Source organism: Ambystoma mexicanum, unplaced genomic scaffold (genome assembly GCF_040938575.1).
Source record: "Ambystoma mexicanum isolate Mex_15411 unplaced genomic scaffold, UKY_AmexF1_1 Mex_scaf3, whole genome shotgun sequence".
NCBI lineage: Eukaryota > Metazoa > Chordata > Amphibia > Caudata > Ambystomatidae > Ambystoma > Ambystoma mexicanum.
In genome coordinates this window covers 6,751,716-6,895,894 of record NW_027182444.1, presented here as the reverse complement: position 1 = coordinate 6,895,894, position 144,179 = coordinate 6,751,716, and positions in this window count along the sequence as shown.

Sequence of the window (144,179 nt, the reverse complement as noted above, 5' to 3'; positions counted from 1 at the left end):
AGCCTTCCTATAGCATGAGATGTGATATCCAAGTCCTTCCCATTCCAATCCTGAGACCCTTCCTATAGCTTGAGATGTGATATCCAACTCCTTCCCATTCCAATTCTGAGACCCTTCCTATACTCTGAGACTTGATATCTCAATGCTTCTAATACCAAACCTGAGACCCGTAATATAACATGAGATGTGATATCCAAATCCTTCCCCTTCCAAACCTTAGACCCTTCCTTTATCATGAGATGTGATATCCAACTCCTTCCCATTCCAATCCTGAGACCCTTCCGATATCATGAGATGTGATATCTCAAAGCTTCTAATATCAAACTTGAGACCCTCCCTATAGCATGAGATGTGATATCCAAGTCCTTCCCATTCCAATCCTGAGACCCTTCCTATAGCATGAGATGTGATATCTCAATGCTTCTAATACCAAACCTGAGACCCTTCCTATAACATGAGATGGGAATATCCAACTCCTTCCCATTCCAATCCTGAGACCCTTCCGATAGCAGAGATGTGATATCTCAATGCTTATACCAAACCTGAGACCCTTCCTATGGCATGAGATGTGATATCCAACTCCTTGCCATTCAAATCCTGAGACCCTTCCTATAGCATGAGAAGGGATATCCAACTCCTTCCCAATCCAATCCTGAGACCCCTCCGATAGCAGAGACGTGATATCTCAATGCTTCTACCAATCCTGAGACCCTTCCTTTAGCATGAGATGTGATATCCAAATCCTTCACATTCCAATCCTGAGACCCTTCCTATAGCATGAGATGTGATATCTCAATGCTTCTAATACCAAACCTGAGATCCTTCCTATAACATGAGATGTGATATCCAATTCCTTCCCATTCCAAACCTGAGACCCTTCCTATTGGATGAGATGTGATATCCAACTCCTTCCCATTCCAACCCTGAGACCCTTCCTATAGCATGAGATGTGATGTCTCAATGCTTCTAATACCAAACCTGAGATCCTTCCTATAACATGAGATGTGATATCCAACTCCTTCCATTCCAATCCTGAGACCCGTCCTATAGCATGAGATGTGATATCTCAATGCTTATACCAAACCTGAGACCCTTCCTATAGCATGAGATGTGATATCCAACTACTTCCCATTCCAATCCTGAGACCCTTCCTATAGCATGAGATGTGATATCTCAATGCTTCTAATACCAAACCTGAGATCCTTCCTCTAACATGAAATGTGATATCCAACTCCTTCCCTTTCCAAACCTAAGAGCCTATCTATAGCATGAGATGTGATATCCAAGTCCTTCCCGTTCCAATCCTTAGACCCTTCCTACAGCATGCAATATGATATCTCAATGATTCTAATAACAAACCTGAGACCTGTCCTATAGCATGAGATATGATATCCAAGTCCTTCCCATTCCAATCCTGAGACCCTTCCTATAACATGAAATGTGATATCCAACTCCTTCCCATTCCAACCTGAGACCATTCCTATAGCATGAGATGGGATACCCAACTTCTTCCAAATCCAATACTGATACCCTTCCGATAGCATGAGATGTGATATCCCAATGCTTCTACCAAACCTGAGACCCATACTATGGCATGAGATGTGATATCAAACTCCTTCCCATTCCAATCCTGAGACCCTTCCTATAGCTTGAGGTGTGATATCCAACTCCTTCCCATTCCAATTCTGAGACCCTTCTTATACCATGAGACTTGATATCTCAATGCTTCTAATACCAAACCTGAGACCCGTCCTATAACATGAGATGTGATATCCAAATCCTTCCCCTTCCAAACCTTAGACCCTTCCTTTATCATGAGATGTGGTATCCAACTCCTTCCCATTCCAATCCTGAGACCCTTCCGATATCATGAGATTTGTTATCTCAATGCTTCTAATATCAAACTTGAGACCCTCCCTATAGCATGAGATGTGACATCCAAGTCCTTCCCATTCCAATCCTGAGACCCTTCCTATAGCATGAGATGTGATATCTCTATGCTTCTAATACCAAACCTGAGACCCTTCCTATAACATGAGATGGGATATCCAACTCCTTCCCATTCCAATCCTGAGACCCTTCCGATAGCAGAGATGTGATATCTCAATGCTTATACCAAACATGAGACCTTTCCTATGGCCTGAGATGTCATATACAACTCCTTCCCATTCCAATCCTGAGACCCTTCCTTTAGCATGAGATGTGATATCTCAATGCTTATACCAAATCTGAGACCCTTCCTATAGCATGAGATGTGATATCCATATCCTTCCCATTCCAATCCTGAGACCCTTCCTATAGCATGAGATGTGATATCTCAATGCTTATATCAAACCTGAGAGCCTACCTATAGCATGAGATGTGATATCCAAGTCCATCCCATTCCAATCCTTAGACCCTTCCTACAGCATGCGATGTGATATCTCAATGATTCTAATACCAAACCAGAGACTCTTACTATAACATGAGATGGGATATCCAACTCCTTCCCATTCCAATCCTGAGCCGCTTCCGATAGCAGAGATGTGATATCTCAATGCTTATACCAAACATGAGACCCTTCCTATAACATGAGATATGATATCCAACTCCTTCCCGTTCCAAACCTGAGACACTAACTATAGCATATGTGATATCCAACTCCTTCCCATTCCAAACATGAGACCCTTCCTATAGCAAGAAAGTAATATCCAAATCCTTCCCATTCCAATCCTGAGACCCTTCCTATAACATGAGATGTGATATCCAACTCCTTCCCATTCAAATCCTGAGACCCTTCCTATAGCATGAGAAGGGATATCCAACTCCTTCCCAATCCAATCCTGAGACCCTTCCGATAGCAGAGATCTGATATCTCAATGCTTCTACCAAACCTGAGACCCTTCCTTTAGCATGAGATGTGATATCCAAATCCTTCACATTCCAATCCTGAGACCCTTCCTATAGCATGAGATGTGATATCTCAATGCTTCTAATACCAAACCTGAGATCCTTCCTATAACATGAGATTTGATATCCAATTCCTTCCCATTCCAAACCTGAGACCCTTCCTATTGGATGAGATGCGATATCCAACTCCTTCCCATTCCAACCCTGAGACCCTTCCTATAGCATGAGATGTGATGTCTCAATGCTTCTAATACCAAACCTGAGATCCTTCCTATAACATGAGATGTGATATCCAACTCCTTCCATTCCAATCCTGAGACCCGTCCTATAGCATGAGATGTGATATCTCAATGCTTATACCAAACCTGAGACCCTTCCTATAGCATGAGATGTGATATCCAACTACTTCCCATTCCAATCCTGAGACCCTTCCTATAGCATGATATGTGATATCTCAATGCTTCTAATACCAAACCTGAGATCCTTCCTCTAACATGAAATGTGATATCCAACTCCTTCCCTTTCCAAACCTTAGACCCTTCCTACAGCATGCAATATGATATCTCAATGATTCTAATAACAAACCTGAGACCCGTCCTATAGCATGAGATATGATATCCAAGTCCTTCCCATTCCAATCCTGAGACCCTTCCTATAACATGAAATGTGATATCCAACTCCTTCCCATTCCAACCTGAGACCCTTCCTATAGCATGAGATGGGATATCCAACTTCTTCCAAATCCAATACTGATACCCTTCCGATAGCATGAGATGTGATGTCCCAATGCTTCTACCAAACCTGAGACCCATACTATGGCATGAGATGTGATATCAAACTCCTTCCCATTCCAATCCTGAGATTCTTCCTATAGCTTGAGGTGTGATATCCAACTCCTTCCCATTCCAATTCTGAGACCCTTCTTATACCATGAGACTTGATATCTCAATGCTTCTAATACCAAACCTGAGACCCGTCCTATAACATGAGATGTGATATCCAAATCCTTCCCCTTCCAAACCTTAGACCCTTCCTTTATCATGAGATGTGGTATCCAACTCCTTCCCATTCCAATCCTGAGACCCTTCCGATATCATGAGATTTGTTATCTCAATGCTTCTAATATCAAACTTGAGACCCTCCCTATAGCATGAGATGTGACATCCAAGTCCTTCGCATTCCAATCCTGAGACCCTTCCTATAGCATGAGATGTGATATCTCTATGCTTCTAATACCAAACCTGAGACCCTTCCTATAACATGAGATGGGATATCCAACTCCTTCCCATTCCAATCCTGAGACCCTTCCGATAGCAGAGATGTGATATCTCAATGCTTATACCAAACCTGAGACCCTTCCTATGGCCTGAGATGTCATATACAACTCCTTCCCATTCCAATCCTGAGACCCTTCCTTTAGCATGAGATGTGATATCTCAATGCTTATACCAAATCTGAGACCCTTCCTATAGCATGAGATGTGATATCTCAATGCTTATACCAAACCTGAGAGCCTACCTATAGCATGAGATGTGATATCCAAGTCCATCCCATTCCAATCCTTAGACCCTTCCTACAGCATGCGATGTGATATCTCAATGATTCTAATACCAAACCAGAGACTCTTACTATAACATGAGATGGGATATCCAACTCCTTCCCATTCCAATCCTGAGCCGCTTCCGATAGCAGAGATGTGATATCTCAATGCTTATAACAAACCTGAGACCCTTCCTATAACATGAGATGTGATATCCAACTCCTTCCCGTTCCAAACCTGAGACACTAACTATAGCATATGTGATATCCAACTCATTCCCATTCCAAACATGAGACCCTTCCTATAGCAAGAAAGTAATATCCAACTCCTACCCATTCCAATCCTGAGACCCTTCCTATAGCAAGAGATGTGATATCCAAATCCTTCCCATTCCAATCCTGAGACCCTTCCTATAACATGAGATGTGATATCCAACTCCTTCCCATTCCAACCTGAGACACTTCCTATAGCATGAGAAGGGATATCCAACTCCTTCCCAATCCAATCCTGAGACCCTTCCGATAGCAGAGATGTGATATCTCAATGCTTATACCAAACCTGAGACCCTTCCTATGGCATGAGATGTGATATCCAACTCCTTGCCATTCAAATCCTGAGACCCTTCCTATAGCATGAGAAGGGATATCCAACTCCTTCCCAATCCAATCCTGAGACCCTTCCGATAGCAGAGACGTGATATCTCAATGCTTCTACCAAACCTGAGACCCTTCCTTTAGCATGAGATGTGATATCCAAATCCTTCACATTCCAATCCTGAGACCCTTCCTATAGCATGAGATGTGATATCTCAATGCTTCTAATACCAAACCTGAGATCCTTCCTATAACATGAGATGTGATATCCAATTCCTTCCCATTCCAAACCTGAGACCCTTCCTATTGGATGAGATGTGATATCCAACTCCTTCCCATTCCAACCCTGAGACCCTTCCTATAGCATGAGATGTGATGTCTCAATGCTTCTAATAGCAAACCTGAGATCCTTCCTATAACATGAGATGTGATATCCAACTCCTTCCATTCCAATCCTGAGACCCGTCCTATAGCATGAGATGTGATATCTCAATGCTTATACCAAACCTGAGACACTTCCTATAGCATGAGATGTGATATCCAACTACTTCCCATTCCAATCCTGAGACCCTTCCTATAGCATGAGATGTGATATCTCAATGCTTCTAATACCAAACCTGAGATCCTTCCTCTAACATGAAATGTGATATCCAACTCCTTCCCTTTCCAAACCTAAGAGCCTATCTATAGCATGAGATGTGATATCCAAGTCCTTCCCATTCCAACCCTTAGACCCTTCCTACAGCATGCAATATGATATCTCAATGATTCTATTAACAAACCTGAGACCCGTCCTATAACATGAGATGGGATATCCAACTCCTTCCCATTCCAATCCTGAGACGTTTCCGATAGCAGAGATGTGATATCTCAATGCTTATACCAAACCTGAGACCCTTCCTATAACATGAGATGTGATATCCAAATCCTTCCCGTTCCAAACCTGAGACCCTTCCTTTAGCATGAGATGTGATATCCAGCTCCTTCCCATTCCAATCCTGAGACACTTCCGATAGCATGAGATGTGATATCTCAATGCTTCTAATATCAAAACTGAGACCCTCCCTATAGCATGATATGTGATATCTAAGTCCTTCCCATTCCAATCCTGAGACCCTTCCTATAGCATGAGATATGATATCTCAATACTTCTAATACCAAACGTGAGATCCTTCCGATAACATGAGATGTGATATCCAAATCCTTCCCCTTCCAAACCTGAGACCCTCCCTTTAGCATGAGATGTGATATCCAACTCCTTCCCATTCCAATCCTGAGACCCTTCTGATAGCATGAGATGTGATATCTCAATGCTTCTAATACCAAACCTGAGATCCTTCCGATAGCATGAGATGTGATATCTCAATGGTTCTAATACCAAACTTGAGATCCTTCCTATAACATGAGATGTGATATCCAAATCCTTCCCCTTCCAAACCTGAGACCCTCCCTTTAGCATGAGATGTGATATCCAACTCCTTCCCATTCCAATCCTGAGACCCTTCCTATAGCATGAGATGTGATATCTCAATGCTTCTAATACCAAACCTGAGATCCTTCCTCTAACATGAAATGTGATATCCAACTCCTTCCCTTTCCAAACCTAAGAGCCTATCTATAGCATGAGATGTGATATCCAAGTCCTTCCCATTCCAATCCTGAGACCCTTCCTATAGCTTGAGATGTGATATCCAACTCCTTCCCATTCCAATTCTGAGACCCTTCCTATACTCTGAGACTTGATATCTCAATGCTTCTAATACCAAACCTGAGACCCGTAATATAACATGAGATGTGATATCCAAATCCTTCCCCTTCCAAACCTTAGACCCTTCCTTTATCATGAGATGTGATATCCAACTCCTTCCCATTCCAATCCTGAGACCCTTCCGATATCATGAGATGTGATATCTCAAAGCTTCTAATATCAAACTTGAGACCCTCCCTATAGCATGAGATGTGATATCCAAGTCCTTCCCATTCCAATCCTGAGACCCTTCCTATAGCATGAGATGTGATATCTCAATGCTTCTAATACCAAACCTGAGACCCTTCCTATAACATGAGATGGGAATATCCAACTCCTTCCCATTCCAATCCTGAGACCCTTCCGATAGCAGAGATGTGATATCTCAATGCTTATACCAAACCTGAGACCCTTCCTATGGCATGAGATGTGATATCCAACTCCTTGCCATTCAAATCCTGAGACCCTTCCTATAGCATGAGAAGGGATATCCAACTCCTTCCCAATCCAATCCTGAGACCCCTCCGATAGCAGAGACGTGATATGTCAATGCTACTACCAATCCTGAGACCCTTCCTTTAGCATGAGATGTGATATCCAAATCCTTCACATTCCAATCCTGAGACCCTTCCTATAGCATGAGATGTGATATCTCAATGCTTCTAATACCAAACCTGAGATCCTTCCTATAACATGAGATGTGATATCCAATTCCTTCCCATTCCAAACCTGAGACCCTTCCTATTGGATGAGATGTGATATCCAACTCCTTCCCATTCCAACCCTGAGACCCTTCCTATAGCATGAGATGTGATGTCTCAATGCTTCTAATACCAAACCTGAGATCCTTCCTATAACATGAGATGTGATATCCAACTCCTTCCATTCCAATCCTGAGACCCGTCCTATAGCATGAGATGTGATATCTCAATGCTTATACCAAACCTGAGACCCTTCCTATAGCATGAGATGTGATATCCAACTACTTCCCATTCCAATCCTGAGACCCTTCCTATAGCATGAGATGTGATATCTCAATGCTTCTAATACCAAACCTGAGATCCTTCCTCTAACATGAAATGTGATATCCAACTCCTTCCCTTTCCAAACCTAAGAGCCTATCTATAGCATGAGATGTGATATCCAAATCCTTCCCCTTCCAAACCTGAGACCCTCCCTTTAGCATGAGATGTGATATCCAACTCCTTCCCATTCCAATCCTGAGACCCTTCTGATAGCATGAGATGTGATATCTCAATGCTTCTAATACCAAACCTGAGATCCTTCCGATAGCATGAGATGTGATATCTCAATGGTTCTAATACCAAACTTGAGATCCTTCCTATAACATGAGATGTGATATCCAAATCCTTCCCCTTCCAAACCTGAGACCCTCCCTTTAGCATGAGATGTGATATCCAACTCCTTCCCATTCCAATCCTGAGACCCTTCCTATAGCATGAGATGTGATATCTCAATGCTTCTAATACCAAACCTGAGATCCTTCCTCTAACATGAAATGTGATATCCAACTCCTTCCCTTTCCAAACCTAAGAGCCTATCTATAGCATGAGATGTGATATCCAAGTCCTTCCCATTCCAATCCTGAGACCCTTCCTATAGCTTGAGATGTGATATCCAACTCCTTCCCATTCCAATTCTGAGACCCTTCCTATACTCTGAGACTTGATATCTCAATGCTTCTAATACCAAACCTGAGACCCGTAATATAACATGAGATGTGATATCCAAATCCTTCCCCTTCCAAACCTTAGACCCTTCCTTTATCATGAGATGTGATATCCAACTCCTTCCCATTCCAATCCTGAGACCCTTCCGATATCATGAGATGTGATATCTCAAAGCTTCTAATATCAAACTTGAGACCCTCCCTATAGCATGAGATGTGATATCCAAGTCCTTCCCATTCCAATCCTGAGACCCTTCCTATAGCATGAGATGTGATATCTCAATGCTTCTAATACCAAACCTGAGACCCTTCCTATAACATGAGATGGGAATATCCAACTCCTTCCCATTCCAATCCTGAGACCCTTCCGATAGCAGAGATGTGATATCTCAATGCTTATACCAAACCTGAGACCCTTCCTATGGCATGAGATGTGATATCCAACTCCTTGCCATTCAAATCCTGAGACCCTTCCTATAGCATGAGAAGGGATATCCAACTCCTTCCCAATCCAATCCTGAGACCCCTCCGATAGCAGAGACGTGATATCTCAATGCTTCTACCAATCCTGAGACCCTTCCTTTAGCATGAGATGTGATATCCAAATCCTTCACATTCCAATCCTGAGACCCTTCCTATAGCATGAGATGTGATATCTCAATGCTTCTAATACCAAACCTGAGATCCTTCCTATAACATGAGATGTGATATCCAATTCCTTCCCATTCCAAACCTGAGACCCTTCCTATTGGATGAGATGTGATATCCAACTCCTTCCCATTCCAACCCTGAGACCCTTCCTATAGCATGAGATGTGATGTCTCAATGCTTCTAATACCAAACCTGAGATCCTTCCTATAACATGAGATGTGATATCCAACTCCTTCCATTCCAATCCTGAGACCCGTCCTATAGCATGAGATGTGATATCTCAATGCTTATACCAAACCTGAGACCCTTCCTATAGCATGAGATGTGATATCCAACTACTTCCCATTCCAATCCTGAGACCCTTCCTATAGCATGAGATGTGATATCTCAATGCTTCTAATACCAAACCTGAGATCCTTCCTCTAACATGAAATGTGATATCCAACTCCTTCCCTTTCCAAACCTAAGAGCCTATCTATAGCATGAGATGTGATATCCAAGTCCTTCCCGTTCCAATCCTTAGACCCTTCCTACAGCATGCAATATGATATCTCAATGATTCTAATAACAAACCTGAGACCTGTCCTATAGCATGAGATATGATATCCAAGTCCTTCCCATTCCAATCCTGAGACCCTTCCTATAACATGAAATGTGATATCCAACTCCTTCCCATTCCAACCTGAGACCCTTCCTATAGCATGAGATGGGATATCCAACTTCTTCCAAATCCAATACTGATACCCTTCCGATAGCATGAGATGTGATATCCCAATGCTTCTACCAAACCTGAGACCCATACTATGGCATGAGATGTGATATCAAACTCCTTCCCATTCCAATCCTGAGACCCTTCCTATAGCTTGAGGTGTGATATCCAACTCCTTCCCATTCCAATTCTGAGACCCTTCTTATACCATGAGACTTGATATCTCAATGCTTCTAATACCAAACCTGAGACCCGTCCTATAACATGAGATGTGATATCCAAATCCTTCCCCTTCCAAACCTTAGACCCTTCCTTTATCATGAGATGTGGTATCCAACTCCTTCCCATTCCAATCCTGAGACCCTTCCGATATCATGAGATTTGTTATCTCAATGCTTCTAATATCAAACTTGAGACCCTCCCTATAGCATGAGATGTGACATCCAAGTCCTTCCCATTCCAATCCTGAGACCCTTCCTATAGCATGAGATGTGATATCTCTATGCTTCTAATACCAAACCTGAGACCCTTCCTATAACATGAGATGGGATATCCAACTCCTTCCCATTCCAATCCTGAGACCCTTCCGATAGCAGAGATGTGATAACTCAATGCTTATACCAAACATGAGACCCTTTCTATGGCCTGAGATGTCATATACAACTCCTTCCCATTCCAATCCTGAGACCCTTACTTTAGCATGAGATGTGATATCTCAATGCTTATACCAAATCTGAGACCCTCCCTATAGCATGAGATGTGATATCCAAATCCTTCCCATTCCAATCCTGAGACCCTTCCTATAGCATGAGATGTGATATCTCAATGCTTATATCAAACCTGAGAGCCTACCTATAGCATGAGATGTGATATCCAAGTCCATCCCATTCCAATCCTTAGACCCTTCCTACAGCATGCGATGTGATATCTCAATGATTCTAATACCAAACCAGAGACTCTTACTATAACATGAGATGGGATATCCAACTCCTTCCCATTCCAATCCTGAGCCGCTTCCGATAGCAGAGATGTGATATCTCAATGCTTATAACAAACCTGAGACCCTTCCTATAACATGAGATGTGATATCCAACTCCTTCCCGTTCCAAACCTGAGACACTAACTATAGCATATGTGATATCCAACTCATTCCCATTCCAAACATGAGACCCTTCCTATAGCAAGAAAGTAATATCCAACTCCTACCCATTCCAATCCTGAGACCCTTCCTATAGCAAGAGATGTGATATCCAAATCCTTCCCATTCCAATCCTGAGACCCTTCCTATAACATGAGATGTGATATCCAACTCCTTCCCATTCAAACCTGAGACACTTCCTATAGCATGAGAAGGGATATCCAACTCCTTCCCAATCCAATCCTGAGACCCTTCCGATAGCAGAGATGCGATATCTCAATGCTTATACCAAACCTGAGACCCTTCCTATGGTATGAGATGTGATATCCAACTCCTTGCCATTCAAATCCTGAGACCCTTCCTATAGCATGAGAAGGGATATCCAACTCCTTCCCAATCCAATCCTGAGACCCTTCCGATAGCTTAGACGTGATATCTCAATGCTTCTACCAATCCTGAGACCCTTCCTTTAGCATGAGATGTGATATCCAAATCCTTCACATTCCAATCCTGAGACCCTTCCTATAGCATGAGATGTGCTATCTCAATGCTTCTAATACCAACCCTGAGATCCTTCCTATAACATGAGATGTGATATCCAATTCCTTCCCATTCCAAACCTGAGACCCTTCCTATTGGATGAGATGTGATATCCAACTCCTTCCCATTCCAACCCTGAGACCCTTCCTATAGCATGAGATGTGATGTCTCAATGCTTCTAATACCAAACCTGAGATCCTTCCTATAACATGAGATGTGATATCCAACTCCTTCCCATTCAAACCTGAGACACTTCCTATAGCATGAGAAGGGATATCCAACTCCTTCCCAATCCAATCCTGAGACCCTTCCGATAGCAGAGATGTGATATCTCAATGCTTATACCAAACCTGAGACCCTTCCTATGGCATGAGATGTGATATCCAACTCCTTGCCATTCAAATCCTGAGACCCTTCCTATAGCATGAGAAGGGATATCCAACTCCTTCCCAATCCAATCCTGAGACCCTTCCGATAGCAGAGACGTGATATCTCAATGCTTCTACCAAACCTGAGACCCTTCCTTTAGCATGAGATGTGATATCCAAATCCTTCACATTCCAATCCTGAGACCCTTCCTATAGCATGAGATGTGCTATCTCAATGCTTCTAATACCAAACCTGAGATCCTTCCTATAACATGAGATGTGATATCCAATTCCTTCCCATTCCAAACCTGAGACCCTTCCTATTGGATGAGATGTGATATCCAACTCCTTCCCATTCCAACCCTGAGACCCTTCCTATAGCATGAGATGTGATGTCTCAATGCTTCTAATACCAAACCTGAGATCCTTCCTATAACATGAGATGTGATATCCAACTCCTTCCATTCCAATCCTGAGACCCGTCCTATAGCATGAGATGTGATATCTCAATGCTTATACCAAACCTGAGACACTTCCTATTGGATGAGATGTGATATCCAACTCCTTCCCATTCCAACCCTGAGACCCTTCCTATAGCATGAGATGTGATGTCTCAATGCATCTAATACCAAACCTGAGATCCTTCCTCTAACATGAAATGTGATATCCAACTCCTTCCCTTTCCAAACCTAAGAGCCTATCTATAGCATGAGATGTGATATCCAAGTCCTTCCCATTCCAACCCTTAGACCCTTCCTACAGCATGCAATATGATATCTCAATGATTCTAATAACAAACCTGAGACCCGTCCTATAACATGAGATGGGATATCCAACTCCTTCCCATTCCAATCCTGAGACACTTCCGATAGCAGAGATGTGATATCTCAATGCTTATACCAAACCTGAGACCCTTCCTATAACATGAGATGTGATATCCAAATCCTTCCCGTTCCAAACCTGAGACCCTTCCTTTAGCATGAGATGTGATATCCAGCTCCTTCCCATTCCAATCCTGAGACACTTCCGATAGCATGAGATGTGATATCTCAATGCTTCTAATATCAAAACTGAGACCCTCCCTATAGCATGATATGTGATATCTAAGTCCTTCCCATTCCAATCCTGAGACCCTTCCTATAGCATGAGATATGATATCTCAATACTTCTAATACCAAACGTGAGATCCTTCCGATAACATGAGATGTGATATCCAAATCCTTCCCCTTCCAAACCTGAGACCCTCCCTTTAGCATGAGATGTGATATCCAACTCCTTCCCATTCCAATCCTGAGACCCTTCTGATAGCATGAGATGTGATATCTCAATGGTTCTAATACCAAACCTGAGATCCTTCCTATAACATGAGATGTGATATCCAAATCCTTCCCCTTCCAAACCTGAGACCCTCCCTTTAGCATGAGATGTGATATCCAACTCCTTCCCATTCCATTCCTGAGACCCTTCTGATAGCATGAGATGTGATATCTCAATGCCTCTAATACCAAACCTGAGATCCTACCTCTAACATGAAATGTGATATCCAACTCTTTCCCCTTCCAAACCTGAGACCCGTAATATAACATGAGATGTGATATCCAAATCCTTCCCCTTCCAAACCTTAGACCCTTCCTTTATCATGAGATGTGATATCCAACTCCTTCCCATTCCAATCCTGAGACCCTCCGATATCATGAGATGTGATATCTCAAAGCTTCTAATATCAAACTTGAGACCCTCCCTATAGCATGAGATGTGATATCCAAGTCCTTCCCATTCCAATCCTGAGACCCTTCCTATAGCATGAGATGTGATATCTCAATGCTTCTAATACCAAACCTGAGACCCTTCCTATAACATGAGATGGGAATATCCAACTCCTTCCCATTCCAATCCTGAGACCCTTCCGATAGCAGAGATGTGATATCTCAATGCTTATACCAAACCTGAGACCCTTCCTATGGCATGAGATGTGATATCCAACTCCTTGCCATTCAAATCCTGAGACCCTTCCTATAGCATGAGAAGGGATATCCAACTCCTTCCCAATCCAATCCTGAGACCCCTCCGATAGCAGAGACGTGATATCTCAATGCTTCTACCAATCCTGAGACCCTTCCTTTAGCATGAGATGTGATATCCAAATCCTTCACATTCCAATCCTGAGACCCTTCCTATAGCATGAGATGTGATATCTCAATGCTTCTAATACCAAACCTGAGATCCTTCCTATAACATGAGATGTGATATCCAATTCCTTCCCATTCCAAACCTGAGACCCTTCCTATTGGATGAGATGTGATATCCAACTCCTTCCCATTCCAACCCTGAGACCCTTCCTATAGCATGAGATGTGATGTCTCAATGCTTCTAATACCAAACCTGAGATCCTTCCTATAACATGAGATGTGATATCCAACTCCTTCCATTCCAATCCTGAGACCCGTCCTATAGCATGAGATGTGATATCTCAATGCTTATACTAAACCTGAGACCCTTCCTATAGCATGAGATGTGATATCCAACTACTTCCCATTCCAATCCTGAGACCCTTCCTATAGCATGAGATGTGATATCTCAATGCTTCTAATACCAAACCTGAGATCCTTCCTCTAACATGAAATGTGATATCCAACTCCTTCCCTTTCCAAACCTAAGAGCCTATCTATAGCATGAGATGTGATATCCAAGTCCTTCCCGTTCCAATCCTTAGACCCTTCCTACAGCATGCAATATGATATCTCAATGATTCTAATAACAAACCTGAGACCTGTCCTATAGCATGAGATATGATATCCAAGTCCTTCCCATTCCAATCCTGAGACCCTTCCTATAACATGAAATGTGATATCCAACTCCTTCCCATTCCAACCTGAGACCCTTCCTATAGCATGAGATGGGATATCCAACTTCTTCCAAATCCAATACTGATACCCTTCCGATAGCATGAGATGTGATATCCCAATGCTTCTACCAAACCTGAGACCCATACTATGGCATGAGATGTGATATCAAACTCCTTCCCATTCCAATCCTGAGACCCTTCCTATAGCTTGAGGTGTGATATCCAACTCCTTCCCATTCCAATTCTGAGACCCTTCTTATACCATGAGACTTGATATCTCAATGCTTCTAATACCAAACCTGAGACCCGTCCTATAACATGAGATGTGATATCCAAATCCTTCCCCTTCCAAACCTTAGACCCTTCCTTTATCATGAGATGTGGTATCCAACTCCTTCCCATTCCAATCCTGAGACCCTTCCGATATCATGAGATTTGTTATCTCAATGCTTCTAATATCAAACTTGAGACCCTCCCTATAGCATGAGATGTGACATCCAAGTCCTTCCCATTCCAATCCTGAGACCCTTCCTATAGCATGAGATGTGATATCTCTATGCTTCTAATACCAAACCTGAGACCCTTCCTATAACATGAGATGGGATATCCAACTCCTTCCCATTCCAATCCTGAGACCCTTCCGATAGCAGAGATGTGATATCTCAATGCTTATACCAAACATGAGACCCTTCCTATGGCCTGAGATGTCATATACAACTCCTTCCCATTCCAATCCTGAGACCCTTCCTTTAGCATGAGATGTGATATCTCAATGCTTATACCAAATCTGAGACCCTTCCTATAGCATGAGATGTGATATCCAAATCCTTCCCATTCCAATCCTGAGACCCTTCCTATAGCATGAGATGTGATATCTCAATGCTTATATCAAACCTGAGAGCCTACCTATAGCATGAGATGTGATATCCAAGTCCATCCCATTCCAATCCTTAGACCCTTCCTACAGCATGCGATGTGATATCTCAATGATTCTAATACCAAACCAGAGACTCTTACTATAACATGAGATGGGATATCCAACTCCTTCCCATTCCAATCCTGAGCCGCTTCCGATAGCAGAGATGTGATATCTCAATGCTTATACCAAACATGAGACCCTTCCTATAACATGAGATGTGATATCCAACTCCTTCCCGTTCCAAACCTGAGACACTAACTATAGCATATGTGATATCCAACTCCTTCCCATTCCAAACATGAGACCCTTCCTATAGCAAGAAAGTAATATCCAAATCCTTCCCATTCCAATCCTGAGACCCTTCCTATAACATGAGATGTGATATCCAACTCCTTCCCATTCAAATCCTGAGACCCTTCCTATAGCATGAGAAGGGATATCCAACTCCTTCCCAATCCAATCCTGAGACCCTTCCGATAGCAGAGATCTGATATCTCAATGCTTCTACCAAACCTGAGACCCTTCCTTTAGCATGAGATGTGATATCCAAATCCTTCACATTCCAATCCTGAGACCCTTCCTATAGCATGAGATGTGATATCTCAATGCTTCTAATACCAAACCTGAGATCCTTCCTATAACATGAGATTTGATATCCAATTCCTTCCCATTCCAAACCTGAGACCCTTCCTATTGGATGAGATGCGATATCCAACTCATTCCCATTCCAACCCTGAGACCCTTCCTATAGCATGAGATGTGATGTCTCAATGCTTCTAATACCAAACCTGAGATCCTTCCTATAACATGAGATGTGATATCCAACTCCTTCCATTCCAATCCTGAGACCCGTCCTATAGCATGAGATGTGATATCTCAATGCTTATACCAAACCTGAGACCCTTCCTATAGCATGAGATGTGATATCCAACTACTTCCCATTCCAATCCTGAGACCCTTCCTATAGCATGATATGTGATATCTCAATGCTTCTAATACCAAACCTGAGATCCTTCCTCTAACATGAAATGTGATATCCAACTCCTTCCCTTTCCAAACCTTAGACCCTTCCTACAGCATGCAATATGATATCTCAATGATTCTAATAACAAACCTGAGACCCGTCCTATAGCATGAGATATGATATCCAAGTCCTTCCCATTCCAATCCTGAGACCCTTCCTATAACATGAAATGTGATATCCAACTCCTTCCCATTCCAACCTGAGACCCTTCCTATAGCATGAGATGGGATATCCAACTTCTTCCAAATCCAATACTGATACCCTTCCGATAGCATGAGATGTGATGTCCCAATGCTTCTACCAAACCTGAGACCCATACTATGGCATGAGATGTGATATCAAACTCCTTCCCATTCCAATCCTGAGACCCTTCCTATAGCTTGAGGTGTGATATCCAACTCCTTCCCATTCCAATTCTGAGACCCTTCTTATACCATGAGACTTGATATCTCAATGCTTCTAATACCAAACCTGAGACCCGTCCTATAACATGAGATGTGATATACAAATCCTTCCCCTTCCAAACCTTAGACCCTTCCTTTATCATGAGATGTGGTATCCAACTCCTTCCCATTCCAATCCTGAGACCCTTCCGATATCATGAGATTTGTTATCTCAATGCTTCTAATATCAAACTTGAGACCCTCCCTATAGCATGAGATGTGACATCCAAGTCCTTCCCATTCCAATCCTGAGACCCTTCCTATAGCATGAGATGTGATATCTCTATACTTCTAATACCAAACCTGAGACCCTTCCTATAACATGAGATGGGATATCCAACTCCTTCCCATTCCAATCCTGAGACCCTTCCGATAGCAGAGATGTGATATCTCAATGCTTATACCAAACCTGAGACCCTTCCTATGGCCTGAGATGTCATATACAACTCCTTCCCATTCCAATCCTGAGACCCTTCCTTTAGCATGAGATGTGATATCTCAATGCTTATACCAAATCTGAGACCCTTCCTATAGCATGAGATGTGATATCCAAATCCTTCCCATTCCAATCCTGAGACCCTTCCTATAGCATGAGATGTGATATCTCAATGCTTATACCAAACCTGAGAGCCTACAATCCTGAGACCCTTCCTTTAGCATGAGATGTGATATCTCAATGCTTATACCAAATCTGAGACCCTTCCTATAGCATGAGATGTGATATCCAAGTCCATCCCATTCCAATCCTTAGACCCTTCCTACAGCATGCGATGTGATATCTCAATGATTCTAATACCAAACCAGAGACTCTTACTATAACATGAAATGGGATATCCAACTCCTTCCCATTCCAATCCTGAGCCGCTTCCGATAGCAGAGATGTGTTATCTCAATGCTTATACCAAACCTGAGACCCTTCCTATAACATGAGATGTGATATCCAACTCCTTCCCGTTCCAAACCTGAGACACTAACTATAGCATATGTGATATCCAAATCCTTCCCATTCCAAACATGAGACCCTTCCTATAGCAAGAAAGTAATATCCAACTCCTACCCATTCCAATCCTGAGACCCTTCCTATAGCAAGAGATGTGATATCCAAATCCTTCCCATTCCAATCCTGAGACCCTTCCTATAACATGAGATGTGATATCCAACTCCTTCCCATTCCAACCTGAGACACTTCCTATAGCATGAGAAGGGATATCCAACTCCTTCCCAATCCAATCCTGAGACCCTTCCGATAGCAGAGATGTGATATCTCAATGCTTATACCAAACCTGAGACCCTTCCTATGGCATGAGATGTGATATCCAACTCCTTGCCATTCAAATCCTGAGACCCTTCCTATAGCATGAGATGTGATATCTCTATGCTTCTAATACCAAACCTGAGACCCTTCCTATAACATGAGATGGGATATCCAACTCCTTCCCATTCCAATCCTGAGACCCTTCCGATAGCAGAGATGTGATATCTCAATGCTTATACCAAACCTGAGAACCTTCCTATGGCCTGAGATGTCATATACAACTCCTTCCCATTCCAATCCTGAGACCCTTCCTTTAGCATTAGATGTGATATCTCAATGCTTATACCAAATCTGAGACCCTTCCTATAGCATGAGATGTGATATCCAATTCCTTCCCATTCCAATCCTGAGACCCTTCCTATAGCATGAGATGTGATATCTCAATGCTTATACCAAACCTGAGAGCCTACCTATAGCATGAGATGTGATATCCAAGTCCATCCCATTCCAATCCTTAGACCCTTCCTACAGCATGCGATGTGATATCTCAATGATTCTAATACCAAACCAGAGACTCTTCCTATAACATGAGATGGGATATCCAACTCCTTCCCATTCCAATCCTGAGCCGCTTCTGATAGCAGAGATGTGATATCTCAATGCTTATACCAAACCTGAGACCCTTCCTATAACATGAGATGTGATATCCAACTCCTTCCCGTTCCAAACCTGAGACACTAACTATAGCATATGTGATATCCAACTCCTTCCCATTCCAAACATGAGACCCTTCCTATAGCAAGAAAGTAATATCCAACTCCTACCCATTCCAATCCTGAGACCCTTCCTATAGCAAGAGATGTGATATCCAAATCCTTCCCATTCCAATCCTGAGACCCTTCCTATAACATGAGATGTGATATCCAACTCCTTCCCATTCCAACCTGAGACACTTCCTATAGCATGAGAAGGGATATCCAACTCCTTCCCAATCCAATCCTGAGACCCTTCCGATAGCAGAGATGTGATATCTCAATGCTTATACCAAACCTGAGACCCTTCCTATGGCATGAGATGTGATATCCAACTCCTTGCCATTCAAATCCTGAGACCCTTCCTATAGCATGAGATGTGATATCTCTATGCTTCTAATACCAAACCTGAGACCCTTCCTATAACATGAGATGGGATATCCAACTCCTTCCCATTCCAATGCTGAGACCCTTCCGATAGCAGAGATGTGATATCTCAATGCTTATACCAAACCTGAGAACCTTCCTATGGCCTGAGATGTCATATACAACTCCTTCCCATTCCAATCCTGAGACCCTTCCTTTAGCATGAGATGTGATATCTCAATGCTTATACCAAATCTGAGACCCTTCCTATAGCATGAGATGTGATATCCAAATCCTTCCCATTCCAATCCTGAGACCCTTCCTATAGCATGAGATGTGATATCTCAATGCTTATACCAAACCTGAGAGCCTACAATCCTGAGACCCTTCCTTTAGCATGAGATGTGATATCTCAATGCTTATACCAAATCTGAGACCCTTCCTATAGCATGAGATGTGATATCCAAGTCCATCCCATTCCAATCCTTAGACCCTTCCTACAGCATGCGATGTGATATCTCAATGATTCTAATACCAAACCAGAGACTCTTACTATAACATGAAATGGGATATCCAACTCCTTCCCATTCCAATCCTGAGCCGCTTCCGATAGCAGAGATGTGTTATCTCAATGCTTATACCAAACCTGAGACCCTTCCTATAACATGAGATGTGATATCCAACTCCTTCCCGTTCCAAACCTGAGACACTAACTATAGCATATGTGATATCCAAATCCTTCCCATTCCAAACATGAGACCCTTCCTATAGCAAGAAAGTAATATCCAACTCCTACCCATTCCAATCCTGAGACCCTTCCTATAGCAAGAGATGTGATATCCAAATCCTTCCCATTCCAATCCTGAGACCCTTCCTATAACATGAGATGTGATATCCAACTCCTTCCCATTCCAACCTGAGACACTTCCTATAGCATGAGAAGGGATATCCAACTCCTTCCCAATCCAATCCTGAGACCCTTCCGATAGCAGAGATGTGATATCTCAATGCTTATACCAAACCTGAGACCCTTCCTATGGCATGAGATGTGATATCCAACTCCTTGCCATTCAAATCCTGAGACCCTTCCTATAGCATGAGATGTGATATCTCTATGCTTCTAATACCAAACCTGAGACCCTTCCTATAACATGAGATGGGATATCCAACTCCTTCCCATTCCAATCCTGAGACCCTTCCGATAGCAGAGATGTGATATCTCAATGCTTATACCAAACCTGAGAACCTTCCTATGGCCTGAGATGTCATATACAACTCCTTCCCATTCCAATCCTGAGACCCTTCCTTTAGCATGAGATGTGATATCTCAATGCTTATACCAAATCTGAGACCCTTCCTATAGCATGAGATGTGATATCCAATTCCTTCCCATTCCAATCCTGAGACCCTTCCTATAGCATGAGATGTGATATCTCAATGCTTATACCAAACCTGAGAGCCTACCTATAGCATGAGATGTGATATCCAAGTCCATCCCATTCCAATCCTTAGACCCTTCCTACAGCATGCGATGTGATATCTCAATGATTCTAATACCAAACCAGAGACTCTTCCTATAACATGAGATGGGATATCCAACTCCTTCCCATTCCAATCCTGAGCCGCTTCTGATAGCAGAGATGTGATATCTCAATGCTTATACCAAACCTGAGACCCTTCCTATAACATGAGATGTGATATCCAACTCCTTCCCGTTCCAAACCTGAGACACTAACTATAGCATATGTGATATCCAACTCCTTCCCATTCCAAACATGAGACCCTTCCTATAGCAAGAAAGTAATATCCAACTCCTACCCATTCCAATCCTGAGACCCTTCCTATAGCAAGAGATGTGATATCCAAATCCTTCCCATTCCAATCCTGAGACCCTTCCTATAACATGAGATGTGATATCCAACTCCTTCCCATTCCAACCTGAGACACTTCCTATAGCATGAGAAGGGATATCCAACTCCTTCCCAATCCAATCCTGAGACCCTTCCGATAGCAGAGATGTGATATCTCAATGCTTATACCAAACCTGAGACCCTTCCTATGGCATGAGATGTGATATCCAACTCCTTGCCATTCAAATCCTGAGACCCTTCCTATAGCATGAGATGTGATATCTCTATGCTTCTAATACCAAACCTGAGACCCTTCCTATAACATGAGATGGGATATCCAACTCCTTCCCATTCCAATGCTGAGACCCTTCCGATAGCAGAGATGTGATATCTCAATGCTTATACCAAACCTGAGAACCTTCCTATGGCCTGAGATGTCATATACAACTCCTTCCCATTCCAATCCTGAGACCCTTCCTTTAGCATGAGATGTGATATCTCAATGCTTATACCAAATCTGAGACCCTTCCTATAGCATGAGATGTGATATCCAATTCCTTCCCATTCCAATCCTGAGACCCTTCCTATAGCATGAGATGTGATATCTCAATGCTTATACCAAACCACCTGAGAGCCTACCTATAGCATGAGATGTGATATCCAAGTCCATCCCATTCCAATCCTTAGACCCTTCCTACAGCATGCGATGTGATATCTCAATGATTCTAATACCAAACCAGAGACTCTTCCTATAACATGAGATGGGATATCCAACTCCTTCCCATTCTAATCCTGAGCCGCTTCTGATAGCAGAGATGTGATATCTCAATGCTTATACCAAACCTGAGACCCTTCCTATAACATGAGATGTGATATCCAACTCCTTCCCGTTCCAAACCTGAGACACTAACTATAGCATATGTGATATCCAACTCCTTCCCATTCCAAACATGAGACCCTTCCTATAGCAAGAAAGTAATATCCAACTCCTACCCATTCCAATCCTGAGACCCTTCCTATAGCAAGAGATGTGATATCCAAATCCTTCCCATTCCAATCCTGAGACCCTTCCTATAACATGAGATGTGATATCCAACTCCTTCCCATTCCAACCTGAGACACTTCCTATAGCATGAGAAGGGATATCCAACTCCTTCCCAATCCAATCCTGAGACCCTTCCGATAGCAGAGATGTGATATCTCAATGCTTATACCAAACCTGAGACCCTTCCTATGGCATGAGATGTGATATCCAACTCCTTGCCATTCAAATCCTGAGACCCTTCCTATAGCATGAGATGTGATATCTCTATGCTTCTAATACCAAACCTGAGACCCTTCCTATAACATGAGATGGGATATCCAACTCCTTCCCATTCCAATCCTGAGACCCTTCCGATAGCAGAGATGTGATATCTCAATGCTTATACCAAACCTGAGAACCTTCCTATGGCCTGAGATGTCATATACAACTCCTTCCCATTCCAATCCTGAGACCCTTCCTTTAGCATGAGATGTGATATCTCAATGCTTATACCAAATCTGAGACCCTTCCTATAGCATGAGATGTGATATCCAATTCCTTCCCATTCCAATCCTGAGACCCTTCCTATAGCATGAGATGTGATATCTCAATGCTTATACCAAACCACCTGAGAGCCTACCTATAGCATGAGATGTGATATCCAAGTCCATCCCATTCCAATCCTTAGACCCTTCCTACTGCATGCGATGTGATATCTCAATGATTCTAATACCAAACCAGAGACTCTTCCTATAACATGAGATGGGATATCCAACTCCTTCCCATTCCAATCCTGAGCCGCTTCCGATAGCAGAGATGTGATATCTCAATGCTTATACCAAACCTGAGACCCTTCCTATAACATGAGATGTGATATCCAACTCCTTCCCGTTGCAAACCTGAGACACTAACTATAGCATATGTGATATCCAACTCCTTCCCATTCCAAACATGAGACCCCTCCTATAGCAAGAAAGTAATATCCAACTCCTACCCATTCCAATCCTGAGACCCTTCCTATAGCAAGAGATGTGATATCCAAATCCTTCCCATTCCAATCCTGAGACCCTTCCTATAACATGAATGAGATGTGATATCCAACTCCTTCCCATTCCAACCTGAGACACTTCCTATAGCATGAGAAGGGATATCCAACTCCTTCCCAATCCAAACCTGAGACCCTTCCGATAGCAGAGATGTGATATCTCAATGCTTATACCAAACCTGAGACCCTTCCTATGGCATGAGATGTGATATCCAACTCCTTCCCAATCCAATCCTGAGACCCTTCCGATAGCAGAGGCGTGATATCTCAATGCTTCTACCAAACCTGAGACCCTTCCTTTAGCATGAGATGTGATATCCAAATCCTTCACATTCCAATCCTGAGACCCTTCCTATAGCATGAGATGTGATATCTCAATGCTTCTAATACCAAACCTGAGATCCTTCCTATAACATGAGATGTGATATCCAATTCCTTCCCATTCCAAACCTGAGGCCCTTCCTATTGGATGAGATGTGATATCCAACTCCTTCCCATTCCAACCCTGAGACCCTTCCTATAGCATGAGATGTGATGTCTCAATGCTTCTAATACCAAACCTGAGATCCTTCCTATAACATGAGATGTGATATCCAACTCCTTCCATTCCAATCCTGAGACCCGTCCTATAGCATGAGATGTGATATCTCAATGCTTATACCAAACCTGAGACCCTTCCTATAGCATGAGATGTGATATCCAATTGCTTCCCATTCCAATCCTGAGACCCTTCCTATAGCATAAGATGTGATATCTCAATGCTTCTAATACCAAACCTGAGATCCTTCTTCTAACATGAAATGTGATATCCAACTCCTTCCCTTTCCAAACCTAAGAGCCTATCTATAGCATGAGATGTGATATCCAAGTCCTTCCCATTCCAACCCTTAGACCCTTCCAACAGCATGCAATATGATATCTCAATGATTCTAATAACAAACCTGAGACCCGTCCTATAACATGAGATGAGATATCCAACTCCTTCCCATTCCAATCCTGAGACACTTCTGATAGCAGAGATGTGATATCTCAATGCTTATACCAAACCTGAGAACCTTCCTATGGCCTGAGATGTCATATACAACTCCTTCCCATTCCAATCCTGAGACCCTTCCTTTAGCATGAGATGTGATATCTCAATGCTTATACCAAATCTGAGACCCTTCCTATAGCATGATGTGATATCCAATTCCTTCCCATTCCAATCCTGAGACCCTTCCTATAGCATGAGATGTGATATCTCAATGCTTATACCAAACCTGAGAGCCTACCTATAGCATGAGATGTGATATCCAAGTCCATCCCATTCCAATCCTTAGAGCCTTCCTTCAGCATGCGATGTGATATCTAAATGATTCTAATACCAAACCAGAGACTCTTCCTATAACATTAGATGGGATATCCAACTCCTTCCCATTCCAATCCTGAGCCGCTTCCGATAGCAGAGATGTGATATCTCAATGCTTATACCAAACCTGAGACCCTTCCTATAACATGAGATGTGATATCCAACTCCTTCCCGTTCCAAACCTGAGACACTAACTATAGCATATGTGATATCCAACTCCTTCCCATTCCAAACATGAGACCCTTCCTATAGCAAGGGATGTGATATCCAAATCCTTCCCATTCCAATCCTGAGACCCTTCCTATAACATGAGATGTGATATCCAACTCCTTCCCATTCCAACCTGAGACACTTCCTATAGCATGAGATGTGATATCTCAAAGCTTCTAATACCAAACCTGAGATCCTTCCTTATAACATGAGATGTGATATCCAACTCCTTCCATTCCAATCCTGAGACCCGTCCTATAGCATGAGATGTGATATCTCAATGCTTATACCAAACCTGAGACCCTTCCTATAGCATGAGATGTGATATCCAACTGCTTCCCATTCCAATCCTGAGACCCTTCCTATAGCATGAGATGTGATATCTCAATGCTTCTAATACCAAACCTGAGATCCTTCCTCTAACATGAAATGTGATATCCAATTCCTTCCCTTTCCAAACCTAAGAGCCTATCTATAGCATGAGATGTGATATCCAAGTCCTTCACATTCCAACCCTTAGACCCTTCCTACAGCATGCAATATGATATCTCAATGATTCTAATAACAAACCTGAGACCCGTCCTATAACATGAGATGGGATATCCAACTCCTTCCCATTCCAATCCTGAGACACTTCCGATAGCAGAGATGTGATATCTCAATGCTTATACCAAACCTGAGACCCTTCCTATAACATGAGATGTGATATCCAAATCCTTCCCGTTCCAAACCTGAGACCCTTCCTTTAGCATGAGATGTGATATCCAGCTCCTTCCCATTCCAATCCTGAGACACTTCCGATAGCATGAGATGTGATATCCAACTCCTTCCCATTCCAATCCTGAGACCCTTCCTATAGCATGAGATATGATATCTCAATACTTCTAATACCAAACGTGAGATCCTTCCGATAACATGAGATGTGATATCCAAATCCTTCCCCTTCCAAACCTGAGACCCTCCCTTTAGCATGAGATGTGATATCCAACTCCTTCCTATTCCAATCCTGAGACTCTTCTGATAGCATGAGATGTGATATCTCAATGCTTCTAATACCAAACCTGAGATCCTTCCGATAGCATGAGATGTGATATCTCAATGCTTCTAATACCAAACCTGAGATCCTTCCTATAACATGAGATGTGATATCCAAATCCTTCCCCTTCCAAACCTGAGACCCTCCCTTTAGCATGAGATGTGATATCCAACTCCTTCCCATTCCAATCCTGAGACCCTTCCGATATCATGAGATGTGATATCTCAAAGCTTCTAATATCAAACTTGAGACCCTCCCTTTTGCGTGAGATGTGATATCCCAGTCCTTCCCATTCCAATCCTGAGACCCTTCCTATAGCATGAGATGTGATATCTCAATGCTTCTAATACCAAACCTGAGACCCTTCCTATAACATGAGATGGGAATATCCAACTCCTTCCCATTCCAATCCTGAGACCCTTCCGATAGCAGATATGTGATATCTCAATGCTTATACCAAACCTGAGATCCTTCCTATAACATGAGATGTCCTGAGACACTTCCTATAGCATGAGATGTGATATCTCACTGCTTATACCAAACCTGAGACCCTTCCCATAGCATGAGATGTGATATCCAAGTCCTTCCCATTCCAATCCTGAGACCCTTTTGATAGCAGAGATGTGATATCTCAATGCTTCTAATACCAAACCTGAGACTCTTCCTATAACATGAGATGGGGAATCCAACTCCTTCCCATTCCAATCCTGAGACCCTTTTGATAGCAGAGATGTGATATCTCAATGTTTATACCAAACCTGAGACCCTTCCTACGGCATGAGTTGTCATATTCAACTCCTTCCCATTCCAATCCTGAGACCCTTCCTATAGCATGAGATGTGATATCCAACTCCTTCCCATTCCAATCCTGAGACCCTTCCTATAGCATGAGATGTGATGTCTCAATGCTTCTAATACCAAACCTGATATCCATCCTATAACATGAGATGTGATATCCAACTCCTTCCATTCCAATCCTGAGACCCTTCCTATAGCATGAGATGTGATATCTCAATGGTTCTACCAAACCTGAGACCCTTCCTATAGCATGAGATGTGATATCCAACTCCTTCCCATTCCAATCCTGAGACCCTTCCTATAGCCTGAGATGTGATATCTCAATGCCCCTAATACCAAACCTGAGATCCTTCCTCTAACATGAAATGTGATATCCAACTCCTCACTTTCCAAATCTGAGAGCCTATCTATAGCATGAGATGTGAGATCTAAGTCCTTCCCATTCCAATCCTTAGACCCTTCCTACATCATGCAATATGATATCTCAATGATTCTAATAAAAAACCTGAGACCCTTCCTATAACATGAGATGTGATATCCAACTCCTTCCCGTTCCAAACCTGAGACCCTTCCTTTAGCATGAGATGGATGGATGAGATATCCAGCTCCTTCCCATTCCAATCCTGAGACACTTCCGATAGCATGAGATGTGATATCTCAATGCTTCTAATATCAAAACCGAGACCCTCCCTATAGCATGATATGTGATATCTAAGTCCTTCCCATTCCAATCCTGAGAGCCTTCCTATAGCATGAGATGTGATACCTCAATGCTTCTACCAAACCTGAGACCCTTCCTTTAGCATGAGATGTGATATCCAACTCCTTCCCATTCCAATCCTGAGACCCTTCCTATAGCATGAGATGTGATATCTCAATACTTCTAATACCAAACCTGAGATCCTTCCGATAACATGAGATGTGATATCTCAATACTTCTAATACCAAACCTGAGATCCATCCTATAACATGAGATGTGATATCCAAATCCTTCCCCTTCCAAACCTGAGACCCTCCCTTTAGCATGAGATGTGATATCTAACTCCTTCCCATTCCAATCCTGAGACCCTTCTGATAGCATAAGATATATCTCAATGCTTCTATACCAAACCTGAGATCCTTCCGATAGCATGAGATGTGATATCTCAATACTTCTAATACCAAACCTGAGATCCTTCCTATAACATGAGATGTGATATCCAAATCCTTATCTTCCAAACCTGAGACCCTTCCTTTACCATGAGATGTGATATCCAACTCCTTCCCATTCCAATCCTGAGACTCTTCTGATAGCATAAGATATGATATCTCAATGCTTCTATACCAAACCTGAGATCCTTCTGATAGCATGAGATGTGATATCTCAATACTTCTAATACCAAACCTGAGATCCTACCTCTAACATGAAATGTGATATCCAACTCTTTCCCCTTGCAAACCTGAGAGCCTTCCTATAGCATGAGATGTGATATCCAAGTCCTTACCATTCCAATCCTGAGACCCGTCCTATAACATGAGATGTGATATCCAACTCCTTCCCATTCCAACCTGAGACCCTTCCTATAGCATGAGATGGGATATCCAACTCCTTCCAAATCCAATCCTGATAACCTTCCGATAGCATGAGATGTGATATCCCAATGCTTCTACCAAACCTGAGACCCATACTATGGCATGAGATGTGATATCAAACTCCTTCCCATTCTAATCCTGAGACCCTTCCTATAGCTTGAGATGTGATATCCAACTCCTTCCCATTCCAATTCTGAGACCCTTCCTATACCATGAGACTTGATATCTCAATGCTTCTAATACCAAACCTGAGACCCGTCCTATAACATGAGATGGAATATCCAAATCCTTCCCCTTCCAAACCTTAGACCCTTCCTTTATCATGAGATGTGATATCCAACTCCTTCCCATTCCAATCTTGAGACCCTTCCGATATCACGAAATGTGATATCTCAATGCTTATACCAAACCTGAGACCCTTCCTATAGCATGAGATGTGATGTCTCAATGCTTCTAATACCAAACCTGAGATCCTTCCTATAACATGAGATGTGATATCCAACTCCTTCCATTCCAATCCTGAGACCCGTCCTATAGCATGAGATGTGATATCTCAATGCTTATACCAAACCTGAGACCCTTCCTATAGCATGAGATGTGATATCCAACTACTTCCCATTCCAATCCTGAGACCCTTCCTATAGCATGATATGTGATATCTCAATGCTTCTAATACCAAACCTGAGATCCTTCCTCTAACATGAAATGTGATATCCAACTCCTTCCCTTTCCAAACCTTAGACCCTTCCTACAGCATGCAATATGATATCTCAATGATTCTAATAACAAACCTGAGACCCGTCCTATAGCATGAGATATGATATCCAAGTCCTTCCCATTCCAATCCTGAGACCCTTCCTATAACATGAAATGTGATATCCAACTCCTTCCCATTCCAACCTGAGACCCTTCCTATAGCATGAGATGGGATATCCAACTTCTTCCAAATCCAATACTGATACCCTTCCGATAGCATGAGATGTGATGTCCCAATGCTTCTACCAAACCTGAGACCCATACTATGGCATGAGATGTGATATCAAACTCCTTCCCATTCCAATCCTGAGACCCTTCCTATAGCTTGAGGTGTGATATCCAACTCCTTCCCATTCCAATTCTGAGACCCTTCTTATACCATGAGACTTGATATCTCAATGCTTCTAATACCAAACCTGAGACCCGTCCTATAACATGAGATGTGATATCCAAATCCTTCCCCTTCCAAACCTTAGACCCTTCCTTTATCATGAGATGTGGTATCCAACTCCTTCCCATTCCAATCCTGAGACCCTTCCGATATCATGAGATTTGTTATCTCAATGCTTCTAATATCAAACTTGAGACCCTCCCTATAGCATGAGATGTGACATCCAAGTCCTTCCCATTCCAATCCTGAGACCCTTCCTATAGCATGAGATGTGATATCTCTATACTTCTAATACCAAACCTGAGACCCTTCCTATAACATGAGATGGGATATCCAACTCCTTCCCATTCCAATCCTGAGACCCTTCCGATAGCAGAGATGTGATATCTCAATGCTTATACCAAACCTGAGACCCTTCCTATGGCCTGAGATGTCATATACAACTCCTTCCCATTCCAATCCTGAGACCCTTCCTTTAGCATGAGATGTGATATCTCAATGCTTATACCAAATCTGAGACCCTTCCTATAGCATGAGATGTGATATCCAAATCCTTCCCATTCCAATCCTGAGACCCTTCCTATAGCATGAGATGTGATATCTCAATGCTTATACCAAACCTGAGAGCCTACAATCCTGAGACCCTTCCTTTAGCATGAGATGTGATATCTCAATGCTTATACCAAATCTGAGACCCTTCCTATAGCATGAGATGTGATATCCAAGTCCATCCCATTCCAATCCTTAGACCCTTCCTACAGCATGCGATGTGATATCTCAATGATTCTAATACCAAACCAGAGACTCTTACTATAACATGAGATGGGATATCCAACTCCTTCCCATTCCAATCCTGAGCCGCTTCCGATAGCAGAGATGTGATATCTCAATGCTTATACCAAACCTGAGACCCTTCCTATAACATGAGATGTGATATCCAACTCCTTCCCGTTCCAAACCTGAGACACTAACTATAGCATATGTGATATCCAAATCCTTCCCATTCCAAACATGAGACCCTTCCTATAGCAAGAAAGTAATATCCAACTCCTACCCATTCCAATCCTGAGACCCTTCCTATAGCAAGAGATGTGATATCCAAATCCTTCCCATTCCAATCCTGAGACCCTTCCTATAACATGAGATGTGATATCCAACTCCTTCCCATTCCAACCTGAGACACTTCCTATAGCATGAGAAGGGATATCCAACTCCTTCCCAATCCAATCCTGAGACCCTTCCGATAGCAGAGATGTGATATCTCAATGCTTATACCAAACCTGAGACCCTTCCTATGGCATGAGATGTGATATCCAACTCCTTGCCATTCAAATCCTGAGACCCTTCCTATAGCATGAGAAGGGATATCCAACTCCTTCCCAATCCAATCCTGAGACCCTTCCGATAGCAGAGACGTGATATCTCAATGCTTCTACCAAACCTGAGACCCTTCCTTTAGCATGAGATGTAATATCCAAATCCTTCACATTCCAATCCTGAGACCATTCCTATAGCATGAGATGTGATATCTCAATGCTTCTAATACCAAACCTGAGACCCTTCCTATAACATGAGATGGGATATCCAACTCCTTCCCATTCCAATCCTGAGACCCTTCCGATAGCAGAGATGTGATATCTCAATGCTTATACCAAACCTGAGAAGCTTCCTATGGCCTGAGATGTCATATACAACTCCTTCCCATTCCAATCCTGAGACCCTTCCTTTAGCATGAGATGTGATATCTCAATGCTTATACCAAATCTGAGACCCTTCCTATAGCATGAGATGTGATATCCAATTCCTTCCCATTCCAAACCTGAGACACTAACTATAGCATATGTGATATCCAACTCCTTCCCATTCCAAACATGAGACCCTTCCTATAGCAAGAAAGTAATATCCAACTCCTACCCATTCCAATCCTGAGACCCTTCCTATAGCAAGAGATGTGATATCCAAATCCTTCCCATTCCAATCCTGAGACCCTTCCTATAACATGAGATGTGATATCCAACTCCTTCCCATTCCAACCTGAGACACTTCCTATAGCATGAGAAGGGATATCCAACTCCTTCCCAATCCAATCCTGAGACCCTTCCGATAGCAGAGATGTGATATCTCAATGCTTATACCAAACCTGAGACCCTTCCTATGGCATGAGATGTGATATCCAACTCCTTGCCATTCAAATCCTGAGACCCTTCCTATAGCATGAGATGTGATATCTCTATGCTTCTAATACCAAACCTGAGACCCTTCCTATAACATGAGATGGGATATCCAACTCCTTCCCATTCCAATCCTGAGACCCTTCCGATAGCAGAGATGTGATATCTCAATGCTTATACCAAACCTGAGAACCTTCCTATGGCCTGAGATGTCATATACAACTCCTTCCCATTCCAATCCTGAGACCCTTCCTTTAGCATGAGATGTGATATCTCAATGCTTATACCAAATCTGAGACCCTTCCTATAGCATGAGATGTGATATCCAATTCCTTCCCATTCCAATCCTGAGACCCTTCCTATAGCATGAGATGTGATATCTCAATGCTTATACCAAACCTGAGAGCCTACCTATAGCATGAGATGTGATATCCAAGTCCATCCCATTCCAATCCTTAGACCCTTCCTACAGCATGCGATGTGATATCTCAATGATTCTAATACCAAAACAGAGACTCTTCCTATAACATGAGATGGGATATCCAACTCCTTCCCATTCCAATCCTGAGCCGCTTCTGATAGCAGAGATGTGATATCTCAATGCTTATACCAAACCTGAGACCCTTCCTATAACATGAGATGTGATATCCAACTCCTTCCCGTTCCAAACCTGAGACACTAACTATAGCATATGTGATATCCAACTCCTTCCCATTCCAAACATGAGACCCTTCCTATAGCAAGAAAGTAATATCCAACTCCTACCCATTCCAATCCTGAGACCCTTCCTATAGCAAGAGATGTGATATCCAAATCCTTCCCATTCCAATCCTGAGACCCTTCCTATAACATGAGATGTGATATCCAACTCCTTCCCATTCCAACCTGAGACACTTCCTATAGCATGAGAAGGGATATCCAACTCCTTCCCAATCCAATCCTGAGACCCTTCCGATAGCAGAGATGTGATATCTCAATGCTTATACCAAACCTGAGACCCTTCCTATGGCATGAGATGTGATATCCAACTCCTTGCTATTCAAATCCTGAGACCCTTCCTATAGCATGAGATGTGATATCTCTATGCTTCTAATACCAAACCTGAGACCCTTCCTATAACATGAGATGGGATATCCAACTCCTTCCCATTCCAATCCTGAGACCCTTCCGATAGCAGAGATGTGATATCTCAATGCTTATACCAAACCTGAGAACCTTCCTATGGCCTGAGATGTCATATACAACTCCTTCCCATTCCAATCCTGAGACCCTTCCTTTAGCATGAGATGTGATATCTCAATGCTTATACCAAATCTGAGACCCTTCCTATAGCATGAGATGTGATATCCAATTCCTTCCCATTCCAATCCTGAGACCCTTCCTATAGCATGAGATGTGATATCTCAATGCTTATACCAAACCACCTGAGAGCCTACCTATAGCATGAGATGTGATATCCAAGTCCATCCCATTCCAATCCTTAGACCCTTCCTACAGCATGCGATGTGATATCTCAATGATTCTAATACCAAACCAGAGACTCTTCCTATAACATGAGATGGGATATCCAACTCCTTCCCATTCCAATCCTGAGCCGCTTCTGATAGCAGAGATGTGATATCTCAATGCTTATACCAAACCTGAGACCCTTCCTATAACATGAGATGTGATATCCAACTCCTTCCCGTTCCAAACCTGAGACACTAACTATAGCATATGTGATATCCAACTCCTTCCCATTCCAAACATGAGACCCTTCCTATAGCAAGAAAGTAATATCCAACTCCTACCCATTCCAATCCTGAGACCCTTCCTATAGCAAGAGATGTGATATCCAAATCCTTCCCATTCCAATCCTGAGACCCTTCCTATAACATGAGATGTGATATCCAACTCCTTCCCATTCCAACCTGAGACACTTCCTATAGCATGAGAAGGGATATCCAACTCCTTCCCAATCCAATCCTGAGACCCTTCCGATAGCAGAGATGTGATATCTCAATGCTTATACCAAACCTGAGACCCTTCCTATGGCATGAGATGTGATATCCAACTCCTTGCCATTCAAATCCTGAGACTCTTCCTATAGCATGAGAAGGGATATCCAACTCCTTCCCAATCCAATCCTGAGACCCTTCCGATAGCAGAGACGTGATATCTCAATGCTTCTACCAAACCTGAGACCCTTCCTTTAGCATGAGATGTGATATCCAAATCCATCACATTCCAATCCTGAGACCCTTCCTATAGCATGAGATGTGATATCTCAATGCTTCTAATACCAAACCTGAGATCCTTCCTTATAACATGAGATGTGATATCCAACTCCTTCCATTCCAATCCTGAGACCCGTCATATAGCATGAGATGTGATATCTCAATGCTTATACCAAACCTGAGACCCTTCCTATAGCATGAGATGTGATATCCAACTGCTTCCCATTCCAATCCTGAGACCCTTCCTATAGCATGAGATGTGATATCTCAATGCTTCTAATACCAAACCTGAGATCCTTCCTCTAACATGAAATGTGATATCCAATTCCTTCCCTTTCCAAACCTAAGAGCCTATCTATAGCATGAGATGTGATATCCAAGTCCTTCACATTCCAACCCTTAGACCCTTCCTACAGCATGCAATATGATATCTCAATGATTCTAATAACAAACCTGAGACCCGTCCTATAACATGAGATGGGATATCCAACTCCTTCCCATTCCAATCCTGAGACACTTCCGATAGCAGAGATGTGATATCTCAATGCTTATACCAAACCTGAGACCCTTCCTATAACATGAGATGTGATATCCAAATCCTTCCCGTTCCAAACCTGAGACCCTTCCTTTAGCATGAGATGTGATATCCAGCTCCTTCCCATTCCAATCCTGAGACACTTCCGATAGCATGAGATGTGATATCCAACTCCTTCCCATTCCAATCCTGAGACCCTTCCTATAGCATGAGATATGATATCTCAATACTTCTAATACCAAACGTGAGATCCTTCCGATAACATGAGATGTGATATCCAAATCCTTCCCCTTCCAAACCTGAGACCCTCACTTTAGCATGAGATGTGATATCCAACTCCTTCCTATTCCAATCCTGAGACTCTTCTGATAGCATGAGATGTGATATCTCAATGCTTCTAATACCAAACCTGAGATCCTTCCGATAGCATGAGATGTGATATCTCAATGCTTCTAATACCAAACCTGAGATCCTTCCTATAACATGAGATGTGATATCCAAATCCTTCCCCTTCCAAACCTGAGACCCTCCCTTTAGCATGAGATGTGATATCCAACTCCTTCCCATTCCAATCCTGAGACCCTTCCGATATCATGAGATGTGATATCTCAATGCTTCTAATACCAAACCTGAGACCCTTCCTATAACATGAGATGGGAATATCCAACTCCTTCCCATTCCAATCCTGAGACCCTTCCGATAGCAGATATGTGATATCTCAATGCTTATACCAAACCTGAGATCCTTCCTATAACATGAGATGTCCTGAGACACTTCCTATAGCATGAGATGTGATATCTCACTGCTTATACCAAACCTGAGACCCTTCCCATAGCATGAGATGTGATATCCAAGTCCTTCCCATTCCAATCCTGAGACACTTCCTATAGCATGAGATGTGATATCTCAATGCTTCTAATACCAAACCTGAGACTCTTCCTATAACATGAGATGGGGAATCCAACTCCTTCCCATTCCAATCCTGAGACCCTTTTGATAGCAGAGATGTGATATCTCAATGTTTATACCAAACCTGAGACCCTTCCTACGGCATGAGTTGTCATATTCAACTCCTTCCCATTCCAATCCTGAGACCCTTCCTATAGCATGAGATGTGATATCCAACTCCTTCCCATTCCAATCCTGAGACCCTTCCTATAGCATGAGATGTGATGTCTCAATGCTTCTAATACCAAACCTGATATCCTTCCTATAACATGAGATGTGATATCCAACTCCTTCCATTCCAATCCTGAGACCCTTCCTATAGCATGAGATGTGATATCTCAATGGTTCTACCAAACCTGAGACCCTTCCTATAGCATGAGATGTGATATCCAACTCCTTCCCATTCCAATCCTGAGACCCTTCCTATAGCCTGAGATGTGATATCTCAATGCCCCTAATACCAAACCTGAGATCCTTCCTCTAACATGAAATGTGATATCCAACTCCTCACTTTCCAAATCTGAGAGCCTATCTATAGCATGAGATGTGAGATCTAAGTCCTTCCCATTCCAATCCTTAGACCCTTCCTACATCATGCAATATGATATCTCAATGATTCTAATAAAAAACCTGAGACCCTTCCTATAACATGAGATGTGATATCCAACTCCTTCCCGTTCCAAACCTGAGACCCTTCCTTTAGCATGAGATGGATGGATGAGATATCCAGCTCCTTCCCATTCCAATCCTGAGACACTTCCGATAGCATGAGATATATCTCAATGCTTCTAATATCAAAACCGAGACCCTCCCTATAGCATGATATGTGATATCTAAGTCCTTCCCATTCCAATCCTGAGAGCCTTCCTATAGCATGAGATGTGATACCTCAATGCTTCTACCAAACCTGAGACCCTTCCTTTAGCATGAGATGTGATATCCAACTCCTTCCCATTCCAATCCTGAGACCCTTCCTATAGCATGAGATGTGATATCTCAATACTTCTAATACCAAACCTGAGATCCTTCCGATAACATGAGATGTGATATCTCAATACTTCTAATACCAAACCTGAGATCCATCCTATAACATGAGATGTGATATCCAAATCCTTCCCCTTCCAAACCTGAGACCCTCCCTTTAGCATGAGATGTGATATCTAACTCCTTCCCATTCCAATCCTGAGACCCTTCTGATAGCATAAGATATATCTCAATGCTTCTATACCAAACCTGAGATCCTTCCGATAGCATGAGATGTGATATCTCAATACTTCTAATACCAAACCTGAGATCCTACCTCTAACATGAAATGTGATATCCAACTCTTTCCCCTTGCAAACCTGAGAGCCTTCCTATAGCATGAGATGTGATATCCAAGTCCTTACCATTCCAATCCTGAGACCCGTCCTATAACATGAGATGTGATATCCAACTCCTTCCCATTCCAACCTGAGACCCTTCCTATAGCATGAGATGGGATATCCAACTCCTTCCAAATCCAATCCTGATAACCTTCCGATAGCATGAGATGTGATATCCCAATGCTTCTACCAAACCTGAGACCCATACTATGGCATGAGATGTGATATCAAACTCCTTCCCATTCTAATCCTGAGACCCTTCCTATAGCTTGAGATGTGATATCCAACTCCTTCCCATTCCAATTCTGAGACCCTTCCTATACCATGAGACTTGATATCTCAATGCTTCTAATACCAAACCTGAGACCCGTCCTATAACATGAGATGGAATATCCAAATCCTTCCCCTTCCAAACCTTAGACCCTTCCTTTATCATGAGATGTGATATCCAACTCCTTCCCATTCCAATCTTGAGACCCTTCCGATATCATGAAATGTGATATCTCAATGCTTCTAATATCAAATTTGAGACCCTCCTTATAGCATGAGATGTGATATCCAAGTCCTTCCCATTCCAATCCTGAGACCCTTCCTATAGCATGAGATGTGATATCTCAATGCTTCTAATACCAAACCTGAGATCCTTCCTATAACATGAGATGGGAATATCCAATGTGATATCCAACTCCTTCCCATTCCAATCCTGAGACCCTTCCTATAGCATGAGATGTGATATCCAACTCCTTCCCATTCCAATCCTGAGACCCTTCCTATAGCATGAGATGTGATATCTCAATGTTTATACCAAACCTGAGACCCTATCTATAACATGAGATGTGATATCCAACTCCTTCCCGTTCCAAACCTGAGACCCTTCCTTTAGCATGAGATGTGATATCCAGCTCCTTCCCATTCCAATCCTGAGACACTTCCGATAGCATGAGATGTGATATCTCAATGCTTCTAATATCTAAACTGAGACCCTCCCTATAGCATATGTGATATCTAAGTCCTTCCCATTCCAATCCTGGACCCTTCCTATAGCATGAGAAGGGATATCCAACTCCTTCCCAATCCAATCCTGAGACCCTTCCGATAGCAGAGATGTGATATCTCAATGCTTATACCAAACCTGAGACCCTTCCTATGGCATGAGATGTGATATCCAACTCCTTGCCATTCAAATCCTGAGACCCTTCCTATAGCATGAGATGTGATATCTCTATGCTTCTAATACCAAACCTGAGACCCTTCCTATAACATGAGATGGGATATCCAACTCCTTCCCATTCCAATCCTGAGACCCTTCCGATAGCAGAGATGTGATATCTCAAGGCTTATACCAAACCTGAGAACCTTCCTATGGCCTGAGATGTCATATACAACTCCTTCCCATTCCAATCCTGAGACCCTTCCTTTAGCATGAGATGTGATATCTCAATGCTTATACCAAATCTGAGACCCTTCCTATAGCATGAGATGTGATATCCAATTCCTTCCCATTCCAATCCTGAGACCCTTCCTATAGCATGAGATGTGATATCTCAATGCTTATACCAAACCTGAGAGCCTACCTATAGCATGAGATGTGATATCCAAGTCCATCCCATTCCAATCCTTAGACCCTTCCTACAGCATGCGATGTGATATCTCAATGATTCTAATACCAAAACAGAGACTCTTCCTATAACATGAGATGGGATATCCAACTCCTTCCCATTCCAATCCTGAGCCGCTTCTGATAGCAGAGATGTGATATCTCAATGCTTATACCAAACCTGAGACCCTTCCTATAACATGAGATGTGATATCCAACTCCTTCCCGTTCCAAACCTGAGGCACTAACTATAGCATATGTGATATCCAACTCCTTCCCATTCCAAACATGAGACCCTTCCTATAGCAAGAAAGTAATATCCAACTCCTACCCATTCCAATCCTGAGACCCTTCCTATAGCAAGAGATGTGATATCCAAATCCTTCCCATTCCAATCCTGAGACCCTTCCTATAACATGAGATGTGATATCCAACTCCTTCCCATTCCAACCTGAGACACTTCCTATAGCATGAGAAGGGATATCCAACTCCTTCCCAATCCAATCCTGAGACCCTTCCGATAGCAGAGATGTGATATCTCAATGCTTATACCAAACCTGAGACCCTTCCTATGGCATGAGATGTGATATCCAACTCCTTGCTATTCAAATCCTGAGACCCTTCCTATAGCATGAGATGTGATATCTCTATGCTTCTAATACCAAACCTGAGACCCTTCCTATAACATGAGATGGGATATCCAACTCCTTCCCATTCCAATCCTGAGACCCTTCCGATAGCAGAGATGTGATATCTCAATGCTTATACCAAACCTGAGAACCTTCCTATGGCCTGAGATGTCATATACAACTCCTTCCCATTCCAATCCTGAGACCCTTCCTTTAGCATGAGATGTGATATCTCAATGCTTATACCAAATCTGAGACCCTTCCTATAGCATGAGATGTGATATCCAATTCCTTCCCATTCCAATCCTGAGACCCTTCCTATAGCATGAGATGTGATATCTCAATGCTTATACCAAACCACCTGAGAGCCTACCTATAGCATGAGATGTGATATCCAAGTCCATCCCATTCCAATCCTTAGACCCTTCCTACAGCATGCGATGTGATATCTCAATGATTCTAATACCAAACCAGAGACTCTTCCTATAACATGAGATGGGATATCCAACTCCTTCCCATTCCAATCCTGAGCCGCTTCTGATAGCAGAGATGTGATATCTCAATGCTTATACCAAACCTGAGACCCTTCCTATAACATGAGATGTGATATCCAACTCCTTCCCGTTCCAAACCTGAGACACTAACTATAGCATATGTGATATCCAACTCCTTCCCATTCCAAACATGAGACCCTTCCTATAGCAAGAAAGTAATATCCAACTCCTACCCATTCCAGTCCTGAGACCCTTCCTATAGCAAGAGATGTGATATCCAAATCCTTCCCATTCCAATCCTGAGACCCTTCCTATAACATGAGATGTGATATCCAACTCCTTCCCATTCCAACCTGAGACACTTCCTATAGCATGAGAAGGGATATCCAACTCCTTCCCAATCCAATCCTGAGACCCTTCCGATAGCAGAGATGTGATATCTCAATGCTTATACCAAACCTGAGACCCTTCCTATGGCATGAGATGTGATATCCAACTCCTTGCCATTCAAATCCTGAGACTCTTCCTATAGCATGAGAAGGGATATCCAACTCCTTCCCAATCCAATCCTGAGACCCTTCCGATAGCAGAGACGTGATATCTCAATGCTTCTAATACCAAACCTGAGATCCTTCCTTATAACATGAGATGTGATATCCAACTCCTTCCATTCCAATCCTGAGACCCGTCCTATAGCATGAGATGTGATATCTCAATGCTTATACCAAACCTGAGACCCTTCCTATAGCATGAGATGTGATATCCAACTGCTTCCCATTCCAATCCTGAGACCCTTCCTATAGCATGAGATGTGATATCTCAATGCTTCTAATACCAAACCTGAGATCCTTCCTCTAACATGAAATGTGATATCCAATTCCTTCCCTTTCCAAACCTAAGAGCCTATCTATAGCATGAGATGTGATATCCAAGTCCTTCACATTCCAACCCTTAGACCCTTCCTACAGCATGCAATATGATATCTCAATGATTCTAATAACAAACCTGAGACCCGTCCTATAACATGAGATGGGATATCCAACTCCTTCCCATTCCAATCCTGAGACACTTCCGATAGCAGAGATGTGATATCTCAATGCTTATACCAAACCTGAGACCCTTCCTATAACATGAGATGTGATATCCAAATCCTTCCCGTTCCAAACCTGAGACCCTTCCTTTAGCATGAGATGTGATATCCAGCTCCTTCCCATTCCAATCCTGAGACACTTCCGATAGCATGAGATGTGATATCCAACTCCTTCCCATTCCAATCCTGAGACCCTTCCTATAGCATGAGATATGATATCTCAATACTTCTAATACCAAACGTGAGATCCTTCCGATAACATGAGATGTGATATCCAAATCCTTCCCCTTCCAAACCTGAGACCCTCACTTTAGCATGAGATGTGATATCCAACTCCTTCCTATTCCAATCCTGAGACTCTTCTGATAGCATGAGATGTGATATCTCAATGCTTCTAATACCAAACCTGAGATCCTTCCGATAGCATGAGATGTGATATCTCAATGCTTCTAATACCAAACCTGAGATCCTTCCTATAACATGAGATGTGATATCCAAATCCTTCCCCTTCCAAACCTGAGACCCTCCCTTTAGCATGAGATGTGATATCCAACTCCTTCCCATTCCAATCCTGAGACCCTTCCGATATCATGAGATGTGATATCTCAATGCTTCTAATACCAAACCTGAGACCCTTCCTATAACATGAGATGGGAATATCCAACTCCTTCCCATTCCAATCCTGAGACCCTTCCGATAGCAGATATGTGATATCTCAATGCTTATACCAAACCTGAGATCCTTCCTATAACATGAGATGTCCTGAGACACTTCCTATAGCATGAGATGTGATATCTCACTGCTTATACCAAACCTGAGACCCTTCCCATAGCATGAGATGTGATATCCAAGTCCTTCCCATTCCAATCCTGAGACACTTCCTATAGCATGAGATGTGATATCTCAATGCTTCTAATACCAAACCTGAGACTCTTCCTATAACATGAGATGGGGAATCCAACTCCTTCCCATTCCAATCCTGAGACCCTTTTGATAGCAGAGATGTGATATCTCAATGTTTATACCAAACCTGAGACCCTTCCTACGGCATGAGTTGTCATATTCAACTCCTTCCCATTCCAATCCTGAGACCCTTCCTATAGCATGAGATGTGATATCCAACTCCTTCCCATTCCAATCCTGAGACCCTTCCTATAGCATGAGATGTGATGTCTCAATGCTTCTAATACCAAACCTGATATCCTTCCTATAACATGAGATGTGATATCCAACTCCTTCCATTCCAATCCTGAGACCCTTCCTATAGCATGAGATGTGATATCTCAATGGTTCTACCAAACCTGAGACCCTTCCTATAGCATGAGATGTGATATCCAACTCCTTCCCATTCCAATCCTGAGACCCTTCCTATAGCCTGAGATGTGATATCTCAATGCCCCTAATACCAAACCTGAGATCCTTCCTCTAACATGAAATGTGATATCCAACTCCTCACTTTCCAAATCTGAGAGCCTATCTATAGCATGAGATGTGAGATCTAAGTCCTTCCCATTCCAATCCTTAGACCCTTCCTACATCATGCAATATGATATCTCAATGATTCTAATAAAAAACCTGAGACCCTTCCTATAACATGAGATGTGATATCCAACTCCTTCCCGTTCCAAACCTGAGACCCTTCCTTTAGCATGAGATGGATGGATGAGATATCCAGCTCCTTCCCATTCCAATCCTGAGACACTTCCGATAGCATGAGATATATCTCAATGCTTCTAATATCAAAACCGAGACCCTCCCTATAGCATGATATGTGATATCTAAGTCCTTCCCATTCCAATCCTGAGAGCCTTCCTATAGCATGAGATGTGATACCTCAATGCTTCTACCAAACCTGAGACCCTTCCTTTAGCATGAGATGTGATATCCAACTCCTTCCCATTCCAATCCTGAGACCCTTCCTATAGCATGAGATGTGATATCTCAATACTTCTAATACCAAACCTGAGATCCTTCCGATAACATGAGATGTGATATCTCAATACTTCTAATACCAAACCTGAGATCCATCCTATAACATGAGATGTGATATCCAAATCCTTCCCCTTCCAAACCTGAGACCCTCCCTTTAGCATGAGATGTGATATCTAACTCCTTCCCATTCCAATCCTGAGACCCTTCTGATAGCATAAGATATATCTCAATGCTTCTATACCAAACCTGAGATCCTTCCGATAGCATGAGATGTGATATCTCAATACTTCTAATACCAAACCTGAGATCCTACCTCTAACATGAAATGTGATATCCAACTCTTTCCCCTTGCAAACCTGAGAGCCTTCCTATAGCATGAGATGTGATATCCAAGTCCTTACCATTCCAATCCTGAGACCCGTCCTATAACATGAGATGTGATATCCAACTCCTTCCCATTCCAACCTGAGACCCTTCCTATAGCATGAGATGGGATATCCAACTCCTTCCAAATCCAATCCTGATAACCTTCCGATAGCATGAGATGTGATATCCCAATGCTTCTACCAAACCTGAGACCCATACTATGGCATGAGATGTGATATCAAACTCCTTCCCATTCTAATCCTGAGACCCTTCCTATAGCTTGAGATGTGATATCCAACTCCTTCCCATTCCAATTCTGAGACCCTTCCTATACCATGAGACTTGATATCTCAATGCTTCTAATACCAAACCTGAGACCCGTCCTATAACATGAGATGGAATATCCAAATCCTTCCCCTTCCAAACCTTAGACCCTTCCTTTATCATGAGATGTGATATCCAACTCCTTCCCATTCCAATCTTGAGACCCTTCCGATATCATGAAATGTGATATCTCAATGCTTCTAATATCAAATTTGAGACCCTCCTTATAGCATGAGATGTGATATCCAAGTCCTTCCCATTCCAATCCTGAGACCCTTCCTATAGCATGAGATGTGATATCTCAATGCTTCTAATACCAAACCTGAGATCCTTCCTATAACATGAGATGGGAATATCCAATGTGATATCCAACTCCTTCCCATTCCAATCCTGAGACCCTTCCTATAGCATGAGATGTGATATCCAACTCCTTCCCATTCCAATCCTGAGACCCTTCCTATAGCATGAGATGTGATATCTCAATGTTTATACCAAACCTGAGACCCTATCTATAACATGAGATGTGATATCCAACTCCTTCCCGTTCCAAACCTGAGACCCTTCCTTTAGCATGAGATGTGATATCCAGCTCCTTCCCATTCCAATCCTGAGACACTTCCGATAGCATGAGATGTGATATCTCAATGCTTCTAATATCTAAACTGAGACCCTCCCTATAGCATATGTGATATCTAAGTCCTTCCCATTCCAATCCTGGACCCTTCCTATAGCATGAGAAGGGATATCCAACTCCTTCCCAATCCAATCCTGAGACCCTTCCGATAGCAGAGATGTGATATCTCAATGCTTATACCAAACCTGAGACCCTTCCTATGGCATGAGATGTGATATCCAACTCCTTGCCATTCAAATCCTGAGACCCTTCCTATAGCATGAGATGTGATATCTCTATGCTTCTAATACCAAACCTGAGACCCTTCCTATAACATGAGATGGGATATCCAACTCCTTCCCATTCCAATCCTGAGACCCTTCCGATAGCAGAGATGTGATATCTCAAGGCTTATACCAAACCTGAGAACCTTCCTATGGCCTGAGATGTCATATACAACTCCTTCCCATTCCAATCCTGAGACCCTTCCTTTAGCATGAGATGTGATATCTCAATGCTTATACCAAATCTGAGACCCTTCCTATAGCATGAGATGTGATATCCAATTCCTTCCCATTCCAATCCTGAGACCCTTCCTATAGCATGAGATGTGATATCTCAATGCTTATACCAAACCTGAGAGCCTACCTATAGCATGAGATGTGATATCCAAGTCCATCCCATTCCAATCCTTAGACCCTTCCTACAGCATGCGATGTGATATCTCAATGATTCTAATACCAAAACAGAGACTCTTCCTATAACATGAGATGGGATATCCAACTCCTTCCCATTCCAATCCTGAGCCGCTTCTGATAGCAGAGATGTGATATCTCAATGCTTATACCAAACCTGAGACCCTTCCTATAACATGAGATGTGATATCCAACTCCTTCCCGTTCCAAACCTGAGGCACTAACTATAGCATATGTGATATCCAACTCCTTCCCATTCCAAACATGAGACCCTTCCTATAGCAAGAAAGTAATATCCAACTCCTACCCATTCCAATCCTGAGACCCTTCCTATAGCAAGAGATGTGATATCCAAATCCTTCCCATTCCAATCCTGAGACCCTTCCTATAACATGAGATGTGATATCCAACTCCTTCCCATTCCAACCTGAGACACTTCCTATAGCATGAGAAGGGATATCCAACTCCTTCCCAATCCAATCCTGAGACCCTTCCGATAGCAGAGATGTGATATCTCAATGCTTATACCAAACCTGAGACCCTTCCTATGGCATGAGATGTGATATCCAACTCCTTGCTATTCAAATCCTGAGACCCTTCCTATAGCATGAGATGTGATATCTCTATGCTTCTAATACCAAACCTGAGACCCTTCCTATAACATGAGATGGGATATCCAACTCCTTCCCATTCCAATCCTGAGACCCTTCCGATAGCAGAGATGTGATATCTCAATGCTTATACCAAACCTGAGAACCTTCCTATGGCCTGAGATGTCATATACAACTCCTTCCCATTCCAATCCTGAGACCCTTCCTTTAGCATGAGATGTGATATCTCAATGCTTATACCAAATCTGAGACCCTTCCTATAGCATGAGATGTGATATCCAATTCCTTCCCATTCCAATCCTGAGACCCTTCCTATAGCATGAGATGTGATATCTCAATGCTTATACCAAACCACCTGAGAGCCTACCTATAGCATGAGATGTGATATCCAAGTCCATCCCATTCCAATCCTTAGACCCTTCCTACAGCATGCGATGTGATATCTCAATGATTCTAATACCAAACCAGAGACTCTTCCTATAACATGAGATGGGATATCCAACTCCTTCCCATTCCAATCCTGAGCCGCTTCTGATAGCAGAGATGTGATATCTCAATGCTTATACCAAACCTGAGACCCTTCCTATAACATGAGATGTGATATCCAACTCCTTCCCGTTCCAAACCTGAGACACTAACTATAGCATATGTGATATCCAACTCCTTCCCATTCCAAACATGAGACCCTTCCTATAGCAAGAAAGTAATATCCAACTCCTACCCATTCCAGTCCTGAGACCCTTCCTATAGCAAGAGATGTGATATCCAAATCCTTCCCATTCCAATCCTGAGACCCTTCCTATAACATGAGATGTGATATCCAACTCCTTCCCATTCCAACCTGAGACACTTCCTATAGCATGAGAAGGGATATCCAACTCCTTCCCAATCCAATCCTGAGACCCTTCCGATAGCAGAGATGTGATATCTCAATGCTTATACCAAACCTGAGACCCTTCCTATGGCATGAGATGTGATATCCAACTCCTTGCCATTCAAATCCTGAGACTCTTCCTATAGCATGAGAAGGGATATCCAACTCCTTCCCAATCCAATCCTGAGACCCTTCCGATAGCAGAGACGTGATATCTCAATGCTTCTAATACCAAACCTGAGATCCTTCCTTATAACATGAGATGTGATATCCAACTCCTTCCATTCCAATCCTGAGACCCGTCCTATAGCATGAGATGTGATATCTCAATGCTTATACCAAACCTGAGACCCTTCCTATAGCATGAGATGTGATATCCAACTGCTTCCCATTCCAATCCTGAGACCCTTCCTATAGCATGAGATGTGATATCTCAATGCTTCTAATACCAAACCTGAGATCCTTCCTCTAACATGAAATGTGATATCCAATTCCTTCCCTTTCCAAACCTAAGAGCCTATCTATAGCATGAGATGTGATATCCAAGTCCTTCACATTCCAACCCTTAGACCCTTCCTACAGCATGCAATATGATATCTCAATGATTCTAATAACAAACCTGAGACCCGTCCTATAACATGAGATGGGATATCCAACTCCTTCCCATTCCAATCCTGAGACACTTCCGATAGCAGAGATGTGATATCTCAATGCTTATACCAAACCTGAGACCCTTCCTATAACATGAGATGTGATATCCAAATCCTTCCCGTTCCAAACCTGAGACCCTTCCTTTAGCATGAGATGTGATATCCAGCTCCTTCCCATTCCAATCCTGAGACACTTCCGATAGCATGAGATGTGATATCCAACTCCTTCCCATTCCAATCCTGAGACCCTCACTTTAGCATGAGATGTGATATCCAACTCCTTCCTATTCCAATCCTGAGACTCTTCTGATAGCATGAGATGTGATATCTCAATACTTCTAATACCAAACGTGAGATCCTTCCGATAACATGAGATGTGATATCCAAATCCTTCCCCTTCCAAACCTGAGACCCTCACTTTAGCATGAGATGTGATATCCAACTCCTTCCTATTCCAATCCTGAGACTCTTCTGATAGCATGAGATGTGATATCTCAATGCTTCTAATACCAAACCTGAGATCCTTCCGATAGCATGAGATGTGATATCTCAATGCTTCTAATACCAAACCTGAGATCCTTCCTATAACATGAGATGTGATATCCAAATCCTTCCCCTTCCAAACCTGAGACCCTCCCTTTAGCATGAGATGTGATATCCAACTCCTTCCCATTCCAATCCTGAGACCCTTCCGATATCATGAGATGTGATATCTCAATGCTTCTAATACCAAACCTGAGACCCTTCCTATAACATGAGATGGGAATATCCAACTCCTTCCCATTCCAATCCTGAGACCCTTCCGATAGCAGATATGTGATATCTCAATGCTTATACCAAACCTGAGATCCTTCCTATAACATGAGATGTCCTGAGACACTTCCTATAGCATGAGATGTGATATCTCACTGCTTATACCAAACCTGAGACCCTTCCCATAGCATGAGATGTGATATCCAAGTCCTTCCCATTCCAATCCTGAGACACTTCCTATAGCATGAGATGTGATATCTCAATGCTTCTAATACCAAACCTGAGACTCTTCCTATAACATGAGATGGGGAATCCAACTCCTTCCCATTCCAATCCTGAGACCCTTTTGATAGCAGAGATGTGATATCTCAATGTTTATACCAAACCTGAGACCCTTCCTACGGCATGAGTTGTCATATTCAACTCCTTCCCATTCCAATCCTGAGACCCTTCCTATAGCATGAGATGTGATATCCAACTCCTTCCCATTCCAATCCTGAGACCCTTCCTATAGCATGAGATGTGATGTCTCAATGCTTCTAATACCAAACCTGATATCCTTCCTATAACATGAGATGTGATATCCAACTCCTTCCATTCCAATCCTGAGACCCTTCCTATAGCATGAGATGTGATATCTCAATGGTTCTACCAAACCTGAGACCCTTCCTATAGCATGAGATGTGATATCCAACTCCTTCCCATTCCAATCCTGAGACCCTTCCTATAGCCTGAGATGTGATATCTCAATGCCCCTAATACCAAACCTGAGATCCTTCCTCTAACATGAAATGTGATATCCAACTCCTCACTTTCCAAATCTGAGAGCCTATCTATAGCATGAGATGTGAGATCTAAGTCCTTCCCATTCCAATCCTTAGACCCTTCCTACATCATGCAATATGATATCTCAATGATTCTAATAAAAAACCTGAGACCCTTCCTATAACATGAGATGTGATATCCAACTCCTTCCCGTTCCAAACCTGAGACCCTTCCTTTAGCATGAGATGGATGGATGAGATATCCAGCTCCTTCCCATTCCAATCCTGAGACACTTCCGATAGCATGAGATGTGATATCTCAATGCTTCTAATATCAAAACCGAGACCCTCCCTATAGCATGATATGTGATATCTAAGTCCTTCCCATTCCAATCCTGAGAGCCTTCCTATAGCATGAGATGTGATACCTCAATGCTTCTACCAAACCTGAGACCCTTCCTTTAGCATGAGATGTGATATCCAACTCCTTCCCATTCCAATCCTGAGACCCTTCCTATAGCATGAGATGTGATATCTCAATACTTCTAATACCAAACCTGAGATCCTTCCGATAACATGAGATGTGATATCTCAATACTTCTAATACCAAACCTGAGATCCATCCTATAACATGAGATGTGATATCCAAATCCTTCCCCTTCCAAACCTGAGACCCTCCCTTTAGCATGAGATGTGATATCTAACTCCTTCCCATTCCAATCCTGAGACCCTTCTGATAGCATAAGATATATCTCAATGCTTCTATACCAAACCTGAGATCCTTCCGATAGCATGAGATGTGATATCTCAATACTTCTAATACCAAACCTGAGATCCTACCTCTAACATGAAATGTGATATCCAACTCTTTCCCCTTGCAAACCTGAGAGCCTTCCTATAGCATGAGATGTGATATCCAAGTCCTTACCATTCCAATCCTGAGACCCGTCCTATAACATGAGATGTGATATCCAACTCCTTCCCATTCCAACCTGAGACCCTTCCTATAGCATGAGATGGGATATCCAACTCCTTCCAAATCCAATCCTGATAACCTTCCGATAGCATGAGATGTGATATCCCAATGCTTCTACCAAACGTGAGACCCATACTATGGCATGAGATGTGATATCAAACTCCTTCCCATTCTAATCCTGAGACCCTTCCTATAGCTTGAGATGTGATATCCAACTCCTTCCCATTCCAATTCTGAGACCCTTCCTATACCATGAGACTTGATATCTCAATGCTTCTAATACCAAACCTGAGACCCGTCCTATAACATGAGATGGAATATCCAAATCCTTCCCCTTCCAAACCTTAGACCCTTCCTTTATCATGAGATGTGATATCCAACTCCTTCCCATTCCAATCTTGAGACCCTTCCGATATCATGAAATGTGATATCTCAATGCTTCTAATATCAAATTTGAGACCCTCCTTATAGCATGAGATGTGATATCCAAGTCCTTCCCATTCCAATCCTGAGACCCTTCCTATAGCATGAGATGTGATATCTCAATGCTTCTAATACCAAACCTGAGATCCTTCCTATAACATGAGATGGGAATATCCAATGTGATATCCAACTCCTTCCCATTCCAATCCTGAGACCCTTCCTATAGCATGAGATGTGATATCCAACTCCTTCCCATTCCAATCCTGAGACCCTTCCTATAGCATGAGATGTGATATCTCAATGTTTATACCAAACCTGAGACCCTATCTATAACATGAGATGTGATATCCAACTCCTTCCCGTTCCAAACCTGAGACCCTTCCTTTAGCATGAGATGTGATATCCAGCTCCTTCCCATTCCAATCCTGAGACACTTCCGATAGCATGAGATGTGATATCTCAATGCTTCTAATATCTAAACTGAGACCCTCCCTATAGCATATGTGATATCTAAGTCCTTCCCATTCCAATCCTGGACCCTTCCTATAGCATGAGATGGGATATCCAACTCCTTCCAAATCCAATCCTGATAACCTTCCGATAGCATGAGATGTGATATCCCAATGCTTCTACCAAACCTGAGACCCATACTATGGCATGAGATGTGATATCAAACTCCTTCCCATTCTAATCCTGAGACCCTTCCTATAGCTTGAGATGTGATATCCAACTCCTTCCCATTCCAATTCTGAGACCCTTCCTATACCATGAGACTTGATATCTCAATGCTTCTAATACCAAACCTGAGACCCGTCCTATAACATGAGATGGAATATCCAAATCCTTCCCCTTCCAAACCTTAGACCCTTCCTTTATCATGAGATGTGATATCCAACTCCTTCCCATTCCAATCTTGAGACCCTTCCGATATCATGAAATGTGATATCTCAATGCTTCTAATATCAAATTTGAGACCCTCCTTATAGCATGAGATGTGATATCCAAGTCCTTCCCATTCCAATCCTGAGACCCTTCCTATAGCATGAGATGTGATATCTCAATGCTTCTAATACCAAACCTGAGATCCTTCCTATAACATGAGATGGGAATATCCAATGTGATATCCAACTCCTTCCCATTCCAATCCTGAGACCCTTCCTATAGCATGAGATGTGATATCCAACTCCTTCCCATTCCAATCCTGAGACCCTTCCTATAGCATGAGATGTGATATCTCAATGTTTATACCAAACCTGAGACCCTTCCTATAACATGAGATGTGATATCCAACTCCTTCCCGTTCCAAACCTGAGACCCTTCCTTTAGCATGAGATGTGATATCCAGCTCCTTCCCATTCCAATCCTGAGACACTTCCGATAGCATGAGATGTGATATCTCAATGCTTCTAATATCTAAACTGAGACCCTCCCTATAGCATATGTGATATCTAAGTCCTTCCCATTCCAATCCTGGACCCTTCCTATAGCATGAGATGTGATATCTCAATGCTTATCCTTGATTCCTGTAGTAAATTGATTTCCTTTGCAGGCCGACTCCTGTCACGAATGCCTTGTCTGCATGCATTCTCTCCTGGCCATTCTCTCACCGTGGCTATTTGCCTACCCCCTTCCTCTCTCAGTGGATGGACTTCTCCGTCCTAGCCTCCTACCACTCAACTCCGCCTACTTGGAGAATTCAACATGAACCTGTATGCTTCCTGACCTGGACTTTTACGAGATCTGCAACTCTTCATGTCGCTGGCCCTACACACTGCAGGGAATACTCAGGATTTTCTGATCTCAGACCTCCCCCTCTGTAACCCTCTCAACAATCCTCTCCCGTGGTGATCAAGTTCTCATCTTCAAAGAAGGCTAACTGCCAGCTGTTCCTCCTCAGAGGAGTTCTCCCTTTCTGTCCCTGCTCCCTGCACCGTTTCGCGTTGCAAACACTCGCTTCCCTGCTCTCTTGTTTAGACGCTTTTCCTTCTCAGAGGCCTTCTTGCTTTCTGCCCTTTTCGCGTTGCAAGTACTCGCTTCCCAGCTCTCTGGTTTAGACGCGTGTTCTCTGCCTTCTCTCCTCTTCCCGCTGCCTTCAAATCAAAAAATGAGCTCCAAAAGATACACAGTGCTCAGAATGCTCTATAACACCCATTATTCAACATATAGCCGTAACCCGCTAGACGTATTGATACGTGCTGTAAACTAGCAAAAACAGCTAGAAAATGTACTTTCCTCGAGTTTTTGTAAATGCTAATTCTGATGGGTTCCCATGTATACTGTCCGTGCGTTTGTTGTCGAATGCTGAAGTTTTTAACCACTGTTCCCCCATACAAGGGGGGGGGGGGTCAACGTCTACTGCTGTTCATAGGCTGAATGTATACGGCTGAAATCTTCAAGGCATTATCAGCTTTCCTGACTGTTTTGGAACGTGTATTTGCCATCTGTTAATGCAGTCGCCCTGTGTTCATAGTCCCTTCTACTTTACAGGCTGCACTCCCCTGGTGATCACATTCTCCTCTCCAGAGCAGGCTGACTACCAGCTGCTCCTCCTCATAGGCGTTCATCCTTTCTGTCCCTGCTCCCTGCACCGTTTCGCGTTGCATGTACTCGCTTCCCAGCTCTCTGGTTTAGATGCGTGTTCCCTGCCTTCTCTCCTCTTCCTACAGCCTTCCAATGAGCTCCACAAGATACAGTGTTCAGAATGCTTTATAACACCCATTATTCAACATATAGCTGTAACCCGCTAGACGTATTGAAACGTGCTAAAAACGAGCAGAAACAGCTAGAACATGTACTTTCCTCGCGTTTTGGTAAATGCGAATTCTGGTGGATTCCCATTTTGTACACTGTTCGTGCGTTTGTTCAGTCGAATCCTGGTCTTTTGAACCACTCTTCTCCCATACAAGTGAGGGTCAAAATGTGTTGTTGACAGGCTGAATTTATACTGCTGAAATGCTCGCTTTCCTGCTCTCTGGTTTAGACGTGTGTACCGTGCATTTACCAAAACGCGAGGGAAGTACATTTTCTAGCTGTTTTTGCTAGTTTTTAGCACGTTTCAATACGTCTATCGGGTTACAGCTATATGTTGAATAATGGGTGTTATAAAGCATTCTGAACACTGTATCTTGTGGAGCAAATTGGAAGGCTGTAGCAAGAGGAGAGAAGGCAGGGAACACGCATCTCAACCAGAGAGCTGGGAAGCGAGTACATGCAACGCGAAACGGTGCAGGGAGCAGGGACAGAAAGGATGAACACCTATGAGGAGGAGCAGCTGGTAGTTATCCTGCAAAGGAGAGAAGAATGTGATCACTAGGGGAGTGCAGCCTGTAAACTAGAAGGAACGATGAACAAAGGGCGACTGCATTAACAGATGGCAAATACACGTTCCAAAACAGTCAGGAAAGCTGATAATGCCTTGAAGATTTCAGCCGTGAACATTCAGCCTGTGAACAGCAGATGTTGACCCCCCCCTCCCTAGTATGGGAGAACAGTGGTTCAAAAGACCAGGATTCGACTGAACAAACGCACGAAGAGTACAAAATGGGAATCCACCAGAATTCGCATTTACCAAAACGCGAGAAAAGTACATTTTCGAGCTGTTTCTGCTCGTTTTTAGCACGTTTCAATACGTCTAGCGGGTTACAGCTATATGTTGAATAATGGGGTTATAAAGCATTCTGAACACTATCTTGTGGAGCTCATTGGAAGGCTGTAGGAAGAGGAGAGAAGGCAGGGAACACGCATCTAAACCAGAGAGCTGGGAAGCGAGTACATGCAACGCGGAACGGTGCAGGGAGCAGGGACAGCAGCTGGTAGTCAGCCTCTTCTGGAGAGGAGAATGTGATCACCAGGGGAGTGCAGCCTGTGAAGTAGAAGGGACGATGAACACAGGGCGACTGCATTAACAGATGGCAATACACGTTCCAAACCAGTCAAGAAAGCTGATAATGCCTTGAAGATTTCAGCCGTATACATTCAGCCTGTGAAAAGCAGCAGACGTTGACCCCCCCTTGTATGGGAGAACAGTGGTTAAAAACTTCAGGATTCGACAACAAACGCACGGACAGTACATACATGGGAACCCATCAGAATTAGCATTTACAAAAACGCGAGGAAAGTACATTTTCTAGCTGTTTTTGCTAGTTTACAGCACGTTTCAATACGTCTAGCGGGTTACGGCTATATGTTGAATAATGGGTGTTATAGAGCATTCTGAGCACTGTGTATCTTTTGGAGCTCATTTTTTGATTTGAAGGCAGCGGGAAGAGGAGAGAAGGCAGGGAACACGCGTCTAAACCAGAGAGCTGGGAAGCGAGTACTTGCAACGCGAAAAGGGCAGAAAGGAAGAAGGCCTCTGAGAAGGAAAAGCGTCTAAGCCAGAGAGCAGGAAAGCGAGTGTTTGCAACGCGAAACTGTGCAGGGAGCAGGGACAGAAAGGGAGAACTCCTCTGAGGAGGAATAGCTGGCAGTTAGCCTTCTTTGGAGATGAGAACTTGATCACCACGGGAGAGGATTGTTGAGAGGGTTACAGAGGGGGAGGTCTGAGATCAGAAAATCCTGAGTATTCCCTGCAGTGTGTAGGGCCAGCGACATGAAGAGTTGCAGATCTCGTAAAAGTCCAGGTCAGGAAGCGTACAGGTTCATGTTGAATTCTCCAAGTAGGCGGAGTTGAGTGGTAGGAGGCTAGGATGGAGAAGTCCATCCACTGAGAGAGGAAGGGGGTAGGCAAATAGCCACGGTGAGCGAATGGCCAGGAGAGAATGCATGCAGACAAGGCATTCGTGACAGGAGTCGGCCTGCAAAGGAAATCAATTTACTACAGGAATCAAGGATAAGCATTGAGATAGCACATCTCATGCTATAGGGTCTCAGGATTGGAATGGGAAGGATTTAGATATCACATATGCTATAGGGAGGGTCTCAGTTTTGATATTAGAAGCATTAAGATATCACATCTCATGCAATCGGAAGTGTCTCAGGATTGGAATGGGAAGGAGCTGGATATCACATCTCATGCTAAAGGAAGGGTCTCAGGTTTGGAACGGGAAGGAGTTGGATATCACATCTCATGTTATAGGAAGGGTCTCAGGTTTGGTATAAACATTGAGATATCACATCTCTGCTATCGGAAGTGTCTCAGGATTGGAATGGGAAGGAGTTGGATATCCCATCTCATGTTATAGGACGGGTCTCAGGTTTATTATTAAAATCATTGAGATATCATATTGCATGCTGTAGGAAGGGTCTAAGGATTGGAATGGAAGGAGTTGGATATCACATCTCATGTTAAAGGAAGGATCTCAGGTTTGGTATTAGAAGCATTGAGACATCACATCTCATGCTATAGGAAGGGTCTCAGGATTGGAATGGGATGGAGTTGGATATCACATCTCATGCTATAGGAAGGGTCTCAGGATTGGAATGGGAAGGAGTTGGATATCACATCTCATGTTATAGGAAGGGTCTCAGGTTTGGTATAAACATTGAGATATCACATCTCTGCTATCGGAAGTGTCTCAGAATTGGAATGGGAAGGAGTTGGATATCCCATCTCATGTTATAGGACGGGTCTCAGGTTTTTTATTAAAATCATTGAGATATCATATTGCATGCTGTAGGAAGGGTCTAAGGATTGGAATGGGAAGGAGTTGGATATTCCCATCTCATGTTATAGGAAGGGTCTCAGGTTTGGTATTAGAAGCATTGAGATATCACATCTCATGCTATAGGAAGGGTCTCAGGATTGGAATGGGAAGGACTTGGATATCACATCTCATGCTATAGGGAGGGTCTCAAGTTTGATAGAAGCATTGAGATATCACATTTCATGATATCGGAAGGGTCTCAAGATTGGAATGGGAAGGAGTTGGATATCACATCTCATGATAAAGGAAGGGTCTAAGGTTTGGTATTAGAAGCATTGAGACATCACATCTCATGCTATAGGAAGGGTCTCAGGATTGGAATGGGATGGAGTTGGATATCACATCTCATGCTATAGGAAGGGTCTCAGGATTGGAATGGGAAGGAGTTGGATATCACATCTCATGTTATAGGACGGGTCTCAGGTTTTTTATTAAAATCATTGAGATATCATATTGCATGCTGTAGGAAGGGTCTAAGGATTGGAATGGGAAGGAGTTGGATATTCCCATCTCATGTTATAGGAAGGGTCTCAGGTTTGGTATTAGAAGCATTGAGATATCACATCTCATGCTATCGGAAGTGTCTCAGGATTGGAATGGGAAGGAGTTGGATATCCCATCTCATGTTATAGGACGGGTCTCAAATTTGATAGAAGCATTGAGATATCACATTTCATGATATCGGAAGGGTCTCAAGATTGGAATGGGAAGGAGTTGGATATCACATCTCATGATAAAGGAAGGGTCTAAGGTTTGGAAGGGGAAGGATTTGGATATCACATCTCATGTTATAGGACGGGTCTCAGGTTTTTTATTAAAATCATTGAGATATCATATTGCATGCTGTAGGAAGGGTCTAAGGATTGGAATGGGAAGGAGTTGGATATTCCCATCTCATGTTATAGGAAGGGTCTCAGGTTTGGTATTAGAAGCATTGAGATATCACATCTCATGCTATAGGAAGGGTCTCAGGATTGGAATGGGAAGGACTTGGATATCACATCTCATGCTATAGAGAGGGTCTCAAGTTTGATAGAAGCATTGAGATATCACATTTCATGATATCGGAAGGGTCTCAAGATTGGAATGGGAAGGAGTTGGATATCACATCTCATGATAAAGGAAGGGCCTAAGGTTTGGAAGGGGAAGGATTTGGATATCACATCTCATGTTATAGGACGGGTCTCAGGTTTGGTATTAGAAGCATTGAGATATCAAGTCTCATGGTATAGGAAGGGTCTCAGAATTGGAATGGGAAGGAGTTGGATATCACATTTCAAGCTATAGGAAGGGTCTCAGGATTAGAATGGGAAGGAGTTTGATATCACATCTCATGCCATAATATGGGTCTCAGGTTTGGTAGAAGCATTGGGTTATCACATCTCATGCTATCGGAAGGGTCTCAGGTTGGAATGGGAAGGAGTTGGATATCACATCTCATGTTATAGGAAGGGTCTCAGGATTGGAATGGGAAGGACTTGGATATCACATCTCATGCTATAGGAAGGCTCTCAGGTTTGCAAGGGGAAAGATTTGGATATCACATTTCATGTTAGAGGTAGGATCTCTGGTTTGATATTAGAAGCATTGAGATATCACATCTCATGCTATCAGAAGGATCTCAGGTTGGTATAGAAGCATTGAGATATCATATCTTATGCTATCAGAAGAGTCTCAGGATTGGAATGGGAAGGAGTTGGATATCACATCTCATGGTAAAGGGAGGGTCTCAGGTTTGGAAGATAAGGATTTGGATATCACATCTCATGTTATAGGAAGGATCTCAGGTTTGGTATTAGAAGTATTGAGATATCACATCTCATGCTATCGGAAGGATCTCAGGTTTGGTATAGAAGCATTGAGATATCATATCTTATGCTATCAGAAGGGACTCAGGATTGGAATGGGAAGGAGTTGGATATCACATCTCATGCTATAGGGAGGGTCTCAAGTTTGATAGAAGCATTGAGATATCACATTTCATGATATCGGAAGGGTCTCAAGATTGGATTGGGAAGGAGTTGGATATCACATCTCATGATAAAGGAAGGGTCTAAGGTTTGGAAGGGGAAGGATTTGGATATCACATCTCATGTTATAGGACGGGTCTCAGGTTTGGTATTAGAAGCATTGAGATATCAAGTCTCATGGTATAGGAAGGGTCTCAGAATTGGAATGGGAAGGAGTTGGATATCACATTTCAAGCTATAGGAAGGGTCTCAGGATTAGAATGGGAAGGAGTTTGATATCACATCTCATGCCATAATATGGGTCTCAGGTTTGGTAGAAGCATTGGGTTATCACATCTCATGCTATCGGAAGGGTATCGGGATTGGATTTGGAAGGAGTTAGATATCCCATCTCATGCTATAGGAAGGGTCTCAGGTTGGAATGGGAAGGAGTTGGATATCACATCTCATGTTATAGGAAGGGTCTCAGGATTGGAATGGGAAGGACTTGGATATCACATCTCATGCTATAGGAAGGCTCTCAGGTTTGCAAGGGGAAAGAGTTGGATATCACATTTCATGTTAGAGGTAGGATCTCTGGTTTGGTATTAGAAGCATTGAGATATCACATCTCATGCTATCAGAAGGATCTCAGGTTTGGTATAGAAGCATTGAGATATCATATCTTATGCTATCAGAAGAGTCTCAGGATTGGAATGGGAAGGAGTTGGATATCACATCTCATGTTAAAGGGAGGGTCTCAGGTTTGGAAGATAAGGATTTGGATATCACATCTCATGTTATAGGAAGGATCTCAGGTTTGGTATTAGAAGTATTGAGATATCACATCTCATGCTATCGGAAGGATCTCAGGTTTGGTATAGAAGCATTGAGATATCATATCTTATGCTATCAGAAGGGTCTCAGGATTGGAATGGGAAGGAGTTGGATATCACATCTCATGCTAAAGGGAGGGTCTCAGGTTTGGAAGGGGAAGGATTTGGATATCACATCTCATGTTATAGGATGGATCTCAGGTTTGGTATTAGAAGTATTGAGATATCACATCTCATGTTATCGGAAGGATCTCAGGTTTGGTATTAGAAGTATTTAGATATCACATCTCATGCTATAGGAAGGGTCTCAGGATTGGAATGGGAAGGACTTAGATATCACATATCATGCTATAGGGAGGGTCTCAGTTTTGATATTAGAAGCATTGAGATATCACATCTCATGCTATCGGAAGTGTCTCAGGATTGGAATGGGAAGGAGCTGGATATCACATCTCATGCTAAAGGAAGGGTCTCAGGTTTGGAACGGGAAGGAGTTGGATATCACATCTCATGTTATAGGAAGGGTCTCAGGTTTGGTATAAACATTGAGATATCACATCTCTGCTATCGGAAGTGTCTCAGGATTGGAATGGGAAGGAGTTGGATATCCCATCTCATGTTATAGGACGGGTCTCAGGTTTTTTATTAGAATCATTGAGATATCATATTGCATGCTGTAGGAAGGGTCTAAGGATTGGAATGCGAAGGACTTGGATATCACATCTCATGCTATAGATAGGCTCTCAGGTTTGGAAAGTGAAGGAGTTGGATATCACATTTCATGTTAGAGGAAGGATCTCAGGTTTGGTATTAGAGGCATTGAGATATCACATCTCAGGCTATAGGAAGGGTCTCAGGATTGGAATGGGAAGGAGTTGGATATCACATCTCATGCTATAGGAAGGGTCTCAGGTTTGGTATAAGCATTGAGATATCACATCTCATGCTATAGGAAGGGTCTCAGGATTGGAATGGAAGGAGTTGGATATCACATCTCAAGTTATAGGAAGGATCTCAGGTTTGGTATTAGAAGCATTGAGACATCACATCTCATGCTATAGGAAGGGTCTCAGGATTGGAATGGGAAGGAGTTGGATATCAAATCTCATGCTATAGGAAGGGTCTCAGGATTGGAATGGGAAGGAGTTGAATATGACATCTCATGCCGTAGGAAGGGTCTCAGGTTTGGTATAAACATTGAGATATCACATCTCTGCTATCAAAAGGGTCTCAGGATTGGAATTGGAAGGAGTTGGATATCCCATCTCATGTTATAGGAAGTCTCAGGTTTGGTATTAGAAGCATTGAGATATCACATCTCATGCTATAGGAAGTGTCTCAGGATTGGAATGGGAAGGACTTGGATATCACATCTCATGCTATAGGTAGGGTCTCAAGTTTGACATTAGAAGCATTGAGATATCACATCTCATGCTATAGGAAGGGTCTGAGGATTGGAATGGGAAGGAGTTGGATATCACATCTCATGCTATAGGAAGTGTCTCAGGATTGGAATGGGAAGGAGTTGGATATCACATCTCATGTTATAGGAAGGATCTCAGGTGTGGTATAAGCATTGAGATATCACATCTCTGCTATCGGAAGGGTCTCAAGATTGGAATGGGAAGGAGTTGGATATTCCCATCTCATGTTATAGGAAGGGTCTCAGGTTTGGTATTAGAAGCATTGAGATATCACATCTCATGCTATAGGAAGGGTCTCAGGATTGGAATGGGAAGGACTTGGATATCACATCTCATGCTATAGGGAGGGTCTCAAGTTTGATATTAGAAGCTTTGAGATATCACATCTCATGATATCGGAAGGGTCTCAGGATTGGAATGGGAAGGAGTTGGATATCACATCTCATGATAAAGGAAGGGTCTAAGGTTTGGAAGGGGAAGGAGTTGGATATCACATCTCAAGCTGTAGGAAGGGTCTCAGTATTGGAATGGGAAGGACTTGGATATCACATCTCATGCTATAGGAAGGCTCTCAGGTTTGGAAGGGGAAAGAGTTGGATATCTCATTTCATGTTAGAGGTAGGATCTCAGGTTTGGTATTAGAGGCATTGAGATATCACATCTCTTGCTATCAGAAGGGTCTCAGGAATGGAATGGGAAGGAGTTAGATATCACATCTCATGCTAAAGGGAGGGTCTCAGGTTTGGAAGGGGAAGGAGTTGGATATCACATCTCATGTTATAGGAAGGATCTCAGGTTTGGTATTAGAAGCATTGAGATATCACATCTCATGCTATCGGAAGGATCTCAGGTTTGGTATTAGAAGCATTGAGATATCACATCTCATGCTATCAGAAGAGTCTCAGGATTGGAATAGGAAGGAGTTGGATATCACATTTCATGCTAAAGGTAGGGTCTCAGGTTTGGAAGGGGAAGGATTTGGATAACACATCTCATGTTATCGGAAGGATCTCACGTTTGGTATTAGAAGTATTGAGATATCATATCTCATGCTATAGGAAGGGTCTCAGGATTGGAATGGGAAGGAGTTGGATATCACATCTCATGCTATAGGGAGGGTCTCAGGATTGGAATGGGAAGGACTTAGATATCACATATCATGCTATAGGGAGGGTCTCAGTTTTGATATTAGAAGCATTGAGATATCACATCTCATGCTATCGGAAGTGTCTCAGGATTGGAATGGGAAGGAGCTGGATATCACATCTCATGCTAAAGGAAGGGTCTCAGGTTTGGAACGGGAAGGAGTTGGATATCACATCTCATGTTATAGGAAGGGTCTCAGGTTTGGTATAAACATTGAGATATCACATCTCTGCTATCGGAAGTGTCTCAGGATTGGAATGGGAAGGAGTTGGATATCCCATCTCATGTTATAGGACGGGTCTCAGGTTTTTTATTAGAATCATTGAGATATCATATTGCATGCTGTAGGAAGGGTCTAAGGATTGGAATGCGAAGGACTTGGATATCACATCTCATGCTATAGATAGGCTCTCAGGTTTGGAAAGTGAAGGAGTTGGATATCACATTTCATGTTAGAGGAAGGATCTCAGGTTTGGTATTAGAGGCATTGAGATATCACATCTCAGGCTATAGGAAGGGTCTCAGGATTGGAATGGGAAGGAGTTGGATATCACATCTCATGCTATAGGAAGGGTCTCAGGTTTGGTATAAGCATTGAGATATCACATCTCATGCTATAGGAAGGGTCTCAGGATTGGAATGGGAAGGAGTTGGATATCAAATCTCATGCTATAGGAAGGGTCTCAGGATTGGAATGGGAAGGAGTTGAATATGACATCTCATGCCGTAGGAAGGGTCTCAGGTTTGGTATAAACATTGAGATATCACATCTCTGCTATCAAAAGGGTCTCAGGATTGGAATTGGAAGGAGTTGGATATCCCATCTCATGTTATAGGAAGTCTCAGGTTTGGTATTAGAAGCATTGAGATATCACATCTCATGCTATAGGAAGTGTCTCAGGATTGGAATGGGAAGGACTTGGATATCACATCTCATGCTATAGGTAGGGTCTCAAGTTTGACATTAGAAGCATTGAGATATCACATCTCATGCTATAGGAAGGGTCTGAGGATTGGAATGGGAAGGAGTTGGATATCACATCTCATGCTATAGGAAGTGTCTCAGGATTGGAATGGGAAGGAGTTGGATATCACATCTCATGTTATAGGAAGGATCTCAGGTGTGGTATAAGCATTGAGATATCACATCTCTGCTATCGGAAGGGTCTCAAGATTGGAATGGGAAGGAGTTGGATATTCCCATCTCATGTTATAGGAAGGGTCTCAGGTTTGGTATTAGAAGCATTGAGATATCACATCTCATGCTATAGGAAGGGTCTCAGGATTGGAATGGGAAGGACTTGGATATCACATCTCATGCTATAGGGAGGGTCTCAAGTTTGATATTAGAAGCTTTGAGATATCACATCTCATGATATCGGAAGGGTCTCAGGATTGGAATGGGAAGGAGTTGGATATCACATCTCATGATAAAGGAAGGGTCTAAGGTTTGGAAGGGGAAGGAGTTGGATATCACATCTCAAGCTGTAGGAAGGGTCTCAGTATTGGAATGGGAAGGACTTGGATATCACATCTCATGCTATAGGAAGGCTCTCAGGTTTGGAAGGGGAAAGAGTTGGATATCTCATTTCATGTTAGAGGTAGGATCTCAGGTTTGGTATTAGAGGCATTGAGATATCACATCTCTTGCTATCAGAAGGGTCTCAGGAATGGAATGGGAAGGAGTTAGATATCACATCTCATGCTAAAGGGAGGGTCTCAGGTTTGGAAGGGGAAGGAGTTGGATATCACATCTCATGTTATAGGAAGGATCTCAGGTTTGGTATTAGAAGCATTGAGATATCACATCTCATGCTATCGGAAGGATCTCAGGTTTGGTATTAGAAGCATTGAGATATCACATCTCATGCTATCAGAAGAGTCTCAGGATTGGAATAGGAAGGAGTTGGATATCACATTTCATGCTAAAGGTAGGGTCTCAGGTTTGGAAGGGGAAGGATTTGGATAACACATCTCATGTTATCGGAAGGATCTCACGTTTGGTATTAGAAGTATTGAGATATCATATCTCATGCTATAGGAAGGGTCTCAGGATTGGAATGGGAAGGAGTTGGATATCACATCTCATGCTATAGGGAGGGTCTCAGGATTGGAATGGGAAGGACTTAGATATCACATATCATGCTATAGGGAGGGTCTCAGTTTTGATATTAGAAGCATTGAGATATCACATCTCATGCTATCGGAAGTGTCTCAGGATTGGAATGGGAAGGAGCTGGATATCACATCTCATGCTAAATGAAGGGTCTCAGGTTTGGAACGGGAAGGATTTGGATATCACATCTCATGTTATAGGAAGGGTCTCAGGTTTGGTATAAGCATTGAGATATCACATCTCTGCTATCGGAAGTGTCTCAGGATTGGAATGGGAAGGAGTTGGATATCCCATCTCATGTTATAGGACGGGTCTCAGGTTTGTTATTAGAATCATTGAGATATCATATTGCATGCTGTAGGAAGGGTCTAAGGGTTGGAATGTGAAGGACTTGGATATCACATCTCATGCTATAGATAGGCTCTTAGGTTTGGAAAGGGAAGGAGTTGGATATCACATTTCATGTTAGAGGAAGGATCTCAGGTTTGGTATTAGAAGCATTGAGATATCACATCTCATGCTATAGGAAGGGTCTCAGGATTGGAATGGGAAGCAGTTGGATATCACATCTCATGCTATAGGAAGGGTCTCAGGTTTGGTATAAGCATTGAGATATCACATCTCATGCTATAGGACGGTCTCAGGATTGGAATGGAAGGAGTTGCATATCACATCTCATGTTATAGGAAGGCTCTCAGGTTTGGTATTAGACGCATTGAGACATCACATCTCATGCTATAGGAAGGGTCTCAGGGTTGGAATGGGAAGGAGTTGGATTTCACATCTCATGTTATAGGAAGGATCTCAGGTTTGGTATTAGAAGCATTGAGATATCACATCTCATGCTATAGGAAGGGTCTCAGGATTGGAATGTGAAGGATTTGGATATCACATCTCATGCTAAAGGAAGGGTCTCAGGTTTGGTAGAAGCATTGAGATATCACGTCGCTGCTATCGGAAGGGTCTCAGGATTGGATTGGGAAGGAGTTGGATATCCCTTCTCATGCTATAGGAAGGGTCTCAGGATTTGAATGGCAAGGAGTTAGATATCACATCTCATGCCATAGGAAGGGTCTCAGGTTTGGTATAAGCATTGAGATATCACATCTCTGCTATCGGAAGGGTCTCAGGATTGGATTGGGAAGGAGTTGGATATCCCTTCTCATGCTTTAGGAAGTGTCTCAGGTTGGAATGGGAAGGAGTTGGATATCACATCTCATGTTATAGGAAGGGTCTCAGGATTGGAATGGGAAGGATTTGGATATCACATCTCTTGCTATAGGAAGGGTCTCAGGATTGGAATGGGTAGGAGTTGGATATTACTTTCTTGCTATAGGAAGGGTCTCATGTTTGGAATGGGAAGGAGTTGGATATCACATATGCTATAGTTAGTGTCTCAGGTTTGGAACGTGAAGGAGTTGGATATCACATCTCATGTTATAGGAAGGGTCTCAGGTTTGGTATAAGCATTGAGATATCACATCTCTGCTATCGGAAGCGGCTCAGGATTGGAATGGGAAGGAGTTGGATATCCCATCTCATGTTATAGGAAGAGTCTCTGGTTTGGTATTAGAATCATTGAGATATCACATCGCATGCTGTAGGAAGGGTCTAAGGATTAGAATGGGATGGACTTGGATATCACATCTCATGTTATAGGTAGGCTCTCAGGTTTGGTATAAGCATTGAGATATCACATCTCATGCTATAGGGAGGGTCTCAGGATTGGAATGGGAAGGAATTGGATATCACATCTCATGCTATAGGAAGGGTCTCAGATTTGGTATAAGCATTGAGATATCACATCTCATGCTAAAGGAAGGGTCTCAGGATTGGAATGGGAAGGAGTTGTATATGACATCTCAGGCCATGACATCTCAGGCCATAGGAAGGTTCTCAGGTTTGGTATAAGCATTGAGATATCATATTGCATGCTGTAGGAAGGGTCTAAGGATTGGAATGGGAAGGACCTGGATATCACATCTCATGCTATAGAACGGCTCTCAGGTTTGGAAAGGGAAGGAGTTGGATATCACATCTCATGTTATAGGATGGATCTCAGGTTTGGTATTAGAAGTATTCGGATATCACATCTCATGTTATCGGAAGGATCTCAGGTTTGGTATTAGAAGTATTGAGATATCACATCTCATGCTATAGGAAGGGTCTCAGGATTGGAATGGGAAGGAGTTGGATATCACATCTCATGCTAAAGGAAGGGTCTCAGGTTTGGTAGAAGCATTGAGATATCACATCTCATGCTATATGAAGGGTCTCAGGATTGGAATGGGAAGGACTTAGATATCACATATCATGCTATAGGGAGGGTCTCAGTTTTGATATTAGAAGCATTGAGATATCACATCCCATGCTATCGGAAGTGTCTCAGGATTGGAATGGGAAGGAGCTGGATATCACATCTCATGCTAAAGGAAGGGTCTCAGGATTGGAATGGGAAGGAGTTGAATATGACATCTCATGCCGTAGGAAGGGTCTCAGGTTTGGTATAAACATTGAGATATCACATCTCTGCTATCAAAAGGGTCTCAGGATTGGAATGGGAAGGAGTTGGATATCCCATCTCATGTTATAGGAAGAGTCTCAGGTTTGGTATAAACATTGAGATATCACATCTCTGCTATCGGAAGTGTCTCAGGATTGGAATGGGAAGGAGTTGGATATCCCATCTCATGTTATAGGACGGGTCTCAGGTTTGTTATTGGAATCATTGAGATATCATATTGCATGCTGTAGGAAGGGTCTCAGGATTGGAATGGGTAGGAGTTGGATATTACTTTCTTGCTATAGGAAGGGTCTCATGTTTGGAATGGGAAGGAGTTGGATATCACATATGCTATAGTTAGTGTCTCAGGTTTGGAACGTGAAGGAGTTGGATATCACATCTCATGTTATAGGAAGGGTCTCAGGTTTGGTATAAGCATTGAGATATCACATCTCTGCTATCGGAAGTGGCTCAGGATTGGAATGGGAAGGAGTTGGATATCCCATCTCATGTTATAGGAAGAGTCTCTGGTTTGGTATTAGAATCATTGAGATATCACATCGCATGCTGTAGGAAGGGTCTAAGGATTAGAATGGGATGGACTTGGATATCACATCTCATGTTATAGGTAGGCTCTCAGGTTTGGTATAAGCATTGAGATATCACATCTCATGCTATAGGGAGGGTCTCAGGATTGGAATGGGAAGGAATTGGATATCACATCTCATGCTATAGGAAGGGTCTCAGATTTGGTATAAGCATTGAGATATCACATCTCATGCTAAAGGAAGGGTCTCAGGATTGGAATGGGAAGGAGTTGTATATGACATCTCAGGCCATGACATCTCAGGCCATAGGAAGGTTCTCAGGTTTGGTATAAGCATTGAGATATCATATAGCATGCTGTAGGAAGGGTCTAAGGATTGGAATGGGAAGGACCTGGATATCACATCTCATGCTATAGAACGGCTCTCAGGTTTGGAAAGGGAAGGAGTTGGATATCACATCTCATGTTATAGGATGGATCTCAGGTTTGGTATTAGAAGTATTGAGATATCACATCTCATGTTATCGGAAGGATCTCAGGTTTGGTATTAGAAGTATTGAGATATCACATCTCATGCTATAGGAAGGGTCTCAGGATTGGAATGGGAAGGAGTTGGATATCACATCTCATGCTAAAGGAAGGGTCTCAGGTTTGGTAGAAGCATTGAGATATCACATCTCATGCTATAGGAAGGGTCTCAGGATTGGAATGGGAAGGACTTAGATATCACATATCATGCTATAGGGAGGGTCTCAGTTTTGATATTAGAAGCATTGAGATATCACATCTCATGCTATCGGAAGTGTCTCAGGATTGGAATGGGAAGGAGCTGGATATCACATCTCATGCTAAAGGAAGGGTCTCAGGATTGGAATGGGAAGGAGTTGAATATGACATCTCATGCCGTAGGAAGGGTCTCAGGTTTGGTATAAACATTGAGATATCACATCTCTGCTATCAAAAGGGTCTCAGGATTGGAATGGGAAGGAGTTGGATATCCCATCTCATGTTATAGGAAGAGTCTCAGGTTTGGTATAAACATTGAGATATCACATCTCTGCTATCGGAAGTGTCTCAGGATTGGAATGGGAAGGAGTTGGATATCCCATCTCATGTTATAGGACGGGTCTCAGGTTTGTTATTGGAATCATTGAGATATCATATTGCATGCTGTAGGAAGGGTCTAAGGGTTGGAATGTGAAGGACTTGGATATCACATCTCATGCTATAGATAGGCTCTTAGGTTTGGAAAGGGAAGGAGTTGGATCTCACATTTCATGTTAGAGGAAGGATCTCAGGTTTGGTATTAGAAGCATTGAGATATCACATCTCATGCTATAGGAAGGGTCTCAGGATTGGAATGGGGAGGAGTTGGATATCACATCTCATGCTATAGGAAGGGTCTCAGGTTTGGTATAAGCATTGAGATATCACATCTCATGCTATAGGAAGGGTCTCAGGATTGGAATGGAAGGAGTTGGATATCACATCTCATGTTATAGGAAGGATCTCAGGTTTGGTATTAGAAGCATTGAGACATCACATCTCATGCTATAGGAAGGGTCTCAGGATTGGAATGGGAAGGAGTTGGATATCAAATCTCATGCTATAGGAAGGGTCTCAGGATTGGAATGGGAAGGAGTTGAATATGACATCTCATGCCGTAGGAAGGGTCTCAGGTTTGGTATAAACATTGAGATATCACATCTCTGCTATCAAAAGGGTCTCAGGATTGGAATGGGAAGGAGTTGGATATCCCATCTCATGTTATAGGAAGAGTCTCAAGTTTGGTATTAGAAGCATTGAGATATCAAATCTCATGCTATAGGAAGTGTCTTAGGATTGGAATGGTAAGGACTTGGATATCACATCTCATGCTATAGGTAGGGTCTCAAGTTTGACATTAGAAGCATTGAGATATCACATCTCATGCTATAGGAAGGGTCTGAGGATTGGAATGGGAAGGAGTTGGATATCACATCTCCTGCTATGGGAAGGGTCTCAGGTTTGGTATAAGCAGTGAGATATCACATCTCATGCTATAAGAAGTGTCTCAGGATTGGAATGGGAAGGAGTTGGATATCACATCTCATGTTATAGGAAGGAGCTCAGGTTTGGTATAAGCATTGAGATATCACATCTCTGCTATCGGAAGGGTCTCAAGATTGGAATGGGAAGGAGTTGGATATTCCCATCTCATGTTATAGGAAGGGTCTCAAGTTTGGTATTAGAAGCATTGAGATATCAAATCTCATGCTATAGGAAGTGTCTTAGGATTGGAATGGTAAGGACTTGGATATCACATCTCATGCTATAGGTAGGGTCTCAAGTTTGACATTAGAAGCATTGAGATATCACATCTCATGCTATAGGAAGGGTCTGAGGATTGGAATGGGAAGGAGTTGGATATCACATCTCCTGCTATGGGAAGGGTCTCAGGTTTGGTATAAGCAGTGAGATATCACATCTCATGCTATAAGAAGTGTCTCAGGATTGGAATGGGAAGGAGTTGGATATCACATCTCATGTTATAGGAAGGAGCTCAGGTTTGGTATAAGCATTGAGATATCACATCTCTGCTATCGGAAGGGTCTCAAGATTGGAATGGGAAGGAGTTGGATATTCCCATCTCATGTTATAGGAAGGGTCTCAGGTTTGGTATTAGAAGCATTGAGATATCACATCTCATGCTATAGGAAGGGTCTCAGGATTGGAATGGGAAGGACTTGGATATCACATCTCATGCTATAGGGAGGGTCTCAAGTTTGATATTAGAAGCTTTGAGATATCACATCTCATGATATCGGAAGGGTCTCAGGATTGGAATGGGAAGGAGTTGGATATCACATCTCATGATAAAGGAAGGGTCTAAGGTTTGGAAGGGGAAGGATTTGGATATCACATCTCATGTTATATTACGGGTCTCAGGTTTGGTATTAGAAGCATTGAGATATCAAGTCTCATAGTATAGGAAGGGTCTCAGAATTGGAATGGGAAGGAGTTGGATATCCCATCTCATGTTATAGGAAGAGTCTCTGGTTTGGTATTAGAAGCATTGAGATATCACATCTCATGCTATAGGAAGGGTCTCAGGATTGGAATGGGAAGGACTTGGATATCACATCTCATGCTATAGGGAGGGTCTCAAGTTTGATATTAGAAGCTTTGAGATATCACATCTCATGATATCGGAAGGGTCTCAGGATTGGAATGGGAAGGAGTTGGATATCACATCTCATGATAAAGGAAGGGTCTAAGGTTTGGAAGGGGAAGGATTTGGATATCACATCTCATGTTATATTACGGGTCTCAGGTTTGGTATAAGCATTGAGATATCACATCTCATGCTATAGGAAGGGTCTCAGAATTGGAATGGGAAGGAGTTGGATATCACATCTCAAGCTATAGGAAGGGTCTCAGTATTGGAATGGGAAGGACTTGGATATCACATCTCATGCTATAGGAAGGCTCTCAGGTTTGGAAGGGGAAAGAGTTGGATATCTCATTTCATGTTAGAGGTAGGATCTCAGGTTTGGTATTATCTTCTTTTACCATGCTTACTGTTTGCCTACCGAGAGGTACCACAGGAGGGTGTTGGCTTCAGCCCCTTCAAACTTCTGTTTGGTCATCCTGTACGGGGACCCTTAGCCATAGTCAAAGAGGGATGGGAGATGCCCACTCCCCCTGTTACTACCAACGTAGTTGATTATGTGCTAGGGCTCAGAAAACGGATGGTACTTCTGATGGGCTTGGCTAGTGATAAATTGAAGGCAGTACAAGCGCTGGTGAAACATTGGTACGACCAGAAAGCTTCCCTCATCAACTTTACACCTAGTCAGCAAGTCCTGATCATGAATCCCATAAGGCCTTGAGCTTTACAGGACAAATGGTCAGGCCCTTACACAGTGGTGGAGCCCCTGGGTGAGGTTAACTATTTAGTGGACCTTGGAAGGCCTGGACAGGCTCCAAAAGTGTTTTACGTGAATAGGCTGAAGGCTTTCGTCCCAAGAGTCAAAATCGCAGCACTGTTACTGGCTTCAGATGTTGAGGAAGAGGAGTCTGAACCTCTCCCCGACCTGTTCCAAAGCGGTCCTTCAGATAGCTCCTTTGAGGGTGTCCGAGTGGCCCCTCACCTGACTTCTGATCAGCAGGCTGAGGTGAAAAGTTTGCTTAGGCAGTTTTCCCCCCTGTTTTCACAGTCGCCTGGTTTGACACCTTGGTGCAAACATAACATAGACACAGGAGACAGTGTACCTACCAAAAGTAGGGGATACAGGATGTCAGACAAAGTACGGTCTTATATTAAGACCGAGGTCAACAAGATGTTAGACCTTGGGGTGATTGAACCCTCTAGTAGTCCTTGGTCCAGCCCTGTGGTTTTCGTTCCAAAGGCAGGCACTTCTGAATTGAGGTTCTGTGTGGATTACAGGGCTCTGAATGCTGTCACCAAGACAGATGCACACCCCTTGCCTCGAACAGATGAGCTGGTGGATACTTTGGGTGCCTCCAAGTACCTCAGCACGTTTGACCTCACTGCTGGCTATTGGCAAATAGCTTTAGCAGAACATGCCAAGGAGAAGACAGCGTTTTCTACTCCAGACGGCCTTTACCAATTCCGGGTAATGCCGTTTGGGTTGAAGAATGCACCTGCCACTTTCCAGAGGCTTGTGCATCATGTTTTGAATGGGTTGGACGAATTCTGTCTTGCATATCTGGACGATATAGCAGTTTTCAGTGCCACCTGACCATGTGAAACACCTCGGGATTGTGCTCCAGGCTCTTCAGAAAGCACACTTGACCATAAAGGCTAGTAAACGCCAGATTGGACAAGGCTCAGTGTTTTACCTTGGACATGAAGTAGGTGGAGGGAGGATACAGCCTCTACCCAGTAAAGTACAAGCAGTACAAGACTGGCCTACCCCCACTACACAAACCCAAGTGAGAGCCTTCTTAGGACTCACGGGGTATTACCGCAATTTTGTGGCAGACTATGGCACCATAGCTGCCCCTCTGACTGCCCTCACAACTGAAGAAACCCAAGAAGGTAACTTGGACCGACGAGTGTGAGAAGGCCTTCAATGGCTTAAAAGACTCCTTGTGCCAGGCCCCTGTCCTCAGGGCCCCTGATTATCAAAGACCTTTTATCGTGCAGACGGACGCCTCTGACACTGGGATAGGAGCTGTACTATCGCAAGTAGATGAGAAGGGTAAGGAACACCCTATTGGTTTTATTAGTCGCCAGTTTAAGGACAGAGAGCTCAGATGGTCCACGGTAGAGAAAGAATGTTTCTCTGTTGTGTGGGCCCTAAGGAAGCTGAGGCCCTACCTCTATGGGACCCACTTCACTGTGCAAACTGACCATAAGCCCTTAAAGTGGCTAATAAACATGAAGGGGGAGAATCCAAAGTTGCTTAGGTGGTCCATAAGTCTACAAGGCTTCGACTTCACTATTGAGCATAGGCCAGGTGTCCAACATAGCAATGCTGATGGGTTGTGGAGAATGTTTAACCGACCTGAACAAGAGACTCATCCAGGGGTGGATTAGTTCCCCCTGTCCATAGTCTGGGAGGGGCGAGTGTTAGGAAAGATTTCGTAATTGTAGGTAATTTTCCTTCCATGTGGCAACCCCTAAACTTTTTGCTGTTGTTTTTCACCTTGTTCTCGACTTTGCCCGAGAAGTGCAGCCTTCTGCCGCACTCCTCTGGGCTTTCGCTCCTTTCTTACGGGGAAACTGTCATGCCCTTAAGACAGTCAGTACCAGGAAACGCTGGTTTCCGTAGTTTCTTGTATCATGTTGCAGCTTTCGTGCAACATGACACAAGAGGGCACTGTAAGCTAAGTTACTGCTCTCTTGGGTCTCTAGCCTTCTACAGGCCCTAGATACTCTTTCAGGATTGTAACTGATCGGTGCAAGTGATTCACGGACGGGAATGGTGGCAGCGATCGTTTCTTGTGTTTTGAGATCCTTTTGGCGTGCTAAGCGCGTTTCTCGCGCTTAACCCAAAATGGTGGCCTAGATCCCAAAATGGCCAGACCACGAGGCTCCTTTGTCCTGTCCGCTGACCGTCTTGCTCCCTTCACCTTCCCCAGGTCGAGCCGACCTGGGGCCTTCCTTATTTGGGCATGTGCTTTCCCGCGAAACACAGATGCTTTCGCAGGCTTCTACATGTCTTGTGTGTGCCTCCAGGATGTGGGCTGGGATGTCTGGTCCCAATACACATCCTGGGTGCCAGAGAGTCTAGGGTGGTGTGAATGCCTGGGACCACCGTGGTCCGTGATAGGTCCACGAATGGTGTGAGTGTTGATGAGCGGATCTCCCATTGGGTCCCCTCCGTTTTGGCGCGAAGGGAACCGTGGATAAGAGGGGGCTGGAAACACCACTACCATGTCGATCTCCTGAGTTCTCACGAACGAAGGAATACAGGAGCCAAGTATCCTGCAACCAAGAGGCTGAACCGAGGAATCGCTGGTGACCCGCTGAAGGACTGCTCCTCTGCACTGCTGTCGCCTTGTGAAACCCTTTTCACCTTTGATCGAACCAGAAGGCCTGTACTGGTACTTCGACCCTTGGAATAGCGGGGACAGCTATTCTCGGCATTTTCACCATCTCCTGCTAGTAAGCCTTCGGAAGCGTCTCTGGGCCATCCAGCAGACTGACCAGCCTACACAGGAGTCTTGCTCTGTAACCGCCGCCAGGTTGTGTAGTATATCGAGTCCTTGTCACTCTCACATGATTCGTACACTTGGCGTTCCCAGGTCTGAAGTGAGTAGTGTTATTGCATGCTGTAGGAAGGGTCTAAGGATTGGAATGGGAAGGACTTGGATATCACATCTCATGCTATGTATAGGCTCTCAGGTTTGGAAAGGGAAGGAGTTGGATATCACATTTCATGTTAGAGGAAGGATCTCAGGTTTGGTATTAGAGGCATTGAGATATCACATCTCATGCTATAGGAAGGGTCTCAGGATTGGAATGGGAAGGAGTTGGATATCACATCTCATGCTAAAGGAAGGGTCTCAGGTTTAGTATAAGCATTGAGATATCACATCTCATGCTATAGGAAGGGTCTCAGGATTGGAATGGAAGGAGTTGGATTTCACATCTCATGTTATAGGAAGGAACTCAGGTTTGGTATTAGAAGCATTTAGACATCACATCTCATGCTATAGGAAGGGTCTCAGGATTGGAATGGGAAGGAGTTGGATATCACATCTCATGCTATAGGAAGGGTCTCAGGTTTGGTATAAGCATTGAGATATCACATCTCATGCTATAGGAAGGGTCTCAGGATTGGAATGGGAAGGAGTTGTATATGACATCTCATGCCGTAGGAAGGGTCTCAGGTTTGGTATAAGCATTGAGATATCACATCTCTGCTATCGGAAGGGTCTCAGGATTGCAATGGGAAGGAGTTGGATATCCCATCTCATGTTATAGGAAGAGTCTCAGGTTTGGTATTAGAAGCATTGAGATATCACATCTCATGCTATAGGAAGTGTCTCAAGATTGGAATGGGAAGGACTTGGATATCACATCTCATGCTATAGGGAGGGTCTCAAGTTTGATATTAGAAGCATTGAGATATCACATCTCATGCTATAGGAAGGGTCTCAGGATTGGAATGGGAAGGAGTTGGATATCACATCTCATGCTATAGGAAGGGTCTCAGGTTTGGTATAAGCAGTGAGATATCACATCTCATGCTATAGGAAGTGTCTCAGGATTGGAATGGGAAGGAGTTGGATATCACATCTCATGTTATAGGAAGGATCTCAGGTTTGGTATAAGCATTGAGATATCACATGTTTGCTATCGGAAGGGTCTCAGGATTGGAATGGGAAGGAGTTGGATATTCCCATCTCATGTTATAGGAAGGGTCTCAGGTTTGGTATTAGAAGCATTGAGACATCACATCTCATGCTATAGGAAGGGTCTCAGGATTGGAATGGGAAGGACTTGGATATCACATCTCATGCTATAGGGAGGGTCTCGAGTTTGATATTAGAAGCATTGAGATATCACATCTCATGATATCGGAAGGGTCTCAGGATTGGAATGGGAAGGAGTTGGATATCACATCTCATGATAAAGGAAGGGTCTAAGGTTTGGAAGGGGAAGGATTTGGATATCACATCTCATGTTATAGGACGGGTCTCAGGTTTGGTATTAGAAGCATTGAGATATCAAGTCTCATGGTATAGGAAGGGTCTCAGAATTGGAATGGGAAGGAGTTGGATATCACATCTCAAGCTATAGGAAGGGTCTCAGGATTGGAATGGGAAGGAGTTTGGTATCACATCTCATGCCATAGTATGGGTCTCAGGTTTGGTATAAGCATTGGGATATCAAATCTCATGCTATCGGAAGGGTATCAGGATTGGAATTCCAAGGAGTTGGATATCCCATCTCATGCTATAGGAAGGGTCTCAGGTTGGAATGGGAAGGAGTTGGATATCACATCTCATGCTAAAGGGAGGGTCTCAGGTTTGGAAGGGGAAGGATTTGGATATCACATCTCATGTTATAGGAAGGATCTCAGGTTTGGTATAAGAAGCATTGAGATATCACATCTCATGCTATCGGAAGAATCTCAGATTTGGTATTAGAGGCATTGAGATATCACATCTCATGCTATCATAAGGGTCTCAGGATTGGAATGGGAAGGAGTTGGATATCACATCTCATGCTATAGGAAGGGTCTCAGGTTTGGAACGGGAAGGAGTTGGATATCACATCTCATGTTATAGGAAGAGTCTCAGGTTTGGTATAAGCATTGAGATATCAAATCTCTGCAATCGGAAGTGTCTCAGGATTGGGATGGGAAGGAGTTGGATATCACATCTCATGCTATAGGAAGGGTCTCAGGTTTGGAACGGGAAGGAGTTGGATATCCCATCTCATGTTATAGGACTGGTCTCAGGTTTGGTATTAGAAGCATTGAGATATCACATCTCTGCTATCGGAAGTGTCTCAGGATTGGAATGGGAAGGAGTTGGATATCACATCTCATGTTATAGGACGGGTCTCAGGTTTGTTATTAGAATCATTGAGATATCATATTGCATGCTGTAGGAAGGGTCTAAGGATTGGAATGGAAGGACTTGGATATCACATCTCATGCTATAGGTAGGCTCTCAGGTTTGGAAAGGGAAGGAGTTGGATATCACATTTAATGTTAGAGGAAGGATCTCAGGTTTGATATTAGAGCCATTGGATATCACATCTCATGCTAGGAAGGGTCTAAGGATTGGAATGGGAAGGAGTTGGATATCACATCTCATGCTATAGGAAGGGTTTTAGGTTTGGTATAAGCATTGAGATATCACATCTCATGCTATAGGAAGGGTCTCAGGATTGGAATGGGAAGGATCTGTATATGACATCTCATGCCATAGGAAGGGTCTCAGGTTTGGTATTAGAAGCATTGAGATATCACATCTCATGCTATAGGAAGTGTCTCAGGATTGGAATGGGAAGGACTTGGATATCACATCTCATGCTATAGGAAGGGTCTCAGGTTTGGTATAAGCAGTGAGATATCACATCTCATGCTATAGGAAGTGTCTCAGGATTGGAATGGGAAGGAGTTGGATATCACATCTCATGTTATAGGAAGGTTCTCAGGTTTGGTATAAGCATTGAGATATCACATGTTTGCTATCGGAAGGGTCTCAGGATTATAATGGGAAGGAGTTGGATATTCCCATCTCATGTTATAGGAAGGGTCTCAGGTTTGGTATTAGAAGCATTGAGACATCACATCTCATGCTATAGGAAGGGCCTCAGGATTGGAATGGGAAGGACTTGGATATCACATCTCATGCTATAGGGAGGGTCTCGAGTTTGATATTAGAAGCATTGAGATATCACATCTCATGATATCGGAAGGGTCTCAGGATTGGAATGGGAAGGAGTTGGATATCACATCTCATGATAAAGGAAGGGTCTAAGGTTTGGAAGGGGAAGGATTTGGATATCACATCTCATGTTATAGGACAGGTCTCAGGTTTGGTATTAGAAGCATTGAGATATCAAGTCTCATGGTATAGGAAGGGTCTCAGAATTGGAATGGGAAGGAGTTGGATATCACATCTCAAGCTATAGGAAGGGTCTCAGGATTTCAGGATTAGAATGGGAAGGAGTTTGATATCACATCTCATGCCATAGTATGGGTCTCAGGTTTGGTATAAGCATTGGGATATCAAATCTCATGCTATCGGAAGGGTATCAGGATTGGAATTCCAAGGAGTTGGATATCCCATCTCATGCTATAGGAAGGGTCTCAGGTTGGAATGGGAAGGAGTTGGATATCACATCTCATGCTAAAGGGAGGGTCTCAGGTTTGGAAGGGGAAGGATTTGGATATCACATCTCATGTTATAGGAAGGATCTCAGGTTTGGTATAAGAAGAATTGAGATATCACATCTCATGCTATCGGAAGAATCTCAGATTTGGTATTAGAGGCATTGAGATATCACATCTCATGCTATCATAAGGGTCTCAGGATTGGAATGGGAAGGAGTTGGATATCACATCTCATGCTATAGGAAGGGTCTCAGGTTTGGAATGGGAAGGAGTTGGATATCACATCTCATGTTATAGGAAGAGTCTCAGGTTTGGTATAAGCATTGAGATATCAAATCTCTGCAATCGGAAGTATCTCAGGATTGGGATGGGAAGGAGTTGGATATCACATCTCATGCTATAGGAAGGGTCTCAGGTTTGGAACGGGAAGGAGTTGGATATCCCATCTCATGTTATAGGACTGGTCTCAGGTTTGGTATTAGAAGCATTGAGATATCACATCTCTGCTATCGGAAGTGTCTCAGGATTGGAATGGGAAGGAGTTGGATATCACATCTCATGTTATAGGACGGGTCTCAGGTTTGTTATTAGAATCATTGAGATATCATATTGCATGCTGTAGGAAAGGTCTAAGGATTGGAATGGGAAGGACTTGGATATCACATCTCATGCTATAGGTAGGCTCTCAGGTTTGGAAAGGGAAGGAGTTGGATATCACATTTAATGTTAGAGGAAGGATCTCAGGTTTGATATTAGAGCCATTGGATATCACATCTCATGCTATAGGAATGGTCTCAGGATTGGAATGGGAAGGAGTTGGATATCACATCTCATGCTATAGGAAGGGTTTTAGGTTTGGTATAAGCATTGAGATATCACATCTCATGCTATAGGAAGGGTCTCAGGATTGGAATTGGAAGGATCTGTATATGACATCTCATGCCATAGGAAGGGTCTCAGGTTTGGTATAAGCATTGAGATATCACATCTCTGCTTTCGGAAGGGTCTCAGGATTGGAATGGGAAGGAGTTGGATATTCCCATCTCATGTTATAGGAAGGGTCTCAGGTTTGGTATTAGAAGCATTGAGACATCACATCTCATGCTATAGGAAGGGTCTCAGGATTGGAATGGGAAGGACTTGGATATCACATCTCATGCTATAGGGAGGGTCTCGAGTTTGATATTAGAAGCATTGAGATATCACATCTCATGATATCGGAAGGGTCTCAGGATTGGAATGGGAAGGAGTTGGATATCACATCTCATGATAAAGGAAGGGTCTAAGGTTTGCAAGGGGAAGGATTTGGATATCACATCTTATGTTATAGGACGGGTCTCAGGTTTGGTATTAGAAGCATTGAGATATCAAGTCTCATGGTATAGGAAGGGTCTCAGAATTGGAATGGGAAGGAGTTGGATATCACATCTCAAGCTATAGGAAGGGTCTCAGGATTGGAATGGGAAGGAGTTTGATATCACATCTCATGCCATAGTATGGGTCTCAGGTTTGGTATAAGCATTGGGATATCAAATCTCATGCTATAGGAAGGGTCTGAGGATTGGAATGGGAAGGAGTCGGATATCACATCTCCTGCTATGGGAAGGGTCTCAGGTTTGGTATAAGCAGTGAGATATCACATCTCATGCTATAGGAAGTGTCTCAGGATTGGAATGGGAAGGAGTTGGATATCACATCTCATGTTATAGGAAGGATCTCAGGTTTGGTATAAGCATTGAGATATCACATCTCTGCTATCGGAAGGGTCTCAAGATTGGAATGGGAAGGAGTTGGATATTCCCATCTCATGTTATAGGAAGGGTCTCAGGTTTGGTATTAGAAGCATTGAGATATCACATCTCATGCTATAGGAAGGGTCTCAGGATTAGAATGGGAAGGACTTGGATATCACATCTCATGCTATAGGGAGGGTCTCAAGTTTGATATTAGAAGCTTTGAGATATCACATCTCATGATATCGGAAGGGTCTCAGGATTGGAATGGGAAGGAGTTGGATATCACATCTCATGATAAAGGAAGGGTCTAAGGTTTGGAAGGGGAAGGATTTGGATATCACATCTCATGTTATATTACGGGTCTCAGGTTTGGTATTAGAAGCATTGAGATATCAAGTCTCATAGTATAGGAAGGGTCTCAGAATTGGAATGGGAAGGAGTTGGATATCCCATCTCATGTTATAGGAAGAGTCTCTGGTTTGGTATTAGAATCATTGAGATATCACATCGCATGCTGTAGGAAGGGTCTAAGGATTGGAATGGGATGGACTTGGATATCACATCTCATGCTATAGGTAGGCTCTCAGGTTTGGTATAAGCATTGAGATATCACATCTCATGCTATAGGAAGGGTCTCAGAATTGGAATGGGAAGGAGTTGGATATCACATCTCAAGCTATAGGAAGGGTCTCAGTATTGGAATGGGAAGGACTTGGATATCACATCTCATGCTATAGGAAGGCTCTCAGGTTTGGAAGGGGAAAGAGTTGGATATCTCGTTTCATGTTAGAGGTAGGATCTCAGGTTTGGTATTATCTTCTTTTACCATGCTTACTGTTTGCCTACCGAGAGGTACCACAGGAGGGTGTTGGCTTCAGCCCCTTCAAACTTCTGTTTGGTCATCCTGTACGGGGACCCTTAGCCATAGTCAAAGAGGGATGGGAGATGCCCACTCCCCCTGTTACTACCAACGTAGTTGATTATGTGCTAGGGCTCAGAAAACGGATGGTACTTCTGATGGGCTTGGCTAGTGATAAATTGAAGGCAGTACAAGCGCTGGTGAAACATTGGTACGACCAGAAAGCTTCCCTCATCAACTTTACACCTGGTCAGCAAGTCCTGATCATGAATCCCATAAGGCCTTGAGCTTTACAGGACAAATGGTCAGGCCCTTACACAGTGGTGGAGCCCCTGGGTGAGGTTAACTATTTAGTGGACCTTGGAAGGCCTGGACAGGCTCCAAAAGTGTTTCACGTGAATAGGCTGAAGGCTTTCGTCCCAAGAGTCAAAATCGCAGCACTGTTACTGGCTTCAGATGTTGAGGAAGAGGAGTCTGAACCTCTCCCCGACCTGTTCCAAAGCGGTCCTTCAGATAACTCCTTTGAGGGTGTCCGAGTGGCCCCTCACCTGACTTCTGATCAGCAGGCTGAGGTGAAAAGTTTGCTTAGGCAGTTTTCCCCCCTGTTTTCACAGTCGCCTGGTTTGACACCTTGGTGCAAACATAACATAGACACAGGAGACAGTGTACCTACCAAAAGTAGGGGATACAGGATGTCAGACAAAGTACGGTCTTATATTAAGACCGAGGTCAACAAGATGTTAGACCTTGGGGTGATTGAACCCTCTAGTAGTCCTTGGTCCAGCCCTGTGGTTTTCGTTCCAAAGGCAGGCACTTCTGAATTGAGGTTCTGTGTGGATTACAGGGCTCTGAATGCTGTCACCAAGACAGATGCACACCCCTTGCCTCGAACAGATGAGCTGGTGGATACTTTGGGTGCCTCCAAGTACCTCAGCACGTTTGACCTCACTGCTGGCTATTGGCAAATAGCTTTAGCAGAACATGCCAAGGAGAAGACAGCGTTTTCTACTCCAGACGGCCTTTACCAATTCCGGGTAATGCCGTTCGGGTTGAAGAATGCACCTGCCACTTTCCAGAGGCTTGTGCATCATGTTTTGAATGGGTTGGACGAATTCTGTCTTGCATATCTGGACGATATAGCAGTTTTCAGTGCCACCTGACCATGTGAAACACCTCGGGATTGTGCTCCAGGCTCTTCAGAAAGCACACTTGACCATAAAGGCTAGTAAACGCCAGATTGGACAAGGCTCAGTGTTTTACCTTGGACATGAAGTAGGTGGAGGGAGGATACAGCCTCTACCCAGTAAAGTACAAGCAGTACAAGACTGGCCTACCCCCACTACACAAACCCAAGTGAGAGCCTTCTTAGGACTCACGGGGTATTACCGCAATTTTGTGGCAGACTATGGCACCATAGCTGCCCCTCTGACTGCCCTCACAACTCTGAAGAAACCCAAGAAGGTAACTTGGACCGACGAGTGTGAGAAGGCCTTCAATGGCTTAAAAGACTCCTTGTGCCAGGCCCCTGTCCTCAGGGCCCCTGATTATCAAAGACCTTTTATCGTGCAGACGGACGCCTCTGACACTGGGATAGGAGCTGTACTATCGCAAGTAGATGAGAAGGGTAAGGAACACCCTATTGGTTTTATTAGTCGCCAGTTTAAGGACAGAGAGCTCAGATGGTCCACGGTAGAGAAAGAATGTTTCTCTGTTGTGTGGGCCCTAAGGAAGCTGAGGCCCTACCTCTATGGGACCCACTTCCCTGTGCAAACTGACCATAAGCCCTTAAAGTGGCTAATAAACATGAAGGGGGAGAATCCAAAGTTGCTTAGGTGGTCCATAAGTCTACAAGGCTTCGACTTCACTATTGAGCATAGGCCAGGTGTCCAACATAGCAATGCTGATGGGTTGTGGAGAATGTTTAACCGACCTGAACAAGAGACTCATCCAGGGGTGGATTAGTTCCCCCTGTCCATAGTCTGGGAGGGGCGAGTGTTAGGAAAGATTTCGTAATTGTAGGTAATTTTCCTTCCATGTGGCAACCCCTAAACTTTTTGCTGTTGTTTTTCACCTTGTTCTCGACTTTGCCCGAGAAGTGCAGCCTTCTGCCGCACTCCTCTGGGCTTTCGCTCCTTTCTTACGGGGAAACTGTCATGCCCTTAAGACAGTCAGTACCAGGAAACGCTGGTTTCCGTAGTTTCTTGTATCATGTTGCAGCTTTCGTGCAACATGACACAAGAGGGCACTGTAAGCTAAGTTACTGCTCTCTTGGGTCTCTAGCCTTCTACAGGCCCTAGATACTCTTTCAGGATTGTAACTGATCGGTGCAAGTGATTCACGGACGGGAATGGTGGCAGCGATCGTTTCTTGTGTTTTGAGATCCTTTTGGCGTGCTAAGCGCGTTTCTCGCGCTTAACCCAAAATGGTGGCCTAGATCCCAAAATGGCCAGACCACGAGGCTCCTTTGTCCTGTCCGCTGACCGTCTTGCTCCCTTCACCTTCCCCAGGTCGAGCCGACCTGGGGCCTTCCTTATTTGGGCATGTGCTTTCCCGCGAAACACAGATGCTTTCGCAGGCTTCTACATGTCTTGTGTGTGCCTCCAGGATGTGGGCTGGGATGTCTGGTCCCAATACACATCCTGGGTGCCAGAGAGTCTAGGGTGGTGTGAATGCCTGGGACCACCGTGGTCCATGATAGGTCCACGAATGGTGTGAGTGTTGATGAGCGGATCTCCCATTGGGTCCCCTCCGATTTGGCGCGAAGGGAACCGTGGATAAGAGGGGGCTGGAAACACCACTACCATGTCGATCTCCTGAGTTCTCACGAACGAAGGAATACAGGAGCCAAGTCTCCTGCAACCAAGAGGCTGAACCGAGGAATCGCTGGTGACCCGCTGAAGGACTGCTCCTCTGCACTGCTGTCGCCTTGTGAAACCCTTTTCACCTTTGATCGAACCAGAAGGCCTGTACTGGTACTTCGACCCTTGGAATAGCGGGGACAGCTATTCTCGGCATTTTCACCATCTCCTGCTAGTAAGCCTTCGGAAGCGTCTCTGGGCCATCCAGCAGACTGACCAGCCTACACAGGAGTCTTGCTCTGTAACCGCCGCCAGGTTGTGTAGTATATCGAGTCCTTGTCACTCTCACATGATTCGTACACTTGGCGTTCCCAGGTCTGAAGTGAGTAGTGTTATTGCATGCTGTAGGAAGGGTCTAAGGATTGGAATGGGAAGGACTTGGATATCACATCTCATGCTATGGATAGGCTCTCAGGTTTGGAAAGGGAAGGAGTTGGATATCACATTTCATGTTAGAGGAAGGATCTCAGGTTTGGTATTAGAGGCATTGAGATATCACATCTCATGCTATAGGAACGGTCTCAGGATTGGAATGGGAAGGAGTTGGATATCACATCTCATGCTAAAGGAAGGGTCTCAGGTTTAGTATAAGCATTGAGATATCACATCTCATGCTATAGGAAGGGTCTCAGGATTGGAATGGAAGGAGTTGGATTTCACATCTCATGTTATAGGAAGGATCTCAGGTTTGGTATTAGAAGCATTTAGACATCACATCTCATGCTATAGGAAGGGTCTCAGGATTGGAATGGGAAGGAGTTGGATATCACATCTCATGCTATAGGAAGGGTCTCAGGTTTGGTATAAGCATTGAGATATCACATCTCATGCTATAGGAAGGGTCTCAGGATTGGAATGGGAAGGAGTTGTATATGACATCTCATGCCGTAGGAAGGGTCTCAGGTTTGGTATAAGCATTGAGATATCACATCTCTGCTATCGGAAGGGTCTCAGGATTGCAATGGGAAGGAGTTGGATATCCCATCTCATGTTATAGGAAGAGTCTCAGGTTTGGTATTAGAAGCATTGAGATATCACATCTCATGCTATAGGAAGTGTCTCAAGATTGGAATGGGAAGGACTTGGATATCACATCTCATGCTATAGGGAGGGTCTCAAGTTTGATATTAGAAGCATTGAGATATCACATCTCATGCTATAGGAAGGGTCTCAGGATTGGAATGGGAAGGAGTTGGATATCACATCTCATGCTATAGGAAGGGTCTCAGGTTTGGTATAAGCAGTGAGATATCACATCTCATGCTATAGGAAGTGTCTCAGGATTGGAATGGGAAGGAGTTGGATATCACATCTCATGTTATAGGAAGGATCTCAGGTTTGGTATAAGCATTGAGATATCACATGTTTGCTATCGGAAGGGTCTCAGGATTGGAATGGGAAGGAGTTGGATATTCCCATCTCATGTTATAGGAAGGGTCTCAGGTTTGGTATTAGAAGCATTGAGATATCACATCTCATGATATCGGAAGGGTCTCAGGATTGGAATGGGAAGGAGTTGGATATCACATCTCATGATAAAGGAAGGGTCTAAGGTTTGGAAGGGGAAGGATTTGGATATCACATCTCATGTTATAGGACGGGTCTCAGGTTTGGTATTAGAAGCATTGAGATATCAAGTCTCATGGTATAGGAAGGGTCTCAGAATTGGAATGGGAAGGAGTTGGATATCACATCTCAAGCTATAGGAAGGGTCTCAGGATTTCAGGATTAGAATGGGAAGGAGTTTGATATCACATCTCATGCCATAGTATGGGTCTCAGGTTTGGTATAAGCATTGGGATATCAAATCTCATGCTATCGGAAGGGTATCAGGATTGGAATTCCAAGGAATTGGATATCCCATCTCATGCTATAGGAAGGGTCTCAGGTTGGAATGGGAAGGAGTTGGATATCACATCTCATGCTAAAGGGAGGGTCTCAGGTTTGGAAGGGGAAGGATTTGGATATCACATCTCATGTTATAGGAAGGATCTCAGGTTTGGTATAAGAAGCATTGAGATATCACATCTCATGCTATCGGAAGAATCTCAGATTTGGTATTAGAGGCATTGAGATATCACATCTCATGCTATCATAAGGGTCTCAGGATTGGAATGGGAAGGAGTTGGATATCACATCTCATGCTATAGGAAGGGTCTCAGGTTTGGAATGGGAAGGAGTTGGATATCACATCTCATGTTATAGGAAGAGTTTCAGGTTTGGTATAAGCATTGAGATATCAAATCTCTGCAATCGGAAGTGTCTCAGGATTGGGATGGGAAGGAGTTGGATATCACATCTCATGCTATAGGAAGGGTCTCAGGTTTGGAACGGGAAGGAGTTGGATATCCCATCTCATGTTATAGGACTGGTCTCAGGTTTGGTATTAGAAGCATTGAGATATCACATCTCTGCTATCGGAAGTGTCTCAGGATTGGAATGGGAAGGAGTTGGATATCACATCTCATGTTATAGGACGGGTCTCAGGTTTGTTATTAGAATCATTGAGATATCATATTGCATGCTGTAGGAAGGGTCTAAGGATTGGAATGGAAAGGACTTGGATATCACATCTCATGCTATAGGTAGGCTCTCAGGTTTGGAAAGGGAAGGAGTTGGATATCACATTTAATGTTAGAGGAAGGATCTCAGGTTTGATATTAGAGCCATTGGATATCACATCTCATGCTATAGGAATGGTCTCAGGATTGGAATGGGAAGGAGTTGGATATCACATCTCATGCTATAGGAAGGGTTTTAGGTTTGGTATAAGCATTGAGATATCACATCTCATGCTATAGGAAGGGTCTCAGGATTGGAATGGGAAGGATCTGTATATGACATCTCATGCCATAGGAAGGGTCTCAGGTTTGGTATAAGCATTGAGATATCACATCTTTGCTTTCGGAAGGGTCTCAGGATTGGAATGGGAAGGAGTTGGATATTCCCATCTCATGTTATAGGAAGGGTCTCAGGTTTGGTATTAGAAGCATTGAGACATCACATCTCATGCTATAGGAAGGGTCTCAGGATTGGAATTGGAAGGACTTGGATATCACATCTCATGCTATAGGGAGGGTCTCGAGTTTGATATTAGAAGCATTGAGATATCACATCTCATGATATCGGAAGGGTCTCAGGATTGGAATGGGAAGGAGTTGGATATCACATCTCATGATAAAGGAAGGGTCTAAGGTTTGGAAGGGGAAGGATTTGGATATCACATCTCATGTTATAGGACGGGTCTCAGGTTTGGTATTAGAAGCATTGAGATATCAAGTCTCATGGTATAGGAAGGGTCTCAGAATTGGAATGGGAAGGAGTTGGATATCACATCTCAAGCTATAGGAAGGGTCTCAGGATTGGAATGGGAAGGAGTTTGATATCACATCTCATGCCATAGTATGGGTCTCAGGTTTGGTATAAGCATTGGGATATCAAATCTCATGCTATAGGAAGGGTCTGAGGATTGGAATGGGAAGGAGTTGGATATCACATCTCCTGCTATGGGAAGGGTCTCAGGTTTGGTATAAGCAGTGAGATATCACATCTCATGCTATAGGAAGTGTCTCAGGATTGGAATGGGAAGGAGTTGGATATCACATCTCATGTTATAGGAAGGATCTCAGGTTTGGTATAAGCATTGAGATATCACATCTCTGCTATTGGAAGGGTCTCAAGATTGGAATGGGAAGGAGTTGGATATTCCCATCTCATGTTATAGGAAGGGTCTCAGGTTTGGTATTAGAAGCATTGAGATATCACATCTCATGCTATAGGAAGGGTCTCAGGATTAGAATGGGAAGGACTTGGATATCACATCTCATGCTATAGGGAGGGTCTCAAGTTTGATATTAGAAGCTTTGAGATATCACATCTCATGATATCGGAAGGGTCTCAGGATTGGAATGGGAAGGAGTTGGATATCACATCTCATGATAAAGGAAGGGTCTAAGGTTTGGAAGGGGAAGGATTTGGATATCACATCTCATGTTATATTACGGGTCTCAGGTTTGGTATTAGAAGCATTGAGATATCAAGTCTCATAGTATAGGAAGGGTCTCAGAATTGGAATGGGAAGGAGTTGGATATCCCATCTCATGTTATAGGAAGAGTCTCTGGTTTGGTATTAGAATCATTGAGATATCACATCGCATGCTGTAGGAAGGGTCTAAGGATTGGAATGGGATGGACTTGGATATCACATCTCATGCTATAGGTAGGCTCTCAGGTTTGGTATAAGCATTGAGATATCACATCTCATGCTATAGGAAGGGTCTCAGAATTGGAATGGGAAGGAGTTGGATATCACATCTCAAGCTATAGGAAGGGTCTCAGTATTGGAATGGGAAGGACTTGGATATCACATCTCATGCTATAGGAAGGCTCTCAGGTTTGGAAGGGGAAAGAGTTGGATATCTCATTTCATGTTAGAGGTAGGATCTCAGGTTTGGTATTATCTTCTTTTACCATGCTTAATGTTTGCCTACCGAGAGGTACCACAGGAGGGTGTTGGCTTCAGCCCCTTCAAACTTCTGTTTGGTCATCCTGTACGGGGACCCTTAGCCATAGTCAAAGAGGGATGGGAGATGCCCACTCCCCCTGTTACTACCAACGTAGTTGATTATGTGCTAGGGCTCAGAAAACGGATGGTACTTCTGATGGGCTTGGCTAGTGATAAACTGAAGGCAGTACAAGCGCTGGTGAAACATTGGTACGACCAGAAAGCTTCCCTCATCAACTTTACACCTGGTCAGCAAGTCCTGATCATGAATCCCATAAGGCCTTGAGCTTTACAGGACAAATGGTCAGGCCCTTACACAGTGGTGGAGCCCCTGGGTGAGGTTAACTATTTAGTGGACCTTGGAAGGCCTGGACAGGCTCCAAAAGTGTTTCACGTGAATAGGCTGAAGGCTTTCGTCCCAAGAGTCAAAATCGCAGCACTGTTACTGGCTTCAGATGTTGAGGAAGAGGAGTCTGAACCTCTCCCCGACCTGTTCCAAAGCGGTCCTTCAGATAGCTCCTTTGAGGGTGTCCGAGTGGCCCCTCACCTGACTTCTGATCAGCAGGCTGAGGTGAAAAGTTTGCTTAGGCAGTTTTCCCCCCTGTTTTCACAGTCGCCTGGTTTGACACCTTGGTGCAAACATAACATAGACACAGGAGACAGTGTACCTACCAAAAGTAGGGGATACAGGATGTCAGACAAAGTACGGTCTTATATTAAGACCGAGGTCAACAAGATGTTAGACCTTGGGGTGATTGAACCCTCTAGTAGTCCTTGGTCCAGCCCTGTGGTTTTCGTTCCAAAGGCAGGCACTTCTGAATTGAGGTTCTGTGTGGATTACAGGGCTCTGAATGCTGTCACCAAGACAGATGCACACCCCTTGCCTCGAACAGATGAGCTGGTGGATACTTTGGGTGCCTCCAAGTACCTCAGCACGTTTGACCTCACTGCTGGCTATTGGCAAATAGCTTTAGCAGAACATGCCAAGGAGAAGACAGCGTTTTCTACTCCAGACGGCCTTTACCAATTCCGGGTAATGCCGTTCGGGTTGAAGAATGCACCTGCCACTTTCCAGAGGCTTGTGCATCATGTTTTGAATGGGTTGGACGAATTCTGTCTTGCATATCTGGACGATATAGCAGTTTTCAGTGCCACCTGACCATGTGAAACACCTCGGGATTGTGCTCCAGGCTCTTCAGAAAGCACACTTGACCATAAAGGCTAGTAAACGCCAGATTGGACAAGGCTCAGTGTTTTACCTTGGACATGAAGTAGGTGGAGGGAGGATACAGCCTCTACCCAGTAAAGTACAAGCAGTACAAGACTGGCCTACCCCCACTACACAAACCCAAGTGAGAGCCTTCTTAGGACTCACGGGGTATTACCGCAATTTTGTGGCAGACTATGGCACCATAGCTGCCCCTCTGACTGCCCTCACAACTCTGAAGAAACCCAAGAAGGTAACTTGGACCGACGAGTGTGAGAAGGCCTTCAATGGCTTAAAAGACTCCTTGTGCCAGGCCCCTGTCCTCAGGGCCCCTGATTATCAAAGACCTTTTATCGTGCAGACGGACGCCTCTGACACTGGGATAGGAGCTGTACTATCGCAAGTAGATGAGAAGGGTAAGGAACACCCTATTGGTTTTATTAGTCGCCAGTTTAAGGACAGAGAGCTCAGATGGTCCACGGTAGAGAAAGAATGTTTCTCTGTTGTGTGGGCCCTAAGGAAGCTGAGACCCTACCTCTATGGGACCCACTTCCCTGTGCAAACTGACCATAAGCCCTTAAAGTGGCTAATAAACATGAAGGGGGAGAATCCAAAGTTGCTTAGGTGGTCCATAAGTCTACAAGGCTTCGACTTCACTATTGAGCATAGGCCAGGTGTCCAACATAGCAATGCTGATGGGTTGTGGAGAATGTTTAACCGACCTGAACAAGAGACTCATCCAGGGGTGGATTAGTTCCCCCTGTCCATAGTCTGGGAGGGGCGAGTGTTAGGAAAGATTTCGTAATTGTAGGTAATTTTCCTTCCATGTGGCAACCCCTAAACTTTTTGCTGTTGTTTTTCACCTTGTTCTCGACTTTGCCCGAGAAGTGCAGCCTTCTGCCGCACTCCTCTGGGCTTTCGCTCCTTTCTTACGGGGAAACTGTCATGCCCTTAAGACAGTCAGTACCAGGAAACGCTGGTTTCCGTAGTTTCTTGTATCATGTTGCAGCTTTCGTGCAACATGACACAAGAGGGCACTGTAAGCTAAGTTACTGCTCTCTTGGGTCTCTAGCCTTCTACAGGCCCTAGATACTCTTTCAGGATTGTAACTGATCGGTGCAAGTGATTCACGGACGGGAATGGTGGCAGCGATCGTTTCTTGTGTTTTGAGATCCTTTTGGCGTGCTAAGCGCGTTTCTCGCGCTTAACCCAAAATGGTGGCCTAGATCCCAAAATGGCCAGACCACGAGGCTCCTTTGTCCTGTCCGCTGACCGTCTTGCTCCCTTCACCTTCCCCAGGTCGAGACGACCTGTGGCCTTCCTTATTTGGGCATGTGCTTTCCCGCGAAACACAGATGCTTTCGCAGGCTTCTACATGTCTTGTGTGTGCCTCCAGGATGTGGGCTGGGATGTCTGGTCCCAATACACATCCTGGGTGCCAGAGAGTCTAGGGTGGTGTGAATGCCTGGGACCACCGTGGTCCGTGATAGGTCCACGAATGGTGTGAGTGTTGATGAGCGGATCTCCCATTGGGTCCCCTCCGTTTTGGCGCGAAGGGAACCGTGGATAAGAGGGGGCTGGAAACACCACTACCATGTCAATCTCCTGAGTTCTCACGAACGAAGGAATACAGGAGCCAAGTATCCTGCAACCAAGAGGCTGAACCGAGGAATCGCTGGTGACCCGCTGAAGGACTGCTCCTCTGCACTGCTGTCGCCTTGTGAAACCCTTTTCACCTTTGATCGAACCAGAAGGCCTGTACTGGTACTTCGACCCTTGGAATAGCGGGGACAGATATTCTCGGCATTTTCACCATCTCCTGCTAGTAAGCCTTCGGAAGCGTCTCTGGGCCATCCAGCAGACTGACCAGCCTACACAGGAGTCTTGCTCTGTAACCGCCGCCAGGTTGTGTAGTATATCGAGTCCTTGTCACTCTCACATGATTCGTACACTTGGCGTTCCCAGGTCTGAAGTGAGTAGTGTTATTGCATGCTGTAGGAAGGGTCTAAGGATTGGAATGGGAAGGACTTGGATATCACATCTCATGCTATGGATAGGCTCTCAGGTTTGGAAAGGGAAGGAGTTGGATATCACATTTCATGTTAGATGAAGGATCTCAGGTTTGGTATTAGAGGCATTGAGATATCACATCTCATGCTATAGGAAGGGTCTCAGGATTGGAATGGGAAGGAGTTGGATATCACATCTCATGCTAAAGGAAGGGTCTCAGGTTTAGTATAAGCATTGAGATATCACATCTCATGCTATAGGAAGGGTCTCAGGATTGGAATGGAAGGAGTTGGATTTCACATCTCATGTTATAGGAAGGATCTCAGGTTTGGTATTAGAAGCATTTAGACATCACATCTCATGCTATAGGAAGGGTCTCAGGATTGGAATGGGAAGGAGTTGGATATCACATCTCATGCTATAGGAAGGGTCTCAGGTTTGGTATAAGCATTGAGATATCACATCTCATGCTATAGGAAGGGTCTCAGGATTGGAATGGGAAGGAGTTGTATATGACATCTCATGCCGTAGGAAGGGTCTCAGGTTTGGTATAAGCATTGAGATATCACATCTCTGCTATCGGAAGGGTCTCAGGATTGCAATGGGAAGGAGTTGGATATCCCATCTCATGTTATAGGAAGAGTCTCAGGTTTGGTATTAGAAGCATTGAGATATCACATCTCATGCTATAGGAAGTGTCTCAAGATTGGAATGGGAAGGACTTGGATATCACATCTCATGCTATAGGGAGGGTCTCAAGTTTGATATTAGAAGCATTGAGATATCACATCTCATGCTATAGGAAGGGTCTCAGGATTGGAATGGGAAGGAGTTGGATATCACATCTCATGCTATAGGAAGGGTCTCAGGTTTGGTATAAGCAGTGAGATATCACATCTCATGCTATAGGAAGTGTCTCAGGATTGGAATGGGAAGGAGTTGGATATCACATCTCATGTTATAGGAAGGATCTCAGGTTTGGTATAAGCATTGAGATATCACATGTTTGCTATCGGAAGGGTCTCAGGATTGGAATGGGAAGGAGTTGGATATTCCCATCTCATGTTATAGGAAGGGTCTCAGGTTTGGTATTAGAAGCATTGAGACATCACATCTCATGCTATAGGAAGGGTCTCAGGATTGGAATGGGAAGGACTTGGATATCACATCTCATGCTATAGGGAGGGTCTCGAGTTTGATATTAGAAGCATTGAGATATCACATCTCATGATATCGGAAGGGTCTCAGGATTGGAATGGGAAGGAGTTGGATATCACATCTCATGATAAAGGAAGGGTCTAAGGTTTGGAAGGGGAAGGATTTGGATATCACATCTCATGTTATAGGACGGGTCTCAGGTTTGGTATTAGAAGCATTGAGATATCAAGTCTCATGGTATAGGAAGGGTCTCAGAATTGGAATGGGAAGGAGTTGGATATCACATCTCAAGCTATAGGAAGGGTCTCAGGATTTCAGGATTAGAATGGGAAGGAGTTTGATATCACATCTCATGCCATAGTATGGGTCTCAGGTTTGGTATAAGCATTGGGATATCAAATCTCATGCTATCGGAAGGGTATCAGGATTGGAATTCCAAGGAGTTGGATATCCCATCTCATGCTATAGGAAGGGTCTCAGGTTGGAATGGGAAGGAGTTGGATATCACATCTCATGCTAAAGGGAGGGTCTCAGGTTTGGAAGGGGAAGGATTTGGATATCACATCTCATGTTATAGGAAGGATCTCAGGTTTGGTATAAGAAGCATTGAGATATCACATCTCATGCTATCGGAAGAATCTCAGATTTGGTATTAGAGGCATTGAGATATCACATCTCATGCTATCATAAGGGTCTCAGGATTGGAATGGGAAGGAGTTGGATATCACATCTCATGCTATAGGAAGTGTCTCAGGTTTGGAATGGGAAGGAGTTGGATATCACATCTCATGTTATAGGAAGAGTTTCAGGTTTGGTATAAGCATTGAGATATCAAATCTCTGCAATCGGAAGTGTCTCAGGATTGGGATGGGAAGGAGTTGGATATCACATCTCATGCTATAGGAAGGGTCTCAGGTTTGGAACGGGAAGGAGTTGGATATCCCATCTCATGTTATAGGACTGGTCTCAGGTTTGGTATTAGAAGCATTGAGATATCACATCTCTGCTATCGGAAGTGTCTCAGGATTGGAATGGGAAGGAGTTGGATATCACATCTCATGTTATAGGACGGGTCTCAGGTTTGTTATTAGAATCATTGAGATATCATATTGCATGCTGTAGGAAGGGTCTAAGGATTGGAATGGGAAGGACTTAGATATCACATCTCATGCTATAGGTAGGCTCTCAGGTTTGGAAAGGGAAGGAGTTGGATATCACATTTAATGTTAGAGGAAGGATCTCAGGTTTGATATTAGAGCCATTGGATATCACATCTCATGCTATAGGAATGGTCTCAGGATTGGAATGGGAAGGAGTTGGATATCACATCTCATGCTATAGGAAGGGTTTTAGGTTTGGTATAAGCATTGAGATATCACATCTCATGCTATAGGAAGGGTCTCAGGATTGGAATGGGAAGGATCTGTATATGACATCTCATGCCATAGGAAGGGTCTCAGGTTTGGTATAAGCATTGAGATATCACATCTCTGCTTTCGGAAGGGTCTCAGGATTGGAATGGGAAGGAGTTGGATATTCCCATCTCATGTTATAGGAAGGGTCTCAGGTTTGGTATTAGAAGCATTGAGACATCACATCTCATGCTATAGGAAGGGTCTCAGGATTGGAATTGGAAGGACTTGGATATCACATCTCATGCTATAGGGAGGGTCTCGAGTTTGATATTAGAAGCATTGAGATATCACATCTCATGATATCGGAAGGGTCTCAGGATTGGAATGGGAAGGAGTTGGATATCACATCTCATGATAAAGGAAGGGTCTAAGGTTTGGAAGGGGAAGGATTTGGATATCACATCTCATGTTATAGGACGGGTCTCAGGTTTGGTATTAGAAGCATTGAGATATCAAGTCTCATGGTATAGGAAGGGTCTCAGAATTGGAATGGGAAGGAGTTGGATATCACATCTCAAGCTATAGGAAGGGTCTCAGGATTGGAATGGGAAGGAGTTTGATATCACATCTCATGCCATAGTATGGGTCTCAGGTTTGGTATAAGCATTGGGATATCAAATCTCATGCTATCGGAAGGGTATCAGGATTGGAATTCCAAGGAGTTGGATATCCCATCTCATGCTATAGGAAGGGTCTCAGGTTAGAATGGGAAGGAGTTGGATATCACATCTCATGCTAAATGGAGGGTCTCAGGTTTGGAAGGGGAAGGATTTGGATATCACATCTCATGTTATAGGAAGGATCTCAGGTTTGGTATAAGAAGCATTGAGATATCACATCTCATGCTATCGGAAGAATCTCAGATTTGGTATTAGAGGCATTGAGATATCACATCTCATGCTATCATAAGGGTCTCAGGATTGGAATGGGAAGGAGTTGGATATCACATCTCATGCTATAGGAAGGGTCTCAGGTTTGGAACGGGAAGGAGTTGGATATCATCTCATGTTATAGGAAGAGTCTCAGGTTTGGTATAAGCATTGAGATATCAAATCTCTGCAATCGGAAGTGTCTCGGGATTGGGATGGGAAGGAGTTGGATATCACAACTCATGCTATAGGAAGGGTCTCAGGTTTGGAACGGGAAGGAGTTGGATATCCCATCTCATGTTATAGGACTGGTCCCAGGTTTGGTATTAGAAGCATTGAGATATCACATCTCTGCTATCGGAAGTGTCTCAGGATTGGAATGGGAAGGAGTTGGATATCACATCTCATGTTATAGGACGGGTCTCAGGTTTGTTATTAGAATCATTGAGATATCATATTGCATGCTGTAGGAAGGGTCTAAGGATTGGAATGGAAGGACTTGGATATCACATCTCATGCTATAGGTAGGCTCTCAGGTTTGGAAAGGGAAGGAGTTGGATATCACATTTAATGTTAGAGGAAGGATCTCAGGTTTGATATTAGAGCCATTGGATATCACATCTCATGCTATAGGAAGGGTCTCAGGATTGGAATGGGAAGGAGTTGGATATCACATCTCATGCTATAGGAAGGGTTTTAGGTTTGGTATAAGCATTGAGATATCACATCTCATGCTATAGGAAGGGTCTCAGGATTGGAATGGGAAGGATCTGTATATGACATCTCATGCCATAGGAAGGGTCTCAGGTTTGGTATTAGAAGCATTGAGATATCACATCTCATGCTATAGGAAGTGTCTCAGGATTGGAATGGGAAGGACTTGGATATCACATCTCATGCTATAGGAAGGGTCTCAGGTTTGGTATAAGCAGTGAGATATCACATCTCATGCTATAGGAAGTGTCTCAGGATTGGAATGGGAAGGAGTTGGATATCACATCTCATGTTATAGGAAGGATCTCAGGTTTGGTATAAGCATTGAGATATCACATGTTTGCTATCGGAAGGGTCTCAGGATTATAATGGGAAGGAGTTGGATATTCCCATCTCATGTTATAGGAAGGGTCTCAGGTTTGGTATTAGAAGCATTGAGACATCACATCTCATGCTATAGGAAGGGTCTCAGGATTGGAATGGGAAGGACTTGGATATCACATCTCATGCTATAGGGAGGGTCTCGAGTTTGATATTAGAAGCATTGAGATATCACATTTCATGATATCGGAAGGGTCTCAGGATTGGAATGGGAAGGAGTTGGATATCACATCTCATGATAAAGGAAGGGTCTAAGGTTTGGAAGGGGAAGGATTTGGATATCACATCTCATGTTATAGGACAGGTCTCAGGTTTGGTATTAGAAGCATTGAGATATCAAGTCTCATGGTATAGGAAGGGTCTCAGAATTGGAATGGGAAGGAGTTGGATATCACATCTCAAGCTATAGGAAGGGTCTCAGGATTTCAGGATTAGAATGGAAAGGAGTTTGATATCACATCTCATGCCATAGTATGGGTCTCAGGTTTGGTATAAGCATTGGGATATCAAATCTCATGCTATCGGAAGGGTATCAGGATTGGAATTCCAAGGAGTTGGATATCCCATCTCATGCTATAGGAAGGGTCTCAGGTTGGAATGGGAAGGAGTTGGATATCACATCTCATGCTAAAGGGAGGGTCTCAGGTTTGGAAGGGGAAGGATTTGGATATCACATCTCATGTTATAGGAAGGATCTCAGGTTTGGTATAAGAAGCATTGAGATATCACATCTCATGCTATCGGAAAAATCTCAGATTTGGTATTAGAGGCATTGAGATATCACATCTCATGCTATCATAAGGGTCTCAGGATTGGAATGGGAAGGAGTTGGATATCACATCTCATGCTATAGGAAGGGTCTCAGGTTTGGAACGGGAAGGAGTTGGATATCCCATCTCATGTTATAGGACTGGTCTCAGGTTTGGTATTAGAAGCATTGAGATATCACATCTCTGCTATCGGAAGTGTCTCAGGATTGGAATGGGAAGGAGTTGGATATCACATCTCATGTTATAGGACGGGTCTCAGGTTTGTTATTAGAATCATTGAGATATCATATTGCATGCTGTAGGAAGGGTCTAAGGATTGGAATGGGAAGGACTTGGATATCACATCTCATGCTATAGGTAGGCTCTCAGGTTTGGAAAGGGAAGGAGTTGGATATCACATTTAATGTTAGAGGAAGGATCTCAGGTTTGATATTAGAGCCATTGGATATCACATCTCATGCTATAGGAATGGTCTCAGGATTGGAATGGGAAGGAGTTGGATATCACATCTCATGCTATAGGAAGGGTTTTAGGTTTGGTATAAGCATTGAGATATCACATCTCATGCTATAGGAAGGGTCTCAGGATTGGAATGGGAAGGATCTGTATATGACATCTCATGCCATAGGAAGGGTCTCAGGTTTGGTATAAGCATTGAGATATCACATCTCTGCTTTCGGAAGGGTCTCAGGATTGTAATGGGAAGGAGTTGGATATCCCATCTCATGTTATAGGAAGAGTCTCAGGTTTGGTATTAGAAGCATTGAGATATCACATCTCATGCTATAGGAAGTGTCTCAGGATTGGAATGGGAAGGACTTGGATATCACATCTCATGCTATAGGGAGGGTCTCAAGTTTGATATTAGAAGCATTGAGATATCACATCTCATGCTATAGGAAGGGTCTCAGTATTGGAATGGGAAGGAGTTGGATATCACATCTCATGCTATAGGAAGGGTCTCAGGTTTGGTATAAGCATTGAGATATCACATCTCTGCTATGGGAAGGGTCTCAGGATTGGAATGAGAAGGAGTTGGATATTCCCATCTCATGTTATAGGAAGGGTCTATCAGGTCTTAGCATGAGACTCTTCCTATAACATGAGATGTGATATCCAACTCCTTCCCGTTCCTAACCTGAGACCCTTCCTATAGCATGAGATGTGATATCCAACTCCTTCCCATTCCAATCCTGAGACCCTTCCGATAGCTTGAGATGTGATATCTCAATGCTTCTAATATCAATACTGAGACCTCCCTATAGCATGAGATGTGATATCTAAGTCCTTCCCATTCCAATCCTGAGACCCTTCCGATAGCAGAGATGTGATATCTCAATGCTTATACCAAACCTGAGACCCTTCCTATAGCATGAGATGTGATATCCAACTCCTTCCCATTCCAATCCTGAGACCCTTCCTATAGCATGAGATGTGATATCCAACGCCTTCCCTTTCCAAACCTGAGAGCCTACCTATAGCATGAGATGTGATATCCAAGTCCTTCCCATTCCAATCCTTAGACCCTTCCTACAGCATGCAATATGATATCTCAATGATTCTAATAACAAACCTGAGACCCATCCTATAACATGAGATGGGATATCCAACTTCTTCCCATTCCAATCCTGAGACACTTCCGATAGCAGAGATGTGATATCTCAATGCTTATATCAAACCTGAGACGCTTCCTACAACATGAGATGTGATATCCAACTCCTTCCCGTTCCAAACCTGAGACCCTTCCTATACCATATGTGATATCCAACTCCTTCCCATTCCAAACATGAGACCCTTCCTATAGCAAGAATGTAATATCCAACTCCTTCCCATTCCAATCCTGAGACCATTCCTATAGCATGAGATGTGATATCTCAATGCTTCTAATACCAAACCTGAGATCCTTCCTATGACATGAGATGTGATATCCAATTCCATCCCATTCTAAACCTGAGACCCTTCCTACAACATGCAATGTGATATCTCAATACTTCTAATACCAAACCTGAGACCAGTCTTATAACATGAGATGGGATATCCAACTCCTTCCCGTTCAAAACCTGAGACCCTTGCTATAGCATGAGATGTGATATCTCAATGCTTCTAATGCCAAACCTGAGATCCTTCCGATAGCATGAGATGTGATATCTCAATGCTTCTAATACCAAACCTGAGATCCTTCCGATAGCATGAGATGTGATATCTCAATGCTTCTAATACCAATCCTGAGATCCTTCCTATAACATGAGATGTGATATCCAAATCCTTCCCCTTTCAAACCTGAGACCCTCCCTTTAGCATGAGGTCTCAGGTTTGGTATTAGAAGCATTGAGATATCACATCTCATGCTATAGGAAGGGTCTCAGGATTGGAATGGGAAGGACTTGGATGTCACATCTCATGCTATAGGGAGGGTCTCAAGTTTGATATTAGAAGCATTGAGATAACAAATCTCATGATATCGGAAGGGTCTCAGGATTGGAATGGGAAGGAGTTGGATATCACATCTCATGATAAAGGAAGAGTCTAAGGTTTGGAAGGGGAAGGATTTGGATATCACATCTCATGTTATAGGACGGGTCTCAGGTTTGGTATTAGAAGCATTGAGATATCAAGTCTCATGGTATAAGAAGGGTCTCAGAATTGGAATGGGAAGGAGTTGGATATCACATCTCAAGCTATCATAAGGGTCTCAGGATTGGAATGGGAAGGAGTTGGATATCACATCTCATGCTATAGGAAGGGTCTCAGGTTTGGAACGGGAAGGAGTTGGATATCATCTCATGTTATAGGAAGAGTCTCAGGTTTGGTATAAGCATTGAGATATCAAATCTCTGCAATCGGAAGTGTCTCGGGATTGGGATGGGAAGGAGTTGGATATCACAACTCATGCTATAGGAAGGGTCTCAGGTTTGGAACGGGAAGGAGTTGGATATCCCATCTCATGTTATAGGACTGGTCTCAGGTTTGGTATTAGAAGCATTGAGATATCACATCTCTGCTATCGGAAGTGTCTCAGGATTGGAATGGGAAGGAGTTGGATATCACATCTCATGTTATAGGACGGGTCTCAGGTTTGTTATTAGAATCATTGAGATATCATATTGCATGCTGTAGGAAGGGTCTAAGGATTGGAATGGAAGGACTTGGATATCACATCTCATGCTATAGGTAGGCTCTCAGGTTTGGAAAGGGAAGGAGTTGGATATCACATTTAATGTTAGAGGAAGGATCTCAGGTTTGATATTAGAGCCATTGGATATCACATCTCATGCTATAGGAAGGGTCTCAGGATTGGAATGGGAAGGAGTTGGATATCACATCTCATGCTATAGGAAGGGTTTTAGGTTTGGTATAAGCATTGAGATATCACATCTCATGCTATAGGAAGGGTCTCAGGATTGGAATGGGAAGGATCTGTATATGACATCTCATGCCATAGGAAGGGTCTCAGGTTTGGTATTAGAAGCATTGAGATATCACATCTCATGCTATAGGAAGTGTCTCAGGATTGGAATGGGAAGGACTTGGATATCACATCTCATGCTATAGGAAGGGTCTCAGGTTTGGTATAAGCAGTGAGATATCACATCTCATGCTATAGGAAGTGTCTCAGGATTGGAATGGGAAGGAGTTGGATATCACATCTCATGTTATAGGAAGGATCTCAGGTTTGGTATAAGCATTGAGATATCACATGTTTGCTATCGGAAGGGTCTCAGGATTATAATGGGAAGGAGTTGGATATTCCCATCTCATGTTATAGGAAGGGTCTCAGGTTTGGTATTAGAAGCATTGAGACATCACATCTCATGCTATAGGAAGGGTCTCAGGATTGGAATGGGAAGGACTTGGATATCACATCTCATGCTATAGGGAGGGTCTCGAGTTTGATATTAGAAGCATTGAGATATCACATTTCATGATATCGGAAGGGTCTCAGGATTGGAATGGGAAGGAGTTGGATATCACATCTCATGATAAAGGAAGGGTCTAAGGTTTGGAAGGGGAAGGATTTGGATATCACATCTCATGTTATAGGACAGGTCTCAGGTTTGGTATTAGAAGCATTGAGATATCAAGTCTCATGGTATAGGAAGGGTCTCAGAATTGGAATGGGAAGGAGTTGGATATCACATCTCAAGCTATAGGAAGGGTCTCAGGATTTCAGGATTAGAATGGGAAGGAGTTTGATATCACATCTCATGCCATAGTATGGGTCTCAGGTTTGGTATAAGCATTGGGATATCAAATCTCATGCTATCGGAAGGGTATCAGGATTGGAATTCCAAGGAGTTGGATATCCCATCTCATGCTATAGGAAGGGTCTCAGGTTGGAATGGGAAGGAGTTGGATATCACATCTCATGCTAAAGGGAGGGTCTCAGGTTTGGAAGGGGAAGGATTTGGATATCACATCTCATGTTATAGGAAGGATCTCAGGTTTGGTATAAGAAGCATTGAGATATCACATCTCATGCTATCGGAAAAATCTCAGATTTGGTATTAGAGGCATTGAGATATCACATCTCATGCTATCATAAGGGTCTCAGGATTGGAATGGGAAGGAGTTGGATATCACATCTCATGCTATAGGAAGGGTCTCAGGTTTGGAACGGGAAGGAGTTGGATATCCCATCTCATGTTATAGGACTGGTCTCAGGTTTGGTATTAGAAGCATTGAGATATCACATCTCTGCTATCGGAAGTGTCTCAGGATTGGAATGGGAAGGAGTTGGATATCACATCTCATGTTATAGGACGGGTCTCAGGTTTGTTATTAGAATCATTGAGATATCATATTGCATGCTGTAGGAAGGGTCTAAGGATTGGAATGGGAAGGACTTGGATATCACATCTCATGCTATAGGTAGGCTCTCAGGTTTGGAAAGGGAAGGAGTTGGATATCACATTTAATGTTAGAGGAAGGATCTCAGGTTTGATATTAGAGCCATTGGATATCACATCTCATGCTATAGGAATGGTCTCAGGATTGGAATGGGAAGGAGTTGGATATCACATCTCATGCTATAGGAAGGGTTTTAGGTTTGGTATAAGCATTGAGATATCACATCTCATGCTATAGGAAGGGTCTCAGGATTGGAATGGGAAGGATCTGTATATGACATCTCATGCCATAGGAAGGGTCTCAGGTTTGGTATAAGCATTGAGATATCACATCTCTGCTTTCGGAAGGGTCTCAGGATTGTAATGGGAAGGAGTTGGATATCCCATCTCATGTTATAGGAAGAGTCTCAGGTTTGGTATTAGAAGCATTGAGATATCACATCTCATGCTATAGGAAGTGTCTCAGGATTGGAATGGGAAGGACTTGGATATCACATCTCATGCTATAGGGAGGGTCTCAAGTTTGATATTAGAAGCATTGAGATATCACATCTCATGCTATAGGAAGGGTCTCAGTATTGGAATGGGAAGGAGTTGGATATCACATCTCATGCTATAGGAAGGGTCTCAGGTTTGGTATAAGCATTGAGATATCACATCTCTGCTATGGGAAGGGTCTCAGGATTGGAATGAGAAGGAGTTGGATATTCCCATCTCATGTTATAGGAAGGGTCTATCAGGTCTTAGCATGAGACTCTTCCTATAACATGAGATGTGATATCCAACTCCTTCCCGTTCCTAACCTGAGACCCTTCCTATAGCATGAGATGTGATATCCAACTCCTTCCCATTCCAATCCTGAGACCCTTCCGATAGCTTGAGATGTGATATCTCAATGCTTCTAATATCAATACTGAGACCTCCCTATAGCATGAGATGTGATATCTAAGTCCTTCCCATTCCAATCCTGAGACCCTTCCGATAGCAGAGATGTGATATCTCAATGCTTATACCAAACCTGAGACCCTTCCTATAGCATGAGATGTGATATCCAACTCCTTCCCATTCCAATCCTGAGACCCTTCCTATAGCATGAGATGTGATATCCAACGCCTTCCCTTTCCAAACCTGAGAGCCTACCTATAGCATGAGATGTGATATCCAAGTCCTTCCCATTCCAATCCTTAGACCCTTCCTACAGCATGCAATATGATATCTCAATGATTCTAATAACAAACCTGAGACCCATCCTATAACATGAGATGGGATATCCAACTTCTTCCCATTCCAATCCTGAGACACTTCCGATAGCAGAGATGTGATATCTCAATGCTTATATCAAACCTGAGACGCTTCCTACAACATGAGATGTGATATCCAACTCCTTCCCGTTCCAAACCTGAGACCCTTCCTATACCATATGTGATATCCAACTCCTTCCCATTCCAAACATGAGACCCTTCCTATAGCAAGAATGTAATATCCAACTCCTTCCCATTCCAATCCTGAGACCATTCCTATAGCATGAGATGTGATATCTCAATGCTTCTAATACCAAACCTGAGATCCTTCCTATGACATGAGATGTGATATCCAATTCCATCCCATTCTAAACCTGAGACCCTTCCTACAACATGCAATGTGATATCTCAATACTTCTAATACCAAACCTGAGACCAGTCTTATAACATGAGATGGGATATCCAACTCCTTCCCGTTCAAAACCTGAGACCCTTGCTATAGCATGAGATGTGATATCTCAATGCTTCTAATGCCAAACCTGAGATCCTTCCGATAGCATGAGATGTGATATCTCAATGCTTCTAATACCAAACCTGAGATCCTTCCGATAGCATGAGATGTGATATCTCAATGCTTCTAATACCAATCCTGAGATCCTTCCTATAACATGAGATGTGATATCCAAATCCTTCCCCTTTCAAACCTGAGACCCTCCCTTTAGCATGAGGTCTCAGGTTTGGTATTAGAAGCATTGAGATATCACATCTCATGCTATAGGAAGGGTCTCAGGATTGGAATGGGAAGGACTTGGATGTCACATCTCATGCTATAGGGAGGGTCTCAAGTTTGATATTAGAAGCATTGAGATAACAAATCTCATGATATCGGAAGGGTCTCAGGATTGGAATGGGAAGGAGTTGGATATCACATCTCATGATAAAGGAAGAGTCTAAGGTTTGGAAGGGGAAGGATTTGGATATCACATCTCATGTTATAGGACGGGTCTCAGGTTTGGTATTAGAAGCATTGAGATATCAAGTCTCATGGTATAAGAAGGGTCTCAGAATTGGAATGGGAAGGAGTTGGATATCACATCTCAAGCTATAGGAAGCATCTCAGGATTGGAATGGGAAGGAGTTTGATATCACATCTCATGCCATAGTATGGTTCTCAGGTTTGGTAGCAGCATTGGGATATCACATCTCATGCTATCGGAAGGGTATCAGTATTGGATTTGGAAGGAGTTGGATATCCCATCTCATGCTATAGGAAGGGTCTCAGGTTGGAATGGGAAGGAGTTGGATATCATATCTCATGCTATAGGAAGGTTCTCAGGTTTGGAAAGGGAAGGAGTTGGATATCACATTTCATGTTAGAGGAAGGATCTCAGGTTTGGTATTAGAGGCCTTGAGATATCACATCTCATGCTATCGGAAGGGTCACAGGATTGGAATGGGAAGGAGTTGGATATCACATCTCAAGCTATAGGAAGGGTCTCAGGTTTGGTATAAGCATTGAGATATCACATCTCATGCTATAGGAAGGGTCTCTGGATTGGAATGGGAAGAAGTTGGATATCACATCTCATGCTATAGGAAGGGTCTCAGGTTTGGTATAAGCATTGAGATATCACATCTCATGCTATAGGAAGGGTCTCAGGATTGGAATGGAAGGAGTTGGATTTCACATCTCATGTTATAGGAAGGATCTCAGGTTTGGCATTAGAAGCATTTAGACATCACATCTCATGCTATAGGAAGGGTCTCAGGATTGGAATGGGAAGGAGTTGGATATCACATCTCATGCTATAGGAAGGGTCTCAGGTTTGGTATAAGCATTGAGATATCACATCTCATGCTATAGGAAGGGTCTCAGGATTGGAATGGGAAGGAGTTGTATATGACATCTCATGCCGTAGGAAGGGTCTCAGGTTTGGTATAAGCATTGAGATATCACATCTCTGCTATCGGAAGGGTCTCAGGATTGCAATGGGAAGGAGTTGGATATCCCATCTCATGTTATAGGAAGAGTCTCAGGTTTGGTATTAGAAGCATTGAGATATCACATCTCATGCTATAGGAAGTGTCTCAAGATTGGAATGGGAAGGACTTGGATATCACATCTCATGCTATAGGGAGGGTCTCAAGTTTGATATTAGAAGCATTGAGATATCACATCTCATGCTATAGGAAGGGTCTCAGGATTGCAATGGGAAGGAGTTGGATATCACATCTCATGCTATAGGAAGGGTCTCAGGTTTGGTATAAGCAGTGAGATATCACATCTCATGCTATAGGAAGTGTCTCAGGATTGGAATGGGAAGGAGTTGGATATCACATCTCATGTTATAGGAAGGATCTCAGGTTTGGTATAAGCATTGAGATATCACATGTTTGCTATCGGAAGGGTCTCAGGATTGGAATGGGAAGGAGTTGGATATTCCCATCTCATGTTATAGGAAGGGTCTCAGGTTTGGTATTAGAAGCATTGAGACATCACATCTCATGCTATAGGAAGGGTCTCAGGATTGGAATGGGAAGGACTTGGATATCACATCTCATGCTATAGGGAGGGTCTCGAGTTTGATATTAGAAGCATTGAGATATCACATCTCATGATATCGGAAGGGTCTCAGGATTGGAATGGGAAGGAGTTGGATATCACATCTCATGATAAAGGAAGGGTCTAAGGTTTGGAAGGGGAAGGATTTGGATATCACATCTCATGTTATAGGACGGGTCTCAGGTTTGGTATTAGAAGCATTGAGATATCAAGTCTCATGGTATAGGAAGGGTCTCAGAATTGGAATGGGAAGGAGTTGGATATCACATCTCAAGCTATAGGAAGGGTCTCAGGATTGGAATGGGAAGGAGTTTGATATCACATCTCATGCCATAGTATGGGTCTCAGGTTTGGTATAAGCATTGGGATATCAAATCTCATGCTATCGGAAGGGTATCAGGATTGGAATTCCAAGGAGTTGGATATCCCATCTCATGCTATAGGAAGGGTCTCAGGTTGGAATGGGAAGGAGTTGGATATCACATCTCATGCTAAAGGGAGGGTCTCAGGTTTGGAAGGGGAAGGATTTGGATATCACATCTCATGTTATAGGAAGGATCTCAGGTTTGGTATAAGAAGCATTGAGATATCACATCTCATGCTATCGGAAGAATCTCAGATTTGGTATTAGAGGCATTGAGATATCACATCTCATGCTATCATAAGGGTCTCAGGATTGGAATGGGAAGGAGTTGGATATCACATCTCATGCTATAGGAAGGGTCTCAGGTTTGGAACGGGAAGGAGTTGGATATCACATCTCATGTTATAGGAAGAGTCTCAGGTTTGGTATAAGCATTGAGATATCAAATCTCTGCAATCGGAAGTGTCTCAGGATTGGGATGGGAAGGAGTTGGATATCACATCTCATGCTATAGGAAGGGTCTCAGGTTTGGAACGGGAAGGAGTTGGATATCCCATCTCATGTTATAGGACTGGTCTCAGGTTTGGTATTAGAAGCATTGAGATATCACATCTCTGCTATCGGAAGTGTCTCAGGATTGGAATGGGAAGGAGTTGGATATCACATCTCATGTTATAGGACGGGTCTCAGGTTTGTTATTAGAATCATTGAGATATCATATTGCATGCTGTAGGAAGGGTCTAAGGATTGGAATGGAAGGACTTGGATATCACATCTCATGCTATAGGTAGGCTCTCAGGTTTGGAAAGGGAAGGAGTTGGATATCACATTTAATGTTAGAGGAAGGATCTCAGGTTTGATATTAGAGCCATTGGATATCACATCTCATGCTAGGAAGGGTCTAAGGATTGGAATGGGAAGGAGTTGGATATCACATCTCATGCTATAGGAAGGGTTTTAGGTTTGGTATAAGCATTGAGATATCACATCTCATGCTATAGGAAGGGTCTCAGGATTGGAATGGGAAGGATCTGTATATGACATCTCATGCCATAGGAAGGGTCTCAGGTTTGGTATTAGAAGCATTGAGATATCACATCTCATGCTATAGGAAGTGTCTCAGGATTGGAATGGGAAGGACTTGGATATCACATCTCATGCTATAGGAAGGGTCTCAGGTTTGGTATAAGCAGTGAGATATCACATCTCATGCTATAGGAAGTGTCTCAGGATTGGAATGGGAAGGAGTTGGATATCACATCTCATGTTATAGGAAGGATCTCAGGTTTGGTATAAGCATTGAGATATCACATGTTTGCTATCGGAAGGGTCTCAGGATTATAATGGGAAGGAGTTGGATATTCCCATCTCATGTTATAGGAAGGGTCTCAGGTTTGGTATTAGAAGCATTGAGACATCACATCTCATGCTATAGGAAGGGTCTCAGGATTGGAATGGGAAGGACTTGGATATCACATCTCATGCTATAGGGAGGGTCTCGAGTTTGATATTAGAAGCACTGAGATATCACATCTCATGATATCGGAAGGGTCTCAGGATTGGAATGGGAAGGAGTTGGATATCACATCTCATGATAAAGGAAGGGTCTAAGGTTTGGAAGGGGAAGGATTTGGATATCACATCTCATGTTATAGGACAGGTCTCAGGTTTGGTATTAGAAGCATTGAGATATCAAGTCTCATGGTATAGGAAGGGTCTCAGAATTGGAATGGGAAGGAGTTGGATATCACATCTCAAGCTATAGGAAGGGTCTCAGGATTTCAGGATTAGAATGGGAAGGAGTTTGATATCACATCTCATGCCATAGTATGGGTCTCAGGTTTGGTATAAGCATTGGGATATCAAATCTCATGCTATCGGAAGGGTATCAGGATTGGAATTCCAAGGAGTTGGATATCCCATCTCATGCTATAGGAAGGGTCTCAGGTTGGAATGGGAAGGAGTTGGATATCACATCTCATGCTAAAGGGAGGGTCTCAGGTTTGGAAGGGGAAGGATTTGGATATCACATCTCATGTTATAGGAAGGATCTCAGGTTTGGTATAAGAAGCATTGAGATATCACATCTCATGCTATCGGAAGAATCTCAGATTTGGTATTAGAGGCATTGAGATATCACATCTCATGCTATCATAAGGGTCTCAGGATTGGAATGGGAAGGAGTTGGATATCACATCTCATGCTATAGGAAGGGTCTCAGGTTTGGAATGGGAAGGAGTTGGATATCACATCTCATGTTATAGGAAGAGTCTCAGGTTTGGTATAAGCATTGAGATATCAAATCTCTGCAATCGGAAGTATCTCAGGATTGGGATGGGAAGGAGTTGGATATCACATCTCATGCTATAGGAAGGGTCTCAGGTTTGGAACGGGAAGGAGTTGGATATCCCATCTCATGTTATAGGACTGGTCTCAGGTTTGGTATTAGAAGCATTGAGATATCACATCTCTGCTATCGGAAGTGTCTCAGGATTGGAATGGGAAGGAGTTGGATATCACATCTCATGTTATAGGACGGGTCTCAGGTTTGTTATTAGAATCATTGAGATATCATATTGCATGCTGTAGGAAGGGTCTAAGGATTGGAATGGGAAGGACTTGGATATCACATCTCATGCTATAGGTAGGCTCTCAGGTTTGGAAAGGGAAGGAGTTGGATATCACATTTAATGTTAGAGGAAGGATCTCAGGTTTGATATTAGAGCCATTGGATATCACATCTCATGCTATAGGAATGGTCTCAGGATTGGAATGGGAAGGAGTTGGATATCACATCTCATGCTATAGGAAGGGTTTTAGGTTTGGTATAAGCATTGAGATATCACATCTCATGCTATAGGAAGGGTCTCAGGATTGGAATGGGAAGGATCTGTATATGACATCTCATGCCATAGGAAGGGTCTCAGGTTTGGAACGGGTAGGAGTTGGATATCCCATCTCATGTTATAGGACTGGTCTCAGGTTTGGTATTAGAAGCATTGAGATATCACATCTCTGCTATCGGAAGTGTCTCAGGATTGGAATGGGAAGGAGTTGGATATCACATCTCATGTTATAGGACGGGTCTCAGGTTTGTTATTAGAATCATTGAGATATCATATTGCATGCTGTAAGAAGGGTCTAAGGATTGGAATGGGAAGGACTTGGATATCACATCTCATGCTATAGGTAGGCTCTCAGGTTTGGAAAGGGAAGGAGTTGGATATCACATTTAATGTTAGAGGAAGGATCTCAGGTTTGATATTAGAGCCATTGGATATCACATCTCATGCTATAGGAATGGTTTCAGGATTGGAATGGGAAGGAGTTGGATATCACATCTCATGCTATAGGAAGGGTTTTAGGTTTGGTATAAGCATTGAGATATCACATCTCATGCTATAGGAAGGGTCTCAGGATTGGAATGGGAAGGATCTGTATATGACATCTCATGCCATAGGAAGGGTCTCAGGTTTGGTATAAGCATTGAGATATCACATCTCTGCTTTCGGAAGGGTCTCAGGATTGGAATGGGAAGGAGTTGGATATTCCCATCTCATGTTATAGGAAGGGTCTCAGGTTTGGTATTAGAAGCATTGAGACATCACATCTCATGCTATAGGAAGGGTCTCAGGATTGGAATTGGAAGGACTTGGATATCACATCTCATGCTATAGGGAGGGTCTCGAGTTTGATATTAGAAGCATTGAGATATCACATCTCATGATATCGGAAGGGTCTCAGGATTGGAATGGGAAGGAGTTGGATATCACATCTCATGATAAAGGAAGGGTCTAAGGTTTGGAAGGGGAAGGATTTGGATATCACATCTCATGTTATAGGACGGGTCTCAGGTTTGGTATTAGAAGCATTGAGATATCAAGTCTCATGGTATAGGAAGGGTCTCAGAATTGGAATGGGAAGGAGTTGGATATCACATCTCAAGCTATAGGAAGGGTCTCAGGATTGGAATGGGAAGGAGTTTGATATCACATCTCATGCCATAGTATGGGTCTCAGGTTTGGTATAAGCATTGGGATATCAAATCTCATGCTATAGGAAGGGTCTGAGGATTGGAATGGGAAGGAGTTGGATATCACATCTCCTGCTATGGGAAGGGTCTCAGGTTTGGTATAAGCAGTGAGATATCACATCTCATGCTATAGGAAGTGTCTCAGGATTGGAATGGGAAGGAGTTGGATATCACATCTCATGTTATAGGAAGGATCTCAGGTTTGGTATAAGCATTGAGATATCACATCTCTGCTATCGGAAGGGTCTCAAGATTGGAATGGGAAGGAGTTGGATATTCCCATCTCATGTTATAGGAAGGGTCTCAGGTTTGGTATTAGAAGCATTGAGATATCACATCTCATGCTATAGGAAGGGTCTCAGGATTAGAATGGGAAGGACTTGGATATCACATCTCATGCTATAGGGAGGGTCTCAAGTTTGATATTAGAAGCTTTGAGATATCACATCTCATGATATCGGAAGGGTCTCAGGATTGGAATGGGAAGGAGTTGGATATCACATCTCATGATAAAGGAAGGGTCTAAGGTTTGGAAGGGGAAGGATTTGGATATCACATCTCATGTTATATTACGGGTCTCAGGTTTGGTATTAGAAGCATTGAGATATCAAGTCTCATAGTATAGGAAGGGTCTCAGAATTGGAATGGGAAGGAGTTGGATATCCCATCTCATGTTATAGGAAGAGTCTCTGGTTTGGTATTAGAATCATTGAGATATCACATCGCATGCTGTAGGAAGGGTCTAAGGATTGGAATGGGATGGACTTGGATATCACATCTCAAGCTATAGGAAGGGTCTCAGTATTGGAATGGGAAGGACTTGGATATCACATCTCATGCTATAGGAAGGCTCTCAGGTTTGGAAGGGGAAAGAGTTGGATATCTCATTTCATGTTAGAGGTAGGATCTCAGGTTTGGTATTATCTTCTTTTACCATGCTTACTGTTTGCCTACCGAGAGGTACCACAGGAGGGTGTTGGCTTCAGCCCCTTCAAACTTCTGTTTGGTCATCCTGTACGGGGACCCTTAGCCATAGTCAAAGAGGGATGGGAGATGCCCACTCCCCCTGTTACTACCAACGTAGTTGATTATGTGCTAGGGCTCAGAAAACGGATGGTACTTCTGATGGGCTTGGCTAGTGATAAATTGAAGGCAGTACAAGCGCTGGTGAAACATTGGTACGACCAGAAAGCTTCCCTCATCAACTTTACACCTGGTCAGCAAGTCCTGATCATGAATCCCATAAGGCCTTGAGCTTTACAGGACAAATGGTCAGGCCCTTACACAGTGGTGGAGCCCCTGGGTGAGGTTAACTATTTAGTGGACCTTGGAAGGCCTGGACAGGCTCCAAAAGTGTTTCACGTGAATAGGCTGAAGGCTTTCGTCCCAAGAGTCAAAATCGCAGCACTGTTACTGGCTTCAGATGTTGAGGAAGAGGAGTCTGAACCTCTCCCCGACCTGTTCCAAAGCGGTCCTTCAGATAGCTCCTTTGAGGGTGTCCGAGTGGCCCCTCACCTGACTTCTGATCAGCAGGCTGAGGTGAAAAGTTTGCTTAGGCAGTTTTCCCCCCTGTTTTCACAGTCGCCTGGTTTGACACCTTGGTGCAAACATAACATAGACACAGGAGACAGTGTACCTACCAAAAGTAGGGGATACAGGATGTCAGACAAAGTACGGTCTTATATTAAGACCGAGGTCAACAAGATGTTAGACCTTGGGGTGATTGAACCCTCTAGTAGTCCTTGGTCCAGCCCTGTGGTTTTCGTTCCAAAGGCAGGCACTTCTGAATTGAGGTTCTGTGTGGATTACAGGGCTCTGAATGCTGTCACCAAGACAGATGCACACCCCTAGCCTCGAACAGATGAGCTGGTGGATACTTTGGGTGCCTCCAAGTACCTCAGCACGTTTGACCTCACTGCTGGCTATTGGCAAATAGCTTTAGCAGAACATGCCAAGGAGAAGACAGCGTTTTCTACTCCAGACGGCCTTTACCAATTCCGGGTAATGCCGTTCGGGTTGAAGAATGCACCTGCCACTTTCCAGAGGCTTGTGCATCATGTTTTGAATGGGTTGGACGAATTCTGTCTTGCATATCTGGACGATATAGCAGTTTTCAGTGCCACCTGACCATGTGAAACACCTCGGGATTGTGCTCCAGGCTCTTCAGAAAGCACACTTGACCATAAAGGCTAGTAAACGCCAGATTGGACAAGGCTCAGTGTTTTACCTTGGACATGAAGTAGGTGGAGGGAGGATACAGCCTCTACCCAGTAAAGTACAAGCAGTACAAGACTGGCCTACCCCCACTACACAAACCCAAGTGAGAGCCTTCTTAGGACTCACGGGGTATTACCGCAATTTTGTGGCAGACTATGGCACCATAGCTGCCCCTCTGACTGCCCTCACAACTCTGAAGAAACCCAAGAAGGTAACTTGGACCGACGAGTGTGAGAAGCCCTTCAATGGCTTAAAAGACTCCTTGTGCCAGGCCCCTGTCCTCAGGGCCCCTGATTATCAAAGACCTTTTATCGTGCAGACGGACGCCTCTGACACTGGGATAGGAGCTGTACTATCGCAAGTAGATGAGAAGGGTAAGGAACACCCTATTGGTTTTATTAGTCGCCAGTTTAAGGACAGAGAGCTCAGATGGTCCACGGTAGAGAAAGAATGTTTCTCTGTTGTGTGGGCCCTAAGGAAGCTGAGGCCCTACCTCTATGGGACCCACTTCCATGTGCAAACTGACCATAAGCCCTTAAAGTGGCTAATAAACATGAAGGGGGAGAATCCAAAGTTGCTTAGGTGGTCCATAAGTCTACAAGGCTTCGACTTCACTATTGAGCATAGGCCAGGTGTCCAACATAGCAATGCTGATGGGTTGTGGAGAATGTTTAACCGACCTGAACAAGAGACTCATCCAGGGGTGGATTAGTTCCCCCTGTCCATAGTCTGGGAGGGGCGAGTGTTAGGAAAGATTTCGTAATTGTAGGTAATTTTCCTTCCATGTGGCAACCCCTAAACTTTTTGCTGTTGTTTTTCACCTTGTTCTCGACTTTGCCCGAGAAGTGCAGCCTTCTGCCGCACTCCTCTGGGCTTTCGCTCCTTTCTTACGGGGAAACTGTCATGCCCTTAAGACAGTCAGTACCAGGAAACGCTGGTTTCCGTAGTTTCTTGTATCATGTTGCAGCTTTCGTGCAACATGACACAAGAGGGCACTGTAAGCTAAGTTACTGCTCTCTTGGGTCTCTAGCCTTCTACAGGCCCTAGATACTCTTTCAGGATTGTAACTGATCGGTGCAAGTGATTCACGGACGGGAATGGTGGCAGCGATCGTTTCTTGTGTTTTGAGATCCTTTTGGCGTGCTAAGCGCGTTTCTCGCGCTTAACCCAAAATGGTGGCCTAGATCCCAAAATGGCCAGACCACGAGGCTCCTTTGTCCTGTCCGCTGACCGTCTTGCTCCCTTCACCTTCCCCAGGTCGAGCCGACCTGGGGCCTTCCTTATTTGGGCATGTGCTTTCCCGCGAAACACAGATGCTTTCGCAGGCTTCTACATGTCTTGTGTGTGCCTCCAGGATGTGGGCTGGGATGTCTCGTCCCAATACACATCCTGGGTGCCAGAGAGTCTAGGGTGGTGTGAATGCCTGGGACCACCGTGGTCCGTGATAGGTCCACGAATGGTGTGAGTGTTGATGAGCGGATCTCCCATTGGGTCCCCTCCGTTTTGGCGCGAAGGGAACCGTGGATAAGAGGGGGCTGGAAACACCACTACCATGTCAATCTCCTGAGTTCTCACGAACGAAGGAATACAGGAGCCAAGTATCCTGCAACCAAGAGGCTGAACCGAGGAATCGCTGGTGACCCGCTGAAGGACTGCTCCTCTGCACTGCTGTCGCCTTGTGAAACCCTTTTCACCTTTGATCGAACCAGAAGGCCTGTACTGGTACTTCGACCCTTGGAATAGCGGGGACAGCTATTCTCGGCATTTTCACCATCTCCTGCTAGTAAGCCTTCGGAAGCGTCTCTGGGCCATCCAGCAGACTGACCAGCCTACACAGGAGTCTTGCTCTGTAACCGCCGCCAGGTTGTGTAGTATATCGAGTCCTTGTCACTCTCACATGATTCGTACACTTGGCGTTCCCAGGTCTGAAGTGAGTAGTGTTATTGCATGCTGTAGGAAGGGTCTAAGGATTGGAATGGGAAGGACTTGGATATCACATCTCATGCTATGGATAGGCTCTCAGGTTTGGAAAGGGAAGGAGTTGGATATCACATTTCATGTTAGAGGAAGGATCTCAGGTTTGGTATTAGAGGCATTGAGATATCACATCTCATGCTATAGGAAGGGTCTCAGGATTGGAATGGGAAGGAGTTGGATATCACATCTCATGCTAAAGGAAGGGTCTCAGGTTTAGTATAAGCATTGAGATATCACATCTCATGCTATAGGAAGGGTCTCAGGATTGGAATGGAAGGAGTTGGATTTCACATCTCATGTTATAGGAAGGATCTCAGGTTTGGTATTAGAAGCATTTAGACATCACATCTCATGCTATAGGAAGGGTCTCAGGATTGGAATGGGAAGGAGTTGGATATCACATCTCATGCTATAGGAAGGGTCTCAGGTTTGGTATAAGCATTGAGATATCACATCTCATGCTATAGGAAGGGTCTCAGGATTGGAATGGGAAGGAGTTGTATATGACATCTCATGCCGTAGGAAGGGTCTCAGGTTTGGTATAAGCATTGAGATATCACATCTCTGCTATCGGAAGGGTCTCAGGATTGCAATGGGAAGGAGTTGGATATCCCATCTCATGTTATAGGAAGAGTCTCAGGTTTGGTATTAGAAGCATTGAGATATCACATCTCATGCTATAGGAAGTGTCTCAAGATTGGAATGGGAAGGACTTGGATATCACATCTCATGCTATAGGGAGGGTCTCAAGTTTGATATTAGAAGCATTGAGATATCACATCTCATGCTATAGGAAGGGTCTCAGGATTGGAATGGGAAGGAGTTGGATATCACATCTCATGCTATAGGAAGGGTCTCAGGTTTGGTATAAGCAGTGAGATATCACATCTCATGCTATAGGAAGTGTCTCAGGATTGGAATGGGAAGGAGTTGGATATCACATCTCATGTTATAGGAAGGATCTCAGGTTTGGTATAAGCATTGAGATATCACATGTTTGCTTCGGAAGGGTCTCAGGATTGGAATGGGAAGGAGTTGGATATTCCCATCTCATGTTATAGGAAGGGTCTCAGGTTTGGTATTAGAGGCATTGAGATATCACATCTCATGCTATAGGAAGGGTCTCAGGATTGGAATGGGAAGGAGTTGGATATCACATCTCATGCTAAAGGAAGGGTCTCAGGTTTAGTATAAGCATTGAGATATCACATCTCATGCTATAGGAAGGGTCTCAGGATTGGAATGGAAGGAGTTGGATTTCACATCTCATGTTATAGGAAGGATCTCAGGTTTGGTATTAGAAGCATTTAGACATCACATCTCATGCTATAGGAAGGGTCTCAGGATTGGAATGGGAAGGAGTTGGATATCACATCTCATGCTATAGGAAGGGTCTCAGGTTTGGTATAAGCATTGAGATATCACATCTCATGCTATAGGAAGGGTCTCAGGATTGGAATGGGAAGGAGTTGTATATGACATCTCATGCCGTAGGAAGGGTCTCAGGTTTGGTATAAGCATTGAGATATCACATCTCTGCTATCGGAAGGGTCTCAGGATTGCAATGGGAAGGAGTTGGATATCCCATCTCATGTTATAGGAAGAGTCTCAGGTTTGGTATTAGAAGCATTGAGATATCACATCTCATGCTATAGGAAGTGTCTCAAGATTGGAATGGGAAGGACTTGGATATCACATCTCATGCTATAGGGAGGGTCTCAAGTTTGATATTAGAAGCATTGAGATATCACATCTCATGCTATAGGAAGGGTCTCAGGATTGGAATGGGAAGGAGTTGGATATCACATCTCATGCTATAGGAAGGGTCTCAGGTTTGGTATAAGCAGTGAGATATCACATCTCATGCTATAGGAAGTGTCTCAGGATTGGAATGGGAAGGAGTTGGATATCACATCTCATGTTATAGGAAGGATCTCAGGTTTGGTATAAGCATTGAGATATCACATGTTTGCTATCGGAAGGGTCTCAGGATTGGAATGGGAAGGAGTTGGATATTCCCATCTCATGTTATAGGAAGGGTCTCAGGTTTGGTATTAGAAGCATTGAGACATCACATCTCATGCTATAGGAAGGGTCTCAGGATTGGAATGGGAAGGACTTGGATATCACATCTCATGCTATAGGGAGGGTCTCGAGTTTGATATTAGAAGCATTGAGATATCACATCTCATGATATCGGAAGGGTCTCAGGATTGGAATGGGAAGGAGTTGGATATCACATCTCATGATAAAGGAAGGGTCTAAGGTTTGGAAGGGGAAGGATTTGGATATCACATCTCATGTTATAGGACGGGTCTCAGGTTTGGTATTAGAAGCATTGAGATATCAAGTCTCATGGTATAGGAAGGGTCTCAGAATTGGAATGGGAAGGAGTTGGATATCACATCTCAAGCTATAGGAAGGGTCTCAGGATTTCAGGATTAGAATGGGAAGGAGTTTGATATCACATCTCATGCCATAGTATGGGTCTCAGGTTTGGTATAAGCATTGGGATATCAAATCTCATGCTATCGGAAGGGTATCAGGATTGGAATTCCAAGGAGTTGGATATCCCATCTCATGCTATAGGAAGGGTCTCAGGTTGGAATGGGAAGGAGTTGGATATCACATCTCATGCTAAAGGGAGGGTCTCAGGTTTGGAAGGGGAAGGATTTGGATATCACATCTCATGTTATAGGAAGGATCTCAGGTTTGGTATAAGAAGCATTGAGATATCACATCTCATGCTATCGGAAGAATCTCAGATTTGGTATTAGAGGCATTGAGATATCACATCTCATGCTATCATAAGGGTCTCAGGATTGGAATGGGAAGGAGTTGGATATCACATCTCATGCTATAGGAAGGGTCTCAGGTTTGGAATGGGAAGGAGTTGGATATCACATCTCATGTTATAGGAAGAGTTTCAGGTTTGGTATAAGCATTGAGATATCAAATCTCTGCAATCGGAAGTGTCTCAGGATTGGGATGGGAAGGAGTTGGATATCACATCTCATGCTATAGGAAGGGTCTCAGGTTTGGAACGGGAAGGAGTTGGATATCCCATCTCATGTTATAGGACTGGTCTCAGGTTTGGTATTAGAAGCATTGAGATATCACATCTCTGCTATCGGAAGTGTCTCAGGATTGGAATGGGAAGGAGTTGGATATCACATCTCATGTTATAGGACGGGTCTCAGGTTTGTTATTAGAATCATTGAGATATCATATTGCATGCTGTAGGAAGGGTCTAAGGATTGGAATGGGAAGGACTTGGATATCACATCTCATGCTATAGGTAGGCTCTCAGGTTTGGAAAGGGAAGGAGTTGGATATCACATTTAATGTTAGAGGAAGGATCTCAGGTTTGATATTAGAGCCATTGGATATCACATCTCATGCTATAGGAATGGTCTCAGGATTGGAATGGGAAGGAGTTGGATATCACATCTCATGCTATAGGAAGGGTTTTAGGTTTGGTATAAGCATTGAGATATCACATCTCATGCTATAGGAAGGGTCTCAGGATTGGAATGGGAAGGATCTGTATATGACATCTCATGCCATAGGAAGGGTCTCAGGTTTGGTATAAGCATTGAGATATCACATCTCTGCTTTCGGAAGGGTCTCAGGATTGGAATGGGAAGGAGTTGGATATTCCCATCTCATGTTATAGGAAGGGTCTCAGGTTTGGTATTAGAAGCATTGAGACATCACATCTCATGCTATAGGAAGGGTCTCAGGATTGGAATTGGAAGGACTTGGATATCACATCTCATGCTATAGGGAGGGTCTCGAGTTTGATATTAGAAGCATTGAGATATCACATCTCATGATATCGGAAGGGTCTCAGGATTGGAATGGGAAGGAGTTGGATATCACATCTCATGATAAAGGAAGGGTCTAAGGTTTGGAAGGGGAAGGATTTGGATATCACATCTCATGTTATAGGACGGGTCTCAGGTTTGGTATTAGAAGCATTGAGATATCAAGTCTCATGGTATAGGAAGGGTCTCAGAATTGGAATGGGAAGGAGTTGGATATCACATCTCAAGCTATAGGAAGGGTCTCAGGATTGGAATGGGAAGGAGTTTGATATCACATCTCATGCCATAGTATGGGTCTCAGGTTTGGTATAAGCATTGGGATATCAAATCTCATGCTATCGGAAGGGTATCAGGATTGGAATTCCAAGGAGTTGGATATCCCATCTCATGCTATACGAAGGGTCTCAGGTTAGAATGGGAAGGAGTTGGATATCACATCTCATGCTAAATGGAGGGTCTCAGGTTTGGAAGGGGAAGGATTTGGATATCACATCTCATGTTATAGGAAGGATCTCAGGTTTGGTATAAGAAGCATTGAGATATCACATCTCATGCTATCGGAAGAATCTCAGATTTGGTATTAGAGGCATTGAGATATCACATCTCATGCTATCATAAGGGTCTCAGGATTGGAATGGGAAGGAGTTGGATATCACATCTCATGCTATAGGAAGGGTCTCAGGTTTGGAACGGGAAGGAGTTGGATATCATCTCATGTTATAGGAAGAGTCTCAGGTTTGGTATAAGCATTGAGATATCAAATCTCTGCAATCGGAAGTGTCTCGGGATTGGGATGGGAAGGAGTTGGATATCACAACTCATGCTATAGGAAGGGTCTCAGGTTTGGAACGGGAAGGAGTTGGATATCCCATCTCATGTTATAGGACTGGTCTCAGGTTTGGTATTAGAAGCAGTGAGATATCACATCTCTGCTATCGGAAGTGTCTCAGGATTGGAATGGGAAGGAGTTGGATATCACATCTCATGTTATAGGACGGGTCTCAGGTTTGTTATTAGAATCATTGAGATATCATATTGCATGCTGTAGGAAGGGTCTAAGGATTGGAATGGAAGGACTTGGATATCACATCTCATGCTATAGGTAGGCTCTCAGGTTTGGAAAGGGAAGGAGTTGGATATCACATTTAATGTTAGAGGAAGGATCTCAGGTTTGATATTAGAGCCATTGGATATCACATCTCATGCTATAGGAAGGGTCTCAGGATTGGAATGGGAAGGAGTTGGATATCACATCTCATGCTATAGGAAGGGTTTTAGGTTTGGTATAAGCATTGAGATATCACATCTCATGCTATAGGAAGGGTTTCAGGATTGGAATGGGAAGGATCTGTATATGACATCTCATGCCATAGGAAGGGTCTCAGGTTTGGTATTAGAAGCATTGAGATATCACATCTCATGCTATAGGAAGTGTCTCAGGATTGGAATGGGAAGGACTTGGATATCACATCTCATGCTATAGGAAGGGTCTCAGGTTTGGTATAAGCAGTGAGATATCACATCTCATGCTATAGGAAGTGTCTCAGGATTGGAATGGGAAGGAGTTGGATATCACATCTCATGTTATAGGAAGGATCTCAGGTTTGGTATAAGCATTGAGATATCACATGTTTGCTATCGGAAGGGTCTCAGGATTATAATGGGAAGGAGTTGGATATTCCCATCTCATGTTATAGGAAGGGTCTCAGGTTTGGTATTAGAAGCATTGAGACATCACATCTCATGCTATAGGAAGGGTCTCAGGATTGGAATGGGAAGGACTTGGATATCACATCTCATGCTATAGGGAGGGTCTCGAGTTTGATATTAGAAGCATTGAGATATCACATCTCATGATATCGGAAGGGTCTCAGGATTGGAATGGGAAGGAGTTGGATATCACATCTCATGATAAAGGAAGGGTCTAAGGTTTGGAAGGGGAAGGATTTGGATATCACATCTCATGTTATAGGACAGGTCTCAGGTTTGGTATTAGAAGCATTGAGATATCAAGTCTCATGGTATAGGAAGGGTCTCAGAATTGGAATGGGAAGGAGTTGGATATCACATCTCAAGCTATAGGAAGGGTCTCAGGATTTCAGGATTAGAATGGGAAGGAGTTTGATATCACATCTCATGCCATAGTATGGGTCTCAGGTTTGGTATAAGCATTGGGATATCAAATCTCATGCTATCGGAAGGGTATCAGGATTGGAATTCCAAGGAGTTGGATATCCCATCTCATGCTATAGGAAGGGTCTCAGGTTGGAATGGGAAGGAGTTGGATATCACATCTCATGCTAAAGGGAGGGTCTCAGGTTTGGAAGGGGAAGGATTTGGATATCACATCTCATGTTATAGGAAGGATCTCAGGTTTGGTATAAGAAGCATTGAGATATCACATCTCATGCTATCGGAAAAATCTCAGATTTGGTATTAGAGGCATTGAGATATCACATCTCATGCTATAGGAAGTGTCTCAGGATTGGAATGGGAAGGACTTGGATATCACATCTCATGCTATAGGAAGGGTCTCAGGTTTGGTATAAGCAGTGAGATATCACATCTCATGCTATAGGAAGTGTCTCAGGATTGGAATGGGAAGGAGTTGGATATCACATCTCATGTTATAGGAAGGATCTCAGGTTTGGTATAAGCATTGAGATATCACATGTTTGCTATCGGAAGGGTCTCAGGATTATAATGGGAAGGAGTTGGATATTCCCATCTCATGTTATAGGAAGGGTCTCAGGTTTGGTATTAGAAGCATTGAGACATCACATCTCATGCTATAGGAAGGGTCTCAGGATTGGAATGGGAAGGACTTGGATATCACATCTCATGCTATAGGGAGGGTCTCGAGTTTGATATTAGAAGCATTGAGATATCACATCTCATGATATCGGAAGGGTCTCAGGATTGGAATGGGAAGGAGTTGGATATCACATCTCATGATAAAGGAAGGGTCTAAGGTTTGGAAGGGGAAGGATTTGGATATCACATCTCATGTTATAGGACAGGTCTCAGGTTTGGTATTAGAAGCATTGAGATATCAAGTCTCATGGTATAGGAAGGGTCTCAGAATTGGAATGGGAAGGAGTTGGATATCACATCTCAAGCTATAGGAAGGGTCTCAGGATTTCAGGATTAGAATGGGAAGGAGTTTGATATCACATCTCATGCCATAGTATGGGTCTCAGGTTTGGTATAAGCATTGGGATATCAAATCTCATGCTATCGGAAGGGTATCAGGATTGGAATTCCAAGGAGTTGGATATCCCATCTCATGCTATAGGAAGGGTCTCAGGTTGGAATGGGAAGGAGTTGGATATCACATCTCATGCTAAAGGGAGGGTCTCAGGTTTGGAAGGGGAAGGATTTGGATATCACATCTCATGTTATAGGAAGGATCTCAGGTTTGGTATAAGAAGCATTGAGATATCACATCTCATGCTATCGGAAAAATCTCAGATTTGGTATTAGAGGCATTGAGATATCACATCTCATGCTATCATAAGGGTCTCAGGATTGGAATGGGAAGGAGTTGGATATCACATCTCATGCTATAGGAAGGGTCTCAGGTTTGGAACGGGAAGGAGTTGGATATCCCATCTCATGTTATAGGACTGGTCTCAGGTTTGGTATTAGAAGCATTGAGATATCACATCTCTGCTATCGGAAGTGTCTCAGGATTGGAATGGGAAGGAGTTGGATATCACATCTCATGTTATAGGACGGGTCTCAGGTTTGTTATTAGAATCATTGAGATATCATATTGCATGCTGTAGGAAGGGTCTAAGGATTGGAATGGGAAGGACTTGGATATCACATCTCATGCTATAGGTAGGCTCTCAGGTTTGGAAAGGGAAGGAGTTGGATATCACATTTAATGTTAGAGGAAGGATCTCAGGTTTGATATTAGAGCCATTGGATATCACATCTCATGCTATAGGAATGGTCTCAGGATTGGAATGGGAAGGAGTTGGATATCACATCTCATGCTATAGGAAGTGTCTCAGGATTGGAATGGGAAGGAGTTGGATATCACATCTCATGTTATAGGAAGGATCTCAGGTTTGGTATAAGCATTGAGATATCACATGTTTGCTTCGGAAGGGTCTCAGGATTGGAATGGGAAGGAGTTGGATATTCCCATCTCATGTTATAGGAAGGGTCTCAGGTTTGGTATTAGAGGCATTGAGATATCACATCTCATGCTATAGGAAGGGTCTCAGGATTGGAATGGGAAGGAGTTGGATATCACATCTCATGCTAAAGGAAGGGTCTCAGGTTTAGTATAAGCATTGAGATATCACATCTCATGCTATAGGAAGGGTCTCAGGATTGGAATGGAAGGAGTTGGATTTCACATCTCATGTTATAGGAAGGATCTCAGGTTTGGTATTAGAAGCATTTAGACATCACATCTCATGCTATAGGAAGGGTCTCAGGATTGGAATGGGAAGGAGTTGGATATCACATCTCATGCTATAGGAAGGGTCTCAGGTTTGGTATAAGCATTGAGATATCACATCTCATGCTATAGGAAGGGTCTCAGGATTGGAATGGGAAGGAGTTGTATATGACATCTCATGCCGTAGGAAGGGTCTCAGGTTTGGTATAAGCATTGAGATATCACATCTCTGCTATCGGAAGGGTCTCAGGATTGCAATGGGAAGGAGTTGGATATCCCATCTCATGTTATAGGAAGAGTCTCAGGTTTGGTATTAGAAGCATTGAGATATCACATCTCATGCTATAGGAAGTGTCTCAAGATTGGAATGGGAAGGACTTGGATATCACATCTCATGCTATAGGGAGGGTCTCAAGTTTGATATTAGAAGCATTGAGATATCACATCTCATGCTATAGGAAGGGTCTCAGGATTGGAATGGGAAGGAGTTGGATATCACATCTCATGCTATAGGAAGGGTCTCAGGTTTGGTATAAGCAGTGAGATATCACATCTCATGCTATAGGAAGTGTCTCAGGATTGGAATGGGAAGGAGTTGGATATCACATCTCATGTTATAGGAAGGATCTCAGGTTTGGTATAAGCATTGAGATATCACATGTTTGCTATCGGAAGGGTCTCAGGATTGGAATGGGAAGGAGTTGGATATTCCCATCTCATGTTATAGGAAGGGTCTCAGGTTTGGTATTAGAAGCATTGAGACATCACATCTCATGCTATAGGAAGGGTCTCAGGATTGGAATGGGAAGGACTTGGATATCACATCTCATGCTATAGGGAGGGTCTCGAGTTTGATATTAGAAGCATTGAGATATCACATCTCATGATATCGGAAGGGTCTCAGGATTGGAATGGGAAGGAGTTGGATATCACATCTCATGATAAAGGAAGGGTCTAAGGTTTGGAAGGGGAAGGATTTGGATATCACATCTCATGTTATAGGACGGGTCTCAGGTTTGGTATTAGAAGCATTGAGATATCAAGTCTCATGGTATAGGAAGGGTCTCAGAATTGGAATGGGAAGGAGTTGGATATCACATCTCAAGCTATAGGAAGGGTCTCAGGATTTCAGGATTAGAATGGGAAGGAGTTTGATATCACATCTCATGCCATAGTATGGGTCTCAGGTTTGGTATAAGCATTGGGATATCAAATCTCATGCTATCGGAAGGGTATCAGGATTGGAATTCCAAGGAGTTGGATATCCCATCTCATGCTATAGGAAGGGTCTCAGGTTGGAATGGGAAGGAGTTGGATATCACATCTCATGCTAAAGGGAGGGTCTCAGGTTTGGAAGGGGAAGGATTTGGATATCACATCTCATGTTATAGGAAGGATCTCAGGTTTGGTATAAGAAGCATTGAGATATCACATCTCATGCTATCGGAAGAATCTCAGATTTGGTATTAGAGGCATTGAGATATCACATCTCATGCTATCATAAGGGTCTCAGGATTGGAATGGGAAGGAGTTGGATATCACATCTCATGCTATAGGAAGGGTCTCAGGTTTGGAATGGGAAGGAGTTGGATATCACATCTCATGTTATAGGAAGAGTTTCAGGTTTGGTATAAGCATTGAGATATCAAATCTCTGCAATCGGAAGTGTCTCAGGATTGGGATGGGAAGGAGTTGGATATCACATCTCATGCTATAGGAAGGGTCTCAGGTTTGGAACGGGAAGGAGTTGGATATCCCATCTCATGTTATAGGACTGGTCTCAGGTTTGGTATTAGAAGCATTGAGATATCACATCTCTGCTATCGGAAGTGTCTCAGGATTGGAATGGGAAGGAGTTGGATATCACATCTCATGTTATAGGACGGGTCTCAGGTTTGTTATTAGAATCATTGAGATATCATATTGCATGCTGTAGGAAGGGTCTAAGGATTGGAATGGGAAGGACTTGGATATCACATCTCATGCTATAGGTAGGCTCTCAGGTTTGGAAAGGGAAGGAGTTGGATATCACATTTAATGTTAGAGGAAGGATCTCAGGTTTGATATTAGAGCCATTGGATATCACATCTCATGCTATAGGAATGGTCTCAGGATTGGAATGGGAAGGAGTTGGATATCACATCTCATGCTATAGGAAGGGTTTTAGGTTTGGTATAAGCATTGAGATATCACATCTCATGCTATAGGAAGGGTCTCAGGATTGGAATGGGAAGGATCTGTATATGACATCTCATGCCATAGGAAGGGTCTCAGGTTTGGTATAAGCATTGAGATATCACATCTCTGCTTTCGGAAGGGTCTCAGGATTGGAATGGGAAGGAGTTGGATATTCCCATCTCATGTTATAGGAAGGGTCTCAGGTTTGGTATTAGAAGCATTGAGACATCACATCTCATGCTATAGGAAGGGTCTCAGGATTGGAATTGGAAGGACTTGGATATCACATCTCATGCTATAGGGAGGGTCTCGAGTTTGATATTAGAAGCATTGAGATATCACATCTCATGATATCGGAAGGGTCTCAGGATTGGAATGGGAAGGAGTTGGATATCACATCTCATGATAAAGGAAGGGTCTAAGGTTTGGAAGGGGAAGGATTTGGATATCACATCTCATGTTATAGGACGGGTCTCAGGTTTGGTATTAGAAGCATTGAGATATCAAGTCTCATGGTATAGGAAGGGTCTCAGAATTGGAATGGGAAGGAGTTGGATATCACATCTCAAGCTATAGGAAGGGTCTCAGGATTGGAATGGGAAGGAGTTTGATATCACATCTCATGCCATAGTATGGGTCTCAGGTTTGGTATAAGCATTGGGATATCAAATCTCATGCTATCGGAAGGGTATCAGGATTGGAATTCCAAGGAGTTGGATATCCCATCTCATGCTATACGAAGGGTCTCAGGTTAGAATGGGAAGGAGTTGGATATCACATCTCATGCTAAATGGAGGGTCTCAGGTTTGGAAGGGGAAGGATTTGGATATCACATCTCATGTTATAGGAAGGATCTCAGGTTTGGTATAAGAAGCATTGAGATATCACATCTCATGCTATCGGAAGAATCTCAGATTTGGTATTAGAGGCATTGAGATATCACATCTCATGCTATCATAAGGGTCTCAGGATTGGAATGGGAAGGAGTTGGATATCACATCTCATGCTATAGGAAGGGTCTCAGGTTTGGAACGGGAAGGAGTTGGATATCATCTCATGTTATAGGAAGAGTCTCAGGTTTGGTATAAGCATTGAGATATCAAATCTCTGCAATCGGAAGTGTCTCGGGATTGGGATGGGAAGGAGTTGGATATCACAACTCATGCTATAGGAAGGGTCTCAGGTTTGGAACGGGAAGGAGTTGGATATCCCATCTCATGTTATAGGACTGGTCTCAGGTTTGGTATTAGAAGCAGTGAGATATCACATCTCTGCTATCGGAAGTGTCTCAGGATTGGAATGGGAAGGAGTTGGATATCACATCTCATGTTATAGGACGGGTCTCAGGTTTGTTATTAGAATCATTGAGATATCATATTGCATGCTGTAGGAAGGGTCTAAGGATTGGAATGGAAGGACTTGGATATCACATCTCATGCTATAGGTAGGCTCTCAGGTTTGGAAAGGGAAGGAGTTGGATATCACATTTAATGTTAGAGGAAGGATCTCAGGTTTGATATTAGAGCCATTGGATATCACATCTCATGCTATAGGAAGGGTCTCAGGATTGGAATGGGAAGGAGTTGGATATCACATCTCATGCTATAGGAAGGGTTTTAGGTTTGGTATAAGCATTGAGATATCACATCTCATGCTATAGGAAGGGTTTCAGGATTGGAATGGGAAGGATCTGTATATGACATCTCATGCCATAGGAAGGGTCTCAGGTTTGGTATTAGAAGCATTGAGATATCACATCTCATGCTATAGGAAGTGTCTCAGGATTGGAATGGGAAGGACTTGGATATCACATCTCATGCTATAGGAAGGGTCTCAGGTTTGGTATAAGCAGTGAGATATCACATCTCATGCTATAGGAAGTGTCTCAGGATTGGAATGGGAAGGAGTTGGATATCACATCTCATGTTATAGGAAGGATCTCAGGTTTGGTATAAGCATTGAGATATCACATGTTTGCTATCGGAAGGGTCTCAGGATTATAATGGGAAGGAGTTGGATATTCCCATCTCATGTTATAGGAAGGGTCTCAGGTTTGGTATTAGAAGCATTGAGACATCACATCTCATGCTATAGGAAGGGTCTCAGGATTGGAATGGGAAGGACTTGGATATCACATCTCATGCTATAGGGAGGGTCTCGAGTTTGATATTAGAAGCATTGAGATATCACATCTCATGATATCGGAAGGGTCTCAGGATTGGAATGGGAAGGAGTTGGATATCACATCTCATGATAAAGGAAGGGTCTAAGGTTTGGAAGGGGAAGGATTTGGATATCACATCTCATGTTATAGGACAGGTCTCAGGTTTGGTATTAGAAGCATTGAGATATCAAGTCTCATGGTATAGGAAGGGTCTCAGAATTGGAATGGGAAGGAGTTGGATATCACATCTCAAGCTATAGGAAGGGTCTCAGGATTTCAGGATTAGAATGGGAAGGAGTTTGATATCACATCTCATGCCATAGTATGGGTCTCAGGTTTGGTATAAGCATTGGGATATCAAATCTCATGCTATCGGAAGGGTATCAGGATTGGAATTCCAAGGAGTTGGATATCCCATCTCATGCTATAGGAAGGGTCTCAGGTTGGAATGGGAAGGAGTTGGATATCACATCTCATGCTAAAGGGAGGGTCTCAGGTTTGGAAGGGGAAGGATTTGGATATCACATCTCATGTTATAGGAAGGATCTCAGGTTTGGTATAAGAAGCATTGAGATATCACATCTCATGCTATCGGAAAAATCTCAGATTTGGTATTAGAGGCATTGAGATATCACATCTCATGCTATAGGAAGTGTCTCAGGATTGGAATGGGAAGGACTTGGATATCACATCTCATGCTATAGGAAGGGTCTCAGGTTTGGTATAAGCAGTGAGATATCACATCTCATGCTATAGGAAGTGTCTCAGGATTGGAATGGGAAGGAGTTGGATATCACATCTCATGTTATAGGAAGGATCTCAGGTTTGGTATAAGCATTGAGATATCACATGTTTGCTATCGGAAGGGTCTCAGGATTATAATGGGAAGGAGTTGGATATTCCCATCTCATGTTATAGGAAGGGTCTCAGGTTTGGTATTAGAAGCATTGAGACATCACATCTCATGCTATAGGAAGGGTCTCAGGATTGGAATGGGAAGGACTTGGATATCACATCTCATGCTATAGGGAGGGTCTCGAGTTTGATATTAGAAGCATTGAGATATCACATCTCATGATATCGGAAGGGTCTCAGGATTGGAATGGGAAGGAGTTGGATATCACATCTCATGATAAAGGAAGGGTCTAAGGTTTGGAAGGGGAAGGATTTGGATATCACATCTCATGTTATAGGACAGGTCTCAGGTTTGGTATTAGAAGCATTGAGATATCAAGTCTCATGGTATAGGAAGGGTCTCAGAATTGGAATGGGAAGGAGTTGGATATCACATCTCAAGCTATAGGAAGGGTCTCAGGATTTCAGGATTAGAATGGGAAGGAGTTTGATATCACATCTCATGCCATAGTATGGGTCTCAGGTTTGGTATAAGCATTGGGATATCAAATCTCATGCTATCGGAAGGGTATCAGGATTGGAATTCCAAGGAGTTGGATATCCCATCTCATGCTATAGGAAGGGTCTCAGGTTGGAATGGGAAGGAGTTGGATATCACATCTCATGCTAAAGGGAGGGTCTCAGGTTTGGAAGGGGAAGGATTTGGATATCACATCTCATGTTATAGGAAGGATCTCAGGTTTGGTATAAGAAGCATTGAGATATCACATCTCATGCTATCGGAAAAATCTCAGATTTGGTATTAGAGGCATTGAGATATCACATCTCATGCTATCATAAGGGTCTCAGGATTGGAATGGGAAGGAGTTGGATATCACATCTCATGCTATAGGAAGGGTCTCAGGTTTGGAACGGGAAGGAGTTGGATATCCCATCTCATGTTATAGGACTGGTCTCAGGTTTGGTATTAGAAGCATTGAGATATCACATCTCTGCTATCGGAAGTGTCTCAGGATTGGAATGGGAAGGAGTTGGATATCACATCTCATGTTATAGGACGGGTCTCAGGTTTGTTATTAGAATCATTGAGATATCATATTGCATGCTGTAGGAAGGGTCTAAGGATTGGAATGGGAAGGACTTGGATATCACATCTCATGCTATAGGTAGGCTCTCAGGTTTGGAAAGGGAAGGAGTTGGATATCACATTTAATGTTAGAGGAAGGATCTCAGGTTTGATATTAGAGCCATTGGATATCACATCTCATGCTATAGGAATGGTCTCAGGATTGGAATGGGAAGGAGTTGGATATCACATCTCATGCTATAGGAAGGGTTTTAGGTTTGGTATAAGCATTGAGATATCACATCTCATGCTATAGGAAGGGTCTCAGGATTGGAATGGGAAGGATCTGTATATGACATCTCATGCCATAGGAAGGGTCTCAGGTTTGGTATAAGCATTGAGATATCACATCTCTGCTTTCGGAAGGGTCTCAGGATTGTAATGGGAAGGAGTTGGATATCCCATCTCATGTTATAGGAAGAGTCTCAGGTTTGGTATTAGAAGCATTGAGATATCACATCTCATGCTATAGGAAGTGTCTCAGGATTGGAATGGGAAGGACTTGGATATCACATCTCATGCTATAGGGAGGGTCTCAAGTTTGATATTAGGAGCATTGAGATATCACATCTCATGCTATAGGAAGGGTCTCAGTATTGGAATGGGAAGGAGTTGGATATCACATCTCATGCTATAGGAAGGGTCTCAGGTTTGGTATAAGCATTGAGATATCACATCTCTGCTATGGGAAGGGTCTCAGGATTGGAATGAGAAGGAGTTGGATATTCCCATCTCATGTTATAGGAAGGGTCTATCAGGTCTTAGCATGAGACTCTTCCTATAACATGAGATGTGATATCCAACTCCTTCCCGTTCCTAACCTGAGACCCTTCCTATAGCATGAGATGTGATATCCAACTCCTTCCCATTCCAATCCTGAGACCCTTCCGATAGCTTGAGATGTGATATCTCAATGCTTCTAATATCAATACTGAGACCTCCCTATAGCATGAGATGTGATATCTAAGTCCTTCCCATTCCAATCCTGAGACCCTTCCGATAGCAGAGATGTGATATCTCAATGCTTATACCAAACCTGAGACCCTTCCTATAGCATGAGATGTGATATCCAACTCCTTCCCATTCCAATCCTGAGACCCTTCCTATAGCATGAGATGTGATATCCAACGCCTTCCCTTTCCAAACCTGAGAGCCTACCTATAGCATGAGATGTGATATCCAAGTCCTTCCCATTCCAATCCTTAGACCCTTCCTACAGCATGCAATATGATATCTCAATGATTCTAATAACAAACCTGAGACCCATCCTATAACATGAGATGGGATATCCAACTTCTTCCCATTCCAATCCTGAGACACTTCCGATAGCAGAGATGTGATATCTCAATGCTTATATCAAACCTGAGACGCTTCCTACAACATGAGATGTGATATCCAACTCCTTCCCGTTCCAAACCTGAGACCCTTCCTATACCATATGTGATATCCAACTCCTTCCCATTCCAAACATGAGACCCTTCCTATAGCAAGAATGTAATATCCAACTCCTTCCCATTCCAATCCTGAGACCATTCCTATAGCATGAGATGTGATATCTCAATGCTTCTAATACCAAACCTGAGATCCTTCCTATGACATGAGATGTGATATCCAATTCCATCCCATTCTAAACCTGAGACCCTTCCTACAACATGCAATGTGATATCTCAATGCTTCTAATACCAAACCTGAGACCAGTCCTATAACATGAGATGGGATATCCAACTCCTTCCCGTTCAAAACCTGAGACCCTTGCTATAGCATGAGATGTGATATCTCAATGCTTCTAATGCCAAACCTGAGATCCTTCCGATAGCATGAGATGTGATATCTCAATGCTTCTAATACCAAACCTGAGATCCTTCCGATAGCATGAGATGTGATACCTCAATGCTTCTAATACCAATCCTGAGATCCTTCCTATAACATGAGATGTGATATCCAAATCCTTCCCCTTTCAAACCTGAGACCCTCCCTTTAGCATGAGGTCTCAGGTTTGGTATTAGAAGCATTGAGATATCACATCCCATGCTATAGGAAGGGTCTCAGGATTGGAATGGGAAGGACTTGGATGTCACATCTCATGCTATAGGGAGGGTCTCAAGTTTGATATTAGAAGCATTGAGATAACAAATCTCATGATATTGGAAGGGTCTCAGGATTGGAATGGGAAGGAGTTGGATATCACATCTCATGATAAAGGAAGAGTCTAAGGTTTGGAAGGGGAAGGATTTGGATATCACATCTCATGTTATAGGACGGGTCTCAGGTTTGGTATTAGAAGCATTGAGATATCAAGTCTCATGGTATAAGAAGGGTCTCAGAATTGGAATGGGAAGGAGTTGGATATCACATCTCAAGCTATAGGAAGCATCTCAGGATTGGAATGGGAAGGAGTTTGATATCACATCTCATGCCATAGTATGGTTCTCAGGTTTGGTAGCAGCATTGGGATATCACATCTCATGCTATCGGAAGGGTATCAGTATTGGATTTGGAAGGAGTTGGATATCCCATCTCATGCTATAGGAAGGGTCTCAGGTTGGAATGGGAAGGAGTTGGATATCATATCTCATGCTATAGGAAGGTTCTCAGGTTTGGAAAGGGAAGGAGTTGGATATCACATTTCATGTTAGAGGAAGGATCTCAGGTTTGGTATTAGAGGCCTTGAGATATCACATCTCATGCTATCGGAAGGGTCACAGGATTGGAATGGGAAGGAGTTGGATATCACATCTCAAGCTATAGGAAGGGTCTCAGGTTTGGTATAAGCATTGAGATATCACATCTCATGCTATAGGAAGGGTCTCTGGATTGGAATGGGAAGAAGTTGGATATCACATCTCATGCTATAGGAAGGGTCTCAGGTTTGGTATAAGCATTGAGATATCACATCTCATGCTATAGGAAGGGTCTCAGGATTGGAATGGGAAGGAGTTGTATATGACATCTCATGCCATAGGAAGGGTCTCAGGTTTGGTATAAGCATTGAGATATCACATCACATGCTATAGGAAGGGTCTCAGGATTGGAATGGGAAGGACTTGGATATCACATCTCATGCTATAGGCAGGGTCTCAGGTTTGGAAAGGGAAGGAGATGGATATCACATTTCATGTTAGAGGTAGGATCTCAGGTTTGGTATTAGAGGCATTGAGATATCACATCTCATGCTATCAGAAGGGTCTCAGGATTGGAATGGGAAGGAGTTGGATATCACATCTCATGCTAAAGGGAGGGTCTCAGGTTTGGAAGGGGAAGGATTTGGAAATCACATCTCATATTATAGGAAGGATCTCAGGTTTGGTATTAGAAGCATTGAGATATCACATCTCATGCTATCGGAAGGATCTCAGGTTTGGTATAAGAGGCATTGAGATATCACATCTCATGCTATCATAAGGGTCTCAGGATTGGAATGGGAAGGAGTTGGATATCACATCTCATGTTATAGGAAGGATCTCAGGTTTGGTACTAGAAGCATTGAGACATCACATCTCATGCTATAGGAAGGGTCTCAGGATTGAAATGGGAAGGAGTTGGATATCACATCTCATGCTACAGGAAGGGTCTCAGATTTGGTATAAGCATTGAGATATCACATCTCATGCTATAGGAAGGGTCTCAGGATTGGAATGGGAAGGAGTTGTATATGACATCTCAGGCCATAGGAAGGGTCTCAGGTTTGATATAAGCATTGAGATATCACATCTCTGCTATCGGAAGGGTCTCAGGATTGGAATGGGAAGGAGTTGGATATCCCATCTGAGTTGGATATCCCATCTCATGTTATAGGAAGGGTCTCAGGTTTGGTATTAGAAGCATTGAGATATCACATCTCATGCTATAGGAAGGGTCTCAGGATTGGAATGGGGAGGACTTGGATGTCACATCTCATGCTATAGGGAGGGTCTCAGGTTTGATATTAGAAGCATTGAGATAACAAATCTCATGATATCGGAAGGGTCTCAGGATTGGAATGGGAAGGAGTTGGATATCACATCTCATGATAAAGGAAGGGTCTAAGGTTTGGAAGGGGAAGGATTTGGATATCACATCTCATGTTATAGGACGGGTCTCAGGTTTGGTATTAGAAGCATTGAGATATCAAGTCTCATGGTATAGGAAGGGTCTCAGAATTGGAATGGGAAGAAATTGGATATCACATCTCAAGCTTTAGGAAGGGTCTCAGGATTGGAATGGGAAGGAGTTTGATATCACATCTCATGCCATAGTATGGGTCTCAGATTTGGTAGAAGCATTGGGATATCACATCTCATGCTATCGGAATGGTATCAGTATTGGATTTGGAAGGAGTTGGATATCCCATCTCATGCTATAGGAAAGGTCTCAGGTTGGAATGGGATGGAGTTGGATATCACATTTCATGTTATAGGAAGGGTCTCAGGTTTGGAATGGGAAGGAGTTGGATATCACATTTCATGTTAGAGGAAGGATCTCAGGTTTGGTATTAGAGGCCTTGAGATATCACATTTCATGTTATAGGAAGGGTCTCAGGTTTGGAATGGGAAGGAATTGGATATCACATCTCATGTTATAGGAAGGATTTCAGGTTTGGTATTAGAACTATTGAGATATCACATCTCATGCTATAGGAAGGGTCTCAGGATTGGAATGCGAAGGATTTGGATATCACATCTCATGCTAAAGGAAGGGTCTCAGGTTTGGTAGAAGCGTTGAGATATCACATCTCTGCTATCGGAAGGGTCTCAGGATTGGATTGGGAAGGAGTTGGATATCCCTTCCCATGCTATAAAAGGGTCTCAGGATTTGAATGGCAAGGAGTTGGATATCACATATCATGCCATAGGAAGGGTCTCAGGTTTGGTATAAGCATTGAGATATCACATCTCTGCTATCGGAAGGGTCTCCGGATTGGATTGCGAAGGAGTTGGATATCCCTTCTCATGCTATAGGAAGTGTCTCAGGTTGGAATGGGAAGGAGTTGGATATCACATCTCATGTTATAGGAAGGGTCTCAGGATTGGAATGGGAAGGATTTGGATATCACATCTCTTCCTATAGGAAGGGTCTCAGGATTGGAATGGGTAGGAGTTGGATATTACATTCTTGCTATAGGAAGGGTCTCATGTTTGGAATGGAAGGAGTTGGATATCACATATGCTATAGGAAGTGTCTCAGGTTTGGAACGGGAAGGAGTTGGATATCACATCTCATGTTAGAGGAAGGATCTCAGGTTTGGTATTAGAGGCCTTGAGATATCATATCTCATGCTATAGGAAGGGTCTCAGGTTTGGTATAAGCATTGAGATATCACATCTCATGCTATAGGAAGGGTCCCAGGATTGGAATGGGAAGGAGTTGTATATGACATCTCATGCCATAAGAAGGGTCTCAGGTTTGGTATAAGCATTGAGATATCACATCACATGCTATAGGAAGGGTCTCATGATTGGAATGGGAAGGACTTGGATATCACAGCTCATGCTAAAGGCAGGGTCTCAGGTTTGGAAAGGGAAGGAGATGGATATCACATTTCATGTTAGAGGTAGGATCTCAGGTTTGGTATTAGAGGCATTGAGATATCACATCTCATGCTATCAGAAGGGTCTCAGGATTGGAATGGGAAGGAGTTGTATATCACATCTCATGCTAAAGGGAGGGTCTCAGGTTTGGAAGGGGAAGGATTTGAATATCACATCACATGTTATAGGAAGGATCTCAGGTTTGGTATTAGAGGCATTGAGATATCACATCTCATGCTATTGGAAAGGTCTCAGGATTGGAATGGGAAGGAGTTGGATATCACATCTCATGCTATAGGAAGGGTCTCAGGTTTGGAACGGGAAGGAGTTGGATATCACATCTCGTGTTATAGGAAGAGTCTCAGGTTTGCTATAAGCATTGAGATATCACATCTCTGCAATTGGAAGTGTCTCAGGATTGGGATGGGAAGGATTTGGATATCACATCTCATGCTATAGGAAGGGTCTCAGGTTTGGAACGGGAAGGAGTTGGATATCACATCTCATGTTATAGGAAGAGTCTCAGGTTTGGTATAAGCATTGAGATATCAAATCTCTGCAATCGGAAGTGTCTCAGGATTGGAACGGGAAGGAGTTGGATATCCCATCTCATGTTATAGGACTGGTCTCAGGTTTGGTATTAGAAGCATTGAGATATCACATTGCATGCTGTAGGAAGGGTCTCAGGTTTGGAATGGGAAGGAATTGGATAGCACATCTCATGTCATAGGAAGGATCTCAGGTTTGGTATTAGAAGCATTGAGATATCACATCTCATGCTATAGGAATGGTCTCAGGATTGGAATGGGAAGGAGTTGGATATTACATTCTTGCTATGGGAAGGGTCTCATGTTTGGAATTGGAAGGAGTTGGATATCACATATGCTATAGGAAGGGTCTCAGGTTTGGAATGGGAAGGAGTTGGATATCACATCTCATGTTATAGGAAGGGTCTCAGGTTGGTATACGCATTGAGATATCACATCTCTGCTATCGGAAGGGTCTCAGGATTGGAATGGGAAGGAGTTGGATATCCCATCTCATGTTATAGGAAGGGTCTCAGGTTTGGTATTAGAAGCATTGAGATATCACATCTTATGCTATAGGAAGGGTCTCAGGATTGGAATGGGGAGGACTTGGATGTCACATCTCATGCTATAGGGAGGGTCTCAAGTTTGATATTAGAAGCATTGAGATAACAAATCTCATGATATCGGAAGGGTCTCAGGATTGGAATGGGAAGGAGTTGGATATCACATCTCATGATAAAGGAAGGGTCTAAGGTTTGGAAGGGGAAGGATTTGGATATCACATCTCATGTTATAGGACGGGTCTCAGGTTTGGTATTAGAAGCATTGAGATATCAAGTCTCATGGTATAGGAAGGGTCTCAGAATTGGAATGGGAAGGAGTTGGATATCACATCTCAAGCTATATGAAGGGTCTCAGGATTGGAAAGGGAAGGCGTTTGATATCACATCTTATGCCATAGTATGGGTCTCAGGTTTGGTAGAAGCATTGGGATATCACATCGCATGCTATTGGAAGGGTATCAGTATTGGATTTGGAAGGAGTTGGATATCCCATCTCATGCTATAGGAAGGGTCTCAGGTTGGAATGGGAAGGAGTTGGATATCACATTTCATGTTATAGGAAGGGTCTCAGGATTGGAATGGGAAGGACTTGGATATCATATCTCATGCTATAGGAAGGCTCTCAGGTTTGGAAGCGGAAGGAGTTGGATATCACATTTCATGTTAGAGGAAGGATCTCAGGTTTGGTATTAGAGGCCTTGAGATATCACATATCATGCTATAGGAAGGGTCTCGGGATTGGAATGGGAAGGAGTTCGATATCACATCTCAAGCTATAGGAAGGGTCTCAGGTTTGGTATAAGCATTGAGATATCACATCTCATGATATAGGAAGGGTCTCAGGATTGGAATGGGAAGGAGTTGGATATCACATCTCATATTATAGGAAAGATCTCAGGTTTGGTATTAGAAGCATTGAGACATCACATCTCATGTTATAGGAAGGGTCTTAGGATTGGAATGGGAAGAAGTTGGATATCACATCTCATGCTATAGGAAGGGTCTCAGGTTTGGTATAAGCATTGAGATATCAGATCTCATGCTATAGGAAGGGTCTCAGGATTGGAATGGGAAGGAGTTGGATATCACATCTCATATTATAGGAAAGATCTCAGGTTTGGTATTAGAAGCATTGAGACATCACATCTCATGCTATAGGAAGGGTCTCAGGATTGGAATTGGAAGGACTTGGATATCACATCTCATGCTATAGGGAGGGTCTCGAGTTTGATATTAGAAGCATTGAGATATCACATCTCATGATATCGGAAGGGTCTCAGGATTGGAATGGGAAGGAGTTGGATATCACATCTCATGATAAAGGAAGGGTCTAAGGTTTGGAAGGGGAAGGATTTGGATATCACATCTCATGTTATAGGACGGGTCTCAGGTTTGGTATTAGAAGCATTGAGATATCAAGTCTCATGGTATAGGAAGGGTCTCAGAATTGGAATGGGAAGGAGTTGGATATCACATCTCAAGCTATAGGAAGGGTCTCAGGATTGGAATGGGAAGGAGTTTGATATCACATCTCATGCCATAGTATGGGTCTCAGGTTTGGTATAAGCATTGGGATATCAAATCTCATGCTATAGGAAGGGTCTGAGGATTGGAATGGGAAGGAGTTGGATATCACATCTCCTGCTATGGGAAGGGTCTCAGGTTTGGTATAAGCAGTGAGATATCACATCTCATGCTATAGGAAGTGTCTCAGGATTGGAATGGGAAGGAGTTGGATATCACATCTCATGTTATAGGAAGGATCTCAGGTTTGGTATAAGCATTGAGATATCACATCTCTGCTATCGGAAGGGTCTCAAGATTGGAATGGGAAGGAGTTGGATATTCCCATCTCATGTTATAGGAAGGGTCTCAGGTTTGGTATTAGAAGCATTGAGATATCACATCTCATGCTATAGGAAGGGTCTCAGGATTAGAATGGGAAGGACTTGGATATCACATCTCATGCTATAGGGAGGGTCTCAAGTTTGATATTAGAAGCTTTGAGATATCACATCTCATGATATCGGAAGGGTCTCAGGATTGGAATGGGAAGGAGTTGGATATCACATCTCATGATAAAGGAAGGGTCTAAGGTTTGGAAGGGGAAGGATTTGGATATCACATCTCATGTTATATTACGGGTCTCAGGTTTGGTATTAGAAGCATTGAGATATCAAGTCTCATAGTATAGGAAGGGTCTCAGAATTGGAATGGGAAGGAGTTGGATATCCCATCTCATGTTATAGGAAGAGTCTCTGGTTTGGTATTAGAATCATTGAGATATCACATCGCATGCTGTAGGAAGGGTCTAAGGATTGGAATGGGATGGACTTGGATATCACTTCTCAAGCTATAGGAAGGGTCTCAGTATTGGAATGGGAAGGACTTGGATATCACATCTCATGCTATAGGAAGGCTCTCAGGTTTGGAAGGGGAAAGAGTTGGATATCTCATTTCATGTTAGAGGTAGGATCTCAGGTTTGGTATTATCTTCTTTTACCATGCTTACTGTTTGCCTACCGAGAGGTACCACAGGAGGGTGTTGGCTTCAGCCCCTTCAAACTTCTGTTTGGTCATCCTGTACGGGGACCCTTAGCCATAGTCAAAGAGGGATGGGAGATGCCCACTCCCCCTGTTGCTACCAACGTAGTTGATTATGTGCTAGGGCTCAGAAAACGGATGGTACTTCTGATGGGCTTGGCTAGTGATAAATTGAAGGCAGTACAAGCGCTGGTGAAACATTGGTACGACCAGAAAGCTTCCCTCATCAACTTTACACCTGGTCAGCAAGTCCTGATCATGAATCCCATAAGGCCTTGAGCTTTACAGGACAAATGGTCAGGCCCTTACACAGTGGTGGAGCCCCTGGGTGAGGTTAACTATTTAGTGGACCTTGGAAGGCCTGGACAGGCTCCAAAAGTGTTTCACGTGAATAGGCTGAAGGCTTTCGTCCCAAGAGTCAAAATCGCAGCACTGTTACTGGCTTCAGATGTTGAGGAAGAGGAGTCTGAACCTCTCCCCGACCTGTTCCAAAGCGGTCCTTCAGATAGCTCCTTTGAGGGTGTCCGAGTGGCCCCTCACCTGACTTCTGATCAGCAGGCTGAGGTGAAAAGTTTGCTTAGGCAGTTTTCCCCCCTGTTTTCACAGTCGCCTGGTTTGACACCTTGGTGCAAACATAACATAGACACAGGAGACAGTGTACCTACCAAAAGTAGGGGATACAGGATGTCAGACAAAGTACGGTCTTATATTAAGACCGAGGTCAACGAGATGTTAGACCTTGGGGTGATTGAACCCTCTAGTAGTCCTTGGTCCAGCCCTGTGGTTTTCGTTCCAAAGGCAGGCACTTCTGAATTGAGGTTCTGTGTGGATTACAGGGCTCTGAATGCTGTCACCAAGACAGATGCACACCCCTTGCCTCGAACAGATGAGCTGGTGGATACTTTGGGTGCCTCCAAGTACCTCAGCACGTTTGACCTCACTGCTGGCTATTGGCAAATAGCTTTAGCAGAACATGCCAAGGAGAAGACAGCGTTTTCTACTCCAGACGGCCTTTACCAATTCCGGGTAATGCCGTTCGGGTTGAAGAATGCACCTGCCACTTTCCAGAGGCTTGTGCATCATGTTTTGAATGGGTTGGACGAATTCTGTCTTGCATATCTGGACGATATAGCAGTTTTCAGTGCCACCTGACCATGTGAAACACCTCGGGATTGTGCTCCAGGCTCTTCAGAAAGCACACTTGACCATAAAGGCTAGTAAACGCCAGATTGGACAAGGCTCAGTGTTTTACCTTGGACATGAAGTAGGTGGAGGGAGGATACAGCCTCTACCCAGTAAAGTACAAGCAGTACAAGACTGGCCTACCCCCACTACACAAACCCAAGTGAGAGCCTTCTTAGGACTCACGGGGTATTACCGCAATTTTGTGGCAGACTATGGCACCATAGCTGCCCCTCTGACTGCCCTCACAACTCTGAAGAAACCCAAGAAGGTAACTTGGACCGACGAGTGTGAGAAGCCCTTCAATGGCTTAAAAGACTCCTTGTGCCAGGCCCCTGTCCTCAGGGCCCCTGATTATCAAAGACCTTTTATCGTGCAGACGGACGCCTCTGACACTGGGATAGGAGCTGTACTATCGCAAGTAGATGAGAAGGGTAAGGAACACCCTATTGGTTTTATTAGTCGCCAGTTTAAGGACAGAGAGCTCAGATGGTCCACGGTAGAGAAAGAATGTTTCTCTGTTGTGTGGGCCCTAAGGAAGCTGAGGCCCTACCTCTATGGGACCCACTTCCATGTGCAAACTGACCATAAGCCCTTAAAGTGGCTAATAAACATGAAGGGGGAGAATCCAAAGTTGCTTAGGTGGTCCATAAGTCTACAAGGCTTCGACTTCACTATTGAGCATAGGCCAGGTGTCCAACATAGCAATGCTGATGGGTTGTGGAGAATGTTTAACCGACCTGAACAAGAGACTCATCCAGGGGTGGATTAGTTCCCCCTGTCCATAGTCTGGGAGGGGCGAGTGTTAGGAAAGATTTCGTAATTGTAGGTAATTTTCCTTCCATGTGGCAACCCCTAAACTTTTTGCTGTTGTTTTTCACCTTGTTCTCGACTTTGCCCGAGAAGTGCAGCCTTCTGCCGCACTCCTCTGGGCTTTCGCTCCTTTCTTACGGGGAAACTGTCATGCCCTTAAGACAGTCAGTACCAGGAAACGCTGGTTTCCGTAGTTTCTTGTATCATGTTGCAGCTTTCGTGCAACATGACACAAGAGGGCACTGTAAGCTAAGTTACTGCTCTCTTGGGTCTCTAGCCTTCTACAGGCCCTAGATACTCTTTCAGGATTGTAACTGATCGGTGCAAGTGATTCACGGACGGGAATGGTGGCAGCGATCGTTTCTTGTGTTTTGAGATCCTTTTGGCGTGCTAAGCGCGTTTCTCGCGCTTAACCCAAAATGGTGGCCTAGATCCCAAAATGGCCAGACCACGAGGCTCCTTTGTCCTGTCCGCTGACCGTCTTGCTCCCTTCACCTTCCCCAGGTCGAGCCGACCTGGGGCCTTCCTTATTTGGGCATGTGCTTTCCCGCGAAACACAGATGCTTTCGCAGGCTTCTACATGTCTTGTGTGTGCCTCCAGGATGTGGGCTGGGATGTCTGGTCCCAATACACATCCTGGGTGCCAGAGAGTCTAGGGTGGTGTGAATGCCTGGGACCACCGTGGTCCGTGATAGGTCCACGAATGGTGTGAGTGTTGATGAGCGGATCTCCCATTGGGTCCCCTCCGTTTTGGCGCGAAGGGAACCGTGGATAAGAGGGGGCTGGAAACACCACTACCATGTCAATCTCCTGAGTTCTCACGAACGAAGGAATACAGGAGCCAAGTATCCTGCAACCAAGAGGCTGAACCGAGGAATCGCTGGTGACCCGCTGAAGGACTGCTCCTCTGCACTGCTGTCGCCTTGTGAAACCCTTTTCACCTTTGATCGAACCAGAAGGCCTGTACTGGTACTTCGACCCTTGGAATAGCGGGGACAGCTATTCTCGGCATTTTCACCATCTCCTGCTAGTAAGCCTTCGGAAGCGTCTCTGGGCCATCCAGCAGACTGACCAGCCTACACAGGAGTCTTGCTCTGTAACCGCCGCCAGGTTGTGTAGTATATCGAGTCCTTGTCACTCTCACATGATTCGTACACTTGGCGTTCCCAGGTCTGAAGTGAGTAGTGTTATTGCATGCTGTAGGAAGGGTCTAAGGATTGGAATGGGAAGGACTTGGATATCACATCTCATGCTATGGATAGGCTCTCAGGTTTGGAAAGGGAAGGAGTTGGATATCACATTTCATGTTAGAGGAAGGATCTCAGGTTTGGTATTAGAGGCATTGAGATATCACATCTCATGCTATAGGAAGGGTCTCAGGATTGGAATGGGAAGGAGTTGGATATCACATCTCATGCTAAAGGAAGGGTCTCAGGTTTAGTATAAGCATTGAGATATCACATCTCATGCTATAGGAAGGGTCTCAGGATTGGAATGGAAGGAGTTGGATTTCACATCTCATGTTATAGGAAGGATCTCAGGTTTGGTATTAGAAGCATTTAGACATCACATCTCATGCTATAGGAAGGGTCTCAGGATTGGAATGGGAAGGAGTTGGATATCACATCTCATGCTATAGGAAGGGTCTCAGGTTTGGTATAAGCATTGAGATATCACATCTCATGCTATAGGAAGGGTCTCAGGATTGGAATGGGAAGGAGTTGTATATGACATCTCATGCCGTAGGAAGGGTCTCAGGTTTGGTATAAGCATTGAGATATCACATCTCTGCTATCGGAAGGGTCTCAGGATTGCAATGGGAAGGAGTTGGATATCCCATCTCATGTTATAGGAAGAGTCTCAGGTTTGGTATTAGAAGCATTGAGATATCACATCTCATGCTATAGGAAGTGTCTCAAGATTGGAATGGGAAGGACTTGGATATCACATCTCATGCTATAGGGAGGGTCTCAAGTTTGATATTAGAAGCATTGAGATATCACATCTCATGCTATAGGAAGGGTCTCAGGATTGGAATGGGAAGGAGTTGGATATCACATCTCATGCTATAGGAAGGGTCTCAGGTTTGGTATAAGCAGTGAGATATCACATCTCATGCTATAGGAAGTGTCTCAGGATTGGAATGGGAAGGAGTTGGATATCACATCTCATGTTATAGGAAGGATCTCAGGTTTGGTATAAGCATTGAGATATCACATGTTTGCTATCGGAAGGGTCTCAGGATTGGAATGGGAAGGAGTTGGATATTCCCATCTCATGTTATAGGAAGGGTCTCAGGTTTGGTATTAGAGGCATTGAGATATCACATCTCATGCTATAGGAAGGGTCTCAGGATTGGAATGGGAAGGAGCTGGATATCACATCTCATGCTAAAGGAAGGGTCTCAGGTTTAGTATAAGCATTGAGATATCACATCTCATGCTATAGGAAGGGTCTCAGGATTGGAATGGAAGGAGTTGGATTTCACATCTCATGTTATAGGAAGGATCTCAGGTTTGGTATTAGAAGCATTTAGACATCACATCTCATGCTATAGGAAGGGTCTCAGGATTGGAATGGGAAGGAGTTGGATATCACATCTCATGCTATAGGAAGGGTCTCAGGTTTGGTATAAGCATTGAGATATCACATCTCATGCTATAGGAAGGGTCTCAGGATTGGAATGGGAAGGAGTTGTATATGACATCTCATGCCGTAGGAAGGGTCTCAGGTTTGGTATAAGCATTGAGATATCACATCTCTGCTATCGGAAGGGTCTCAGGATTGCAATGGGAAGGAGTTGGATATCCCATCTCATGTTATAGGAAGAGTCTCAGGTTTGGTATTAGAAGCATTGAGATATCACATCTCATGCTATAGGAAGTGTCTCAAGATTGGAATGGGAAGGACTTGGATATCACATCTCATGCTATAGGGAGGGTCTCAAGTTTGATATTAGAAGCATTGAGATATCACATCTCATGCTATAGGAAGGGTCTCAGGATTGGAATGGGAAGGAGTTGGATATCACATCTCATGCTATAGGAAGGGTCTCAGGTTTGGTATAAGCAGTGAGATATCACATCTCATGCTATAGGAAGTGTCTCAGGATTGGAATGGGAAGGAGTTGGATATCACATCTCATGTTATAGGAAGGATCTCAGGTTTGGTATAAGCATTGAGATATCACATGTTTGCTATCGGAAGGGTCTCAGGATTGGAATGGGAAGGAGTTGGATATTCCCATCTCATGTTATAGGAAGGGTCTCAGGTTTGGTATTAGAAGCATTGAGACATCACATCTCATGCTATAGGAAGGGTCTCAGGATTGGAATGGGAAGGACTTGGATATCACATCTCATGCTATAGGGAGGGTCTCGAGTTTGATATTAGAAGCATTGAGATATCACATCTCATGATATCGGAAGGGTCTCAGGATTGGAATGGGAAGGAGTTGGATATCACATCTCATGATAAAGGAAGGGTCTAAGGTTTGGAAGGGGAAGGATTTGGATATCACATCTCATGTTATAGGACGGGTCTCAGGTTTGGTATTAGAAGCATTGAGATATCAAGTCTCATGGTATAGGAAGGGTCTCAGAATTGGAATGGGAAGGAGTTGGATATCACATCTCAAGCTATAGGAAGGGTCTCAGGATTTCAGGATTAGAATGGGAAGGAGTTTGATATCACATCTCATGCCATAGTATGGGTCTCAGGTTTGGTATAAGCATTGGGATATCAAATCTCATGCTATCGGAAGGGTATCAGGATTGGAATTCCAAGGAGTTGGATATCCCATCTCATGCTATAGGAAGGGTCTCAGGTTGGAATGGGAAGGAGTTGGATATCACATCTCATGCTAAAGGGAGGGTCTCAGGTTTGGAAGGGGAAGGATTTGGATATCACATCTCATGTTATAGGAAGGATCTCAGGTTTGGTATAAGAAGCATTGAGATATCACATCTCATGCTATCGGAAGAATCTCAGATTTGGTATTAGAGGCATTGAGATATCACATCTCATGCTATCATAAGGGTCTCAGGATTGGAATGGGAAGGAGTTGGATATCACATCTCATGCTATAGGAAGGGTCTCAGGTTTGGAATGGGAAGGAGTTGGATATCACATCTCATGTTATAGGAAGAGTTTCAGGTTTGGTATAAGCATTGAGATATCAAATCTCTGCAATCGGAAGTGTCTCAGGATTGGGATGGGAAGGAGTTGGATATCACATCTCATGCTATAGGAAGGGTCTCAGGTTTGGAACGGGAAGGAGTTGGATATCCCATCTCATGTTATAGGACTGGTCTCAGGTTTGGTATTAGAAGCATTGAGATATCACATCTCTGCTATCGGAAGTGTCTCAGGATTGGAATGGGAAGGAGTTGGATATCACATCTCATGTTATAGGACGGGTCTCAGGTTTGTTATTAGAATCATTGAGATATCATATTGCATGCTGTAGGAAGGGTCTAAGGATTGGAATGGGAAGGACTTGGATATCACATCTCATGCTATAGGTAGGCTCTCAGGTTTGGAAAGGGAAGGAGTTGGATATCACATTTAATGTTAGAGGAAGGATCTCAGGTTTGATATTAGAGCCATTGGATATCACATCTCATGCTATAGGAATGGTCTCAGGATTGGAATGGGAAGGAGTTGGATATCACATCTCATGCTATAGGAAGGGTTTTAGGTTTGGTATAAGCATTGAGATATCACATCTCATGCTATAGGAAGGGTCTCAGGATTGGAATGGGAAGGATCTGTATATGACATCTCATGCCATAGGAAGGGTCTCAGGTTTGGTATAAGCATTGAGATATCACATCTCTGCTTTCGGAAGGGTCTCAGGATTGGAATGGGAAGGAGTTGGATATTCCCATCTCATGTTATAGGAAGGGTCTCAGGTTTGGTATTAGAAGCATTGAGACATCACATCTCATGCTATAGGAAGGGTCTCAGGATTGGAATTGGAAGGACTTGGATATCACATCTCATGCTATAGGGAGGGTCTCGAGTTCGATATTAGAAGCATTGAGATATCACATCTCATGATATCGGAAGGGTCTCAGGATTGGAATGGGAAGGAGTTGGATATCACATCTCATGATAAAGGAAGGGTCTAAGGTTTGGAAGGGGAAGGATTTGGATATCACATCTCATGTTATAGGACGGGTCTCAGGTTTGGTATTAGAAGCATTGAGATATCAAGTCTCATGGTATAGGAAGGGTCTCAGAATTGGAATGGGAAGGAGTTGGATATCACATCTCAAGCTATAGGAAGGGCCTCAGGATTGGAATGGGAAGGAGTTTGATATCACATCTCATGCCATAGTATGGGTCTCAGGTTTGGTATAAGCATTGGGATATCAAATCTCATGCTATCGGAAGGGTATCAGGATTGGAATTCCAAGGAGTTGGATATCCCATCTCATGCTATAGGAAGGGTCTCAGGTTAGAATGGGAAGGAGTTGGATATCACATCTCATGCTAAAGGGAGGGTCTCAGGTTTGGAAGGGGAAGGATTTGGATATCACATCTCATGTTATAGGAAGGATCTCAGGTTTGGTATAAGAAGCATTGAGATATCACATCTCATGCTATCGGAAGAATCTCAGATTTGGTATTAGAGGCATTGAGATATCACATCTCATGCTATCATAAGGGTCTCAGGATTGGAATGGGAAGGAGTTGGATATCACATCTCATGCTATAGGAAGGGTCTCAGGTTTGGAACGGGAAGGAGTTGGATATCATCTCATGTTATAGGAAGAGTCTCAGGTTTGGTATAAGCATTGAGATATCAAATCTCTGCAATCGGAAGTGTCTCGGGATTGGGATGGGAAGGAGTTGGATATCACAACTCATGCTATAGGAAGGGTCTCAGGTTTGGAACGGGAAGGAGTTGGATATCCCATCTCATGTTATAGGACTGGTCTCAGGTTTGGTATTAGAAGCATTGAGATATCACATCTCTGCTATCGGAAGTGTCTCAGGATTGGAATGGGAAGGAGTTGGATATCACATCTCATGTTATAGGACGGGTCTCAGGTTTGTTATTAGAATCATTGAGATATCATATTGCATGCTGTAGGAAGGGTCTAAGGATTGGAATGGAAGGACTTGGATATCACATCTCATGCTATAGGTAGGCTCTCAGGTTTGGAAAGGGAAGGAGTTGGATATCACATTTAATGTTAGAGGAAGGATCTCAGGTTTGATATTAGAGCCATTGGATATCACATCTCATGCTATAGGAAGGGTCTCAGGATTGGAATGGGAAGGAGTTGGATATCACATCTCATGCTATAGGAAGGGTTTTAGGTTTGGTATAAGCATTGAGATATCACATCTCATGCTATAGGAAGGGTCTCAGGATTGGAATGGGAAGGATCTGTATATGACATCTCATGCCATAGGAAGGGTCTCAGGTTTGGTATTAGAAGCATTGAGATATCACATCTCATGCTATAGGAAGTGTCTCAGGATTGGAATGGGAAGGACTTGGATATCACATCTCATGTTATAGGAAGGGTCTCAGGTTTGGTATAAGCAGTGAGATATCACATCTCATGCTATAGGAAGTGTCTCAGGATTGGAATGGGAAGGAGTTGGATATCTCATCTCATGTTATAGGAAGGATCTCAGGTTTGGTATAAGCATTGAGATATCACATCTCATGCTATAGGAAGTGTCTCAGGATTGGAATGGGAAGGAGTTGGATATCACATCTCATGTTATAGGAAGGAT